The sequence below is a fragment of the Hakea prostrata genome, unplaced genomic scaffold, assembly GCF_041222555.1.
Source record: "Hakea prostrata isolate BN-2017 unplaced genomic scaffold, UWA_Hpros_2 contig_4, whole genome shotgun sequence".
NCBI lineage: Eukaryota > Viridiplantae > Streptophyta > Magnoliopsida > Proteales > Proteaceae > Hakea > Hakea prostrata.
The window spans coordinates 410514-530126 of NW_028291123.1; the positions used below are offsets into that span (position 1 = coordinate 410514).

A 119613-nucleotide genomic window follows, 5' to 3' on the forward strand; every position below is an offset into this window, starting at 1 on the left:
GATCTATATAAATCAACCTCAAGGCTTTGAAGCTAAGGGACTATAGCACAAAGTGTATAGGCTCAAAAAGTCTACATATGGCTTAAAGCAAGCATCTAGATATGGAATGTGCACTTCCACCAAGCTATGATGGAAAATGGTTCTCCCATGCTTGAGGAAGACCCTTGTCTTAAAACCAAGAGATTCAATGGTAATTTGGTCATTCTAACATTGTATGTAGATGGCATAGCTAGCAATAGCAAGGAGCTATTTGAAACCATTAAGAAATGGTTGTCTTGCGTCTTTGATATGAAGGACATGGTGAAGCAAGCTATATATGTGCTTTGTGTTAAGATTGTCAAAAAAAGGCAAAAGAGACTACTAGGTATATCTCAAGAGATCTATATTGACAATATCTTGAAGAGATACCAAAATGCATAACTTTTGAAATCCCCCAAATTTTTGACCCTTTAACCTATGGTTTTAGGAATGTGAATTCAGAACTTGAGTAGGTGACAACTGTGGGCCATTCAAGTCAAACCCGAATGTTTGGAAATGGAACCCATGGTAGTGGATGACCCTATTGATGACTCGACCACTCTCTTAGAGTTTAAGAGGAGAGAGAAAGTCAATCATGAAGGTATTAAGAGGAGATTTTTGGCACTTTCGAAAACTGATGAAGGAAGATCCAAACACCGAGGTAAATATACCCAAACGTAGGCCCTTGAAAGACTTTTCAAACAAATAGAAAATCATCAAAATTGGACCCCGGTTGAGGGGGCAACCAAGGGCCGATCGACTAGCCGGTTGACTGGGTTGGGTCGACCGCCCTTTGCCCAGTTTGGGACAATTTGGGAAAATGGGTTTAAAAAATCCTATTTTATGCCTCCATTCATCACAAAAAGTATTTCTTATTACTAGAGTGGAGCTGAGGGCTTGGGAGAAGAGAAATCTAAAGAGATTTGCGGATTCTTTCCACGCAGCATCGCATCGAAGCTTGATTCATCGTGGTAATGCTTAGTAAGGTGAGTGTTCTTGAAAACTCTCTTCTTTAACCTAGTTTTAATGGTTTATATCATCATTGAATGCTAGGTTTTAGTAGTTGGGATTATTGGATTGTAATGAATGCTTCCCATTACTTCTCTTTATGTCTCCCAACGTTTTCAAGAGATGATTATATGAATCATTGCATTCAAAACCATTTTGAACCTCTCAGAGATGCCCGCGGGCATTGGCGATAGCCAATCTTGGAGCTTTTCGTTTGAGGCCTAATTGGGATGATTGGTTGGCATTTGAGGACCCTTTTAGTTTTAATTTGAAGACCCCAAAGTCCCGCTTCAATCTAATTTCGAATCGTAGCTGAAATCTGAATTTTCGCTCAAAACCAGTTGGTGGCAGGTTGACCGGCCATTCAACCGACCCAATAAGCCTATGCAATCTGCCATTTAATTAGAGATATTTGGGATGTGTGTTTTGGCCCTCTTTTGAAACCTAGTTGATTCCCAATTGTTACATACTCATTCTCTTATGCAACTAGGATTATTTTGGGTCTAATTATACACTCTTTGGTGAACTTTGTGGGATTTTGGAAAGCTCTACGAACTTGAAAATGTGAAGAATATACATAACCATATCTTGCGTGATTGATGATATTATTTAACTTTCATCATTTGATATCTTGTATTATTTTGATATCTTATACCTTGTGATATATTGTGTGTGACTTTGCATGAGCGGAAGGTAAGATAAAGTATGTTTGTTTCTATTTTATATATATATATATATATATATCTCTATCTTAGAGCTAAGTACATAAATGTTAGGTGTTTAGAAGTGTTTGGCTAGATAATCCCATGAGTGCTACTAACCTTCCGGTAGGGGTATTGAAGCCGCTTAACTCGTGATGTCGGGGCCGGGTCCCTATGAGCATCAAGCTGCCCACCGCCATAATGAGATAGTAAATGTTGCATATAATAGACATGGCTCATGAGTGCTCAAGACTGGTAACCAACCCGTGAGAGGACATGAGAGCATTCTGTCCATTATATGTGGATGACCTTACGGTTGAGAAATGGAATCCAACAGATACCTCTTGTTGAGGATCCCATTTCTAGGTAGATAAGGATATCAGACCAACAAATGCCTCCTGTTGAGGAATGATATCCATATCATATGTAGTATGAGACCGTATGATGATGCATTGGGCCTAGAGTTGTCTTGACAAGCGCCCGTTCTCATGCCAAACTGTGATTTGAAAGAGTGATGACTTATATCCCCAAGCAATGGATTGATTTGACTTGACCCAACAATTGCGAGAGAACCCAATAGACGTCTCTTGTTGGGGAGAGTGATTGAGACCACCCATAAGAGATTGATGTATGACTTAATGCGTGTCTACCATAGAGACCTCATGATAAAGTTAAGAGCATAACACCATATTCATTCATTAGTTATATTATCATCATTATTCATATTATCATTATTAATCTTATATGTGTGATGTGGGAATTTGTGGATGAATGCTTGATATATTGTTGAGTTGACCTCACTGAGTTCTGTTGAACTCATTCCTTTTATATGTATGTTTCTCTTAGATCTTATCGTAGGAGTTGGGTTCTAGTAGAGAACTAGTGATGCTTTGGGAGTCGATAGTGTCCCTAAGATACATCTTTTGAGAAGGGCGAAGGAATCTTCTACCAAGACACTTAGATTATTTCCTCTAAAAACCATTCTTTCCTCTAAACTCTGATATTCAGTTTTGATTAACTTTAGTTTATGTTTTAACTTTAGTTAAGGGATGATTGAAACCTATTGATTATTCAGATTTTATAGCTTTGGTATTTGAACTTGATTTATTATTGTCCTTGATTATGCGATGTCATATGATTGTATGGATTTGTCACTGAACCTTGGTCTTGTGGTGTATCACACCCACAGGTATTCGGGTATGACTGGATTCGGCTAGGTGGGGTGTGACACAACTACAAACCAATAGATACTCCAGTGGAAGAGGGTTTGCATTTGAGCCTTAACATGGGTCCTAAGACTCCAAAGGAGAAAACCAAAATGGAAAGAGTTCTCTATTCCAGTGTTGTGGGTAGCCTAATGTATATTATGTGTACCAGGCTGGATATTTGTTATGCAGGGGGTTCGGTTAGTTGGTACCAATCAAACCTAGGCACAAAGCACTGAAAAGTAGTCAAGAGGATATCGAGATATCTTAGAGGAACGTATAATTACATGCTATGTTACCATAGATCAGATTTGCGATTGGTTGGCTATAGCGATGTTGACTAGACTGGAGACATTCATGAGCGCAAACCTCTGGATATGCTTTTTTGCTGCATGACAGAGCTTTTTCATGGTGTAGCATGAAGCAAACTTGTATAGCGCTCTCAACCATGGAAGTAGAGTATGTGGCATGCTCAGCTACGGTGTAGGAGGCTGTTTGATTGAGGAGGTTTCTACGATATACTAGTTTGTGCTAACATCCAAAGAGCCATCCCTTGTCTTATGTGATAGGATGCCAACTTTTAGTTATGTCAAGGACCCCAAGTATTATAGGAAGACCAAATATATTCAACTGAGATATCATTTTGTTAGAGACACTATAACAAGGAAGGAAGTTGTACTTAGGCACATACCTACAAGTGAGATGGTAGTTGACACTCTTACCAAACCTATAGCCAATGATGTTTTTATTTCTTATGTAAAATCCTTGTGTAGATTGTGACTTATTTATGTATTGAAACTTTCTTATTATTGAGTAATATCAGTTCATCATAATTTCTTTTCTTTTAACTTTCTTTGTGATTGTGTTCTTCTAGCATAAACGTGATATGTTAATAAGCATGAGAATGACTCACTCACACGAGCATTTGCCTCTGGCGTTTTAGTAGTGAGTGGAGATGAGACGGATTGTGAATGACTTTGTGTAAGCCACTTCACAATCAAGTTGTCTCCTTGATTTTGGAATCAAGATGAGATTCTCTATGGTGAAGAGAATAGAAATGAATGTTCCCACTATTTATGTTGCCTATAGAAGCCAGGTGTGAGAACTTTATGTGGTGTTGGGGTAGTGATAATAAAGAAACTTGGGTAGACGCAAGTGGTGCGACTAGACTAAGACCTGTATGGTGTTGAGAGAGACATACTATCACATCCACCCAGCTGGTATCCATCCACTTGAATACTCGAGGGAGTGATCCACAATCACAAGGTGAGGTCTTAGACAATCACATACCATTTCACACAATAGACCAATTATGAGTAAGAATAAATCAACTTCATATATAATAATAAAGAGGTAAATCAAATAACAAGAATTTCAGAAGGATCTTAAAACCAAATCAGAGTGTGAAAGTGGTCAAAAATGAAACAATCAACTAGAAGGGAAAGTATAAACAATACTCTTAAGATTACAAAAAGTAAGCGTCCTTAAGCAAAATGTAACTATGAATCTCTCAAGTCTATGTTTCACAAATGGTGTTAACCAACTTATGAGTCGCATTGATCTTGGTACCTGCAGTCATCACACGAACATTCGTCATCGTGTGCGTTAGAGTCCCCAAAATCTTGTACAGTGTACAGTCTGTTGCCTGCGCTTCGTACCTTGATATGTGGCATCTGTATTTGCAATAAGATCTAAAACAACAAATTCCCCGAAGTGAAATGCAACAATGTTCGTAGCCATAGTTTAATTCAAATCATCCTATATTGTATCATGATATGAAGTCAAATGCAACAATGTTACTATACTCTAACTGATGCTAGTCTCTATATGGTAGACACACATTATGATAGAATACTAGCCTCCTTTGAGTAGGTCTCGTCACTCTAATCTCTCACGGTTGGTTACCGGTCTTGAGATCCCGGGTAAGGGGTAAAGGCATCCTCTCGGACTATTACCATGGTTGGGGTTTAGATCACCACTCTTTCACACACCATTGGCATGAGAACTTGCACGTGTCAGGGATATACCTAGCGCAATGCAGGTCAACTACTTAGTCATATCAACCTAGGTTCAGATACCTCTATGCATCTCACACTCTTGGTTTAGTATCCTCCCCTACTAGAGTTAACATATCCTATGACTCCAACCAACTTGGACTACGCCTTCTCTTAACCCTATTGGTCATCCACATATAATGGGCGGGAAGCTCTCATAACCTCTCATGGGTTGGTTACTAGTTTTGAGTATCCATGAACCTAGGCCTATTATATGTAACCCTATCAATGAATGGCCCCCACAATGTGGTTGGGTCCTCTCATGGGTTGGTTACCAGCCTTGAGCGCCCACCACCCCCACACTGCTGCCACGAGTCATTCAACATCAATACCTACGCTAATAGGGTGTGATAAGACCTCCTAGTCATGGCAAACAACAAATGTGAAAAGTGCTAGGGACATCAGAGGACAGTGTCCCATACCACCTCTATTAATATCCCAAGCCAGGAGTACCCAAATAGGTATTCCCCAATTCACAATCACAATATACAACAACCTCCCACAAAGAAGTAAAAGGTCCAAATCAACATTCAAAGTCCACAAACCAATTCAAGTCCATAATGCCTTAAGTTTAATCCATACATCAATTTCAATAAAAATCGACTTGCATTCGGTAATTTCATAATATAAACATTATTTCCTAAGTCTTAGAACAACAACATGTGTATCAATATGCAAGTCTCATCTCAATTTAGAATGTAACAATTATTATATACAAGTGAATGTCCGACCTTGCTATTGTTTTGCAACTTCGAAAAGACACTCAGAGGGTATGCTCATGCTTCCCAAAGCATCCTAATAACATGCTGGTTCAAAGTTAGAAATAACTCCAGAGGTCCTATATCGAAAAGAGAAACAAAAACCAACACTGCAAGGAGTGGTTGGTTGAGTGGGTTGCCTGGGGCGACTAGAGTAATTGACTAGAGGGGTACTGGTCGCATGGGTTGGTGGTCGCGGGGGACCAAGCCAATCAACCAGTCTCCAAGTACGAACATAATCTACTCAGATTGACTGTAGGCCTCTAGATTGGGTTCTAACCTGCTCCAAAATACATAGAAATTCTGAAATAATACTAGAACATGATCTAACATGATTTAAGCATTCAACAACACAAAAGAAACAAAAACCTAGCGAATCCTAAGTTGGGTCTTTTCCGAAATCAATCTAGAAAAATCACAGATGAAACAGAGCAAATGAGGATTCACTCTGGGGCAAAGAGAAGAGATAAACTAGGTTGATATAGTAATTAGAAGGCTCCTACTAGGTCTAAATAGTAGAAGAAATCAATTGCAAAAGAGAATTAGAAAGAACGAGGATGAATACTAACCTTAGAGAAAGTTACTCGCCGCATGGAAAGCTTTTCAAAATATCTCCACACTACTTTACCTTCGCGGAGGACTCTCTGACGAGCTCTAATGTCCTTTGACGGCTATGGATCATAATGACACGTTTTAGAATGAAAACACATTAAATAGGGCCTCGAAAATCTAATTTCCAAAATTGCCCTTTTCCACTAGGAACCAGGCTGGTCACCTAGGGCAACTAGGCTAATTGACCAGCCCTTGGAACTTAGTTCCAGAAGCAGAATCAAGTCCTAGAAGTCCATGGCTCTGCCCTAGTTCTGATTCTACACTCCAAAAGTGTCTTACACATCTAGATATTGCTCTTGCGGTAAGAAAATTGAGTCAACATACCCCAAGTCCAAGTAAGGAGCATTGGAGTGCAATTGTTAGAAATTTAATTTACCTAAAATATACTGTAAACTATAGTTCACACTATAGTGGTAAACCATCGATTCTGGAAGGGTATTGCGATGCTAATTGGATTTCGGATACAAACGAATCCTTAGCCACTAGTGGGTATGTGTTTACATTAACAGACGATGCAATCTTGTGAAAATTCACAAAGCAATCATGTGGAAAGGGCTTTACCATGGAAGTTGAGTTGATAGCCTTAGATAAGGTAGGAACAGAGGTCAAATGGCTTAGAAATTTAATGGCAGATATACTATTGTGGGAAAACAACCCCATTGATATCACTACATTGTGATAATCATGCAACTATTCACTTAGCCAAGAATAAGGTGTACAACTCAGCTTTACCATGGAAGTTGAGTTGATAGTCTTAGAGAAGGTAGGAACAGAGGTCAAATGGCTTAGAAATTTAATGGCAGATATACTATAATGGGAAAATAACCCCATTGGTATCACTACATTGTGATAATCATGCAACTATTCACTTAGCCAATAATAAGGTGTATAATGATGAAAGGACGCTATATACGCCTTAGGCACAATCTTGTGCAATAGTACATAAATGAATGAATGATAGCTATAGATTATGTGAAGTTAGAAAGAAATCAAACTGACATGTTCACAAAGGTTATGTCTGTCAAAAACTTGTATATTGCATCTATAGGAATGTGGTTGATACCTAATCTTTGGGTCATATGACAAATACACTACCTATGTAAAGAGGCTAAATACCTAAATTAGGTTTAAGGGGTACAAACGAAGTCATGGGATGATCGGTTCAGTCATGCCATTTGTAACTATTTCATTCTAGGGTATAGATGAATATAGTAGTACTACCACAATAACAAGGTTGAACGAAGCTCTTAATTAGTCTAATCCCAAGAAAGGTGGGGCTTAGTTAGTAGTTGTGCACATCAGAGACTAACCTAAGTGAATGTAGGGGGTTTGGCCTCCGCCAATGAGAACTTATAGGTGAGTTCTCTAAACATTCATGAATTCAAGATAAAGGACAGACTTAGTTCAAAAGTCCAAAATGTAATATAAATGGTAACTTCAAAAGTCAACCTCTAAGACATGGATGATGGGTCAATCAACTACACTAATAAGGAAAGGTTCAAGGAGTTTGACTCTACCCGTACTTTGTAGGGTGACTCATTAGACCTAGTATAGGTTCATGTCCGAAAAACACCTATAACGATGTGTCCTTTAGTGTCTAATATAGTCACAACAAGTGTCATTTTTTACAATTTTGACACTTGTGGCTGGGGGATTGTTATATTTTTATTAAAATCTATTTTATATTAAGTTTTAAGGTTAGTTTTTGCATTTCTTTAATTTTAATTATTTTGTTAACGTGTGGGACTTATGAGTTAAAGATGGTAATGAGACATTCACGAGTAAAGGAGGCCCTTCATGACATTGAGCATGGGTGTGAGGTGGTTATTGTTAGAAAACAAGCTTTAAATAATCAAAAGAGCAGTTGAACTTGAACAGACAAAAGAGAGAAGAAGAAGAAGAGAAGAGAGATGAAGAACCAGTAGAAGAGGCCTATGATTCTAGCTAAAGGGTCTAGAATCACAAAGCCGTTTTATTTATAGCTTCTAATGAATCTAATACAATTTGAGAGACAAGTAATTGTTCTCTAGAAAAAAAGAAAACAAAAAATTACAACTCTAGTAACTTCCTAGCTCCTAAAATAGAAAGTTCTGAAAATAGAAACTATCACCAAAATAGAAACTATGTTTTCTAAAATCTCTCAAAACTCATGTAGCAAGACTCCTACATTAGGAGATGAATATCTTCCCCTCCAAAGTTGAGAAAAGAGAAACTCTCTCTCTCTATTTTCCTTCATCTGCTGGTCTATCTGGTTGGCTAGAAACGAAATCTCCTTCGGCTCTGGTCGCTCTACACCAACAGAAATTCTAGACTAGGCTCAGCAGGCCTTTCGTAGTTTTGTAGAAGCAAACCCAGAGTGGTTTTCCAACCGCATTTCTACTCAACCAGTGCACCTCTCAGATCTTTGGACTCCACCGATGGCTCCCCTCTACAAACTCAATACTGATGCTTCTCTCCCCCTTCGCTCACAAAAGGGAGGTTTGGGCTTTATCTTAAGAGATCATCAAGGAACCCCCATCTTCGCCATCTCTCAAAATGTTGATTTCTCTTCTGCTTTAGTGGGTGAATCCATTGCAATTAAGGAATGTCTCTCATATGCAGCTCAACAGGGATTTCAGCACTGTGAAGTGGAATCAGACTGCCAACATCTTTTGAATCTTCTAGCTGCTCCCCAAGTTGTTCCCCCGCTGGAGATCCAACACCTAGTTGACGAAATCCAGTTTATCTCTAGGGACTTCTTATCGTTATCATTCTCTTATTGTAGTCGGGATGCTAATAGAATAGCACATTCCCTAGCTCAGAAAGCCCTGTCCTCTGCAGGCCGGACAGTTTGGCAATTATCTGAATCTTGGCTTCTTGATCTTTGTCATCAAGATTCCATGTGTAACCCCTGCTCTTCTATCCAATAAAAATCTGAGTTACCAAAAAAAAAAGACTCCTACATTAGAAATATAAAGTAGAATAATATCAATAGCACAATACTATTCATGTGAACAGTAAAAAACATATTTTACTGTTCACGTGAATAGTAAAAAATAGATTGTATTGTTTACGTGAACAGTACCGTGAACGATAAAATAGCCCAAAGTGCGTACACTTCAATAGTTATGAAAATCAATTGCAATAGGGGAACCTTAAAAGCCTTGATCATGGTGACGAGGTGGGCAGACTCATAGGGTGGAATTTACTCAAATTCAAGCCATTGACTTTAAATTCTTATTGCACCTTCATGACCATTTATGGCCATTACCATGAGTGGGGTTAATGGACAACCTTAGTCTCAATCATAAATTGAGATGAAATAATTAAATGAATAGTATAAGCAAATATATTCATATTACCACCCATGCATGCATGTCTACATATTAATCATAAGAACAAACACAAACAATCACAATACCCATGAGATAAAATATTAATTAAATGTGCAAGTACATAATGTTGTATCACTCACTTTTCACGGCATTATCACTCCCCAAAAGTATCAAATCAAACACCAAAAGAAGGCCAATAAATCACCCAAAACCTAGCAGTTATAAGGAGAATATATGAATTAACATTTGGGATCAATTCAGACCAAGACTGGACATCACCATTCGATTGGACCTTGGAAGGGCTAGTCGGTTGGCTTACTTGGGCTTGTCGACTGCCCCTTGGGTGCAAACCATGTTGGGTCCTTGTTTCATTTCGAATCCCCAACTTTTGGGGGCTTTTGAAGTTGCAAAAGAACAGTGGTAATGCTAAAAAAATACTCCCAAACATCCAACAAAGAAGTAATGCTTAAAAACCACTCCCAAAACATCCAACAAAATCTCCTAAAATAAATCCCCAAATTGTTTAACGGAGAGCTTTGCGTCAGTGTCTGTGAGATCTCAAATGGGGAGAACAAGACAAATCACCACTCAATAGGATTGAGAGACATGAAGATGATCATAAAAAAAAGGGATAATTACTATTGCCCCCCTATACTTTGATTTTATTACTAATGTATCCCCTGTATTTTGCAAAATTACTAATCCAACCTTTAACTTTGTCTATAATTACTAATGCCCCCCTACTGTTAAGTTCCGTTAGTTTACTGATGATGTGGCATCTCCATATTTAAAAAAAATCCCAAAATACCCTTTTACTTATCTCTTTACTTATTTACCCTTTTGTCAAGTTACAGTAATACCCTTAATTAATTGTAGAGAAAAAAATAATCATAATCTGTTTTACTCTAAAAAAAAATCACCAAAATAAATAAATAATAATTGAATAAAATTAAAATAGAAACCGGAGAGGAGGGAAGATAGAATTCAACTCAAATTTGGAAACTGAATATCACCTACTTCGTTAATTCCTTCTCTGGCAAGATTTTGTGTTTCGTCAATGGTGGGTTAGTAAAGCGGTTAAAAGTCTAAACTCCCATGGGGAGGTATTACGTTTCGTTTCCAATATTAAAAAAGCACCAGTCCCCCCAAAAAAAAAAAAAAAAAATTTGTGGTTTCCCTCCCTACGTATGCTAGAGGAGAAGGTGGGAAACCAAATCGAATTTGAATTTTGCCAATTTCTTTAATTCGAAATAAATAAGTTTAGTGAAGGTGGAAAACCAATATTTTTTTAATTCAAAATAAATGAAGTTAGGGTAAAATTGACATTTAATATGGTTTTTATAAATGGGGTAGTATCGTCTTTTGATTTCTTAATTTTAATGAAGGACAAAGTGGACATTACATATTCAAACTTAACGGCTACTTAACACCGTTATAAGGAAGGGGGGCAACAGTAATTTTGTAAAGAATAGGGTTTTATTAGTAATAAAATCAAAGTACAGGGGGGCAACAGTAATTATCCCTAAAAAAAAACATTCAATTTCTAACAACTACCACAACCACCACTAATGCCATCTACCATCATAAATACACCAACAAAATTGATCGAAAATGAGACATGAGGGTTTTCTTACCTCCACACACTTTCACAAGTGTGATTCACGCTTCGGCATGCGTAAATAGTCAACGATTCCACCAACTCTAATGCTCTCCATCTTGAGCTCTCAGCCTCCAAAAATGTTAAACAATTCGTGTAAGAGGCAAAAGAACAATAAAATCGAGTTTCAAACATAAAAAAACTCAAAAATACCCTTTTATGAGTAGAGCCCATCAGTCAACTGGACCAATTGCCTCCAAGAAATTGCCCCTATATCTTTCTTCATTCGAAAGTGGTTTCCGTCGGGCTTTGGTTGGGACACTCCTTTAAACTTGCTTGACTTAATGGTAACATTTACCTGGGTATTGGGGTCTTTCAACCTCGAATTCCGCGCATGCCAAATCCACCTTCCTAAGGCATCCATATTGGCTTATCTCTCCTTCCAAATCATTTATGGTGGCTGGGTCATCTTGTATCTTGTTTGTATCCATGTTTCAACTCCCGAATCCACAGTCTCGACTCGGATTGCCCACAGTTGCCTTCTACTGGTATTCCGGGTTCTTGGACCTTGAATGATGGATTGTCGGATTAGGATTCTAAGGGATTTCACACCTTATCCCTTTTTTCTTGTTATGGAAACTATTTCTAGGATTCTATCCAAATATAGGAACTTCAAGCTTTTTTATAAAATAAAAGTTGTCATAAATACCCCTTGGTGATACATTTTCTTTTGTAGAGCTTCTAATGATGTTATTATGATAATAAAAGCTATATTGGAATATTCCCTTATCCCCCTGGACAATATATTAATTTAAGAGTAACTTTCAATTGGACCCCTTAGGTTTGACCAAATTCATTTTCTTATATTAAAAAAAATATATATATTGCATTTGCCTCCCTTTTGGATCTTAAAAAAAACCAAGTAAGGACACACCGTCATTTTTATGAGCAAAATGTCCCTTTACTCTTTCGGCTTCCTTTTCTTAATTTACCTAGATCTTGAATAGAGATGTGAGGACCAACAATTTGGTATTGTAGTAATTTTCTAGATGAATATGCTACTAGTTTGTGAAAGAAAATTGAAAAAGCATAAGGAATTTTTCATCACAAAAATAATAGTATATCCTTAATTGGTTTTTCTGAATACTGCACGAAAGACAAATGCAAAATGTCATTTTATTTTATTTTATTAAAAATGACTTTGAAAACCAACAGCGGTTGGTCCAAGTGGTAAGTAGCTTGGTTCGCTTAAGCAAGGTTCCGGTATCAAATCCTTGTGGATGCAAAAAATCCCCGTTGGGAGACTCACCCACCACAGCCATGTGTGTGACGTGGGTCGACCCACCGGTTTATAATCCGGGGTAGGCAAACCAAAAAAAAAAAAAAAAAAAAAAAAAAAAAAAAGAGGGAAAAAAAAAAAAAAAGAAGAAAAGACTTTGAAAGAAACCTTAGGGGGTCCAAATCAAAAGTACCCTTAATTTAAGTAAGATTGCCATCTAGTTACAGCAGAAATGTTTCTCATGCCAACGTGGTTCATTTCCAATCCATTGGCATTAAGGAAAATGACCAAGGAATCTTTGTACCTTGGTACTAAATTGATTCATATTCCATCCTAATCAAAGGAATTTTTGTTTGTTTTAGACGTAATGAAATCTTAATTAGAATCTAGTTCTCTCTCCTTTGAGAGTCAAGGCATTCTAATCCAGTTTGTTCTCCATTCTCTTCACCTTGCCATATGCAATATTTTGTATTCTCCGTAACCTTAGGTCATGTCTTCCACAAAAACAAAAACAAAAACAAAAAAAAAAAAAAAAAAAACACACACACACACTTGCTGCTACCAACAGATTCTGTTGGGGGGGGGGGGGGGGGGACATACTAACAAAGTTCAAGTTGACAATTGCTACCAATTAGATTTTTCTTGTACATCTGACTCGTCAGTTGATTTCGCTCTAAAATTTGACAGCTCTCACAACAAAAACATTCATGTTCTTTACCACATACAAAATGAAAACAACCTAGATGTATTTGATCAATTTCCAGTATTTTCAGCTTCATCATGAATTCTTCAGATAAGGAAACCTGCAAAACAATGCAAACCCAATCAAATAACCCTTCAGAAATGCTGGGATAAGTTTTTGGTCATCGTCATTGTTCATTGTAGTACCGCATGGCCTATGACGTGGAGAATGGTGAATGGTTTGAGCTCCACATTCACTCCAAGATCCATCATGAACAGAAAAATCAGATTTCCCAAGTCAATGGAGACCATTCAAGTGTCAAATGCATAATCTAGATTCCTGAATAAGCTTTACCAAATCTCTCGTATTTTAGTAAAGAAGCCTTTTTTTTTTTTGGTCAACTAGTAAAGAAGTCTCACTAGTGCAAGAACGCAAGCAGTCACACCAATGCCACAAGATGCAACCACAGGTTTATCCAGAGAGACACCTGCAAAACAATACATGTTAAAGAGAATAAAAGTGTAATGGGGACCATACATGCACCGAAAATTTCATCAGGAAAAAGGTTGTGACATAAAATATGTACAGCTCTCAATGTATAGAAGGATAAATAATACTTCAATATATTCCGACTGCATAGAAGGATGAATTCACATTGGATTGATTTATGTACAGCTCTCAATGTATAGAAGGATAAATAATACTTCAATATATTCCGACTGCATAGAAGGATGAATTCACATTGGATTGAGTCATCTTTAAGTATTACATCAACTGGAACACCCATGAAATCAATTAGGAAACCCTCCCCCCCTTTTCTCTCTCTCTCTGTCACTGGAGCAGGCATTTCTCCGTATTCTGTGTTTCTTGTCCAATTGGCGTGAGATCTCATTAGTCTTGACAGTCCACCCTTAACTCCCCCCCCCCCCCCCCCCCAAAAAAAAAAAAAAAAAAAAAAAAAAAAAAAAAAAAAGGACAAGAAGAAGAAGAAGAAAAGAGACATACCTAAGCGGAATGTGATTGTGAAATGGAAATAAAATATATACATACTTATTTATTAGAGATATGTTAAGGAGGGAGGGGTATTCTAAAGAACAAAAAGGGTATAGAAGTTCTTGAAGGCTGTGGTCAACCTCATTCAGTACATCAGGTGGCAATTCCTGACAATAATAGGTTTCAATTTTCCCTCCTCCCTCCAAAAAAAAATTGTATATAAGCTTCAATTCTTGTTTAAGAGGTACAAGATTTCTGCTATTGCTTTCTCAGGTTTTATGGGGCAGCCCTTAGTAATTGGGACCTGTAGAAAGGAGAGTGCTATAAGCAAAAAATAAACTGAAAGCAGATAGTAAAAACAGAGAAGTTCTTAGCTGTTGGAGATTTTCTATCTTGCAACTTTGAAGTAACCTAGCTAAAACCAAGTGTTAGAATTTCAAGAATCCAAATCCACCATCTTAGGATTTCAGTTCCTGTACCTAGCCTAGGGACTGAAAAGGAAACAAAAAGAAGAAGAAAAATAGAAGAAGACTAATGAAGACAAAGAAGAAGAAGAGGAGGAAGAAAGCTCACAAGTAAATGTTGATGCTCTCTGTTAAGACCCTGCTTAACAATCTTCCAAAACCAGCATCTAACAACAAACCAATAGAAGGAGGAAGTTCAGATTAGGAGAATTACCTGTTGCCTTCAGATTACGAAACAGAGTCCCTTGTCCATTTTTGCCTTAAAACTCTTCCGGATACAACCATTTAGATCTCTGATTGTCGCCACTAGAGGCCGTTGTAGCCTGAGAAGACGCTGAAGTCGACACCGCTAGTGTTATCGTTTGCTTTGGACTTGGTCGAGTCAGTGTTGTAGGGTTTGCGATTGAGGAATTGTTGCTCCCATAGTGTTTTATTTATAATATGCAATCAAATCTCTGTTTAGGAAAATTGAGTTACAGCCAAAAAAGAAAATTACATATTAGAATCTTCTAGATCTATTAAAAAGCAAGGCATCCAAGGGAGATTAATTGTCAACCAACAATAACAAACTTAGGAACTAACTAAAATAGAAACCTAAAAGCTAAAATAGAAAGTGAAATATTAACACTCCCCGTCAAGCTAGAGTATACATATCAAAGGCTCCAGTTTAGAATACCAAGAACATATATTAAAGGGATAATTACTGTTGCCCCCCTGTACTTTGATTTTATTACTAATAAAACCCTGTTCTTTACAAAATTACTGTTGCCCCCCTTCCTTATAACGGTGTTAAATAGCCGTTAAGTTTGAATATGTAATGTCCACTTTGTCCTTCATTAAAATTAAGAAATCAAAAGATGATACTACCCCATTTATAAAAACCAGATTAAATGTCAATTTTACCCTAACTTCATTTATTTTGAATTAAAAAAATATTGGTTTTCCACCTTCACTAAACTTATTTATTTTGAATAAAAGAAATTGGCAAAATTCAAATTCGATTTGGTTTCCCACCTTCTCCTCTAGCATACGTAGGGAAGGAAACCACAATTTTTTTTTTTGGGGGGGGGGGGGGGGGGGTGCTTTTTTAATATTGAAAACGAAACGTAACACCTCCCCATGGGAGTTTAGACTTTTAACCGCTTTACTAACCCACCATTGACGAAACCACAAAATCTTGCCAGAGAAGGAATTAACGAAGTAGGTGATATTCAGTTTCCAAATTTGAGTTGAATTCTATCTTCCCTCCTCTTCGGTTTCTATTTTAATTTTATTCAATTATTATTTCTTTATTTTGGTGATTTTTTTTAGAGTAAAACAGATTATGATTATTTTTTCTCTACAATTAATTAAGGGTATTACTGTAACTTGACAAAAGGGTAAATAAGTAAACAAATAAGTAAAAGGGTACTTTGGAATTTTAAAAAAATATGGAGATGCCACATCATCAAGAAACTAACGGAACTTAACGGTAAGGGGGCATTAGTAATTATAGACAAAGTTAAAGGTTGGATTAGTAATTTTGCAAAATACAGGGGATACATTAGTAATAAAATCAAAGTATAGGGGGGCAATAGTAATTATCCCTATATTAAAACTTCATCAATCTTGAGCACAAGTAGCAATAGTAGACTCTGATAAACATTGAGAGAACTTCACCTAGGAGATAACCAATAGTAGCTTAAAAAAGCAATATTTAACTCGTCACGTTGAACTAAGCATCTAATAATGAGAACAATCGATGTATTGAAGATGAACCAAATCCATAAGTACTGGGAAGTAAGACTTCTTTCTCTAAAACTTCAAACTGAATACCATAGAAAGTTAGAAGTTGGGGCTTTTTTGGGTTCGTTCTGAAGCTCATTTTGTTGTCCATTTTTATATAGGATGTTCAGGCATCTGTAGATGGAGTATTGGGAGGATTTGGGCATGTCAATGATACTGATATTAAGGGTAGTGAAGCTTTTCTTAAGACTCTATTGCTTGATTTCTTTGGAGATGATCTAAGGAATCGTCATCTTGTCGTTCTTGGTAATGTTTCTCTTACACTCATACGTATGGTAAGGTCTTGGGCTCAGTAGTTGGGTGTGCTTCTAGCACATTGGGTGGAAGCCTCTATTTAGAGGCATGAAGTCCAAGGAAGTCTGTGGTTCAATCCTCCGTTCACTCCACACCTTTCCCTTCCCCTATCCAACCCCCTTGGGCCGGTGGCCCCCCTCCCCCCAGTCACTATGACTGGCATCAACTTGGCCACAAAATGAAAAAGAACATAACTTGAACAGATTAAAAATTGCATCCCAAAACAGTGGGATCGGTTGCTACTATCCTACTCCAAGCCCAAACTGCTCATCAATTATGACAGGCATGAAATGAGCCAATAACTGTATTTTTAATTTGTTTAGTGAAAGTGGGTAAACCACTAACTAGAGTTGTTAATTTGTAAACTATCAAACCAATAATCGTTGCTTTCAGTTGAAAAGGTTAATTCTCGTGGGGGTACAAATGTGCCGGTTTAGTAATCAAAGTATTGTAAACATCATCTTGAGTTGATGAGAGTACTTCTTGGTTATGGTTGAGGCTAGTGTTGTCCTTCTAGTTCAATGCTCAAACCCTGGCTTTGTTTATGTTGAACAAACCTCTCTAAGAGTCTTATCTCCTCTCATTCTTCAGTTGTATATGTTAGTGATAGATCTTATTGGGCATGATACCAGCAGAATTTTAAATATTTGTCTGTGTGATTTTGTATTGTTTACCTAATGTGGATCCAATTCTAGGGTTAGGGTTTCTGGGAAGATCCCCTAGAATTTAGGATAGCCCAGAATCTTCCAACAAATAATAAAAAATATTATATGATGCCTATGGGTAACCAAGAAAGTTGTTGGAATCTCTTAGGAGGGATATGGGGGTGAAAAGGGTTAATCCAAAATTATATGGGAAAGCTTTGGACAAAAGAGAAAAATTTAGGGTTGTGTCAAAACCCAAGATGGGGTAGTGTACTTGGTAGTAGGATAGCAAAGATAATACCAGGGAAGATGGGAAGGATAAAGGAAACCTGCAGTTAGGGTTTGGAGGGTTTTGGGGATGACTCTTGGAAAGGCTATTGGTGGTGGGTCTCCATTCAAGTTCTTGATTCTTTCTTCCTCTTCTCTCTTTTCTCTCTTTTCTTCCTTTTCTTTCTTTCTTTATGTTCTTCTTTACTTTCATCTTTCTTTCTTCTTCTTCTTCTTTCTTTCTTTCTTTCTTTTTTATTATTATTATTTTTTTATTTTTTTTTAATTTTTTTTTTGTGTTCTCTGTTTTCTGTCGCCTCAAGGAAGAGAGACAGAGAGAGGGAGGTCAAGAGGGTTGGGAGGGAGAGAGTAGGGGTAGCAGGGCAGAGCTGGGGTGGGGGAGGGATCTACAGGGTTGTGGGGGGCAGGAGGGGGAATAGGGGTGTCATGGGGGGTTTAGAAATGCTGCTGTCCAGGTGCAGCAGCAGGGAAAGGGGGTGGGCGGGTTTGAGCAGAACAGGGGAGAGGCTGGGGAGGTCTTGTGGGGGTAGGGGAATGTGAGGGAGGGGCAGGGGCTGCGGGGAATGAAGGGGAAGGGAATGGGGGAGGGTCTGCGATGAGGAAGGATGGCTTTCAAGGGTTGCACAAAGAAGAGTAGGGGTGGGGGAAGGCAGTGGAAAGGGATGGGGACTGCTGTACTTGTTTACTTGCTGGACTTGAAGAAGATGGCTTTGAATGCTTGAAGATGCCAGAAATAATGATAGAGATGCTGATCCTTGAGCAAAACTCTTAAATTTCAACCATGGCCCCCTGAACAAGTAACCATGATCCTTAAAACTCAAATTTTGTTCAATAATCAGAGTTGAAGAATTACAAAGAAAGAATAGGCTATTTATAGCCCACTAAAAGACTAACACTATGTGGGATTCCTTAATAGATTAGGATCTCACCACATAATCTTGATTCTTGACATAGAATCTTAAAATCTAAAGACACATGCTGAAAATAAAAGATTAGATAATTTAAAACTCTATCTAAGGAGTTCACTTGAAAAAGAACTCCTTAGGACACTCATTACTAACTACCAACCCCACACTAACTCAAGTTAAGAAGTAAGACCCAATTGGACCCTAGGACTGAATCTGGAATTAATTCTAGCAATAAAAGAGGGCTGAAAGGTCCTAAATACCCCTCCTAGGGGGTTCAACCAGCCTATGGAGCCATCTACGGGTCAAACTCATGGTTACATCATTACCTCAAGTCAACTTGAAAATAAATTGACCACATATTATACTGTGCTATGAAACAAATCATTAATAATCAGCGGAGTTTTGTAGGTTCTAGTAGCAGACGTCCCTTCCATTTTTCTTTATTTCCTTTTTTGGAGTTTTCTTCTTTTTTTTTTTTTTTTTTTGTGTGTGTGGGGGGGGGGGGAGACGAGTTCGTGGGTTTTAATTTAAGCTGGAAGAATATTGCAAGTGTTTGAAGAAAGCTACTTCAATAATGAAAAATTGAAAATTACTGCATCTTGAATTCTCATGTATAAAAGTTGTTGCAGATTGTGGTTCTGGAATAGGAAGTCACAAAGAATCTTCTTCTCAGATATTTTAATAAGGTACAGATATAATTTTGCATCTAATTGACTATCTGTTCCCGTGTTATATCCACTGAAGTTACCTTTGAAGCAATATCATGAGACTTCCATGGAAATTTCATGGACTCCCCATGGAACAGGCCCATTGTTGTCTCTTGGGAATTGCCTTTTTCCATCTTGCAGCCAGTTGTTCTGTCCTTAACTGGCCTGCATAGCTTTGTTTTGTATCTGATAGGACCCTCTCAAGCTTGGTCTGAGTCACACCGAAACCTTACTGACAGCAATGGATGGCAATAGATTCAATACAAACATTAACAAAATATATCTCTGTGCTTTCAATAACTCTGATAGACATCAACAACAGATACAAATAACACCAGCAAGCTATGAACTCAGAACAACAAAACAGCAGAATAACATTGGAGTTATAGTCGATTTCATCAAGCTTCCCTGATTGGATATAACTGATGAATACAGACTGATACTACTAACTGATAAGAACTTCTGAAATAAAGAGAAACTACACCGAACAAGTTCATCCCAATGGCTAGGCCATTCCCCAGAGGTTTCCCTCTCCTCAAGCATTTGCTTGCATCTCCTTTCTTCTCTCTCTCCCCTCTCTCCCCTCTCTCCTTTTCACACTCCCTTGATCACATAACAAACTCTAACCAATTCTTACTCTCCTATCCAATCTTCTTCTGCCAGCTGGAATGTCTGCTCTGCAGCTCTGGTTACAATAGATTCGTGGGTGCTGTCTAATAGAGAATTGCCACCTGTCCCCTCCCTTGCTTCAGATGCTAGGGGTGCTATGTTCTCTTTTGTCCCTGCTGTAAGTAATGCTGCTTTCCCTTGTTTACCCTTGCGTTTGTATACTTGAATAACACGGGGCTTATCAGTATCCCTTGTCCCTCTTGGTGCCCCCTGTATTTTCTTTCTATTTGTAATTGAATTCTTCTTTGACCCTAAAGAAAGGAAACTATGCCAAGCTTTTTGTTTCTCAAGAAATTAGATGGATCCTCAAAAACAGTTTAACCATTGAATATTGATTTTCTTCCTTGCTAAACAAGCATGAGGTAAAATTAAGTTTACATATTCTAATGCTTCGGTACTGTTAAGAATGATAAAATGCTTAATAGCTGTCCGATCTGAATATGTTTCCTGTCTTAAAATCAAACTATACATTCTTGGTAATATATAATCTCTACCCTATGTTTAACAACCACTCTCAGGTATTTCTTCGGATAAGTATCTTCTATAAATTCTTGGTTATATATAATCTCCACCCTGGGTTTAACAACCACTCTCAGGTATTTCTTCCGATGAGTATCTTCCCTGGCTTGTGCTAGCATCTTCTTCTTATTGTTGCCTTGACATCCCCTATCTTTCAGTGCCTTGTGTTGCCTAGATACCTTGACAGCTTCTGACAATGGGATGCCAGGTTTCAAAGTTTTTCTGGAGATAAGACCTCCAAATATGTGTGGAAGCAATTCATCTTTCTTGACGCTACAAGGGATGTCACTACTTTAACTCATAACTCAATGATGCTGACTCGACCTTTTGCTAGCATGATTGTATTATTGAAATGATAATGAGCTGCAGAAATTCCGCTTATAACATATTTTCATGTTGAGGTTGGACTGGTCATGTTTAATGCGTCAATACTCCTTTCCCTGAATTTAGCATCTTCGTTTTACGCTGTGCATGGCTATCAAAGTCCCTAGGGTCGGTCTTAATAAACTAAGGTGCCTAGGCAACTAAAAGCTTTGGAGAGCCAACTAAGCATAGAAAAAAATTCAACAGTTTTGGTCGAAATGCTTGCGTTTTTCAAAGACGAAACAAAACACAAGGTCAAAAATACGAAATGGATCATATTGACCGAAACGATACGAAATTTCGTATCGACATGAAAAGACACAAGCCCATGTTATTAAATCACCATTTTCGTCGGAACCTGCAATATTTCGCAGGTTCTGCCATTTCGACCCATATTGGCTCTCCAGATTTTGACATTTTATTTTTATTTTTATTTTTCTTGCTTTCATCCCTCATTTCACCTAATTTCTAGAACTCCATTTCATTGAAACACGAGATTTGGTCCTCCATTTGTGGATTTTCTCAAATCTTACAAGGTGAGTAACCAACTCCCTCATTTTTTTATTTTTGATTTGTTTGTGCCTTAATTCTTTTTAGATTGCTTCCAAATTTAAGTATGTTTACTTTAGAGTGTTGATCAATGAATTTGTAGTGTCAAAATTAATTTTTGGTTCTTCCTACTTTTTATTTTTATTTTTCTGTTATTAAAAATAATTTTATAAATTATGTATATTGTTAAAAATGTAAATGTATAGAAGATGTATAAGCTTCAAATTAATGTATGTGAGAGTTGAGACACCATATTGCTGTGATGGTGTTGAATCAAAATTTTTTCTTTTCTGTTAATTATCTATTTTTACTATATTTAATATATATTTAAATAATTTTAAAAATATTTAAATATTAAAAAAACTAATTAATTTCTGTTTTAAATTTAAAAATAGGAGAGTATTAGTGGAAGCATGTATGCAATTTTTGGAGCATGTTGTGGAGCTTTTTAAGATAATTATTGTGTATTTTATATATATTTTAAATTATTTAGATATTAATAAAATATTTATTTATTTTTATTTTATATTTCAAAATAGGAGGTTATTATTAGAAGCATGTATGTAAATTTTGGAGCATATTGTGGAGCTTTCCAAGATACTTAGTGTTTATTTCTTGTATCAGACACTCTTTCAAAGATGTCAAACATAGCTTGGCAATATAGGAGGCCATTGATAGCTAATAGGAGGAAGCACGAGTATAATTACTGCAAGAAACAAATAACAGGAGGTGGGGCCACTAGACTGAAGGTGCATCTAGCTGGTGGAAACAAGGATGTAGTAGGGTGTCAAAAGGTGCCCTCAGAGGATAAGAAGACAATGGCCTCATATATTAGTGGGGGAAAGCAAAAGAAGAAACAGAAGAGAACACAAAGGGAGGAGTTCGAAGATGCATGTTTAGATGATCTCCTAGATCAAGAGGATTATGGTCTAGATGAGCCAGGAAAGTATGGATGTGACCCTGACCCAGAGGCCGAAAAGATCAGGAGGGCGATGATGATGAGTAGGGAGCAACAGAGGGTTGATGACATCAGGAGGCAACAAAGGTCTATAGGTTGTGGGTCTTCTAGAGAGCCAGCAAGTATGGGAGGCACAGGCAGCTTCCAAGTCCCTATAGAGTGTGGCAGGAGGTTCCTATCCCACGGGCCCCAACGAGGGATTGAGCTTCCTCAACACATTTTATAGATCCGGATTTAGAGATTCTTCGTAATGATCCAGCCCTATTTAGGAGGCCTGAGAAAAAGCAGAGAAAGTTGAAGTACTTATGGGGGTGTGAAGTAGAAAGTGGGGATGACTTTCTCCAAATGGGCTCATTACCATAGTATTCTAGCACATATAGCCCAAGGGCCCTACTATAAGGATATGATTAAGGAGATAGGCAGGGCTAGGAGTGGTGTACATGGACCCACTCCATATGAGATATATAATGTATATTTGCCTAAGCATAAGGAGGAGTTAAATGAGTACATTAATGGATTAAAGCCTATGTGGGCTTATTATGGATTGACCGTGATGGCTGATGGTTGGACTGGTCCCACTAGACAGTCCATCATCAATTTTCATTTCTAAATACATATATTTACATTACATGTACACTTTATAACTTTGTATTGATGCCTTAATGGATGGACATATATAGGCTCTTTTGGCCTCCATGTGTTGCCCATTGCATTGACTTAATGCTAAAGGATATCGGAAAGGTCAAGCTTGTCAAGAAGACCATGGAGCAAGCTTGACAAGTTAGCACCTTCATTAATAACTAAACATATGCATTAAAGATGATGAGGGACAAGTGTCAAGGTGACTTAGTGAGACCAAACATAACTAGATTTGTAACCAATTGGATAGCATTGCAACTTTGAGAGTAGGAAGACTGGCCTTAGAAGCATGTTTGCATCAGAACAGTGGTTTAACTGGGAGGGTTCTTCATCCGTAGGAGGAAGGAGGGCATGGTTGACTATACTCGATGATAGTTTATGGCATAATGTGAGGATGGTGGTGAAGATGCTTGAGCTTGTGGCACATGTGTTGAGAATGTTAGATCAGCAGAGAAGACCTACTCTACCACACATATGGGCTACAATAGATAGGATGAAGCAGCAAGTTGCTCAGGTCTACCCACACGGCAACAAAAAAGTCATCGACATCATCCAAGTTAGATGGGAGTCTATGTTGTAGCATCTATTGCATAAGGTTGGTGAGTTGTTAAGTCTAGAATTCAATTTAATTTTCATTATGTTATCACACTATTAAGTATTGATTGTTCCCTATTATTTTTTCTTTTTCTTACACAACATACTATTTAAATGCCAAGTACCATTACAAAGACAATCTTGGGATGAGGCAAGACTTGATGGATGCTGTACAAACTGTAGTGGAGAAGTTGGATCCGGATCCATTTAAACAAGCAATCATTCTAATGGAGGTGAGATAGTGATTTAATATTCACAATTCATAGTTTTATACTAAGTTATACCTAGGTATTGTTTTTCTTCTTCTTTATATATTAGATAAAGACATTTAGGGATGTCACTGAGAGCTTTGGTCGTTTTGTGGCATTATCGAGAAGGGAATCTACCCCTAAGGGTATATTTAATTATTATATTCTACTTTAACTTAGTTATTTAAGTATTGAAATGACTTAGAGTCTATGTTTGTTGCAACTAAATGGTGGTTGCAATTTGGACGTGACTCAACCCACTTGAGTACGATTGCAAGCAAAGTGCTCTCCCAAACATGTTTTGCCACTGGTTGTGAGCGAAATTGGAGCACCTTTAGCCTTGTTCACTTAAAGAGGCACAACCGATTGGGTGTGAAACATCTAGAAGACCTTGTCGACTTACACTATAATATGAGAGTGAGAGAGGATCATATTAGACACGAGATGGACAGAGAGAGTAACAATATCGAGTTGGCCGACATATTTGAGATGAAAGATGATGAATAACCCAATAGTTGACTGAATCAGGGATAGTAAAGAGCCATTGTTGAATGAGGAGGGAGGTCATCCCAGTAGATAGATTGCAGAGGAGATGGGGGCTGACGTGGAGGACTTCATGGCCCAGGAGGGGAGTGCACATGCAGTGCCAGCTCGTCCCTTTATGCCACACCCTAGTGCATCCACCTAGAGTGAGGATTTGATTGTCTGGTCCGACATTGAGGATGATGTGACTTAGGCCTTGGGCGATGAAGACGATGGTGATGGTGATGACGGAGAATATGAGGAGAGTGTTGGACCTCGTGATCAGGATTCAACTGATCCTAAGGACAGACCACCACTACCAACACCAACACCAACAGTACGTGAGAGTCAGGGGGTGGATGACCACTGAGATTCACAGGTGAGAGTCAGTTTACACACACGACACATGATTCAAACCATATTGGAGTTGCATCTCGAGGCAAAAATGTTTCCTCTACATATTCGAGGAAGGGGAAGGGGAGACAACACAACTATAGCACAGAGGAAACGCCATCATATGGGTTATACTGTCCTGCTGATGCGGAGAGTTTGGTCGGATCTATGAGATCGATAAACATAGATGATTCCTGAGACTCCACCTACAGAGGATCCGAATGGCATAGGCCTGCAGAGTCCTTATATGATATTGTTGTGGAGAATATTGGTTCTACCAAGTTGACTTATGGAGCTTATGGTTATGACCTTATGGTCATGGTGGGAGATCTCGCGAGATATCTCGCCTTTTTAGAAAGGCGAGACGAGATCTCTGGCGAGATCTGCGAGATTGCAGATCTCGCTCGAGATCTCGCCCATCTCGCGAGATCTCGCCCATCTCGCGAGATCTCGCCAATATCTCGGCGAGATCTCGCCAACGGGAATATTTTTGCTGCTTTAGGGGCTTTTTAAAGCCCCTATCTCGCTCGAGAGAGGCATCTCTCGCCTCTCTCGAGCCTCTCTCTCTCCTCTAACTCGCTGGAAGCCCATATTTGGCCGGAAAACTTCATTTTTGGCAGGAATTTGGCCGGAATTTGTTGGGGATTCAACATAGCAACATCATCAACTCATCTACAACAACAAATTGAAGCATATTTGTAGTGATTCAAGCATATTTCAAGGGATCTTCAAGAAATGTAAGATTTTCCCCCAAATTTGATTTTTTTCAAATACAAGGTTCTACAATGATTGTATGAGTGTGATATAAATATATGTTGATGTTCAAGCTTAGATCTACACTTTCATGGAAAAAATTTTAATTTTCTGTTATTAATTTTTTTTTTGAATTTTCGTATTTAAAAAATATATTATCTAAAAAATTAAAATTAAAGATTATAAATAAATACTTATGATATGAATGTGATTATTATTTATGTTAAACTACATTTAGAGGGCTACAATCTCATGTATTAATATTTTGATTATCATGCTTGCTGTATTTTTTTTATTTAAATAATTAAATAAAATAATTATGAAAAATAATATTTTATTAAAAAATTATCTGTTTTTTTTTTAAAATGATGCTTATATTATGTAGTTTATTTTAAAAATACAAACATGTCTTATTGAGCATTGTATATATGTTATCTTAGAACAAAGTGTGTGTTTTGTTGTTTTATAAATTATTTTTACATAAAATAATTATAAAAAATAATATGTTATTAAAAATTTATCTGTTTTTTTTTAAAATGATGCTCATATTATGTAGTTTATTTTAAAAATACTAACATGTTTGTTTGAGCAGTGTATATATGTTATCTTAGAACAAAGTGTGTGTTTTGTTGTTTTATAAATTGTTTTTACATGTTTTTATGTATCTAAAAATTATTCTAATGATTATTTGGGAATATTCATGATTCATGTATGTATTTCAGACTTTCAGTGCTGTACATTTGAATCTTAAATGGCAACTAGTGGGAGTGGCGGCACTGGTAGTGGGACTCAGGACATTGCTTGGCAACATGGGGATCCACTGACTGCTGACAAGAAGAAATCCCGATGCAAGTATTGCCTCAAGACTTTGAATTCGGTGGTTCAACCGTGATTAAAGCAACATTTGGCTGGTGGTTATAAAGATGTTGCCAAGTGTCCCAGGGTTCCTTATGAAGTCCAAAAAACAATTGCAGCAACTTTAAGAGGAGGGAAACAAAAAAAGGAAGAGATGGCACAAAAGCAAAGGGAATTTGAGGATATAGTGCTATCTAGACCTACTCTTGATGTTGATGAGGAATCAAGCGATGATGAAGGGAGGAGGAGGGTTATGGGTGTTGAGTCACGAGCCGAATGGAGACAGATGAAGGCTGCAATGGAAGCTAGCAGACAGTCCTTACATGCTGATAGTGTGAGGCAATATGAACAAACAAGGGGAGCAGGTGGTTCGGGGTCAGGGGCATCCATGCCACCTAGACATAGTTTTCAGGGAACTGAGACTGAGAGGACCGAAAGGAGGAGGAGGAAGACTACACATTATGATTCCACATTTGACCAAGACCCCTCCCTCTTCAACCAACAAGACATCTATCAAAGAAGCATTCCCTATATGTTTTGCTTGAGGTAGAGAAGGCAGTAGGGAGGAGGAAGCTAGGTTAACAATCAGCAAATTCATGCTAGCCAAAACACCATACTATCAGGGGATGATCAATGCAGTTGCTAGGGCAGGTGTAGGGGTTAAAGGCCCAACAGCTTGGGAAGTAATGAATAAATATTTACCCAAGGTAAAGCAGGAGGTGGATGAATACATTGAATCATTAAAAGAACAATGGAGTACATATGGTGTTACTGTGATGGCTGATGGATGGACTGGTCCTACTAGACAGTCCATCATTAATTTCATGGTGAGCTGCAATGGAAAGACATCCTTCCTCAAGTCAGTGGATGCCTCAGATAAGATCAAAGATGCTGACTACCTTTACAAGCTTCTTAGGGAGGTGGTACTCGAGGTAGGGCCAAAGAATGTGGTCCAAATTGTCACAGATAATGGTGCAAACTTCAAAAAAACTGGTGAAATGTTGATGAGGAAGAAGAGCAGCAGGATCCACCTCTTTTGGACACCATGTGCTGCTCATTCGATTGATCTTATGTTGAAGGATTTGGGGAAAAGAAAGTCAATCAGTACTGTGGTTGAGAGGGCTAGAAGGGTAAGTAATTTTATTTATAACCATGGTTATGTGCTGAAGATGATGAGGAACCACTGTAAGGGTGATCTAGTCAGACCTGGATTGACTAGATTCGCCACCAACTATGTAGCTCTGAAAAGCTTCCAGAAGAAAGTGGTGGGTCTTCGGCACATGTTTGCAAGTGAGGAGTGGTTTGGTTGGCGTGGATCTAGCCATCCTGATGCAATACTAGCCCAACAAACCATTGCTGATGATTCCTTTTGGAGGCAGCTGAATAGGACACTGGGCATTATAGAGCCTATTGTGTTTGTTTTAAGGATGGTGGATTCGGAGAAGAAGCCCACAATGCCCCACATATATGCTGCCCTCCAAAGAAATGAAAGAGTTGGTTAGAGCTGCTGCCCCTAGCACCTTCAAATCCTACGAGAGGATCATCGATAATAGATGGGAGATGCACTTGATGCATCCTTTGCACTTGGCTGGTGAGTCACTTTTAAGTCTTTATGTTTTTGTTGTATACTTTAATTTAAATTCTTTATTTGTTATAACTTATAACTTATAATTTATAAACAAGTAAGTTAGTAAACAACCAAATCACTAAGTCATTAACCAAATTTTTTATTTCCACAATGCAAGCTTACTACCTCAACCCAAAGTACCATTACAAGAATGATCCGGGGCTTGATGTAAAGTTGATGATCACGGTGCAAGAGGTGGTGGAGAAGCTTGTGTCAAATCCCATCATGCAAGGGACAATTAATGGAGAGGTGAGAACTTATTCAATTGTTTCTTCAACTTCTTGCATTAGTGCATTAGCCATTAAGCATATACATGATAATAGTATAATACAATAATTGAAGAATTGGTGAATTGGTGTACGAGATCGGGGAGTTCGGGGATGCCTGCTGAGGTTGTTTTCCGTTTTACAACTAGGAAAAAAACTGATCCTGGTAAATAGTTTACTACTCTATAAGTCATTAAGTCTATAAGTCTATAGACTATAAGTCTATAACTTTATAAATGATAACTGATAAGTTATATAAATATAAAGATTTGCTTGCCTAATGCATTCTTATTTTTGGTTATGCAGCCGATTGGTGGTTTCTATATGGAATTAGTGCGCCAAATCTCGTGGGACATAGCAATTAAAGTACTCTCACGGACTTGCTCATCCTCCGGTGTGAGAGGGAACCGACCCCTTCTCGCTCATCCATAGTAAGGTACGAACAGTTGGGGAGTAAGAGGCTCGAGAACTTGGTGTATGTGCATTACAACATGAGATTGAGAGTAGGGCACATACAAGATAATATAGATGACGACAATCGTGAACCGATTGAGTTGATCGATATATTCCACGAGCCCTCCTGCAGAGATGAGGAAGATGATGTCATATATCGATGGGTTAGGGATCGAGGTGGCCCAATGCTTTGGATGGGCCGGAAGGGCAGCTCGATCCTACCATTGCTGCGTCTTGTGGGCCCGGATGCGTGGCCGAGCACCTATCTTCCGATGAGGGTCGGGGCTGTCGAGCGGCATCGAAGGATCAACTCGTACCATTTGTGGAGCCACCTGGTCGACTTCAAACAACCGAGGTGACAACTAGTAGTGGGGATTCGGATGATGATGCCGATGATACCACTCATACCAGACGGCCAAGTGGCCCAAATCGGACATCGAGTTCGAGTCATGGAGGCAATCGGGCTGGTCGTGTTTCCGTGGAAGTCGGCGTCAACAAAGGGAGTCACCGACTCACCTCCACCAGTCCGAGTCATCCGACACATGTGAGCCACGGTTCCCTATCTCTCGGACTTATAGTAGGAGTCGGAAGAGCGAGATCAAAGCAAGGCGGGGGCAACCGAATGATGATGCAAGCATGCATGATCTTGAATTGAACATGGGAAGCATGAGCCTAGATCGAGTGATTCACAACAGCAGAGCCTGTCATCGGGGTACCAATATGGGGATCACAAAGACCGGTTACAGTGGGTATTCTTCTTATGGAGGTCATACTATTCCTCAAGACCCTTCACCTGGAGAGTATGCATATGGGAGTGAAGGTGGGTTGTTAAATGAGTGGTTTAGAAACCCGTACCCAAATACTCAACAACTATATGAACAACAACAACAAAGCAATGGCTCTTTCACCCACCCATGATTGACGGTTATCCCGCATCGCTATTCCTCCAAAGATTCGACATGCAAACATATAATGATCATATAAACCGATATGTGACATACTTGATGATCAATTGACTTGGGAGTCATATGTGGCCACCGTTCAGAATCAATTGATGCGGAATGTTGAGTGATACTCTTAGTCTTGTAAGTTGTAAGTTGTAAGTTGTAAGTTGTAAGTTGTAATCTTCTTAATTCTTATGGAGTTATGGTTGTAAAATTTTGAAGACATTTAAGTGTTTAACAATTTATTACTTTGAATCTTTGATAGTTTGAAGTTTGAACTTTGATCACTTGTTGACTTGATTCTTGAATACTTGATGTGTAATGTTAATATGTTATTATATATTTGTATTTGATACTTGATGGTTGATAAATGATAACTTATTAACTTGAAGTCTTGAATTACTTGATATCTTTACATAATTACATTACATGTTGTCTATTCTCTAAGACTATAACTTTGCATTACACAGAATTTCGGTTTTACACATAGGGTCGACGTAGGAGACATAGTTAGGGTTATTTTCTCACAAATCTAAGGCCACCAATGTGTTCAAAAGGCCTTAAATAGGCTAAGTACCAAGTTTCAGCCCAACCAGAGCCCTAAAACTCACCGAGATGGGCTACCGAGACTACCGCCAATTTTCTGGCATATCTCGACCGAGATCTCGCCATCTCGGTCGAGATCTCGGTATTTCTGGGTGGCGAGATCTCGCTTGAGAGCGAGATCTCCCACCATGCTTATGGTGTCCCTCCTGGTTATCAAACTCATGATCTGGCACTAGTGGAGCCTTATGGTTATGGAGCTTCTGGTGTCCCTCCGTCACCTATCGGAGTCCCCACTGGAACCTTATTGTCAGTATGGACCTTATGGTGTCCCTGCCTCTATTGACAACCAGGGTATTCCTTCATTTGTTGAGCAGATCTTCCACTCTATACCACAACCACCACTAGCCTTTCCATATGTAGTTGAGCTAATTCCTTATTCAAAAATTCACAACTTCCCACCATCAAGAAATCTTAGGCATGTGGATGAGGCCACGTATAGAGTTGCAGTTGTTGAACACGTTGACAACTATATGGGGAATATCATGGGACTTGTATTGTCATTTATATGGGGTGTAGACAGAAGAGGGAAACATGGAATAGAGTAGACTTGTAATTGGTAACATTCTCACTTTTTCTCATATACACTATATACTTGAATGTAACATTTTCAATGGTTTTTATGGTAAATTAGTAGTTCCATAGTGTCTATTATGCTTGAAATAGGTAGTATGCAAGAATCCAAATCATTTTGAGTCCATATGAGGCCCAAAATTGAAGTTTGAATTTTTAGAACAAAATTTTGGTCAAAACTAGGAATTTTTTCAGCCTTTTTCAAGGTCGAAATTCCTGTTTCGACTGAAATTTTTTTCTTGCAACTAAGTTCTTAGATGTTAGGCACCCACCTAGACAAACCTCAACACCATGGAGTTACTTTGTGTACCCATTATTTGTTATAAGAATAATGTAGTTATATGTGCCACCATTACCACAATAGCAATACATGTTTAATCTACTCTTCTTCTTTCTTTCTTTCTTTTTTTTTTTTTGGGGGGGGGGTGAGGCAAAGGCAGCATGCTGACACTAGGGGACCTAGGTGTCGCCTTGACAACTATGAAATCTATGTAAACCTTTGTTGCTATATATCTTTAAAGGGGTTAAAAGCAATTTTTGTTTGCCAATATATTGATAACATTTAGTTAAATACAAAATTTTTGGAGGGGTTGAAAATGTAAATAAACCAGAGAAGGCAACTATTGAAGTTCAAATTTCCTTCTTGATGTAATTTTTGGTTATGATTCTAGGCTTGTCACTTATACACAAACTTGTACATTTTCCAATGTAGAAAAAACATTATTATTATTATTTTTTTTTTTTGGGGGGGGGGGGGGTTCAAGGAATTTAATTGCCTGGGGATTTGGGTATCCGCCTAGCTCTTGGAAATCAGCCCTCCAGAAACCCTGAAAACTATGATGCCATGTGATATCTAGTTGATTTATTTATCTGACTTTGGGATCCTCTTGGCTGTTCCAACCTTCTATGGAGGGATTTAGTCCGTTGGCCTGCTTTGAGAACTTCTCAAACTGTAAAAGTATCACATATCTGACTATGTGTATGGGAGTCTGCAAAATTGCCTCATTTGTGAACGACTTCATTCCATTCTTTCTCACACTGAAACCTTATTTCTTTGGTTAGATTGTATTTTTAGTTGATGCTCAAATCAAAATGTTTGCACTATAATATCAAATAGACCAAGTTTTAGTGCTAGTCTAGTAAGTTTGGGTTGCTAAGAACCAAGTTTCCTTATCTGAGTCCAAGTCCTTTGTTTCAGGCTATAAATAGTCTTTCTAGTGTTAAGTATTTTCAAATTTGATTGATTGAATGAATTGAGTTTTGAGAAAATAGACTAGTATAGATCCCTGGGAGGGTGACCTGCGGCTGGGTTTGTGCATTGTTCTTCAACTTCAAGATCTTCAATCACCAAGTCAAGCATTCTACAAAGAGTTTTCTGCAGTTCTTCAACTCCAATTAAGTGAGATACTCCCACCAAAACCCTAACCCTATCTCCCCCTGTCGTCCACCTTAACAATCCCTTCCCTCTCTTGTTTGGCCTAGTTCTACACCCCCCAACCCATCACAAATCCCCTTTAGTTTCCTGCAATTCCAGCCCCTTCTTCTAGACCAAGAGACCTTCCCCCTTACAACTGTAGGCCATCCCTGCCCCTCCCTGTTTCTGCACAAGCAGCAGTACCTCTCCTTATGTAAACCCTACTTTCCCACCCACTCTTGAAGCCTTTGCCCTTCCATAGAATTGCAAGCAACCCTAGGACATAAACCCTAACCCAATTAGCCTATCCAACCTATTTTACCCTACTCTGAATTTTCTGCAAGTCTTCTTCAACCTTGGACTTCTGCAGAATTTTTAGAAGCTTCATTAAACCCTAAATCAGACCTTTAAAACCCCATTAACCTTTCCAAAACCCTGAGTCCTAAATCTGAAACATAAAACCAGCAAAGTCAAAGCCCAAAAACCCACCAACCAAAACCCATTCCCAAAACCCTAACCCTAACTGAGTCCCAGTTGGCCAAGGACTGGAATTTCCAACTCTGAGTTTGAATTCCTATTAAATTTCAGGCCTGAAATCACAAATCCCAGCAGACTTATAACCCTAATAGCCTTAGCTGAAGCCTCCAGAAACCCTAATCAGTGCTGTTTCTTAATAAAGATGGTCCTGGTTAACAAACCCTAAGCTTGGGTTTGCATCAAGTAAGAGGGAAAACAGCAGGTTCTTTCCAGAATTCAAAGACTTAATGAAACAGGGGCAGCATTAAATAATCCAATCAACAACAGTTTTCTATTTATGAAAAGATACGGGATTTCTGTTGATTCTGATAACTAGCAGGAGATATGAAGAAAAAACAGCAGCAGTACTCACAAGCATATGCAAGACATCATAGCAATAACAGTAGTGGTGGGACTAATAGTAATAGGTAAAACATACCTCACAGTAGCACTGTAATATTCGTAGCAAATTGCAAGAAAAGAAACTTCCCCAAAATAAGAGCAATAGTCGATGTAGGTGTAGATAAGATTCATACTCCATCGAACAAAGAGGAAGGCATCCTAGAGACTGCAGTCAATTATCAGAAAAGTGAATTTTTTTTTGTTGGATCTTATATCTTAGCATATCACAAACTAAACAAATAATGGCAAGAAGATTTTGCTGGATCTTATATCTTCAACAGATCACAAACTGAACAAATAATTTCAGAAACAACCTTCGTCCTCTGGGTCTTCAGTGGCAATATTAGATAGAAAAAAATCATCTCATAAATTGGTATAGAAGGATCTTAATTACATGGATACAGCAGCGATAGGTGGCCGCACACCAGGTAGAAGGAAAAAAAAAAAAAAAAAACTCAGAAAATGATCAATGGCGAGAGAGGAGTCCCTAAGGTGATTACAGTGGCTCTGATACCAAGTTAGGATTTCAGTGCCTGTAGTCAGCCTAGGGACTGAAAGGGAAACAAAAAGAAAGAAGAATAGAAGAAAACTAAAGAAGATGAAGCAGAAGAAGAGAAGAGGGAGAAAGCTCACACGTATGTGTTGATGCTATCCTTCAGTACTTTATCTATAATATACAATAAAATCTCAGTTTAGGAAAACTCAGTTACAGCAAAAAAGGGAAAATACATATTAGAATTTCCCAGATCTACTAAAAAGTAAAGTATCCAAAGGAGATTACTCATCAACTAAGCATCAGGAAGTAACCAAAATAGAAACCTAAGCTAAAATAGAAAGTGAAATATTAACACACTAGATAAGAAATATTACGAGATATAACTACTGAAGCACATTTAAAGGATTTTACAGAGAAGGAAATCTGTCACCAATGAAATCTAGGATCAGTTAAAGAAACCAGTTGGTTAGAAACAACCTTTTATCAGTTGACCACAATCAGGTTCAACAACAGAGGAACACAGTTCCCAGAATTGCACACTTTAGTCTTTAAATAATTCAATGTAAGCATGGTGACCTACTATTGAACATATTCAGCATCAGATTACAATTCAAACATGCCAACATAAGATAACAAAATGAACACATCTTGATATGAGATGTTCCTGAAAGCAAATTTTAGCTCCTCATCTTTTTATGCCATCTTACTGCCTACTCCCAATAAACCACCCTCCCACCCCCCCCCCCAAAAAAAAAAAAAAAAAAAAAAAAAAAAAAGGGGGAGGAATTCCGGAGGATCGGGAGCATTGATGAGGCAACTTAAAATAAGAGCCTTGTTCCAGCAAATTCAACGTCCGAGATATAGAATTTGTCACCTAGAACAGTTATAGCATTGCCTATTGGTAGATAAGTGATAAGTACACCAAAAAGAGGAATGATAAAGTATCATAGGAGACAAAAGAAAATTAATAAAATTGCATAGGATAAAAAATATGTCACACACAAAGCAAGAACATAATTTTATGTCTAGATGGGTAAATTTACAGCTTGTGGCAAGCCCTGATCCAACACACAGACTTTGTGATGCCAGAATACTCTAAACATCCTTTATCAATGCATAAAAAGCAAAAGACAGAGAAGCAAGAAAAAAAAAAAAAAAAAAAAAGAAGAGAAGGAAGGAAGAAAAGAAAAGAAAAGAAAAGAAAGGAAGAAGAAAAAGATAGCTACCTTGGCAAGGAAATTGGTACGTGATTACATGCTATTCAAAGACATTGAATTTTGAGCACGAACCACTCAACTAACCACCAAACACGAGCCGCATTAAAATATCCCTTTCCATCATAAACAACCACCCCATCTTTGTTGTCGATCCCAAGAGCAGAAACAGCAGCACTAAAAGCTTCCTCTGATGGCAACATCTGGGGCAGCTGATCTAAATTATTAAATAAAGGAAACAGCATCTCCTAGATGATGATATATTCTAATACAAATAAAAAATCATTACAGAAACACAAGATCACCCCCTAATCATTCTGAAACAGCTTCTCAGCCTTAATGATAGTGTATAGGGTAATCATCAGGGACTACAAGATCACTCAACTCAATAGACAACCCATCTAGATGGTTGCAGACTACTAATTAATCATATCATTTTGTTGGTCATCAAAAGGCATCGCAAACATCCAAATAAACTTGTAACAACTTTAGATTTTTAGAAGGTCAGACCAGCAGGGACGATGATAGTGAAAAGGGAAGAGAAGAGGGGAGAAGAAGACAAAGAGAGAAAGGGGGAGAGAGCTCGTGTGCATTGAGGCTCTCCCCTATGTGCCTTATTTATCTTATAAATGCTCCTGTACGGAGAAGTGACACAATCCAGATTGAATGAATTAGAAGAGCTAAGGGCAGACCTAAGATAACCTTAAGAGAAGTGGTAAGAAAGGATATGCATACCTTAGGCCTTGTATCTAGCATGGCCTCAAACAAAGCTGAGTGGAAGGCAAGAATTCATGTAGCCAACCCCATTTAGTTGGGACAAGGCTTCTTGATGATGATGATAGAATCCAATCTCAGTTTCATGTAGCCAACCCCATTTAGTTGGGACAAGGCTTCTTGATGATGATGATAGAATCCAATCTCCGGTAAAATCACTTAATCCTAAACTGAGTAACAACAAAAAAAAGAAAAATACATAGTGCATAGAATCTCCCAAATCTACTAAAAGAAAATATAAATCTATTAAAAGGGATATATCCTAGGGAAATTACTTATTAGCCAAACAATAAGAAAAATAGTAAGTAACCATCCACCAGCTGGAGCATAAGACCTTCAACAAAACTAATTGTCATCTAGTTTCATTAGCATGTACAACTATCATCTTCTGTTTCTCTGCCAGTTCAAATTAATCTGTCCCAACATTTAAACTAAAAACCTCATAACGGGAAGTTCTGTACACAGCACCAAGCAAATTGATTTACACCAATTACAGCATAAATCGGATTGTTACAACAAACACTGGACCCGTTCTTGGTGCACTCAAGGTGCCATCAAGAAATGGGCCAAAGGTCTCCATAAGAGCAAGAACTTTCCAATGATGGATGATGAATGGATCAATAGGAGGTGGCCATTGCTACTACAGCAACTCAAATGAATGAGATAAAGAAAGAGGCATACATAAGACAAGGAGAAGTTTCAGCTTAAATCCTCCAATTGACTCATGTTGTAAGTTGTCGACCAACAAGGGATCAAAATGAAACAGCAAAAGCTTTAGATTATGATTCAGAAGTATACATAATGGATAAAGGGTTTAGCCGCTGATGATACACGGGCAAATGCCCATTATACGATGCACTATACAATTGACTTGTTGAGGTAGACAGTAAGCCATAAAACTTCAGCAACCAATCTAGGGGGCTCCCCCATTGGTCTGATGTTGGAATGACTATCACTTCCTAGATGGCTCCAATCAAAGAGGGAAGGCAGGGGGGAATGTGTTAAACCCTAATATAAGTTTTCAACACCAATGTGATGCAGAATTAAAGACATATTTAAGAAAGAAAAAATCCATTGGGTTAGGCCCATCAAAGGCCTAAAGCTATCACATGAATCAAGCCCATGGCTTTCATGGGCTAGGACTGTTTTAGTGGGTTAAAGTCCCACATATGTTGAACTTCATAATTGATACCCAAGCCCAAGTCTAGTTATAGTTGATACCGAAGCCCAAGTCTACTTTTTGAAAAGTCAATAAAAGGGGTTGTGGTTTGAAAATAAAAGAACTCATTGTCAAAGGAGTTTTCCTTTGTCAAAGAGTTAGGTAGTAGTTGAGTTATTAATAGGTAGGTGGTGTTAGCTAGTGGTTGAATGTTACTATTAATGTTTGTCTCTTTAGAATGCTATATAAAGAGACTTATATAAGATGTGAACACACAACTCATCAATTGAAATCAAATTGCTTTGTTAGCATTCCTTCTCTATGGAGAATCCTTGTGTTTGATCAAGATAGGTTGGTGTTCGATCCAATCGATCCACCTTGCGATGTGAAGCCCGGGTGTTACATTGTTATTCTCAATTCCCTCATATTGTCCCTTTAATTTCTTCATCATAGTTCTGCCTCTGTTTTGAAGATCTGTTTAGCTCGTCTTGTTATGCTATTATCCTTATAATATCACTATAGTTTCAGCCCTTTTTCACATCTAAATTCAGTTTCATCTTAAGTCTATCAAATCTGACATTGATTCCCTGTGAAAGGTCCTATTTAGCTACTGTTTTGATCAATCAAATACAATACTACATTATTTGGTATCAGAGCTATGACAAAGAGTGAAACTTTTGGGTTGGATACTGATCTTATGGTAGCAATGATGGGGATGTTGCAACAATTGAGCAACCAAATCACTGCACGCCACAAGCAAGTGGAAGACAGGTTCTCAGCAATGGAGTCTAGAGTTGTTGCCTCTACTCATGCTTCACAGCCTCCACTTGGTGAATAATCCCAGCCAACTCACTTTATAGCCAACTTTCCTCCCTGGATGAATATAGGAAGAGGGCCCCAAAGGATTCCAGTTGTGCTACCAACCCTCGAAGAGCACATACGGACTTATTTCATTGGAGAACAACCTACATTCAATAAGCATGTTGGTGACTCTCAAAAGGTAAAGCTTGAACACCAAGAGTTCATTCACACTAGCCATAACACAAGGCTGGTATTGGCTCTTGTTACGAGAGAAGTTACCCCTCAACCTAAGGCGACATTCCTAAACCAGGAGTTCATTCACACTAGCCATAACACAAGGCTGGTATTGGCTCTTGTTACGAGAGAAGTTACCCCTCAACCTAAGGCGACATTCCCTCCACTTATCAGAGAGTTACCTTATGATTTTCCTGAGGTGGTTCCTGATGAGTTGCCTAATGAGCTACCTCTTATGCGCGATATTCTGCATGCCATTGATTTGGTATTAGGTTCGGTGTTACCAAACCTACCGACTTATCACCTCAACCTAGCGGAGCACAATGAATTCAAACGACAGGTGGATGAGTTGCTACATAAAGGATTCATTCAAAAGAGCTTAAGTCCATGTGTTGTACAGTCATTACTCACTCCAAAGAAGGACGGCTCATGGCGTAAGTGTGTGGACAGTCGAGCAATCAATAAAATTACAGTTGAGTATAGGTTTCCTATACCGCAATTTGATGCCATGTTAGAAATGAACTTAAGCAATGTCTTCAATGTGGTTGACTTACATCTTTATGTAGGACACCACTCTGATGATGGAGACACTAAACAAATGTTGAGGCTGCCCCAACTTAAGCCACCAATCACTGACATCATTGAGGAGGTTTTGAATGACTCTTACAAAACCACTCGTCGTGGCACTAGATACCATGCTTTCCTCATCAAATGGAAGAATCGTCCACGACATTATAGTACTTGGATTCATGCTGATGATTTCAAGAAACTCGAACCCGATTTGTATGAACGTTATATGTCATTCATTCATTCGTCGGAGACGAATGTTTTCAAGCCGGGGATAATTGATGCAGAATTAAAGACATTTAAGAGAGATAAAGCCCATTGGGTTAGGCCCATCAAAGGCCTAAAGCTATCATATGAATCAGCCCATGGATTTCATGGGCTAGGACTATTTTAGTGAGTTAAAGTCCCACATATGTTGAACTTCATAGTTGATACCTAAGCCCAAGTCTAGTTATAGTTGATACCTAAGCTCAAGTCTAGTTTTTGAAAAGTCAATAAAAGGGGTTTTGGTTTGAAAATAAAGAACTCATTGTCAAAAGAGTTTTCCTTTATCAAAGAGTTAGGTAGTAATTGAGTTATTAATATGTAGGTGGTGTTAGATAGTGTTTGGATGTTACCATTAATGTTTGTCTCTTTAGAATGCTATATAAAGAGACTTATGTAAGATGTGAATACACAACCGATCAATTGAAATCAAATTGCTTTGTTAGCATTCCTTCTCTATGGAGAATCCTTGTGTTTGATCAAGGTAGGTTGGTGTTTGATCCAATCAATCCACCTTGCAGTGTGAAGCCCAAGTGTTATATTGTTATTCTTAATTCCCTCATATTGTCCTTTTAATTTCTTCATCATAGTTCTGCCTTTGTTTTGAAGATCTGTTTAGCTCGTCTTGTTATGCTATTATCCTTATAATATCACTCTAGTTTCAGCTTAAGGCTATCAAATCTGACCTTGATTCCTTGTGAAAGGTCCTATTTGGCTACTGTTTTGATCAATCAAATACATACTACATTACAATGCTATTTTCTTCCAATGCAAATAATAATAATAATAAATAAATAAAAAAAATTAAAGAAAGAAAGAAAGAAAAGAAAAGAAAAGAAAAGAGGAGAAAGAAGGTTTTAAGATGTCAGGGAAAGCATCTCACTCTATTTGATATCCCACCCACATCAATGAAAAGGGCACCAGGAATGTGAACAACCTGTATAAAGAGAAAAAATGAAATAATATTCCAACACTAGCATCTCTACTGCAAGTTGCACAGGATTGCAGCTTAAATTGTAACCTAGGAATTGGACATATAGAGTGAACATAGAAGCGATACGGAAGAGTTTCAATGCAATGGCAAAACTATTGGTAATATCAAGAAAGTTCAAAGAGAGACACAGTTGGAATCTGATACTCTTGAAGATTCCTATGCTCATCTGGCATGTACCAGGAGGGCATCCAAGATCTGAAGAGACAATTCAATGCTCATCAGCTGAAGAACTTCCACAAATCCAAAGAGGCAATTAAAACAACAATATTACTTCATACCATCCAAATATACTACTAGAACTAAGAACATTAAACACATACAGACAGTTATATCCATCTAATCATGTGTCAATCTGTTCAAACTATCTACATCTAATCATTGCTTACAATTTATGCAAACTCTAGAATATGTCATACAGAATCCCTTCCCTCAGAAACGAAAACCTTACTCTGAATCATTTTATTCAGATAGATGCAAGTTGTCAACTCTTGATATGCATTGATGTACACATCCTATACATGTTGAAATATCAAAATAATGAATTTTATGCTTTGTTGGAAAATTATAAAAATTCATAAATAGGTCTTTTTCTTCTTCATATGATTTGAAAATGAAAATTTGGAACGATTTGGTAGATATGGATCATCATAAACAATTTATGATCACAAATGTAATCAAAGGCATTACTTTTGCTATTCTGACCTTGTGCTATGGGAGATTTCCTTGGTCCTGTTTCTATTTTTCCCCATTATGCTAGATCAAGTGGCAGGCCTAAGATGAACTTGCTTGCATTCAAACACTGTCCTGTTTTGACCAAGTTGGGTCTCAGTCTCTGCCATTGTTGCTGATGAATGCCTCCATGACAAAGTATCTTTCCTTGGGTGGCAGCCAGAAAAGACGAGCCATCATGTATGCATCAAAACAAGCTTAAGATAGGTTAGATCAGGTGACCACATTGCTGTTCCACACTGAACAATATCATGAAGAACAAGTTACATCTCTTAAGTTAGTTTCTATCATCCTTATAGAAAGGGGCTTCCCATCATCAACCATAAAAACTTGCACTTCATTCTCAAATTCAATCCAGCTATAACCTGGATATTTTACAACATATCTGTCACCCATCAGAGCCCTAATAGCTGATGCATCACCCCATCTTCCTAAAGCAGCATAGATGTTGGCAAGAAGCACATAAGGGGCTGAATTTTGAGGGTCCAAGCGGAAAAGTTGCTCTGCTGCCCGTTTCCCTAATTTAACATTAGCATGAACTCTGCAAGAGCTAAGCAAGACCTCCCATATAATTGGATCATCTTTACATGGCATCTTATTTACAATCACTTCCGCTTCGTCAAAACGAGCAGCACGGCCTAAAGAGTCAATGATGCACGTGTAATGGTCTGCCAATGGCTCCACCCCATGATATTGTTCCATTGAATTAAAAATTTTGATTCCTTCGTCAACCAATCCAGAATGGCTACAAGCAGTAAGAACAGCAATGAAAGTTATGCCATCAGGTTTCTCGCCTGATTGAATCATGTCTTTGAAAAGGTCAACAGCTTCCTCTCCCCGTCCATTCTGTGCATACCCATGTATCATCTCATTCCAAGAAACAGTATTCTTATTAGTCATCTCATTGAAAAACTGGCGAGCAACATCCACATCGCCACATCGTGAATACATATCAATCAAAGCGCTCCCCACAAAAACATCATTTACATGCCCATCTTTTGCTATCTGAGCATGTATTTGTGTCCCTTGGGACAGAGAAGCCAGTCTAGCACATGAACTGAGTGCACTAGAATAAGAGAATTGAGAAGGTCTCATGCCTTTCTCTTGCAACTGCCGAAACAAAGTGAAAGCTTCCCGGTGTAAAGAATGGAGAGAAAAACCCGAAATCATTGAATTCCAACAGACAATATCCCTTTCTGTCATTCTGTCAAAAAAGCACCTTGCCAGCTCAATGCTTTCACACTTGGAATACATGTCAATGAGTCCACTGGCAACAAAAATGTCGGTTTGCAAAGATGCCTTGGTCAAGAATGCATGCACCTGCTTTCCACCCTTCAGAAATCCCATTCCCGCACATGAGTTAAGAACAAGAGCCAAAGTTGTATGGTTAGGTTGTATACTCAGAAACTGCATCTTCCGGAAGAACTCCAAGGCTTCCTTATGATTTCCTTTCTGAGAGTACCCAGTGAGCAGGGCATTCCAAGAAGCTACCGTTGGGATTGACATCCTCTCAAACATCTGACGACCACTTTCCATATCCCCAGACTTGACACAAGCACCAAGCATACTAATATACGTGACCTCATCTGGTTCAAACCCATGTCTTTGCATCCTTCCCAACAACTCTATAGCTTTATCACTTCTACCCATCTGACCATACCCAGCAATCAAAATGTTCCAAGAAACATTGTTAACCTCTGGCAAACTTGCAAATAGCATCTCTGCAGTCTCCATGTTCTCATTCTTAGCATACATGTCAATCACCGAATTACTAACATGAAGATTCAATTCGAACCCAAGTTTGATAATGAGACAGTGTACTTGCAGTCCATGGACAAAACATGGGACCCCATGCTCGCTTTCTCCCCTAGCACAGACACTTAGTATGCCAGATAAAGACACAGGGTCAATTTTTATCCCAACCTTATGCATCTTAGTGAACATTCTCAAGGCCTCCTCAATGTGATCAGTTTGTGCTAACCCACACATCATTGCTGTGAACGAAATCTCATTTGGATTACACATTTCACCAAATAGTTGAATTGCATCACCAACAATCCCACATTTGCTATACATAGCCACCAAGGCATTTTCCACGTAGATGTCATGATCCAGGCCAACTTTGATAACAGCACTATGGCATCCCCTACCATGTTCTACATCCATCAAACTACCACAGGCCCTTAGAACACTAGCAAAAGTGAACTGGGAAGGCACAACTCCTTCCCTGCGCATCATAGAATAATAACCCAAGGCCTCACTCTCCGACCCATTTTGAACAAGAGAAGTAATCATAGTGTTCCATGAGACAGTATTCCTCTCCGGCATCGACATAAACAATTGAAGTGCATCCTGCAAGTCACCAGCTTTACAGAAAGCAGCAACAATAGCGTTCCATGTATAAATATTTCTTTCAGGCATTGTATCAAACACACGACGGGCAGAACCAATATCGCCACACTTGTTGTAGAACTCAATGAGCCTGTTGGACAGAAAGACATCTGAGAGTAGTCCATTAGCGAAAATCTGTGCGTGAAGGTGCTTGCCAAGAAGGTGCGCTTTTTTGTTTATGCATATCTGCAATAGATTTGCAAAGTGAATCACCTTACTTCCCATTTTGAGAATCCCACCATCGAATTTCTAAATTTTAGGGGTCTTTGTGCTATATATCTGAAATAAACCTCAGGGGTAATCTTGTCAATTAAGCACGTAGAAGTTAGAAGTTAGAACACCCTCGAGGCCTCGATTCTTACCAATAAACAGGAGGAAAGCCAACATTCCCCCCCCCCCCCCCCCAAAAAAAAATTTCTCCCTCTTTGGCCGTGTCCAAACCTCCTTGGCTTGGATCTTCCTCCCGTTGGCTGTCATAGTGCCTGCAACTCAGGCGGCTGAGATGGAGGTCACGGGGTTTGATTCCGAGGGAAAAGAATTCACGAATGCAGCGGAGATGTGGAGACAAGAAATCGGAGAAGGAGATCAACAGAAGAAGACTGAGTGGTATCATAAAGGCGTCGGGTACTGGGAAGTAAGACTTCTTTCTCTAAAACTCCAAACCGAATACCATAGAAAAGTTCTTTTCTGTTTCGTTGGCTTTTGGATATTTTTCAGCTGGAAGTTTGGGGCTTTTTTGGGTTTGTTCTGAAGCTCATTTTTGTTGTCCGTTTTTATATAGGGTGTTGAGGCATCTGTGGATGGAGTATTGGGAGGATTTGGGCATGTTAATGATACTGATATTAAGAGTAGCGAAGCTTTTCTCAAGACTCTATTGCTTGATTTCTTTGGAGATGATCTAAGGAATCGTCATCTTGTCGCTCTTGGTAATGTTTCTCTTACACTCACTCATGTGGTAAGGCGTAGGGCTCAGTAGTTGGGTGCAGATGGTGGGTGTGGCTCTAGCACATTGAGTTGAAGCCTAAATATTTAGGGGCATGAAGTACAAGAATTTATGTGGTTTAATCTTCTGTTCTTTCCACACATTTCCTTTCTCCTATCCTTTCTTTGGGCCTGTGGGCACAGTCACTATAATGGCATCACATTGGCCAAAAAAAAGTTGGGTGCAGTTCTTATAGTGTGGTTTCACGTATTGTAGTTAGACTGACTTTGGCCTTAGAAAAATCTGGAGTTTCTGTCTCTTCTATTGATACCAAAGACGCGAAAACATTTAGGTATCTTCTTTTTTCTTTTACTCTGTTACTTATGACGAACAAATCTTGGACGGATTAAAAATTGCATCCCAGAACCAGTGTGATCGGCTGCTGCTATCCTTCTCCAAGCCCCCCCCCCCCCCTCATCAAAGAAGAGGAGGGAGGGGGAGGAGGAATATTTTTTTTTTTTTTTTTAAAGGGGGCGCCCCCCCACCCAGATGGTGGTTTGGGGGGGGGGTTGTTCGCCCCCCCGCCCGCCCCCCCCCCCCCCCCCCCCCCCCCCGCCCCACCCCCCCCCCCCCCCCCCCCCCCCCCCCCCCCCCCACAAAGCCTTCCTGAAGAAGAAAGATTATTCTGCTGCAAGCGTGCCCTAATCTTACTTATGAATTAGGGTAATCACCCTGATGACAGCAGACTCAAACTGACGGCTGCGGATAATCATCATCAAAGGGATAACTATCGCATAACCTAACGGTTATCTCAGGAGTCCTCTACTAGCCCAAACTAGTAGAAGTCTATCGTTCAACGGATCTTACTAATGAGATCCAACGACTACCCGAAGAAGGCTCGAGTGCATCCAACGAAGGAGATTCGAAGGTACACTCTATATAAACCTCACTACCATACAAGGTGAGGGAGGGATCAATCGATCAAGGAGAATACTATCTCGAGACTCAGGTTCGGATACATACCGATAGACCTAAACTATCGGCATCCCCGCTATCTAGATTACCTTTCCCGTTTCTTCAATCATTAGCTCGTGCTTCTAGCAGAGCCGTTTGTGATTAAGTTCATCAATCGACTTAGCCTTCGGAGGTGAACTCCCGACCCCAGCCGGTCGGGCCACATCCGACGCTTTTGTTTTGCAGGACATCACGTGGAGATCCAAGGGGCCGAGCAGATTTTGGACGCATCATTTGGCGCCGTCTCGTGGGAAAGACTTGAAAAAGCCATGGTGACTAGATCAGCAGCCGCAGCCGCGACAACGCAATTCCGGTGTTCGATACCCGGGGTAAATAATCCAGATATTCCCCAGAAAGCCAAAATCCTATTGAAGTGGATAAAGGCCGGGGAGGACGTAATCTTCCTCCCCGATACAATCCAAGATCAATTGGATCAGGTAAAGATTCAACTCTTGGAGGTGAGCCAAGCACTCCGCTTGCTCACTGCACGAGTGGTTTTACCACAAGAACCCGATCAACACGACTCAGGGAGACGTGCATTGCCACGTGACCAAAGAATGGCTGAAGACCGGAATGTCGATCAGAATTTCCGTGAAGGAGACCGAGGACTTCGGAGGATTGATGATCAACCAAGGCGAGGCGATCGGTTCGATAGACCGCAAGAGAGTACAACCGATTCAAATACAAGGTTGGAGTCCAGGGGTAAGAACCCACTCACCCACCGTCGAAGAACCGTTCGTGATGATCGAGCGGTTCGTGATGAGAGAAACGTTCGTGAAGGACGGGCTGTTCGTGATGATCGAGTAGCATGTGATGATCGTGTTAATCGAGGTCGTGATCGTATTGCTGAGGATCACCCGACCCAGATTGGTCAAGAATTGGCCAATATCAATGAGAAGTTAGGGCAATTGGCTAAGGGAAGAATAACCGAGGATATTTACTCAGCCATTCGGAAGACTCCTTTTGTCGAGCCAATCGCGGGATATCGGTTTCCCCATAACTTCCGTTTGCCTACCTTCTCAACATTCGATGGCTCCGGAGATCCAACAGCTCACATTGGCTATTACCAATGCATACATGGGCGCTTCTGTAATTTCGATGAAATTTTATGCAGGTTTTCGGATCATCTCTAATCGGAGCGGCACAAAAGTGGTTTTCTAACCTCCCCTCGGGAAGGATCAGTGAACTTTGACGAATTGGCACGCCAATTCATAGGGCGATTCCAGAGTGGGATACAGTCAAGAAAACGGAAGAAACCTTGTTTATCGTCAAACAGGGAAAGAGCGAATCGATCGTAGAGTTTCTCAAAAGATTCAACAAAGTGACGATGGAGATAGAAAACTTGGATGAACAGTAGCCGTAACCGCTCTATTCACAGGACTCACAAATCGGAAGCTCCCGGAGTTATTACTACAAGATATACCCACGACTTATGCCGAGTTGGTACAGAGATGCCGTAAGCAGTGAAGTCATGGAGATTCTAGATGCGCGCCAAGGAGATAATAAAGTCTCCAATAAGGAACAAAAGGCTCCCGAGCAAGGTAGCAGCCAAAGAAGAATGTTCGTGATTGGGTTGGAAGATCCCAACCTTGGCGCCAAAGATCCCCCGGCAGAAGTGAGTACACTCCATTGAATGCTCCTCGGGCCGATATTTTGAATATCCTCAAAAGAAAAAATATTTTGAAGTGGCCGCCTAAAATTCTTTTGAAACCCGGAGAGCAAGCAGGATCGGGAAAAGTATTGCCGATTCCACAAGGACTATGGTCATTACACTAATGACCGTCGTCATCCGAAGGCGTATATTGAGAGACCGATATCTCAGGGACATCTGTCCAGCTTTTATTAGCAGGGAGAAGGGAGGAGCCACGCGGGCCACGTGCGGCTGCCCCTAAAAGGAATCGTTCGGTTAGTTCGTGAACGATCAAGGGAGGCCCCGAAGTCCAAAAAAGGCAAGGAGGTGATTGAAGCTGCTACTCGGTCACCGATCCTTACCATCTTCGGGGGTCCAGAGCCCGAATCATTCCGGAGTTTAAAAACCAAATCCAAATTTGTTGGAGCCGGAGAGGCGCAGAAGCGGAAGAAGCCGAATGGTGAAGATTTTATCACCTTTAGCGAAGAAGACGAGAGAGATGTTTGTTTACCTCATGATGATGCTATAGTCATCAAGGTAGAGATTGCACGGCGGGAAGTGCATAGAGTATTGATTGATACAGTGGTCCAGAAGCTGACCTAATTTCTTACGAAGTGTATCAAAAATTGAAGGTGGATCAAGATTTGATGAAACCTTCATCAACACACCTATATGGCTTTGCAGGGTCATCTCAGAGCGGAAGGATCGGTTCAGTTGGATCTTTCCATTGGAAGTTTTCCCAAAGAAACAACTCGTCCGAATCAATTTTCTCGTGGTTCGAGAACTACCAGCCTATAATATGATTCTTGGGCGACCATCTTTATCCAAAATAGGTGCTATTGTTTCGACAAAGCACCCGAAGATCAAATTCCCGATCGATATGGGAATCGGTCAAGTCTCCTCCGACCAAAAGATCTCTCGGCAGTGTTATGTTGCCTATTTAAAAGACAAGGAGGGTCCGAAGAAGGTTACCGCCCTCCCCATAGAAGTTCGAGATGATCGGGAAGAGACGGAGATGCAAAGGCCCGAACCAAAGGAGAAATCGGAGCAAATCCAGCGTGTACCGAGGATGCGAAAAAGATTACTTATGTCGGCTCCGAACAGCTGGAAGAGTTTAAAGATGAATTGAAGTTATTTCTTCAACAGAATAAAGATGTATTCGCATGGTCTCACCGAGGACATGCTCGGGATCGATCGGGCCATTGCAGAGCACAAACTCGGATAGACCCTAAGGCGAAACCAAGATACGAAAAAGAAGAAATTTCTCTATTGAAAAGTATGAAGCCGTTCGGAACGAAGTTGAAAAACTTAAAAATTCTGGTTTCATAGAACCAATCGAGTGCCCAACTTGGTTGGCCAACGTGGTGATGGTGAAAAAGGCGAATGGGAAGTGGAGGATGTGTACAGACTACACGGATCTAAATAAAGCTTGCCCAAAAGATTGCTACCCGCTTGCCTCGGATTGACCTCTTGATAGATGCTATCGCAGGATATGAAACTTTAAGTTTCATGGATGCCTACTCAGTGGTATAATCAGATCCTTATGAATAAGGAAGATGAGAAGTATACGGCTTTTATGACTGATCGTGAAAGCTATTATTACAAGGTCATGCCTTTTGGCCCGAAGAATGCAGGAGCAACATATCGAGGGCCGTCAACAAGATTTTCAAAGAGCCGATAGGAAAGAACGTTGAAGCATATGTTGACGACATGCCGGTGAAAAGCTTTACAAAAGTAAATCACATTGCAGATTTAATCGAGGTTTTCTCAAGATCGAGGAAACATCAAATGAAGTTGAACCCCGAAAAATGTGCCTTTGGAGTCTCCTCGGGCAAATTCTTGGGTTTCATGGTATCACAGAGGGGAATTGAGGCAAATCCCGCCAAAATACAAGCTCGATTGATATGGAGGCTCCCAAAACCGTTCGGGATGTACAATGTTTGACAGGAGAGTTGTCGCCTTAAATCGATTTATCTCCAAGTCCTGAGAAAAATGTTTGCCTTTCTTCAAGGCACTTAAAGACCTGAAGGGCAGCAAGGAAGCAAAGTGGACTCGAAGAGTGCCGTAAAGCTTTTGAGGAATTAAAAGAAGCACTTGGACAACCACCAATCCCGTCCCAGCCGTAGAAGGGGGAAATATTACAGCTATATCTAGCGACATCCCTTTCCGCGGTCGGGCAAGACTTGTTCGGGAGAAAGATAAGAAACAAGTGGCCGATTTACTATGTAAGCCACGTGTTGCCGGATGCGGAGACGAGATATTCGCAGATTGAGAAGCAGTGCTCTGCTCTCATGATGGCCGCCAGAAGCTAAGGCCATATTTTCGTGCTCATCCAATTGAGGTATTTACAACTTTTCCTCTTAGTAAAGTTCTTAACAAACCCGATTTGTCCGGAAGGATGGTATCCCGGTCGGTTGAGCTAAGTGAGTTCCAAGTGAGCTTTAAGCCCAGGACTGCAATCAAGGCTCGGCATTAGCCGACTTTGTAGTAGAAACTACCGCACCAAAGGGGAACCCACCATTGAGGATCCTATTATACCAACCGCTTGGGAGGTATATGTCGATGGTTCGAGTAATAAAGATGGAGCAGGCGCTGGAATTCTATTAAAAAGTCCGGCAGATTCATTATTCGATATGCTTTGAGATTCGCATTTGATGCAAGTAATAACGAAGCGGAGTACGAGGCCCCGATAGCAGGACTTCGGTTGTCAAAGGCATTAGCTATTGCAGATGTTACTATTTATAATGACTCTCACTTATAGTCAACCAAGTCCAGGGGGAGTATGGCATTAAAGAACCACGCTTGCAAAAATATCGGGAGATAGTGCAGCATTTCGAACCAATTCCGAATTTGAAGATATCTCGATTTCGAGGAATGAAAATTCAAAGTGGCAGATGAGCTATCCCGACTAGCCAATGCCAAGGAAAAGAATCTAGACCCTTCGGTCTACATTGAAGAGGTAACTTTTCCAAGTTATCATGAGAAAGAAATTTCTTATATTGAAGCGTAACGTTGCCGGATGGATCCAATAATTGAATATCTAAGAGATGACAAGTTACCCGAGGATCCAAGAGAAGCAAGGTTGATCAAGAATCGATCAGCTAGATTTGTCATTCGTAATGGGAGACTATATAAAAGATCTTATGCTGGACCTCTTATGAGATGTATAGGCCCCGAGGAGCAAACTCAGCCTTGGTCGAGGTTCATGAAGGAATTTGTGGCGCTCACATGGGTGGCAGAGCCCCGGCCCACAAAATTCTAAGACCGGGGTTATATTGGCCTAAGATCCAAGAAGTCGCTATGGACTACGTTCGTCGATGTAGTAACTCACAAATTCATGCTACAAAGATTTGAGGCGCCCGGCGGAGACTATGACTTCAATTCTAAATCCCATTCCCTTTGCAATGTGGGGAATTGATATCATGGGCAAATTCACCAAGGCATCGGGCGGACGGGAATATCCGATAGTAGCAATTGATTACTTCACAAAATGGGTAGAAGCTGCACCGGCGACAATCATCGAGAAAAAATGGAGAAATTTGTGCTTGAATCAATCATATATCGCTTTGGGATTCCAAAGATAATTGTCACCGACCATGGTACTCGCCCGATCGTCCACAATTTGAGCAATTCTCATGGAACATATATGATCGAGCATCGTATGTCCTCGGTGGCATACCCCCCAAAGTAATGGCCAGGTAGAGGTTACTAACCGAACGCTACCGGAAGGAATAAAGAGAAGACTCGAAGCCGACAAAGCTTCTTGGGTCGAAGAACTATATAATGTACTCGTGGGCTTATAGAACTACGGTTCGAACACCTACAGGAGAAACTCCATTCAAAGTTGGCATATGGATCCGAAGCATTGGCATTGGTGGAGATAATGGCAGGGACGTTAAGGGATCGTGAGTTCGAGGAAAAAGCAAATGAACAAGGACTCGCTTGATAGTCTTGATTTGTTGGATGAAGTTCGGGCAAAGGCAATAGCACGAACTCAACATTATCAAAGAAGGATAGCGTCTCATTATAATACTCGAGTGAAGAATCGTCGGTACTTAGCCGGAGATTTGGTGTTGAGGAACACCCTAGCTTCCGACCCGCGTCACCAAAGAAAGTTGGACCCTTCCCCGGGGAAGGACCTTATATGGTTGTGAAACCAGTCGGTTCAGAGCTTACAAGCTGAAGAGCATTGATTCCCGTAAAGAATTGGATCGTTCGTGGAATGCTAGGCATCTCAAAAAGTTTTATCCTTGAAGATGATTTCAATTTTGTTCGTGATGTAATCATTTTCAACTCAATCAATGCAATTTTTGGTTTTCAACAAACTATCTTTTGATTGGGGGCATCATACACCACATTCAAGAACACATTCAAGAACAAGATCCAACTATAAGGCATCGGATGCAAATTCGTGTGGGTCCTTCAACACTTCAACACTTATGGAAAATCTTTCGAACTTTCTTAAGTCGGGATCGGTGAAACCGGGGTTGGGGGGGGTGGTTCCTTCGGACTTATTGATTGAATTTCCTTAAGTATAAGGCATCGGTTTAAAACCCGAGTGAGTTCCTTCTCGACTTATTGTATTTCTCCGGAAATCCTTAAGGGCATCGGTTTTAAACCCGAGTGAGTTCCTTCTCGACTTATTGTATTTCTCCGGAAATCCTTAAGTGTAGGCATTGTTTACGCTAAACTAAGACAAGACCTAATGCAACGACGATTCAAGTGGCTAGCAAAGTTCAAGATACAAGTAATTTCTTATTTCTTCGGGAAGATCCAAAGAGGCCAGTATCAAAACAATTACAAGAGCTGGATACAATCTCTCGATCAAAGAAGAAAGTCATTACAGGGACTCATAACAAGTTATACAAGATCGACGCGACTTTGCTAGAACAAACATATGAGTCAACCATTGGTGAGGAAAAGAAGAAATGAGGATTACAAAAATATTTCAATATTCATAAAATCCTCCGCAATTTCATACTCTTTGCCCACATTTGTCCAGGAGAAGAATGGTCCTCGACCAAACTCGCATTCGGCACAAGATCGTCATAATTGACTTCTTCCACCTGGAGAATAAACAGAGAATCTTCCGGATATTGCATAATATCCCGGATCGGAAGGTGGAGGATCAATCTTATCCTTGGTCCAATGGGAGGAGGAACACCCGTGTTGGTAAATACTTCAGGATGGCAAACAAGACCGTAGGGAGTCGTATCAAAATGAGGATCTTTCCTTAATATTGATTCCCATACTTCGCTCACCATCCCGGACGCCCGCAAGTTATAAGCATTCAAAGCATATCAACAAAAGGCTTATCCGTGTAAATACTTGAAGACGCAGCTCGCGAACATCGCTTGGAAGGGATTCGGGCAAAGGAACGACAACTTGCCTTTCGGGTAATGTTTCGTATCCTTTAGCTCCCGACTTTCCAACCGTCCGTTCCAGCCGCCGGATCTTCTCCCCGGCATCATCCAAATCTGACCGAAGACGACCAATCATCGAATTCTTTTCTCCCCGCCACCTCCCAAGCTAGATTCCGAAGGCGAGCAATCTCAACATCTTTAGCTTCGGAGATTCCTCGAAGCCTAGAAACTTCATTGCTCAACCTACCGAGTCTAGTAACCGCTTCCACTTGGTTGTGGAAGTTACCAAAGAAGACTCCCGCAAACAACTTTCGAGTTAGCGAGGAGCAAAAGTAATTATTCAAAATCGAGAGGATAATGAAGAAAGACTTACATCACCAAGTGACTTCGTAAAGACTTCATCCGGAAGTTTGGAAAGAACTGCGCTCTCGAAGTCATTCGAGCAGCAAGACACCATTCCAACGCTTTGTCAAACTCGTTTGACACTAATTCAGCGTAAGGATGAGAAGGATGAGCTACATCAAGAGAAGGATCCGAGCGTGCATCACTTGTCACCCGACGGCGCTTCCTGGTGGCAAAATCCTCCAACTCGAAGGAGAGGAGGAGGATGCCAAACAAGCACTAGAGTTAGAAATAGGAGCAGCACTGGGGGCCACACCTTCATCGGGACGCCAACATAGTTGCCTCGGATGCCCGAAGAGTCTCCTTCGGGGTGCACCGACAAAGCTCACCAACAAAGCTCACCAGCAGGATTGCCGCCATCACCATCGGCAACGGAGTGATCAAGATCTTCCGGGAAAGACGAGCGGTCACTTCGGGCAAAGGAGGCGCCAGGACGGCATCAACGTAAGCTGCAGGAATCGACTTGAAGATTCACCGCCAAAGCGCCTTACGCTTGGAGGATTCACTAGCTGAAACCACCGCACCGGCCCCAATCACCACCGACGGAACGCTATTCTTGCGAGATTTTGCTCCGATAAAGTCCGGGCTGATCTTGGGAGCCACTATACAAAAAAAAGGGGGGGGCAGCCGTATCGATACAGAAATAAACGACAAAGAACAATGGGGAAACCCTAGTTTTCTAAAGCATCCGACGGGACCAACAAACTAAACCCCAAGTATGACTACCGTGCAGCTTTACTTTGGGGGAAAAGGGGAAGGAGATGAGAAATCTAAAACTCACTTGTTCGTAAATGGATAGAGCATTCGTCGAAGTACGAGGAATACGGAGGCAGCCGAAGGACGAAAGGTTGCTTTGGCACTTTAGCAAATCTATCTTGCAGAAGTCGTGATAGATGGAGAGTACCCACGAAGGCTTTAAATAGCCTCAGGTATAAGACGACGGTTGAAGGCTAAGGACAACCGAAGACCCAGATCGAAACGACGCTTCGAAATCCGCAAAAAGCAAGATCGACGGTCGAAGGGATGCCACATGGGAACATGTGGAAGCGAGCACCTGGTGCAGAGAAACCTCCAATCGTCACACTGCCATTAAAATAATGGAGGTATTTCCGATTCATTGGAAACAAGAATGATACACAAAAGCAGAAAACGTTTGAACTTCGCAGAAGGGAAACGTGCGGACTTTGCAATAAATGAAGTGGTGGGGAAGATTAACGCATCTTCACAATATTTCTACAAGATCATTATTCGGCGAGGAATGAAGAGTTAAGTGATAAGTTTTATCATTAATACTTTGATATTCAAGGCAATACTTCGGCAAGAGATGGGGAAATTTTGAGGCCAAAATGAATAAAGAAATGTCTATTCATTAAAATGAGGGTACATCTTTACAAAGGAACAACACCCTAAGCCTTTTCTTCATTGTTGCCCGAGGGACCCCGGGTCGGGATGACTTTTCTCAGATCCCGAGAAGAGCCTTCCTCAAGAACGCCATCGGCTGAATCCTCTACAAGAACAACTTGAGACTCGACTTGTGATTTCTCCTCCGGAAGTGCCGGCTCGTCATCTAGATATGCCTCATATTGAGGGTCACCGAAATTGATCATCTACTCCCCGGGCCCACCTGGGAGATCCATACCAACTTTCCCGAAGACCTCCGGGTGGCATACTTCACGAAAAGGAGCAAGGTCGGAGTCGTGGATCGTTCCAAGGATCTGCTCCCAAACGTCGTTCCGCCCCCATGCGGTAAGCCCGAATGTTGTAGAAACCTAGCAATCCGGAGAAAGTTATGATGTCCGGTATTTCCGGATGCACTCCTTCCGAAGGTTTGGCTTGAAATGCTCGGAGCTTGCTAGGGATTGCCAACTTCGATGTTCTTCGAGATCCCTACTCTTAATTTCAAGGCGGTCACCAAACAACGTGGCAGCTGCCTTTGCTTCCCGGCCTCGCGCTCGGCAAAGAGAGACACGAATTCTTGAAGCTTCAAGGGCTTCCTCGAGGGAGGTCACTTCTTCCTCATGCTTTTTCTCGCAGCTCCACCGTAGAGGCCGCACTGGGTCTATTTCGGAATTGGCCTTGGCCAATTTCTCTTCACAAGTTTGCAAGCAAGGAGCCGGTGCGACCAACACGGCTCAATGCTTCCATGTGTTGATAAAAGCTCAACACGGCATTCCCCGGGAAGATGGAAGACATCGAAGAAGTCATAAGAAATTATGAAAACATAAATAAGCAAGAAGACCGTTACCTTGTAGATTGACTCACAAGGGAGGTGTCATCCAGGGCTTCAAACTCTTGGCGATCGTAAGGAGCAAGACCGAGAGAGCTCCACTCGCAGCCTTTCTCAGATCCCGAGTGACTCCGTCGGTCATCTTCGTGGTCCACCGGGGGAGGAAGACTTCCTCACCATCCGTCGAAGCTTTGGATTTTTTGTTGGAGGGAGCATCAATTGTGTCATGCCTCCTCTTGGTTCGGACGGAGGAGGAGACGGTGGCCCTTTCCACCATTGGTTTCTTCCCTTTACCCGAAGCATCAGCCGCAGGCCCGATATTCCCGATACCCCCGTAAGAGGGGTCGGGAGAGGGAAGAGAAGCCTCTTGATCTGCAATCAAGACCCCGGGCGATCGTTGCTCGGCTGTCACAACGGCTTTAGCGGCCTTTACCCGCAGCTTTCGTGGTTCGCTTCGGGGAGGCACCGCAAAGAAGAAGGACAAGAATCGGAATTCAAGACATTTCACTTCACCAAATCAAAGGATGATGGTTAGAAGCTCACAATGAGCCAAGCCCCAAGATCGGAGGATGGAGTTATACTCCATTTCATATCCATGTATCTCTTGATACCACGGAATGGATTTGATCTTCCTGATGGCCGCCTCGTCTTCTTTAGATAAGGGAAGGCCCCGGTTACTTTCGGACGAAGAAGTAAACCTCCTCCGGTGGTCGGGAAGTTAAGATCCGATGGAGGCGCTCGACGGATAAAATATCGTTCGCGCCATCTTTTGTGGTTAGAAGGGCAAGTTCCTTTGGCAAGGATGCTGCCCCTCCAATCAAGTTCAGCCGTATTGCGCTTGGAAAGAAAAACCCATCCCGGAGGATGGGAGATAGAAAGAACATGAAAATGTACAAAAAGAGAAAGAGATGGCGTGATGCCAAGCTCAAAACACAAACCCAAGAAGCCCACGATGAGACGCCAGCTATTGGGGAGGAGCATTCCGGGACAAATGTTCCAATGATTCAAAACTGCAGGAAAATAAAGGATTAAAAAAGGGAAAGCGAACCCCGCTTTCCAAGTGTATCTTTGTACAGAGAAAATTCACCCGGAAGGGATGAATCAACCCTCTCATCGTGGTGGGGAGCCCTAACCCGATATGAGGAAGGAAGGTCAAAATCTTGGACAGCGGAAAGAAGAGTTTCTCCATTATAAATGGAGGGAACAGAGCCGTGCCCACTATTGGACCCGGAGGTTTGAGGTTGCCCAGAGGAATCAACGATCTTGGAAGATCCGGACTCGACAAGGACAGAGAAGTTTCGGTTTTTCTTTCAAAACCTTTTTGAGAAACTTCAGCGAACTCCCGCGCCAGAGGACGGTTAGGGTTTTGTTATCACTATCCGACTCGTTCGGGAGTAGGAGAAGCAAAAGCATCACCGCTATCACCAACATGGGGTACTAAAGAAGCCCTATCGTCCGCCATTACTCGTTTCAAGAAACTACAAAAAGAAAAGACCAAGAACTTACCGATTCAAAGGAGACGGAAGCTTGAGAGCAGGAAGGCGCGAAGCAGCACGATAAAGGTTCAAATTCCAGACAGAAGAATGAAACCTACGAAAACAATGAACCGCTTTTAAAACTCCCGCACGAGTGTTCGGGAATCTGAACGATCGAGATTGATGCAAAATTGACGATCAAGATTCAAAGACGTTTTGAAAGTTTGAACTCACGAATCCGAAATAGGCGTTCGGAAACCGTCGCTTGGATGACGTGAGCCACGACAGATCAACTGCAACAAAGACATGTGGCCTTACACTCACAACGCTCGAGGAAAAGTGACCACCGCATTAAATGTGATATGACATTTAATGAAGCACGCAGAGATCATCACCTGACGACGAACCCAGCTTAAAAACCAAGCCCTCGGGATTGACCGAACGCTTGGTCCGGGGGCTCGTGATATGGAGAGTTTATGATCAGACCGGGTTCATACCTGGTCCGACCCTCGACCCCGGTCGAGACGGAGAAAACCGAATCGCTCCCGAGCGAACCGGATCCAGAAGATGGCTTGCTGAATAAGAAAGATTATTCTGCTGCAAGCGTGCCCTAATCTTACTTATGAATTAGGGTAATCACCCTGATGACAGCAGACTCAAACTGACGGCTGCGGATAATCATCATCAAAGGGATAACTATCGCATAACCTAACGGTTATCTCAGGAGTCCTCTACTAGCCCAAACTAGTAGAAGTCTATCGTTCAACGGATCTTACTAATGAGATCCAACGACTACCCGAAGAAGGCTCGAGTGCATCCAACGAAGGAGATTCGAAGGTACACTCTATATAAACCTCTCTACCATACAAGGTGAGGGAGGGATCAATCGATCAAGGAGAATACTATCTGAGACTCAGGTTCAGATACATACTGATAGACCTAAACTATCAGCGTCCCGCTATCCCCAGCCCCCCCCCCCTTTTCTTCTTTTCTCCCCCCCCAGCCCGCCTTGGCCCCACCCTTCCCCCCGCCGGGGGGCCCCCCCCCCCGGTCGGGCCACATTTGACGCTTTCGTTTTGCAGGACATCACGTGGAGATCCAAGGACTGAGCAGATTTTGGACGCATCAGTTGTTAATTTGTAAACTGTCAAATCAAGAATCGTAGTTTTCGCCAATAGAAGGATAGTGCAGTGGTTGAGAACCTCACCTCTCAGTGGAGAGATTGTGGGTTCAATCCTTCCTGGCGGCATATGTAATATCTCATCCCCAATTTCCCTATATATAAAGCACCTTTTGTTACCAAAAAAAAAAAAAGAATCGTAGTTTTCAGACGAAAAGGCTAATTCTTGTGAGGAACAAATGTGCCGGTTTAGTAATCATAGTATTGTAAACGGCATCTTGAGTTGATGAGAGTACTTCTTGTTTATGGTTGAGGGAAGTGTTGTCTTTCTAGTTCGATGCTCAAAACCTAGCTTTGTTTATGTTGAAGAAACCTCTTATGAGTCTTATCTCCTCATTCTTCAGTTGTATATGTTAGTGATAGGTCTTGTTGGGCATGATACGTGCAGATTTTTAAATCTCTGTCTGTGTGATTTTGTATTGTTTAACTGATGCGTATCCAATTCTAGGATTAGGGTTCCTTGAGAAGATCCCCTAAAATTTAGGATTGTCCAAGAATCTTCTAGCAAATAAATAAAAAATATTAAAGGATGCCTATGGGTAACCAAGAAACTTGTTGGAATATCTGAGGGATGCAAGGGTAAAAAGGGTTAATCCAAAATTATATAGGAAAGCTTTGTTCCAAAGTGAAAATATGGGTGGGATAGTTTACTTGGTAGCATAGAAGAAAATTCGACTGAAATTTCGACAATTTCATCGAAATGTCTTGCATTTTTCAAAAACGAAACAGAATTTCAATTATTTCGGAAAAGTGTCAAATTTCGACCTAAATTTCGGAGATTTCGACCATTTTGACGAAATTCTGACTACTTTGACCGAAATTTCGAACATTTCAACTTGTTTTTCCTTAGTTTTGTTGATTTCTATCCCATTTTCACCTAATTTCCACAACTCCTTTGCCTTCAAACACCTCTTTTGCTCATTTTTTGCCTCCAAACACCTCCTAAGCCACAACAGCTACAAAGGAAACTCTTACAACAATAGAATGTGAAGCACAAGCCATACCCAACAGTTCTAAACTTCCCCTTTTTTTATTTTTGTTTTGTTCATGCCTTAAATGATCTTGGATTGCCTTGAAATTAATATATGTTGAGCCTAGGACTATGATCTATGATTGTGTTTTGTTAATTATCTTTTTATTATTTGCTACCATTTTTTCATTTTCTGATTTTAATAATTATTTTCTAAAATTATGTATTTTTATTTTATGTATATATATGATATATAGGCTTCAACTTAATATATGTGAGACATCATCACTTGATCTAGTCAGTCATTTTATTTTGTTGACTAGTTGTATATGTAACCATTCTACCAAATAATTCATTTTTATTTTATGTATATATATGATATATAGGCTTCAACTTAATATATGTGAGACATCATCACTTGATCTAGTCAGTCATTTTATTTTGTTGACTAGTTGTATATGTAACCATTCTACCAAATAATTCATGTATGCTGATGATTCTATGCCTGTATGCAATTTAGTTTGCACTTGTCGGAACTAGTCATTTGTTAGTATACTTGAATGATAAATTTTCAATAGTTTTCTTTTTTGGCTAAATACTAGTTCCACTGTATTTATTATGCTTGAAATAGGTAGTATGCAAGACTTCAAATCATTTTGAGTCCATATGAGGCCCGAAATTGAAGTTCCAATTTCCAAAAAAAAGTGTCTAGTTTCGACCGAAATTTTGACCGAATCATCGAAATTTCGGCCTTTTGTAAGGTCAAAATTCCTGTTTCGGATGAATTTTCTTCCTTGAGTTGGTAGTAGTATAGAAAAAATAATATTATGGAAGATGGGAAGGATAAAAGAAACCTGCAGTTAGGGTTTTGAGGGGTTTGGGGATGACTCTTGGAAAGGCTATTGGTAGGTACCAATTCAAGATCTTGATTCTTTCTTCCGCCTCTTATTTCTTTCTATTCTTTTTTTCTTCATTTCTACTTTCCTTTCTTCTTCTTCTTCTTTTTTACCTTTTGTGTTTTCTGTTGCCTCAAAGGAAGAGAGACAGAGAGAGGGATGCCAAGAGAGTCGGGAGGGAGAGGAGGGGTAGTAGGGCAGGGCCAGGATGGGGGAGAGGTCTGACAGGGTTTTAGGGGGGCAGGGGAGGGAATAGGGGTGTCACTGGGGAAGGGGGTGGGAGGGTTTGCGCAAAACAGGGGAGGGACTGGGGTGGCCTTGTGGGGGTAGGGGAATTTGAGGGACGGGCAAAGGCTTCTGGGAATGAAGGGGAAGGGGATGGGGAGGGTCTGCAGTGAGGGGGGGGGGGATGGCCTCCAAGGGTTGCACAAGGAAGAGTAGGGGTGGGGGAAGGCAGCAGATGAGATAGGAGGCAGGGGAAAGGGATGGGGACTGCCATACTTGTTTACTTGCTGGAATTGAAGAAGATGGCTTTGAATGCTTGAAGATGCTGGAAATAGTGATAGAGATGCTGATCCTTGAACAGAACTCCTAATTTTCAACCATGGCCACCTCAACAAGGAACCATGATCCTTAACTCAAACTCAAATTTTATTCAATAATCAGAGTTGAAGAGTTACAAAGAAAGAATAGGCTATTTATAGCCTACTAAAAGACTAACACTACTTGGGATTCCTGAATAGATTAGGATCTCACCACATAATATTGACTCTTGAAATAATATCTAAAAATCTAAAGACATGCTGAAAATAAAAGATTAAATAACTTAAAACTCTATCTAAGGAACTCCTTAGGACACTCAATTACTAGCTATTAACCCAACACTAACTCAGGTTAAGAAGTATGACCCAATTGGACTCAAGGACTGAATGTGGAGTTAATTCCAGCAATAAACAAGTGCTGAAATGCCCTAAATATCCCTCCTAGGGTGTCCAGCCAGCCTATGGAGGAGGCTTCTTGGAGCCATCTAGGGGTCCCACTTAGGGTTTCGGCCAGGGGTCAAACTCGTGGTCACATCGTTACCTCATGTCAACTTGAAAAGAAATTTACCACATGTTACACTATGCTATGAAACAAATCATTCATAATCAGTGGAGTTTTGTAGGTCTAGTGGCAGATTTCCTTCCATTTTTCCTTTTTCCTTTCTTATTCTTCTTTTCTTTTCTTTTTCTTTCTTTCTTTCTTTCTTTTTTTATCATTTTTTTATTATTTTTTATTTTTTTAGGGGGGGGGGGGGGGGGGGGGAGGTGTAGGGATTGGGAGATGAGTTAGTGGGTTTTGATTTAAGCTGGAAGAATATTGCAAGTGTTTGAAGAAAGTTACTTCGATGATGAAAATTACTGCGTTTTGAATTCTTACATAGCAAAGTTGTTGCAGATTGTGGTTCTGGAATAGGAAGAGTCACAAAGAATCTTCTTCTCAGATATTTTAATGAGGTACAGATATAATTTTGCATCTAATGGACTATCTCTTCCCATGCTATATCCACTAAAATTACCTTTGAAGCAATATCATGAGACTTTCATGGAAATTTTCAGGGACTCCCCATGGAGCAGGCCCATTGTTGTCGCCTGGGGATTGCCTTTTTCCATCTTGCAGCCAGCTGGTCTCTCATCTTAACTGGCCTGCATAGCTTTGTTTTGTATCCCTCGTCCCTCTTGGTGCCCCCTGTATTTTCTTTGTCTTTGTGATTGAATTCTTCTTTGACCCTAAAGAAAGGATCCTGTGCCAAGTTTTTTGTTTCTCAAGAAATTACCTAGATCCTCAAAAGCAGTTTAATCATTGAATATTGATTTTCTTCCTTGCTAAACAAGCATGAGGTAAAAATAATTTTACATATTTTCATGCTTCGATAGTGTCAGGTATTATAGAATGCTAAAGAGTTGTCCAATCTGAATACGTTTCCCGTCTTAAAGTCAAGCTATACATTCTTGGTTATATATATAATCTCTACCCTAGGTTTAACAACCACTCTTAGGTATTTCTTCTGATGAGTATCTTCCCCCATTTATGCCAGCATCTTCTTATTTTTTCTGGAGATAAGACTTCCAAATATGTGTGGAAGCAATTCATCTTTCTCAACATTACAAGGGATGTTACTACTTTAACTCAGAACTCGATGATGCTGACTGGACCTTTTGCTCACATGATTTTACTATTGAAATGATAATGAAGTAGCAGAAATCCAGTTATATTTTATTGTTGAGGTTGGACTGGTCATATATCTTTAGAGGTTAAAAGCAATTTTTGTTTGCCAATATGCCAATAACATTTAGTTAAATACAAACATTTTTGGAGTCAAAACTTTCTTTTGTAAGATTGTATTTTTTATTGATGCTCAAATCAAAATGGTTGCACTATAATATCAAAAGAGACTCTGAAGGAACAGTTTTTTCATGTTGTAATTTTTTCGTCCTATACAGCATTACAGCATCAGAAATGCTTTGTATATCTACATTTTTATTTTATGTTTTTCATTCTGATTTGTTATGTTTCGGTATAGGTTGATCTTGTTGAGCCTGTATCACATTTTCTTGAGGCTGCCCGCAAAAGTTTGACTCCTGAGAATGGTAGAGTCTCAGATATGCATAAGGTTGCCAACTTCTATTGCCTCTCACTTCAGGTATTTCATGGAAGGTTACAATATTAGGTGATACCCCTGCATTTATGTAAATTACATTTAGTATTTTCATTAATATATAAACCCTTCTTTTAAAATAAGAGATAAGGAGAGTCAATATCCTTTGATAGGAGGTTCCAACGCTTTGGATAATTTACTTGTTCTTCGTGTAGGAATTCACTCCAGAAGCGGGAAGATATGATGTTATATGGGTCCAATGGTGCATTGGGCAGCTTGCTGATGATGATTTTATACTATTCTTTAAGAAAGCAATGGTAAATTATATTCTGTTTGATTTCTGTCAATAATTTTAGTTTTTGTGAAGCCAAGATAAAATAATTGTACTTGCTTTGCAGTTACAATTAAAGGAGAGTGACTGATGGTGGTACAGCAGCATTAAATTTTCTGAAACTTTTGGTTGCCATGAGCATTCATTTGACCACACTTATATTTTCTTTCAAACATGCAGTTGAAGTTTCCTTCATGTTTACCTTAATTTTAAACGAGCTTTTCTCAAGGAATCTATAAGACCAAATACCACAGTGGCAGTTGAACCTTGAAAATAAAAGAAACTTCCTCGAGTATTTCTCATTTGTCTAGATCAATACTAGCAGTTTGAGATGACTTGGTTTTTTGGGTTCACTGGGAAATACCCCCATATGAGTAAAATAGTTGCAAGGCTGATAGTATTTTCTTCTGATACATTGATCTGACATTTCTACCAGGTATTTGTGCGCCAGTGCTCAAATTTTCTGCACTGTTTAATTAGATTTATATAATTTTATATATGTGGTAGAATAACCTTTTTTCGGCTGTCAAAAACTATTTCTGGTTAGAATAATTGACGATTTCTTCATGTTTTAAAATGGTTTCCTTTCTTTGTGAAAGATTTTCTGTAGTCCTATTCATAGGATTTGTAACCAATAAATTATCCTAATATCTATGGGCCAATCCATGCATATACTCTAGGGATACTGCAGATTTTGGTTGATTCCAGCTGATGCTAACCGATTCAACCCGATCTGAATCCCAATCTAAGTACTTGAACCTAGTATAATTCATAGGTTAACAGAAATATGATGTTTAGTAGGAGAAGTTTTTGTTTGCTAATTTAACTTGTTATTCATTTGATCTTCAATTTGGTCCTGACAAACCCTGGTACCTCTCAGGCTGGTCTGAAACCTGGTGGTTTTTTTGTCCTGAAGGAGAACATCGCAAAATCTGGTACATCCCTCGGACAAAAAGATGAAAATATTTAGTTCTTGCATCTTTCTACTCTTAGTTGTAGTTAGCTATTATAAATTCATTCAGAATTAATAGAGAATATGTTTCATTCCGTTATTGCTGAATGGTGTGGTGTAACTCTTTAAAGCAAATGTAGAGCATACATGTATAATTAAATCTGTTGGCATTTTATTTAAGTTTATAACAGTAAAATATTTGTGTATCTCTTAATTATCTTCAAGATAGAACTGTCTTGAAATTCTCTAGTGGGAGCAACATAACCCCCTTCTGGGGTTGTCATTTATCAGCCTGTGAAAGATTTCAACAACTTCATTGAGAGCTCACTACTACATTTTGGAACCTATTGATTTCACATATTTTTCTGAAAACAGCTTTTTCTTGGTATATTGGTCCTCATTTCAGATTCATTTTCCCTTGGTGTAATTGATATAAGAACTCGTGAGATGTGCCTTTCTTGTGGGTTAAACATAATCAGGTTCCTTCTTTCTGTTCATGGAACAGAGCATGAGGTCTTTCTGTTCATGGAACAGAGCATGAGGTCACTGATACCCCTCTTCTAATGGATTGTGGTGCTAAGGTCTCTGCACACCCGGCCATACCACCTCAAACAACATTCTTAGAGCTTGTCATTGATCTGAGCAAATCCCAAATCTGAAATGTTAAAGTCAGCCAAAATTACTCTTGTAGACCTCATGCAATGGTGGCCTTAGGATGCCCTAGTATGGAAGTGTGATCTGATTCTGATTGAAGGAGCTTAAAGATGTAGGTGCAAATCTAAAATGACCATAGAAGAGGTAGTGAGGAGCAACTTGCATAGTCTAGGTCTGATAGTAACTATGATCTTGGATTGAGCGTATTGAAAGCCAAAGGATTCTTGTTGCCAGCCATCTAGCTGAATTTTGGTGACTTGGTCTGTACCTCTTTCATCTTACATTTGTTTCCTGATTTACACTTCTCTCATGTCTTCATTTCTTCATTCCACCTACTTCCAATCAATTTTCTATGTAGCTGATCCCATTCAGTGGGGTTAAGGTTTTCTCCCTTTTTTTTTTTTTTTTTTTTTTTTTTTTTGGGTGGGGGGGGGGGGGAATGAGCCTTGGCATGGTGGTCGTAGCCTGAGGTTAAGGCATCGGAAGAGCCTGTCAGTGAAAAGTGAAAATTTCCTGGTGTTAGACTGCATAGGAACCCCATGACTTTGCTTGGCCTTCTTTTGTTGTCATAATACTTGGTTCTATCTCTCAGCCAAATTATCTTTTAGTTCATGGTAAAGTAGCAAGTAATGTAAAACAACACCACAAATTCACACAAATTCCAAGTATCATGTAGATGGTTTATGAACTTACAATACAACAGCACACTTGCCCCCCTTCCCTTCCCCCCCCGGTTCTTTGTTTTTCTGGGCTTCGTGGATAGAAGAACATATTTGAGGGGGGCTAGTAAAAACAGAAGAGAACATATTTTTAGAATATCCCCTATAAACAAATTATGAATACATTCTGTGACTAATTACAGCAGGTTTTCAAATTATGAATACACTTTCTGGGTTTTTTTTGTTTTTTTATTTTTTTTATTATTATTATTTTTAACATCAGCTAGAAACATGTAGTTGATTCAATGCTATCCATTTGAAGGTTAGGGTTTGTCAATTAATTATATTTCGACACATGCAAAGATTTATTGAGTTCTAGTTGCACCAACCAGTTTTGTAATGACTGATTTGTGGTACTTTCTTGGAAGTGAAATTAAAAAGAGAAGTAAAGCCAGTCCAAGCAAAGGTAACTAGTTTGACTAATCAATGTACATTTACAGGATTCGTGCTTGACAAGGAAGACAAAAGCATAACAAGGTCTGATTTTTACTTCAAGGAGCTCTTCAAGCAATGTGGTCTACATCTTTACAAGTCAAAGGTATGCTCAAAGGCTTACATATCTTGAGGACAGTACATTAGACCATCACATGGAACTGATTAATAATTTAATGGTTAATGACATACCCCAGCTGGAAAAATTAAATTTAACTACGAAGAAAGCATGTAGGAACCTACAACGTTCATGAATGAAATTCATTGAGGACCATACCATCATTGCCTCAAGCCATGGTTAAAACTTAAAGCACCTAAGTCTCAGAGCATGTCCCCTTTTCCTTGAAATTATAATGTGGAAACTTTATTACCATTATTGCGAATTTATTACAATTAACTGAAATCTGCTTCTCACAGTTAGATGCCTTGGTTTTTATGTTCCATAGCCATCCAATCAAAACTGCTGCCTTCATTGTGTTATTGCTGCTACGACTTCACAACCCATGTCTTTCACCACCACCCAGCCCCAGTGATCAATCGACTTATTTTCTTTATGAGATGTTATATACTTGTCTGAATTGAATTTTTCTTGTATTTTGTTTTAGGATCAAAAGGGATTTCCAGAGGAATTATTTGCAGTGAAGATGTATGCACTAACCTCTGAAATGCCAAAGAAACATACCAGATCCAGAATGCATTCACATAAGCCTGCCATCATCAAGTGATGAAGTGGTCAGTTGAAGGGTACAACAAGGTTCATGTGTACTGTAGGTTAGAGTTGGTTGACTTTACTCCTATCAAGATCTTCTGTACCATGTCAAGTTGGTGGTATGACTGATTTGTAACATGATGGTATGTACATTGATTTTGTTTTCCAAAGCTTCATTAATTTATTTATCCGATGTAACTGAATTCTGTGTAGCCTGAAAACAGGGTTGCCTGGGGAAAGGTAATGCAGTGCTAATTTCAGATCACTATCATCCAGTTGAAGGTCAACTTGCAATGGAATTGCAGGCAACAAATGGAACCAATTTGGGTTAGTAGTGGAAAATCAATGGATCAGATTCACCCAAATTTCTTATCAAAAACTGTAATTTGATTAGAGAGTATTACAATATTGGAAACGAGGCTTGATCTGATGATCACGTTCTTAGAGTCTGAAGATTTCTCCTTATATGAATTCCTAGGCTTGTGAAAAAAAGACAATCCAAATAACAAGCTTGATGATAGAAATCTTTCAACTTACTTCTAAAATATAACCTGAGGATCGACTACACTGAAATGAGACTTAAATAAGAAAACAAGATATTTACCCCTCCCCCCCCCCCAAAAAAAAAAATGAAGAAGATAACATTTTCAAGTGGAGTGTGCTAGCTGAATTAAATTTCAATGTCTAGGTTTGAAGTTTTAGAAAATTCTTGGTTGAAGTTGGAACTCAAGTAAGCAGGAAAAAAAACAGATTTTTACGCTAAAAGCAGAATCAGAATTGGAAGTTGATATGAAGCGAGATGAGTGATACCATAACTATCCAGAGTAATGAAAGGAATGGAAACAAAAGATTAGAGAAGAAATGAGACACAATCTCATAAACCTAACTTACAAAAGGTATATAAACTAAAAATTGAACTGTTGTTGAACTGGAGTGTCCTATTCTAACTAACCTAAAAGGTTAATTAGTAATAGAAGGCTTGAACCCATCCATACAGCAAGTGCAGCTACTCTGTGGCCCAAATGGAACGATTGGGCTAATAAGTCTGAGGTGTTCTGCAAAATTTGTTGAGTGAGATTTGCATTCGGTTCGATTTTAGAGCACAGAGAAACGAACTAGTTTATCGAACACGATTCCAGCTAATTTGTTTGTTCTCACAGCACATAGAGACAAGAAAAATGTTTTCCGAGAGAGTTATCAAACGCCTCCTAATTCACTCTTATAATCGCTTCATTCTTTACGAACAAAAGAACAGGCAGGTCTCCACTTTATGTTTGAGGAAATACCCCAGAGAGGAAAACCATTTCTTCACTGAATCATAAGATCATGATTTCTCTCCCTTCTCTTACTTGTGACTTGTGCCCTCTTAATCTTATCGGGTCCACTTTTGAAATAGACCATCCATTTCTTTGTGAATAAATGACATATGTTCATTAGTCACATCATAAGGTTGAGATTGAATTTAAAAGATACAAAATTTTTCATTTTAATTTAATCATAATCTTTTGATGTGACTCATAAACACCTGTCACTGATCCAGAGAGAAATGGATGGTCTATTTCCCTGTTAGAAATGGACTTGATAAATTCCTCTCTTATGTCTCTTCTTAATTGGTCCTCTCGGATTATATTCTGTCTTTAGTGTTTCCCCTTTGCATATTATTTTTACCTGTCTTCCCAGCTGCCACGTGGGTGTGGTGCGATGGCATTTTGACAAAGTACATACAAGGTGTTTGATGGGTTTGTTAGCTTTCGTCATCACGTCTAGTCACCTCTCTCTCTCTCTCTCTCTCTACTTATTGCTTGCTTTTAATCTTGTTCTCTTGGCTCTCTTGCTACCGTGCCTTCGGTTTCCATACAAGGGTATATGTCATTTCACCATACTAGAACAAATACTACTGCAGAAGTCACGAACTCCAAATAGAAAAGAAATGGAGGAATGGAAGAAGAAACAGAGCTAGAGACTAAGGGACTTACTTGTTTGATCTTAGATGAGTGGCAAATGGAGGCTGAAATACTTGAAATTGCGAAGACTTGCTGAAGATTTCAAAGTGCAGACGAACTCATGAAATGACAAAGTAAAGTTGGAACTAAAAAATGAAGGGGTTGAAATAGATTTAAAAGAATGATTTGTACGAACGACATGCATCCAGATCAACAGTCGAGTTCGAACGATAGTTCGAGACATGATCCAACAAATAAGATTAACCCATATTCAACGATGGGATGAAAAAGATGGTTCGAGTGTAAGGCCTTAATGATGGCACTTGTTCCTTAGGGCCACGTGGCACTGATGGCATGAAGCACGATAGACGAGTGCGGCTTGATGAAACGTACCGTTGTGCAAGCAAGAACAATAAATACGACGTTTGGAGAATGGGAAGACATTTGGACTTCAACCTACCATTTTAGGGGGTTGTGATCAAGAAAAGGCAAATCGAGCAAATCGAGCAAATCGGTTGTTTCATCCTGATCAGTTGGCCTGGGTGGCTCATGATAAGGATAAAATAAGGATAAAATAACAACGAACCAGGTTTAACCACAGTTTGACCAGTGAACTTAATCAGTACTGGTTTGAGAATTGAACCCAGAGGTTTCATAAGTTTGAAAGAAACTGACTGTTATGAGAAGAGACGTGTTTCTGATACGGAAGTTTCCTACTCGACCGGGTCAGACCCGGCTGGGGCTCCGCATACCTACAGTCGGGATAAGAACCGACCAGCTTGATTAAAGCGTAACAAACGCTGGACCAATATGGCAACCGTTCTCAATTGAGAAGGTCAACTCAGTCACTGATCGAGCGGGACCAACGACATGGAGGCATAATCGCAGGAGAAACAACAGCTTCCACCGGGTAAACTTACCAAATACATAAAAGGTAACACTTACAGTATAAGAAGAGGGACATACCCCTCCGATAAGCATCAAATACATTCTGAGTATAGTCTTGTGTAATCCTTGCACGGGACCTTAATCTGTTCACTGTTTGTGTAACAACCCTCGTATTTCTAACCCGAGATCCGTATTGTAGGTCCGAGAACCCGAAGGTATAGTCGGGTAAATTTGTGGAGTGTCCGGATAGAAGTCCATGATCCATACCCTGAACCCATGGATCTGGGTCCTCTGTCTGAAGAACTTGCCTTGCTTGGTAGTTGGTCTTCTGGATGGCAAGTGATGTCTGGAGATGTCCGGAATGAAGGTAAGATCTCTCCCATCTCTTCTTTAAGGCTAGGTTGTACTTGGTTATCAACCCCCTAGCAAAAGCACCCTTGTATGGCAAAATACATGGGGGCGGTTGTTAGTGGCGTTCGATCAAACCAAGCGACCGCTTGATCTGTTTTCGGGGTTTTGCCCTATTTTGCCCCTTGACTTCTATAAAAGGTAACCCTCGTCCAATTTACGAATATTTTATTCGTGGTTACCGTTTTTGGAGGTTAGACGGCTGCGGAGAAGTGCCGAAAGCGGATCTGAAGTGCTGGTAGTGATCCTTCCCTATTTCTGGTATTCTGAAGTGAGGTAATGGATTCACCCTTCATCATTTATCTCCTTTGTCTTTCAATTTCTTGTTAACCCATCCCCTCATCATGGTGGTTACCCTTTTGATCAATCATAACTCTCTTTCCAATCTTCTTGATGTGATTCATCCGGAAACGAAACCCTGCTTTCGTGAAAAGGATAGATCCAGTCAAGGGGAGAGTTTTGGGTAATCCAATGATGGTAATTGTTAGGTTTCCTTTCACCCTTTGGCTTTGGGAGTGTTAAATTCAAGATTTAGGCCATGATCACTCGAAATCCGGATTGGAAACGGGTGATCAGAAGCCTAAGTTTCGGATTGAAACTCTCTGTTTTTGGGGCGGTCACTAGTGGCGGTCACTCAACCTAAGCAACCAGCTGGTAAACAGTGACCAAATGACTTTTGGTTTTGATCCGAATTGATTCAATTGACTTATGCATTATTGTAACCCTGTGTATAGGTGTTCTCTGTTTGAAGAGAAAGTCTTATAATAGTTTACGAATCTCTTTTTACAGACAATTTACTTATATGCAGGTAAGGACATTCAATCCTATATTTATGAATAGACTTAAACATGCTAGTCCAGTGTCTGTTAGAATTAGTCTTTCATTATATAAGTTGCTGTAATCATGTTTTACATACTAATCTTGTTGTATTGCTGCTGTTTATCTTGTTTACATATATACTTTGTTGATTATGGATGTGATATACTGATGATGCTTAGTATGAGGTTCTGATGGATGAGGTATTCCTTTGGGATATCTTAGCTTGGGATATCAGAAGGCTGTGGAATGGGACACATGCCTGCTGATGTCTCCAACACTATCATAACTATTGGATGACATTCTTAGGTAGAGTCTAGAATTGCATGGCTAGGTACCCCACATGCTACTACCCTTTCGGTAGGGGGATTGAAACCGGATGATCCATGATGACAGTGATGTGACGTTGGTCCACTGTTAGTCATATAAGTGATAGGGTTGCATATGTTAGGGTTGGGCTCATGGACGTCCAAGGAACGGACAGGGTGTCGTGAGGAGTCATCGGTAAGATTTTGAGCATCAAGGAGAAAGTCACCCGCAACCAACCCGATCGAGAATGTCAGTTGCACGAACGCATTCCCAAAAGGAGGATACTACTGAATCTGATGGAAATGGGGCAAGGCAAAATCGTCTTCGTAAAAGTGTTGGGATTTTATAATTATTAATTTAATTATATGCCCAAGGGCAATATTGGAAACTCACTATTAGGGCGATTACAAAATAGGGTTATATGTTTTGGTAACCACCGCATAATTGAGTGTGATTACATTACGCAAGTTTTTCCTAAGAAGAGGCGGCTCCCATCTCTCTCTCCTTTTCTCCAAGAAACGCAGGAAGGAGAAACCCATTGGGGGTTTTCTTCCTTTGCTTTACATCACTCTTCCATCTTCTTCCCGCACGACATTTGGGTTGTGAAAATTATTCACTTTCCTAGTGATTGTGGAATCACCCCGGTAGAGCTTTGGTGGTGGAACGAGAACGTGGATCCATATTTACTTCGCTGCATATACTTCATATTTGGGAAAGCGAATCCAGGTAAGGATCTTTCCCCTATCAATTATAGAATTGAAAATTACATGGAGTATTACCTACATTGGTATCAAAGCCAGGTTCCCACGATTCTTTGTTCCTCCCTATTGTTTAATTTCATGGTATGAATCCAATGGGAGGATCAATGGTTTATGGAAACCCATGGAGAATCCAGGGTTTAATATGAAACCCATGGGATAATTGATAGGGTTTTTTAAAAACCCTTATGTTTTGGGTTTGAATCCAAGTGGGAGGATCCTTGTGAATTTCCCTAATGAAGTTTTCATGAATTGATAATCCATGATAATTATTTTTGTTTAATATTTATTGTTGGATTTTTTTTTCATGTGTTTTTGGATGATTTTTTGGGAGAAAAAAAAACGTGTTTTACCGTTTTTTGGAAAAAAAATCGTTCAAGAAAAATTGTGAAAAACGCTGTTTTTTGGTCATTGTGGACCAGACGAACGACGGTCTATTGGTCTGACAAACCACAGTGACCTAGACAGTCGACCGTCTAGTTGTAGAAAGCCAGACGGATTCCCAGATGGAGAGCCGTCTCAGAATCCATATGAGAATTTGTCCAGTTTTGAATGTGTTTCTATTTACTGGACATCAATGGCTCAACAATCTATGTGATGTTTGAGCATTGAGGGCCTAATGGGGCCTAGTGGGAGCTAATGAGGTAGAAGTGTTCTGTCTGAACCACCTCATAGCATTAACATGATTGCATTTTATTTTATTAAAACTGTTTTTAATTATGGGTCTAGCGATCATGTTTCTTGTACAGAATGAAACTAGTGTATAAGTCTATGTGGGGTTTGCATGAGAATTTGATTGAATGTTTTGTTAGCATCTCTTTTGGTTTAAATGCTTACCCCATAGGTTGACTATGCTAGTGTGATTTGTTGTTGCCCGTGTTGTGTTTTATGCTAGAATAGTTGAACTCATCCTAGTATATAATGTCTTTAGAATAAATGGTTGCTACCAAGAGCATTGTTGCTGACTTCGTGAAAGGAGATAAACTGAATGAGAGGAATTATGACCTCTGGCACCGAAAGGTGCAGTATCTCCTAGAAGAGCAGAACATGCTGGAAACCATAAACTAGACCATGTCCCCACCTGAGGAAGGTACCATTGCACAGTATCGTAGGGACCTTGAGCTTTACAATGCCTGGAAGAGGAAAGGCCGGGTAGCTAGGATTAGTATCCTAAGCTCCATAAGGAATGACCTGATGCTTCTGTTTGAGAAGCATAGGACTGCAAAGTCTTTGTGGGAGGCTATGAAGTTCCAATACAGAGGGACTTCCACCACAAGAGGCCGCCACCTCGGCTCACCTTTGACAGTTATAAAATGCGCCAGGGTCACACCATGAGGCAGCATATAACCATCATGTCTAATATGATTAGTGAGTTGAGCGCATGTGGGCACCAAAAGACTGATGAGGAGCAAGTCTTTGCAGTCATCAGGTCACTGCCGAAGACTTAGGAGTATATGAAGATCTTCTTGACTCATCCTGATGATATCAAGACTTTTGATCAAGCTCCCAAGCACCTTGAGCTAGAGGAGGATCGGATGTTGGCCGATGCCCCTCAAACTGAAGTACTTGCTGCTGAAGCTAGCACTAGTAAGGGTGCATGCTCTAAGTGCAAGAGGGAGAAACTCAACCTTAGCGGTCTAGGCAAAGTAATCAAGATGGGAACAGAAACAAGAGTGGTTTATGAGACATGGTTTTTTAGAGTTGTATTTGAAAACTATTCTTTGGTTTTGTATCTAGGTGATACAGTTTATGGTTATGGTTTTCTTAATAATGGTTTTATTGTATTGGATACAATTGATAATTTATCTAATCCTAGTAATGCTTTTGTTTGCCAAAATACTGTGTGTATTTATTCTAATTTGTGGCATGCTAGATTAGGACATATTGGCTTAGATAGGATGAACAGGTTGGCAAGAGAAGGTCTCTTAGGCCAAGGTTCACTATTTGATTTGCCAACCTGTGAGTCATGTCTAACAGGAAAAGCAACTAGAAAACCATTTAAAAAGGTTTTGAGAGCCTCTCTTCCTTTAGAACTTATCCATTCAGATGTGTGTGGACCCATGAATGTGCATATTAGAAAAGGATAGGCTTATTTCATCACATTCATAGATGACTATACACGGTATGGTCACATTTATTTAATTTCTCATAAGTCAGAAGCTTTAGAATGTTTTAAGAAATTCATGAGCTTAGTTGAGAATCAGTTAGATAAAAGGATTAAAACTCTTAGAACGGATAGAGGTAGAGAGTATCTCTCCGATATGTTCAAAGGGTTGTGTGATGAAAAGGGGATATCTAGACAACTTACTATTCCAGGGAATCCACAGCAAGATGGGGTTGCTGAGAGGAGGACTAGAACCTTGCTAGACATGGTGAGATCCATGATGGCGCAGGAAAATCTACCCATCTCTTATTGGGGAGATGCTTTGCTGACTGTAGCCTATATCCTCAACAAAGTTCCAACCAAATCGGTTCCTTCCACACCATATGAGTTGTGGACCGGAAGGAAGCTAGATTTGAGTTACTTGCGCGCATGGGGATGTGCAGCATATGTTCACTCTACTTCTCACCAATATGGAAAGATTGGACCCAGAGGAAGAAAGTGTGTCTTTGTGAGATATTTTGAACCCTCAAAGGGCCATGTCTTCATTGGACTAGATGAGAGTGAGAGGAGAACGGAACTTGAGTCTAGGGATGCAGCATTCTTGGAGAATGATTTTCCATCTCTTTCAGAAGTTAACAAAGAATCATCGGAATTCTTTGAAATATAAAATAATGGTCTTGTCACTCAGGGATTCATATTTTGAATAATGAACTTGAGGTTCATCCAGAAGATCCTAGTGGAAGTGGGAGTGCAGATGTGATAGCTACCTTAGAGGGTGAGCAATCTGACATGCACTTGCGCCGTAGTGGGCGTGGGCTAGTTCCTCGTCGACGTTTTGACATAGAGGATGACGCCTACATGGTAACTCCTGAAGAGATCGACTGTGAGATGACTTCAGTCAGTGAGCATGAACTGTGCAGGAAGCTCTTGCGGGGTCAAGCTCAAAGGAATGGTTGAAAGCAATAGAGGAAGAGTTGGAGTCGATGAAAGTTAATTATGTCTGAGACTTGGTTGATTTGCCGCTGGGCCGAAAGGCAATTGGGAACAAGTAGGTTTTCAAGATCAAGAGAAAGGCGGATGGATCTATTAAGAGGTTCAAGGCTCGTTTAGTGGCTAAGGGCTACACCCAACGAGAGGGCGTTGATTATGAGGAAACTTTTTCCCCTGTGGTTAGGTTTGCCTCAATCCACCTCATACTAGCTATTGTTGTTCAGTTGGACTTGGAGGTTTATCAAATGGATATAAAAACTGCTTTTCTTAATGGAGAACTTGAGGAAGAGATCTATATGGATCAACCTCAAGGCTTTGAAGCTAATGGACTTAAGCGCAAAGTGTGCAAGCTTAAGAAGTCCATATATGGCTTAAAGCAAGCATCTAAATAGTGGAATGTGCGCTTCCACCAAGCTATGATGGAAAAAGGGTTTTCCATGCTTGAGAAGACCACTGTGTTTACACCAAGAGCTCTGATAGTAATTATGTCATTCTAACATTGTACATAGATAACATACTTATGGCTAGCAATAGCAAGGAGCTATTGGAAACCATTAAGAAATGGTTGTCATTCGTATTTGATATGAAGGACATGGGTGAAGCAAGCTATGTGCTTGGTGTCAAGATTGTCAGAAATAGGCAAAAGTGATTATTGGGTTTATCTCAGGAGACCTATATTGACAATGTCTTGACGAGATACTAGATGCACAACTGCAAACCAATTGATGCTCCAGTGGAGAAGGGTTTGCATTTACGCCTTGATATGGGTCCTAAGACTTCAGAGGAGAAAACCAAGATGGAAAGAGTTCCATATTCCAGTGCAGTGGGTAGCCTTATGTATGCTATGATGTGTACTAGGCCGGATATTTGTTATGCAATGGGTTTGGTTAGTCGATACCAATCAAACCCAGGCATAGAGCACTGGAAAGTAGTCAAGAGGATATTAAGATATCTCAGAGGAACGAGTAACTACATGTTGTGATACTAAGGATCGGATTTGTGGTTAGTTGGCTATAGTGATGCCGACTGGGCTGGAGACATTGATGAGCGCAAATCAACCTTTGGATATGCTTTCTTGCTGAATGGCGGGGCCATTTCGTGGTGTAGCAAGAAGCAGACTTGTATATTCCACTTGACCATGGAAGCAGAGTATGTGGCATGCTCAGCTGCGGTTCAAGAGGCTGTTTGGTTGAGAAGATTCCTTCGACATACTGGAATTGTAATGACATCCAAAGAGGCTGCCCTTGTCTACTATGATAGTACGGCAGCTCTTAGCTATGTCAAGGACCTCAAGTATAATGGGAAGACCAAACATATACAGTTGAGATATTACTTTGTTAGAGACATTATATCAAGGAAGAAAGTTGTACTTAAGCACCTATCTACTAGTCAGATGGTAGCTGGCCCTCTTACCAAACCTATAGCCAAGGATGTTTTTATTTCTCATGTAAAATCCTTGGGCTTGTGTAGATTGTGACTTACTTTTGTACTGAGACTTTCTTATTATTGAGTAATATGAGTTCATTCCAGCATTTATTTTATTCACTTTCTATGTGATTGTGTTACTTCTAGCATAAAACAAGATATGTCAATAGGCAAGAGAATGGTTCACTCACACGAGCATTCTTTTGTACTGAGACTTTCTTATTATTGAGTAATATGAGTTCATTCCAGCATTTATTTTATTCACTTTTTGTGTGATTGTGTTACTTCTAGCATAAAACAAGATATGTCAATAGGCAAGAGAATGGTTCACTCACACAAGCATTCGCCTCTGGCGCCTTGGAGGCGAGCGGAGATGAGACGGATTGTGAATGACTTTGTGTAGGTCAATGCATAATCATGATGTCGCCTTGATTTGGAATCAAGATGAGTTTCTCCATTGTGAAGAGAATCGACATGAATGTTCCCACTATTCATGTTGCCTATAGGAGCCAATGCGAGTACTTTATGTGGTGCCAAGGGAGCGACAATAAAGAAACTCAGGTTAGGCGCAAGAGGTTGCGACTAGACTAAGACCTGTATGGTGTTGAGATGGACATACGTTCTATTGTATATAAAATGCTCCACCATAGCATGTATATCATACTATGTGTACTTAGCGATCATTGGAAATGACAGGATGGATCCATACTCCTCTCATTGTGTGAGTCCTGGACTTTATGGTCCGTCAGTGTTCTTAGTGACTTTCAATGACATCATGAAACGAAGGGTTGATGTGGCTACTTTGAGGTGTTACCTATGGTCATGATAGATTCGACCTAAAGGGGCACTATTGGGAAAGGAGTCAATCCTAAGTGTATTGATGGTTTGGGGCGAAAGGAAATGTTTGATTCAACTGCACCCTAAAAGTGTTTGCTGGCGCCAACTGTATGTGTTACAGTAGTGAACATTTCAAGGACAAGAAGGTGATCTCTCAAAGGGATCGAGATACCTTTAGTTTGGTGAGTTTGAATAAACCTAGGACACTGTGTTATACTAATGCTTATTTGATATGTTTCTTTGAGTGATGTGCCACTCTGGCCTTCTAGGAAGGTTTCTAGTTTGGGGCTCACGCGTGCAGGTATATCACCGGTCGCACAACCCATTTTGCCAGTATGACTTGTGGATACTTGTGTCTAGGACACAAAAAGTCTATGTATCTGGGATACATAGCAAAGAGATCAATATATATATATATATATATATATATATATATATATATATATATATATATATATATATATATATATATATATATATATATATATATATATATATGTATATCCGGGATATACATGTGTGTGCTGGGACACAAGAGGTCTATGTATCTGGGATACATAGCAGAGAGATTGAATGTGTATATCTGGGATATACATTTGTGTCTGGGACACACTGTGAAAGAGAGATTAACTCTTGCCCTTGTGCAAGTGGGAGATGTTGGGACTTATAATTATTAATTTAATTATATGCCCAAGGGCAATATTGGAAACTCACTATTAGGGCGGTTACAAAATAGGGTTATATATTTTGGTAACCACCGCATAATTGAGTGTGATTACATTACGTAAGTTTTTCCTGAGAAGAGGCGGCTCCCATCTCTCTCTCCCTTTCTCCAAGAAACGCAGGAAGGAGAAACCCATTGGGGGTTTCCTTCCTTTGCTTTATATCACTCTTCCATCTTCTTCCCACATGGCATTTGGGTTGTGGAAATTATTCCCTTTCCTAGTGATTGTGGAATCACCCCGGTAGAGCTTTGGTGGTGGAACGAGAACGTGGATCCATATTTACTTCCGCTGCATATATTTCATATTTGGGAAAGCGAATCTAGGTAAGGATCTTTCCCTATTAATTATGGAATTGAAAATTACATGGAGTATTACCTACAAAAAGGATGGCGGAGGTCGAGCGCAAGTCGGAGGATCGGAATCATGATGAGGATCTAGACGTGGTTGATCGGGAACCTTTCTCGAATGAGATCATGAACATGCCACTCCCTCAAAGCTTCATCATGCCAACCTTCACACCTTTCGAAGGGAAAACCAACCCGAAGGAGCATATAAGCTACTTCAAATCGGTAATGACTATCCTCGGGCGGGAAGACGAGTTGCTTTGCAGAACATTCCCGGCTTCCCTCAAAGGACCAGCCATTAAATGGTTCAGCAATTTGCAGCTGGGATCCATCAGCAATTTCAGAGAACTTTCTCATAAGTTCATAGCCCGGTTCAGAAGTGCAATCGGGAGCAAGAAGACATCCGACAATCTATTTGCCATCAGGCAGGGACGAAGTGAGTCCATTCGGGATTTCCTAAAACGCTTCGATGAAGTGGCCATTGAGATCGAAGATCTAGACGACCAAGTTGCCTACAGTGCACTCTGGAGTGGCATTACTCACCAAAGACTTCTGGAGGTCCTCTTGACAGACAAACCCAAGACGTATGGGATGTTGATGCGAAAGTGCCAGGAGCAGGCTAGCGTTTATGAAGTGATAAATGCCCGGGTAAAAGCTGATTGAGATAGAAGACCCGATCGAGATACTGAGAAGAACTCCCTGAATGACAAAAACCAAGGATCAAAGAATAGATGGAAGCACGATCAAAGGTGGGAAAGTTACACTCCCATCAATGCTAAGCCATCAGAGATTTTGATGAATATTCGGGACAAGAAGTCTTTAAAGTGGCCCGGAAAGTTGCACTCTCTTCCAGAGGATTGGGACATGACAAAATACTGTCGCTTCCATAAAGATTATGGACATCACAGAGACAGTTGTCGGATCCTAAAGTTAGAGATCGAGAAATTGATCCAAGAAGGCAAACTTGGCCAGTATGTACGGAGATCCAGGAAGCCCCGTGAAAACTCACCCTATCCAAAAAAGAGAGCCCGATCGCCCAGCCCGAAAGAGGTTGCTAAAAAAGATGACAAAGGGAAAGAGAAACTTGATCGGGAGGAGTCACCAGTCTATGTTACAGTAGGTGGCCTGACTACGGAGTCAATCAGGAAGGCAAAGCAAAAGGCGTGGTTCATAGGGGCCGTGCATCTGCCAAAAAAGAGGCAAAATCCAGCGTGCCTAGAGCCCATAACATTCACAGATGAGGATTTGAGCGGAGTCATAGCGCCGCACGATGATGCAATCATCATCAAAGTTAAGATTGCAAATCGGGAAGTTCATCGGGTCTTGGTTGATACGGGATCATTAGTTGATCTGTTATCTTATGAGGCTTTCAAAAAACTCAAGATAGCTAATGATCTACTTACCCCCATCAACAACTCCTCTTTATGGTTTTGCAGGATCTTCAGTGATAGCAAAAGGAACGATCCACCTGGATCTAAAGATTGGGAAGTCACCTTGAGACACACTAGTTCGGGTCAACTTCATGGTCGTAAAGGACTTATCAGCATACAACGTGATCTTGGGACGACCAATACTCAATGCACTTGAGGCAGTTGTGTCTCCCTAGCACATGAAACTCAAGTTCCCGACCGACGTAGGGGTTGGTGAATGTAGTTTTGACCAATCTACCTCCCGACAATGCTATGTGAATTACTTAAAGGAAAAATGGAGGTCAGAGAGTTCGGGAAGCGCCTTGACCATTGAAGTTCGTGATGATCGGGACGAAGAAAACATGCAAAGAGTAAAATCGGTCGAGAACTAGAAAGAATTCAACTCAATAGTCTTTACCCAATCGGGGGATGTTCATTGGATCAGAACAACCCGACGAATTCAAGGAGGAACTGACCAAGTTCTTATGTGACAACGCTGATATCTTCACATGGTCCATAAGTGACATGCTCGGGATAGACAGATGGGTAGCAGAACACAAGCTCTGGATTCAAAAGGATGTTATCCCGGTCATTCAAAGGAGAAGGAATTTTGCAATTGAAAAACATGAGGCGATCAGAGTAGAAGTTGAAAAACTTGAAAAATCAGGCTTTATTGAGCCAATCAAATGCCCGACTTGGTTGGCCAATGTGGTAATGGTCAAAAAGGCGAACAAGAAGTGGAGAATGTGTACTGATTACACTGATCTGAATAAGGCATGCCCGAAGGATTGTTATCCTCTCCTGAGGATTGATCTATTGATTGATGCAACAACAGGACATGAAGTCCTAAGCTCTATGGATGCTTACTCAGGCTATAACCAAATCTTATTGAGTTGGGAAGATGAAAAGCATACATCCTTCATGACAGATTGGGAATATTACTACTACCGAGTAATGCCATTCGGGTTGAAGAATGCCTTGGCTACTTATCAAAGGGCTGTCAACAAAATATTCCAACACCAGATCGGGAGAAACATGGAGGTATATGTTGATGACATGCTCGTGAAGAGTCTGGTTTTGGCCCAACATTTAGCAGACCTTGAAGAAACTTTTGACGTTTTGAGAACTTATCAAATGCGTCTATATCCTGAGAAATGCGCTTTTAGAGTTTCCTCCGGGAAGTTCCTCGGTTTCATGGTTTCTCAAAGAGGAATCGAGGCTAATCCAGAGAAGATTCAGGCCCTGATTAGAATGCAACCTCCTAGTACTATAAAAGAAATCCAATGCTTGACAAGAAGGGTGGCAGCGCTAAATCGGTTCATATCCCGAGTGGGAGAAAAATGCAACTCTTTTTTCAAAGCGTTGAAGGCTACACCAAGCTCGGGAGAAATCACTTGGATAGAAGAATGCCAACAAGCATTTGAGCAATTAAAAGTATCTCTTGGGACAACACCCGTCTTAGCCCGACCAGTAACCGGGGAGCCTCTAACGATTTATCTTGCCATTTCACCAACTGCAGTAAGTGCTGTATTGGTAAAGGGAGAAACAATCCAGAACCCAGTCTACTATGTGAGTCATGTACTCATTGATGCAGAGACGAGGTACCAAGACGTTGATAAGCAAGCTCTAGCACTTTTGGTGGCTTCACGAAAGCTAAGGCCTTATTTTCAGGCACATCCAATAAATGTTCCAACCAACTTCCTGCTCAAGAAAATTCTTCAATGGCCCGATGTAGTTGAAAGGATGGTCGGGTGGGCAGTGGAGCTGAGCGAGTACCAAATTGAGTTCAAACCAAGAACAACCATAAAAGCTCAAGTTTTGTTGACTTTATTGTGGAAAGCAGCTTACCATAAAGTGAAAATCAAGGAACAACAACTAAGACATCAAACTTGTGGATTCTACATGCTGATGGCTCGAGTAGCACTTCTGGCTCGGGAGTAGGACTAACACTCAAAAGTCCCAAGAACTTCACAGTCAGCTACGCATTAAGATTCAAATTCCCGGCCTCAAATAATGAAGCCGAGTATGAGGCTGTTATAGCAGGCTTGAGAGTTGCCCAAGAGCTCAGAGTATGGGAGCTAGAAGTGAGAAGCGACTCCCAACTCATTGTGAATCAAATAAAGGGGGAGTATAATGCGAAAGATGAGAGGATGGCCAAGTACTTGGCTAAGGTCAAGCAACTTCAGACACTCTTTAACCAGGTATCATTCCATCAAATACCCAGAAAAGAGAATGAACGGGTAGATGAACTGTCTCGGCTAACCTTGGCCAACTACAAGAATTTGGACTCGGCAATCTATATTGAAGAATTAGATTTCCCAAGCACACAAGAATCAGAAGTTTTTGAAATAACCAAAGGATCCCGACTGGACCACACCTTTGGTAACTTACCTAAAGGAAAATAGGCTCCTGACCGATTCAAAGGAAGCCAGGAGGATTAAGAATCAAGTTGCTCGATTCACCATCATAGATGGGCAGTTGTACAGAAAATCCTTCACTGAGCCTCTTTTAAGATGCGTCGGACCTTCCCAAGCCACCTACGCTTTAGCATAAATCCATGAAGGAATTTGTGGTGCACACATGGGTGGAATTTGGCACAAAAGGTATTACGTTCAGGTATATACTGGCCAACTGTACAAAAAGCTGCTATTGAGTATGTTCGCAAATGTGAACAATGTCAAAAGCATGCAAATGTTCCAAAATTACCTGCAGTACCCTTTTGCAATGTGGGGTATGGACTTGATAGGGAAGTTACCAAAGGCTTCAAGAAACCAAGAATATCTTGTTGTCACTACAGATTACTTTACAAAATGTGTCGAGGCGGAACCTTTGGCTTCCATTACAGAGAAGCAAATGGAGAAGTTTTTTGAAGAAAAAGTTATCTATAGGTTCGGGATACCCTGAATCCTTGTGACGGATAATGGAAAGCAATTTAAAGGAGTAGGGTTCAAAGCTTTCTGTGAAAGATACCACATCGAACATCGATTTGCCTCAATTGCTTACCCCCAAAGCAACGGATAGGTTGAAGTCACCAATAGGACACTATTGGACGGGATCAAAAACAGATTAGAAGACAGTCGAGCACTTTGGGTCGAGGAACTCCCGAGCGTACTATGGTCATACAGGACCACTACCCGAACCCCGACTGGGGAAACACCATTCTGCCTTGCGTATGGTACCGAAGCTCTGGCTCCTGTGGAAGTACTGGCCGGGTCATTCCGTTACAATACCTTTGACGAAAAACAAAATGACCAGGGCCTAAGGGAAAACTTGGACTTCCTACAAGAAACCCAAGAGAAAGCCCAGCAAAGAAATCAGTTGTACCAGAAAAGAATGGCTCAACACTACAACTCCCGAGTTAAAGACTTCACAGATCAGGAGATCTGGTGCTAAGAAGAACTGGGGCTTCCGACCCTACCAACCAAGGAAAGTTAACTCCAACATGGGAGGGGCCTTATACCATTGACAAAGAGACAAAACCGGGAGCATACCGACTGAAAGACTCAGAAACTGGAAAGCCGATCGATCGGTCATGGAACTCCACTAACCTGAGAAAGTTCTATCAGTAGTTTTGTATCTTTTTCAAAACAAATAAATTGATTCAGGTCCTTCCTGGTCATCTTTGCACCTTTCTTAAAAGGACTTGCACTTTTTTAAGACTAAATTGATTCGGGTCCATCCTGGTCAGCTTTGCACCTGTCTAAAAGGACTTGCACTTTTTTAAGACAAATAAATTGATTTAGGTCCTTCCCGGTCATCTTTGCACCTTTCTTAAAAGGACTTGCACTTTTTTAAGATAAATTTATTCAGGTCCTTCCTGGTCATCTTTGCACCTTTCTTAAAGGACTTGCACTTTTTTAAGAATAAATGATTCGGGTTCTTCCCGGTCATCTTTGCACCTTTCTTAAAGGACTTACACTTTTTTAAGACTAAATTGATTCGGGTCCTTCCTGGTCATCTTTGCACCTTTCTTAAAGGACTTGCACTTTTTAAGACTAAGTTGATTCGGGTTCTTCCCGGTGATCTTTGCACCTTTTTTAAAAGGACTTGCACATTTTTAAGACTAAATTGATTCGGGTCCTTCCCAGTCATCATGCACCTTCCTAAAAGGACCTACATTTCTTTTATCCTAAACATCTTACAACTCGGACAAGTCATAGAGACAATAGTTGAAAAACACTTAGTCAAATTTCATTCAAGATAACCTCTTAAATAAGAGAAGTTACATAACTCGGGAACAGAGAGCTAAACAACACATGTTAGTTAATTACATGATTCGGGAACAAAGAGATACAGGACTCGGGACACAAGAAACTTCAAGAAAGAGATGCTTCATAATAATTGATATATTGAAGCATCTTTGAACTCTTCATAGTCGCCAAGAGCAAGATTCATGTGCCGATCAAAAGCCATGAACTTACCAACAAGCTGACGGCCATCTTGAATTGTCACTCGCATTCTGTCCCGGCCATCTCAGTCAACCTTCAAAGAGGGCTTGGGGAAGTTCTTTCCTCAGCCGATGGCCCGACCAAACCATCATTCGACACATTAGTGTCAACAATGGTGTCAGTCGGGGACCCTCTGGCGCCTTCTTCAGCTAAAAACTTCTCAGGGCCTTCATCCTCGACATCATCCTCAAACTCACCTTCAGCCTCGTCCTCATCCTCTGTTTCCTCCTCATTTTCCTCCTCAGCTTCTTCCTCGGGGTGCTTCTGAGGAGGAGGATCGATGTAATCTGCAGGATTAGGGTATGGGAAGTCAGGGAGTTCGGGAAGATTTTATGGCCATGGAAAGCCTGAGATCATCGAACAACTTGGGATCCAAAAGCTTCTACAACTTCTCGGGATGAGGAAGTTGCGTTTGCTGAAGGGTCAGCTTGAAGGCCTGTCGTAACCCTCTTTTGAAGGCGGGAGTAGAAATAGCCACAGACAAATCTCTAAACTCCTTGGTGGTGAAATAATCCTCCAACACCACCCTCTTAAAGCTTTGTGGTCCCAAGGCCTTAAGCTCCTCAAGCTCCTTCCTCAGTTGTACATTTCTCTCTCTCTCCTTGGTTAGGAGAGTCTCAGAATTCGTCAAGTTTTCGGCAGCCTTCCCGAGTTTCTTATCGAGCGCACTGACTTTTCCTTTATATTTACCTTTGCTTTTGGAAAGGTTGTCTCTCTCTTTCTTCAGCTTGGCAAATTTCTCCCGAGCCTCCTCCAGATCCTTCTTTCCTTGAGTGGCCTCAACGTTGGCCTTCCGGTGAAGCTGCTCGGAAAGCGCCAGCTGCTCAGATTGGTCCCGAGCTCGATTCAAAGACTCGGCAAAGATGTGAACTGCCCCGGCCACATATCTGAAAGAGAAGCATTAGACAAATGGTAAGAAGGCAAAAACGGATAAAGATCAAGCAGGAAGGAAATTACCTGTATCCTTCTGCAAAAATTTCTTTATTGGGGAAATTTTTCAAATACTCCTGATCAGCGTCATCAGTGGTGTCCCCAACCCACCGCTCAGCATAACTTGAGTCGCTAAAACCAATGTAAACTCGGGGACTCCAAAAGTGGCAGAAGGCCCAACACTTGGTTCGGGCTCAAAAATATGAACCCTCTTGGTCGGGGTGTCACATCCGGCCCTAAATCCACCAAGGGGGTACCCTATCTAGATTACCCGGGGAGTGAATCACGGTCCCGCCGATCAAGTTTAGGAACGATCATAGTCACTTAGCACAATAATATAATTAAAAGCAAGAACAATTCTTTGTATTCAAATCATTTAGTAATAAAGTCAAGAGAGGAACTTAGAAGGATCACAAAGGACATCAGAGTGTGGAAAAGATACCAATAAAATAAATGATCAACATGCGGAAATGAGGTGGAAATTCCCTCTACAACATTAGCGGAAGGTAGATCGAATAAAATTAAGGGTTACAACCGGTTCCCAAAATGACAAGGGAACGAACTAAACTACGATCTCAACAAATCAAATAAAAAGGTTAAAAAGAAAATGGGACAATATCCCAACACTAGGACACAAGTGCAAAGGCCGAACTGCTCCAGATAAGTAATAATCACAGACTACTAGTCTTCACCAATGTAGTCACCATAATCAGTAGTTTAAGAGTCATCAACTTAGTCTTCATAGTGTTAACCATCATAGTCAATAGTAGTAGTACCTGCATTAGAGTCTAACAAAAATGTTGCAAAAAGGAGTGAGTTCAAAAGAACTCAGCAAGGCAGGTTATTCCACAATAACATAGATACATGATACAAAACATAGCATGATGCAATATGATATAAAACACATGATGCAATTATGATTTTAACTCTATGTATGCTAGTCTCTATGGTAGACATGCTTTAAGTCATAGCACCATACTTCTTTGGGTTGTCAGTCACTCCCCCTCAATCATACAAGATATCTTGGGTCTGCCAGGGAAGTTAGGTAAAGTCATCTCAAAAACCATGGTAGGGGAATCGGTCACCGCTCTCTCACATCACCATTTGGTATAAGTACTGGCACATGTCATAGTAAAGCCTAGCCCAATGCAAGTCATCTACTCAGTCGTATCAAGTTAAATCCAGATACGTCCATTCCTCGCCCCCGACGATCCTTTCTAGTATCCTTCACACTAGAGTCAGCGTAATCCCAGATTACGGACTCATCAACCCTATTGGTCATCCACAAATAGTAAACGGGAAGCTCTCATGTCCTCTCACGGATTGGTTACCGGTCTTGAGCGCCCGTGAGCCCAAGTCTAGCTATTTGCAACCCTACCAATAAATGGCCCATTTCGGGTATCCGTAGCATGGTTTATGTCCCCTACCGGATTGGTTACCGGCCTAGAGCGCCCATCAAACCATACACTACCATGGGTCGTTCTGTCTCAATGCCTTTCCAATTCAGGTTTGATACTACAGGGACATCCTAGCCATACATCTAGACAAGTCCTATATATGTCATCCAATAATTCGGAAAAGCGTCGATGGGCATCTTCAGAGAACATCCCATACTATTCCCTCCGATGTCCAAGGATAGAAATGTCAATAGGACATTCCCCAATCCCAAATCATACCTATTCAATCACATTCTCAATTCCATCATATCATACATAAATGACATTTCATCATGTAGAAAGATACATACCATAACATGATCAGTTACATATGAATTTATTAAGAATACATAATCATGATAAAAAAAAGAATATGTAAACATGGCATTACTATACTTGAAGTACTTATAACAGTCATATACTGTAGGAAATACGATAAAGAAGGTAAATCTACTAAGTCTCTAACATAGAAGCAAGAATCACATAATTTATGTAGTTATGGTAACAACCGTCCTTACCTTAAGTCACGATGATGAAAATCCAATAATCTCAAAAGAATGATCCAAAGATGGTAATAAGACCCTAGACAAACATAAATGAAAGGTTAGAAAAGAAATCGGGAAAATCGAAGGTCGAACGGGTCAAAACGGAGCAAGGTTGCTGTCAGCAACAAGTTTGGTCGATGGTCCTTGGTCGATGGCATCGACCAAAGAGGATCGACCAAAATTGTCTTCGGGGCTGCATAATGGGTTTTGGGGATTTTGGTCCGAAATGGGTCTTCCGGGGTTCAGATCGATCCGAAACTTGGAGGGAATGCTAGGAATAGTAGCAGGAAACTATGTAGCAAAAATTAACATGATCTAATGGTCAAATTGAAAACCCCCAAATTGAGGTCCTAGGTTCAAACTTGCAAGAATCATGTTCTTCAATGGAATCAATTGCAAGAGAACTTAGGAATTCAATTAAGGGAATGATGGGCAGTAGATTAAAGATACATACTAACATATAATCAGACCTAATTGAAAGAGAAAATCAGATTAAGAGATGAATTCATGTTGTAAAGAAGAGAAAAATCAAAATAAGAAAGCAAGAACATCATGTATGAGAATCATAGCATGGAAAGGGTGAAGAGAGGTTTAATCAAAGCAAAAGAGTTTGTAGAAGAGGTGGTTGCAAGGTTGCAACACCTTCTTCACGAACTCAGTAGCAAGAACAAGATGAGGTAGAAGTAGATTAGAGAGAAAGTGAGAGATTACATACCTTGGAGAAGAGATTAGAGAAGAGATTAGAGAAGAGAGACAATGATTCTTGTAGAAAATCATCACCCAAGCTAAGGAGGAGCCTAAGAGGAGCTTTCCCACGTTCTCAGATGTTGAAATGAGTGAAATATGGTTCGAGGTTCGAGGTTTCACTTAAATAGAGGAAGGAATATCCCAAAAACATCTTTTTCTGAAATCTGGGTAACTTTGGTCGATGGTCCTTGGTTGATGGCATCGACCAAAGAGCATCGACCAAAACAGGTAATAGGTTTCAGCAGAAAATCCAGAAATAGTTCAGCAACTTTGAACAGGGATTCGGAGGGCTATAAGGGGTCAAATTGAGTGAGGTTTTCTCCTACAAGTCAATCAAGAAGTCTAGTTTTCAGAAATACATTTGGATCAAGAATGAGAGATCATTAGGTTCACCAACTAAGCTCACCTTCTTCGATGCGCAAGCAGGATTTGCCAGACATAGTTCAGCAACTTCGGACAAGGATTTGAAGGGCTATATGGGGTTAAATTGAGTGGGGTTTTCTCCTACAAGTCCATCAAGAAGTCTAGTTTTGGGAAATATATTCAGATTGAGCACAGGAGTTCATTAGGTATTTCAACTAATTCACCCCTTTTTGGTGCGTAGATTCAAAACTAACACTGACAATGCTCTCAAGTGAGGGGCATCATCGTCAATGTCCATGGGCTTGGGCTCCGACACCAAATCATCAACCAAAATGGTCCACAAGTCTCTTTTCCCCCACTTTGGGTCTCTGGACCTACAAACATAACAGATTCCGGACCAGGTCAAGGTTAGGATAAGGCCAGATATTACAGGTCTACCCTAAAGGAAAGGTCTGGCATGACTTCTTAAGGCTTTCAAAGATAATAACACTGAAATCAAGGTCCAACTTTAAGGTCTAATATCAAACAAATCTTTCTTCACCCAAAACAAATAGGGTGCCCTGGTTAGGTTTGGGCTGGATGTCACACGGGGGAGGACGAAGAATCCCCTCCTTTTTTTCACCTCCCAAAGGAGGCGCTTTCCTCTTTGGACTTTTCACGGTCCCGGCTAAGGCAACCACCGCAGAAGTTTGGCCTTTGGCCATAGGAGATTTAACCGAGATAGTACCCGGAGCAGGGAGCTTGGTCTTGACTACCGCAAAAGCCAAAGCCTTCGTCTTAGTGATAGGCTTCCTTCTCTGGGCCTCATCCATTCCCCCGAGCACCGCGGCTATAAGATCTTCATCCAAGATATTGGTAGCCACTGCAAGACAGAGAAATATAATCAGGTCATAACATGGAATACAAGGTAAAAGCAATAGAAACAAAAGCTTACCCGGGGAGAAGCCCCACAGTTGAAGAACAGAAACATACTCCATGGAATAACCATGGACTACATAATCATCCCCCTTTACTTGGTTAATTATCCCGACCCTTTCCTCTTCGTCGGGATCCAGGATGACAGGGATGTTTAGGAAGTCAATGTCATCCTTGGACCTCTCTTGGAACTCTGTAAGAAAAGGCTTGGGAGAAGGAGGCTTGAAGAACAAGAAGAATTCTCTCCATTTCTTGGTTGTGGATAGGAGAGAATCCTTCTTGATAAAATTTCCCTGAAAAGAGGAAGACACCCTCTTTGCTATGAAAACCAGTCACACTGGGTGTGAGGGTGGAAGGAGTAGTAATGATGAAACAAGCCAAAGGTTAGGAAGACACCTAAGGTATTGCAAAAACCAACAAAGCCGATCATGATACACCAACAATTCGGACTCAAGTTGGACGGGCTGATGGCATAATGCTCCAAGAAATCAACAAAAAGATCATGCAGGGGAAGACGAAGGCCCCCGATGAAAGCATCATAATATAAGGGATAGAAACCCTCTGGGGGACTATTCACCCTCTCGTTATCCTTCGGGAAAATAACTTCATACCCCTCGGGTGTGTCAAAACTAGAGGTAAACCTCTCTAAATCATCAGAAAAAAGGGAACAAGAATAAAACTCAGGTCTCGAAGAAGATTGAACAAAATTAACATGCCAAGGAGTCAAAGGCTGGGATTTCGCCAATGCCAAGGCATCCTCATCCAAGGTTCTCCTATCTGGCTTACGCGGAAGGGCTCCCCGAAAACCACTAGGAAGCTGAAAGGGTGGATGGGGTGGGGCCTTTTTGGAAAGGGAGACTCAAGACGAGGCCAAATGTTTGGCCTCAAGAAGACTCGGGAAGAAGAAGCCGAGGGGTCACGAGAAGTGGCCGTAGATTCAAGCCTTAAAGCACTTTGAGCAGAAGGGGTAGTAGAATCAGAAGCGGTGGCAGACTCAAAACCATCTCGAGGCTCTATGCTAGGAAAATCAACTTGAGCTTGAGCGGCCTGGGCCCGAGCCGCTTGAAGTTCCCTATCCTTACGATTCATCTCTCTTATTTCCAAGAGAAACCTAGGGTCATCATCGGGAGAACTATCACTAGAGGTACGAGAACTCTCATCATTTGAAGACTGCTCGTGAAGATCTTTCAGACGTTCCCCGGTTAAGTTAAACCTTCTCGTCTGATCACTATCGCCTTCACTCGCATACCCCTCGCCCCGACGACGTCTTTTTTCACGAATATCGGGATGGGAACCTTAGGCTAATGCCTAAAACCTCTCAAACTCACTTTAGGTCTCTTTGGAGCCATGGAAGGAAAGAAAAGAACTTACTGCTTAAAAGATTGAAGAATCTCGAAGCTTAGTCGGGAGCAATTCTTGGTCGAGAGCAATGAAAACAACGGATTGAAACAAAGAAGGAAAGGTGGTATTTATACTACCGGAAGAGGTGTTTCCTTTCTTGATTGAATGGTTACAACGTTACGCGATCGATGGTTCAAAAAAAGAAGACGATGTAACTTCCCGAGGTGGTCATAATGGCTATAGGCTTAGACATTCGACATGACAAAGCTGGATTGGACACGGGCTTCGAGGGAAAACCCTTATGATAATGGCTAGTCACTTCATACCAAGCATTTAATGCGCCCGACAGCAGAACACCCTTACATTCCTGAACGAGTAAAGCAATATTCGGGACAAGATGTTTTTATCCTTTATACTACGCCCCCGACTCTCACAAACTCGGGCACATACAGACCGATTACTTGGTCGTGACGAATGACGAGACAACATATGATTTCCAATCATAGACAGATACGTCTCTCACTCTTAACCAAACTTTCTCTACATTACATAAAACTGTCCTCGAGATAATCACCTACAATTTCCTCAATCATGGATAGCCAGTACTCTCTCGGAAACATGGCAGATTATGAGATAGTATCGTATGAAGAGGACCCATTCAGATTAGGAGTCGGGAAAGACAAATACATCCGACAGCTTGACTTCCTTGCTATCCCACACGATGTAAACAACGACTAGGATAGGGGGCTTATGATACGGAAGCTTCCTACCCGATCGGGTTAGACTCGGCCGGGGCTCCGCATACCTACAGTCGAGATAAGAACCGACCAGCTTGATTAAAGCGTAACAAACGCTGGACCAATATGGCAACCGTTCTCGATTAAGAAGGTCAACTCAGTCACTGATCGAGCGGGACCAGCGACATGGAGGCATAATCTCAGGAGAAACAACAGCCTCCGCCGGGTAAACTTACCAAATACATAAAAGGTAACACTTACAGTATAAGAAGGGGGACATACCCCTCCGGTAAGCATCAAATACATTCTGAGTATAATCTTGTGTAATCCTTGCACGGGACCTTAATCTGTTCACTGTCTGACTTAGGGCCATTGGAGGCGGTTGCGTGGTATTCTAGCCGGTCCGCGTCTAACCCTTTTTGCAGGACTCATCGTCTTCGGCACAAGGGGAGGTTTAGTCGGGAGCATCATCAATATAATTGAGACGCATCAGTTTCCATCAAATTTGGAATATATGATTGTAGCATACATGGAAACTACAACTGACTCAAATAGAAAGGGGAAAAACCCTACAATTGGACGACTACCAAGAAAGATTATGAATGAATCCAACAGTCAAGAATAAGAGGTGAATCCTATATAAACTAAAGTATCTCACAAATTAGAGGTATCTAAATCGTTTACCTCCATTGCCATCCCGACCGTGGAGACAGCACACATATAATCTTGTTTTGCAGGCACGCATTAAGGATTGATCAATTTTTGGACGCATCAATCGTGAACTAATGATGTTGGGTCCTTCTCTTTGGACTTCAAGAAACAATACGACAACAACTAATTGTTCAACAATTCATCTTAGACTTGATAGATTTAAAGGAGTGGTTGCACTATACTCTGGTGCCATGGCTAGTCTATCTAGTTTCATTGTTGCTACAAATCATAGGGTTGTCAAAATTTGTCATATAAATTATTTATTTATTTATTTGTAATAGGTGATTTTATATATTATGGAGGGAGATATTATATAATATAAGGTAAAACTTCGCCCCTAGCCTCGAGGAAATTTGAACTCTGATCTCCTACTTAGAGGTGTTGATTTTTTATTAGTTGAGCCACCCCTTAGGCTGCGTTTGTTTGCAAAGGTGGGGTGGGAAAAAATGTGGGCCCCATATGTAGTGGGGTGAGGGAGAAGGAAATGAAATGAAGAGATTTTGTAGAAAAATATTAATTGTGGGTCTTACTTGTTACTTTTCCACACTTTTTCAAGGCTGCATTTGTTTGTAAAGGTAGGGCGGGAAAAAAAAAAAAAAAAAAAAACATGTGAGCCCCATGTGTAGTGGGGTGAGGGAGAAGAAAAGGAAAGGAAAGGGTTTTGTGGAAAAATGGTAGTGGTGGGTCCCACCACTTTTTACTTTTCCACAAAATCCCACAAAATTTGTAGGGTTTTAAAATGGCTTGGGGTGGGAAAGTTGGGCTGCAACATCACCAGACAAGTTTCCTTAATTCAAGGAAGCTTGTCTCTCACTTTCTCACCCTAAGCAACCAAACAATCTACAATTTTGGGATTTAACGAAAAAGTAAGAAACAAGAATTTTTCCACCCTTTTTTCTCACTCCACTTTTATTTCAGCAAACAAACACAGCTTAAAGTTCCACACATTTTGTGGAGTTTTATAAAGGCTTGGGGTGGAAAAGTTGGTTGCTATCTCACCAGACAAGTTTTCTAACTTTCCCACCCCAAACAACCAAAAAAACTACATTTTTGGGATTTAAAGAAAAAATTTGTTTTTTAAAGAATTTTCCCACCCTATTTTTATTCCAGCTAACAAATGCAGCCTTAAAGATTAAGACTTTCCGTGTCTAATGCAGGGTACCTTGTGTCGTCGATAAATCGCCGACACAGGGCGATTTTTCGTTGTGTCGCTGGGGGGTGACACCGAAACCCCCAGCGACACCGACTTTACCAAAAGTCGGCGATATGTCGCCGATTTGTTGCCAAGAATCGGCGATATGTCGCCGATTCGTTGCCGAGAATCGGCGATATGTCGCCGATAGTCGACTTTCTCGACGACTCCACCCCCACCTCCGGAACCCAGGCGAGAACTACCTCCACCCCCACCTTCGGCATCCAAGCCAGAGCCACCTCCACCCCCATTCAATGGAGATCGAAACTCCATTTGTGAAGAGTTTTGCAGAATTGCAGTTGAGAGAGAGAGAGAGAGAGAGAGAGAGAGAGAGAGAGAGAGAGAGAGAGAGAGAGAGAGAGAGAGAGAGAGAGAGAGAGGATTGAAAGTCGAAACCGCATCTGTGATTTGCAGACAATCGCTCGTTTTCTTTCTCTTCCACTGCTTGCTCTCAAGTCTCAAGCATGCAGAGTTACCTCCACCAGTTTCCGCACCAGCTCCTGCAACTATACGTCTGTACCACCATCATTGCCGCCCCCAGTGCCCTCTCTGGCCAAAACACCACCTGCACGGCTGCACCAGTACCAGGCTACCAACGGTCCAGCACCAGCCGTAACCCCATCCCACGTCGAACAGCTCTGATGCTATTGCTCCTCCTACTGCTGTTTCGAAATCCCAGAAAAAATCGTTCAAGAATGGCAGTGTCTTCCAAGTTCCATGCCTTCTTCTTCTTTGGGAGATTTGAAGATTTATCTATCTCGCCTTTGCAGCAACAACCATCAGGTAATCGTAGAACAGTAGAGGTGAAATCGAAATCAAAACCCTCTTCTTTAACCTGTTCTTGCCGGATTTTGGACTCTGGCTCTTCGTTTTGGAACTTGAGAAGTGAGAACAGAGGTTGGACGGTGAGAAACGTGAATGGGAAAGGCAGGGGCGGAAATAACAAAGTTGGGTTGGATGAGTTTCTTGTGCGTGTCTTCACAATTAGCCAAATACTTGGGCATTTAATCACACCGTTGATTTAGCATCTCCCTAAGTGTTCTTTTTATTATATCGTTTTTTATCATTAATTGAATGAACAAAAGTCGGGCGACATGTCCGACATGTCGCTCATGTCGCCCGTGTCGCGAGGCGCCGACACGGAGACACCAAGCGACATGTCGGACATTGGTCTAATGTACATGTCCATGGTTGTTCCCAGTCCTAGTGACTCGTCCAGGTTGGATGGGGTCATGGGGTGCATCCTGGAGAGCTGTACCGAGCTACTTTTTTGTTTTTGATTATTTGGGATTATCAATCAAAATCAAAATAAATATAAAAAAGAAAAAAGGGGAACCCTGACTAGGGTTTAACAAACTCATTATATGATTCAAACCCTGACTAGGGTTTTAGAAACTGGAACGCTTCTCATCGTGGAGCTCGGCGAATTTCCAGTGCCGGTTGGTCACCCTATTTATCCTTACTACCATGGTTCTAACAATGAATCTCCTCCATCCTATTGCTCCAAAACCTTATTTTTATCAGCAAACCCCTTTCTCCTTGGTCGTAGATGGTGGGTTTTAATCCTTCTTCCATTGAAGACCTCGGGAAACCTCTTCCCATACTCCCCAAGCAGTTGGACGATTTCTTTCCACTGGTTATCGAGGATTTTATGGATTTTGATTCTTTAGATTGGGGTGTTGAGAACGACCCAATTCAAATACCAGTTGAAGGAGAAAACCGAGGTGGTTCCGATGGCTCTGATGCTAGTAGGAGTGTTGGAGTTGAAGACACCCTCAAAGGAACTGGCGATGGTAACCCATTTGTAGAGGCAGGAGTTCCGGTGGAGCTCGGTAATCCTGGTAATCAAATAGAGGAAGGGATGGAGAAGATTAATTTGCTCGGTTCTTTGGAGAGTTCTGTTGGAGTTTCTATTAACTCTGAAAACGTGCCTGAGTTTGATGAGCAGGGTTCAGCTGGATGCGTGGCTGTTGTTCAGAACGTATCTGAAAAAACAGTGTCAGGTGCTAATGGAGATATAGGACTTAATGTCGGTTTGGATATTAAACTGGAAAAGCCGGAGAAGGTGACTTTTGTTGGTGTTTCGGGGACGTCTGCTCGAACTTCAGAGCCTGACGGATGGGATTTAAGGTCTCTTCAAATAGAGGAGGTGATAGAAAAGAATAGTTCCGTTGATGCTTCCAAGAGTGCTGTTCTGGTTTCCTTAAAGTCTGAAAATATAACAGATTCTGATGAAAAGGGATCGGATGAAAGCGTGGCTGCTGTTCCGACTGTCACTGAAGGAACAGTAGTAGTTGCAAGTGGAGAACAGGATTCTAAGGTCACTTCAGATACTACTCTGGGAAAGCAGGAGGATGGCAGGAGTGACAAGAAGGGTGGTGAATTAAGTGATGAAGATGAGAATGATAGTAGTTCTGAATCGGAGAGTGAGGTTTCTTCTTCATCATCTTCATCTTCTTCATGTAGTGACAGTGAGGAAGAAGAGGAAGAGGAAGAGGTGGATGATGATGTGAGAGAAATGGAAGAAGGTGAGATAATGGATTTAGAGGTAGATGTTATTGCTGGTGACAGTGATGCTGAAGAGGATGGGGGTGCAGTTAAAGGACCAATAATATCGAAGAATGAGGTTCAGGTAATATGGCAGCTTTAATTCTCTTATATTAGAGCATATTTTTTGCCTTCATCTTGTTAACATTTTATGAACAAAAGTGCAATTTTAAACTGCTGCATTTTTTTTATAGAATTATAAATGTGCCTGGAATTCCGTATTATGTTTCACTATTAAGATTGAATATTTTGTAATATCAAGTTTTAGTAAATGCTATAAATAAAAATTTTAGGTGCAGTGAGTTTGTGGGCATGGACGACATTCTGAAGCTATATCCATGCCTTAGGATCTGATGGAGCTAGTATGTGGTATAACTGAGTAATATAGGAATTGGTGAGAGTATAATTCACTCGAACTGAGTTGTTACAAAACTACCTCATGGTTGGTACCTTTTCTATAGTTAGTTTGATCTGGTGAATTTAAATGACATTGTTCAAAGACTGAATAGTAAAGATAAGTGAAATGAAATTGCTCTTTCTAAGCCGTGAGATCTTCAGGAAACTTGCAGTATTCTTGCTGCAGAGTCTACTCATTGATAATTGTGTTTTATTTTTAAATCATCTATGCTTGGCAATCAGAATGTTAATATTTTTAATGAAAGGAATTTTCTTGCAGATCCTTCCTCCAGTTCCTCCAGTGGAGGTTGCCCTTGAACCTCATCATCAGACCTTGCCTGTTGGAGTTATTTTATCTGTAAGTCCTTGAAACTAGAATACAATCTCCCCCCCCCCCCCCCCCCCCCCCCCAAAAAAAAAAAAAAAAGAAAAAAGTTCTATCATTCCTAATCTTATTTGTATTCTCAGTCTTCCACAACTTGGCTCCATTTTTTATTTTTTGATTTGGTTAGCTTCAAAGTTCTTTTATAGCCCCAGTAAAGACAATAACTGATGAAAGTACATTTAGAAGCACTTGACTTTGGCAATCTAGCTCTTGACTGTTTAAACTGTTTTCGATTTTCAGATCATGGGGACTAAAGTCATCGTGGAAGGGTCAGAGAAGCACAATCCTCTTAATGAGGGTTCTATCCTCTGGATCACAGAAAGTAGGTTGCCACTAGGTCTGGTAGATGAGATCTTTGGACCTGTTGAGAGCCCATACTATGTTGTACGTTACAACTCAGACAAGGAGGTTCCTGCTGGAATATGTCAAGGCACTCCTGTGTCTTTTGTCGACAATTTTGCTTCCTTTATTCTTAAAGACAATAGTCTCTATAAGAAAGGATATGATGCCTCTGGTGAGAATGACGAAGAAGTTTTTGATGAATTAGAGTTTTCTGATGACGAAAAGGAAGCTGAGTATAAAAAAATGATCAAGATGGCAAAGCAAGGCTCAAATGGTCGAAAACGTGGTAGCAAAGATTTCGTTGACAGGAAGAAAGCTCAACAAAAGGGTGAATTCCAGAAGAAAATTCACCCCTCAGTCCCTCCAGGATTAGAGCCTATTCCTTGTGGTGGTCGGCCACCTGAAATTCCAAACCAGCGCCATACACCATCTGCTGCAGTACCAGTTGGTTGTGGTGGTTTTGCTTCCTCTAATGGCACTGGCACTGGACCAGGCACTGCTAGTATGTCTTCCTTTGTTCCATCCGTTTCACAAGTAGGGGTGGGGCAGGGGCAGGGGCAGGGGCAGTCTACCTATTTTATGCCTCAGACAAATAATGGCGTTTGGACAAATGGGATGCAATTTCAGCAGCAGCAGCAGCAACAACAGCAACTGCAACTGCATCAGCAACTGCACCAACAGCAACAACAGCTGCTGCACCAACAGCAACAACAGCTGTTGCACCAACAGCATGCTGTCTTTCCTAATGGATTTCCAACTAACAGCCTGCCTCCTCTGCAACAGAATGTGCCCCTACCTTGTGGGCAGCCTTTCCAGCAACCTCATTCATTATTTATGAATTTACCAAATGGAATGCCAGTTCAGCAGCAGTTCAATCCTAGTCAGATGCTACTGCAAAATATGTTGCTACCATCTGGGCAATCAAATTTCACCACAAGGCCTTTATCAACACCTTGGACAGGGGTTGTGGGCCATCCTGGATTCAACCAGGCAACATATGGTATGGGCTTTCCAAATCAGCTTGGAAACTCATCAGTGAATTCTAGTCAGCAAGGAGTTGCATCTATTGGAGCATGTAATGAACAGAATTTTGGAGCACAACCACCTGCAGTTACTCAAGGAAACTTTGCAGCTCCCCAGCAATTTAATCAGGGAGCACGTTCTACTCGGGGAAGAAAGCCATACCGGCAAGGTAGTGGTAGTTTTGTGCGTGGTAGAGGTCGGAGATAATCTGGGTGTGAGGTAATCTTCTGGTGCTTCACCAGATGAGAGATGTAGTACTGAATTATGGATTATGTAAAATATTTTCTAATATAAGTCAAAATGTTGCATAAATTTCCACATTGAGTCTTCTTTCTTTCCTAACATATTAATTGCTATTGCTTGCACTTCTTCATGGTTCTAGCACTGTTTTGTCAGATACTTTATATGTTATTTGTTATTCATGTCATTTTGATCTCATGTGGGATACTACCGTGATATTGATTGATCAGTTAATGTTATAAAGAAGAATCATTTGAGGATTACAATGGGAGAATTCCTTCCTTACAAAGGTTCGGAAAAGTAGACTATCCTAACCTTTAAAAATATGACCTGATTGAGTTGGCTTACATTTCTGTGAGCCATACTCATGACTTACATTCTAACTCTGTAATCTGATCATTTTGATGTTTGAATTTTGAGGGGAAAAATGAAAGATGATTGCATCAATCCTCTCTGTTTGACAGCTTTTCAGAACTCTAGGCGTGCACTGGGCATCTTCCAATTTGGGTCCAGTAAAGGAGCTGGATCCACAGTTGTAAACGATGGGCTGGGAACTTGTCTTAATTACAGAATTTTTTGGGCGCACTTGGACTCTTGTTTCATATCAACTGTTCTGAGTGTGAGTGATACTTTGTGATAATTTCTGGTTAGATCGTGCGGTTTCCTTCCACCAAAGGCTTTTCACTCTTTCTGAAACCGGATTGAAGCCCCATTACATATTCCAGTGAGCACAAAAGGAAATGAAGAATGGTTCAATCAAGAAGCGGGGGTTCTTCATCTTCTCAACTGTTTACCTGAAAGTCCAATTAATATGGCCTCATCTCCAAAGAGTTGGAGCTGATGCAATTGGAAAGTCACTCTGTTATTTGCTGTTCAGTTCTTGTGAGGAAGATCAAAGATGAAGGTTGTTCAGAAAAAAATTATCTTTTCTATTGAATACTTCTAGTTATTTTCTTTTTTCCTGAAAATATTTTCCCAGGAACTTACTCGGTGAGCAGGAAGAATCTAACCAGATCTTCATTTTACACTTCTGCCAGAAGACTTGTTGCTCAATCAATTATGTTTATGGCCTACTTTTATCATTTAGTACTTCATCAAATTATCGCATAGATCCATTTGCCTTCCGGAAAAGAAGAAAAAAGAAAAAAGAAAAAAGAAAAAGTCTAGATTGGACTCAAATAATGAAATTTCAAGTCAACCTGAATTTCTGAAATTCTCAAACCCTAAATGCACCCCGCAGGCATAACTGTCACATTTATTTTTATTAATTGTCCTTGAAACATTCATCTGTAGTACTTAACACCAAATTCTTCAACAGTGGTTGTCCCAGACGGTGAGATTTCCTAGCAACAGAAGTTGGACATTCTGATTCCCACACCAAGGATCCCAAGTAACATCGGTAAACCTGAATTTAATTTTCTTGTTGAATTATATAAATTTGCATTGAAGTAGTTTCTTCACTATCTTGAACCGTGGAAATCTTACCCAGGCTTCTGTACTGCTGCACACTCACTGAATCAGATAAAGAGTCAACAGGAAGTTGTAGGTATGGAATTCTCGAGAATCAATTTGATCATTCTGATTCCTACACCAATTATCCCAAATAACATTAAAACCTAAATTGTGAACAACTCATGAAGTAGTTTCTTTACTATCTTGAACCCCAGAAATCTTACCCAAGCTTCTGTACTGCTGCCACCCACACTCCTTTCGGCAGATAAAAGTTGAGAGGAAGTAGGAATAAAATTATTCGGGTGTCAATTTGAGATGTTCCATCTTTTAGGGGAGATAGCCATTTCCAAATTATTAAGGTATTATCTAAATCAGCTTTTCTTAAGGCTTATTCAATGGCATTAAGGTACATAAGACTCTTAAATTTAATAGTCATGTTTTGGTTTGTGCTGGAAAAGTCAATAAGTATATTACAGGTATATAATGTTATTGTTGCTAAACACTCGACTGGGGCAAGTAGAATAGGATCTGCAGATTTCTGAAGGGAAATATTATATGGCATTTTGGCCTTTAGTGAGAGTTAATTAAAGTATTTCCCTTGTTCCGATCCCTGTTGATCCCATGAGTGAGTTGTTTGTGGATTGTGAGGTTATTAATTGCAGGTTCATCTTACCAAGAGAGAAGCTCGGTTGCAGGGGTTCGACTGAGGGAGTAGCTAGGTTCTTATCGAGCACCAATTTTTGCATCCTTGGTGGGTGACTAATCTCTACACTCGGTCCATATATCTGCAACAGCAGATTAATCTTTCTTTTGTTTCTTGGTAACCTGTTAATGGCGTGTGTGCTGTATATGTTGCGAACACACTGTTGGATCAACTCATTATTTTGGGGATTATTGTAGTTTGGTAATAGCATATTTTGACCATAATTTGGGAGACATCAGACTCTATGGTTGAATTTTTAATTTTTACATTTCCCTGTTCTGTGTTGTAGTTTGATCTCCATGGTTGCTATTGATATCGTTATTATGACTTCACTTGATTATATAGGATTCATTGTTATTCTGTAATTCTGGTTGTTGATGTCATATGTGGATGGATTGTCATTTTGCTCTCTGCATTATTTGTCCACAGTTGTGCTTCTGCGTGTGAGGGGGAGATTTGGAGTTGGCATCTGATATCTGAAGATTGTCTTTGTCATCTGCTCTAGTATTATTACTTGCTTGTTTGCGCCATCTGCCTGGTGTACTGAATTTGCTACCGATGCCGATAATTTGGTGTGGTTGAGTTGCCATTGCTACCATAATGGGCGTACAACTGGTATATAGTCATAGAATCCAGCTTGAAGGGAGTGTTCTAAAGGTTACTCACATGTTAAGTTCAGTGTTCCTAGTACGTTTCACTGTTAAAAGTAGATATAGTGTCTTTAAGCCTTTAAGCTATTTTTAGTTACTTTTATTAGTATATATGGGCAGGGAAAGCTTGATCTGCATCATTAGAAGGCTGTTTTTCCAGGTTCTCTAATTTAGATCTGGTATGACACCTAACTGGTCTCATAACTCGTGGATATCAATTCCTTGTACCAAATATGCTTCCCCAGATATATCCAGCAATGCTGCTGTCCATCGCCTGATGATTTCCATCACACAGGAACATCATTCCATACAGCCGAGGGCATGAAGAAGGGAACATTGGGTCATTATTTACTAGAATTTAAGGTACTCCCGTATCTGGCCCATCAGGTTCATTCAACAGCAAGCCAGATCTCCCTCTCTAAATAATGATGGTTGACAGTCAATCCTAATGAATCAGGCTGATCTAGTTTGATCATCACAAAGCACTATGTTATGCAGTCTTGCATCTTCTTTTAACCTTTCAAGTTCACAGCTTGGTGAAAGACAGTTGCTGCAGCCAGCAAGCAATGGATTGATTAGCCATGGCACGGTGGTGGTGCTGGAGAAGAGAGGGAACCAGATCTATAAAAATGTCTCTTGAAAGTTCAACAAGAAGCAGAAACTGTAGTTGTCCAGTGTTAGTTCTATATTGCTTGGAGGGCTTGCCACATCTTTCGTTCACTAAGAGGAAGGAATGTGGTCCTTTCGATTCTAATGTTATGGATTTCCTATTGCTAATTTGCGAAGCGATCTAGCATTAAAAAAGGTTTGCGATAAAATCTCTTTTGGGATCATCCCTCATTATTTTTAATTTTTTGTCATTTTTAACTAGCCACAATAGAGAGAAAACTGATACGGGAAGATTGTACCCGACTGGGTCTGGACCTGGCCGGGGCTAAACCAGTTATACAATCGGGATCTTAGCCGATCGCACCACGTATATGGAAGGCTCCATATATGCTGGACCTGTATGGCAACATCGCCATAAATAGAAGGTCAACTCCAGGGATGATTAGATAGGACAATCATCGGGGAAGCCTGTCTACAATAAAAAATGGTAACTTGTATGCTATTAAAACAAAGACTCACCCCTCCGATAAGACACAAACACTTTCTTAGCGAATTCCTGTGCGGCTCTTGCACGTAATCTTAATTTGATCACTGTCTCACTTAGCCATCGGAGGCGGTTACCCGGCATCCTAGCCGGCCCACGTCTGACCTTTCTTGCAGGGCTCATTGTCTCTGAACACGGGAAGGTAATCGAATATCAGAACGACTTAGTCAGAACCAAGATCAGAACTGAGACACATCAGTTTGGCGCCTTTTGTGGGAAAGAAAAAACAGTTTAAGTCATGGCGAGACAAACGATCAACAACGGACGAACCTGGCCAGATACTGCAGCAGGTGACTTGAACCTGGATGATCAAACTCTCCAGGATAATGGGGCTGAACATTCAACTCGGATTGAGGAAAATCCTCCAAATGAGAATCGCATGCCTCAAGGCCCTCACGGAGAAGGACTGTCAAGAAGACCCCAAGGGCCCACCACCACGACCGACATAGATGAAATCCGAAGAGGAATGCTCGAGATGCAAAGGGTATTGTAGGAGTTGGTACACCAGGTTGGAATCCAACAAGGAACCCCACTCAATACCCAGGCAGGAAGAGTCAATAGGGCTGCCCGAGCAGCAAGGGGAACCAGATCCCAAGGTGGGAACTTAAGAGGAGGACGAGTCGACGGTTGCCGAATGTCAAAGATGGGAATTGAGGCCGACCCGAGACAGGAGAACAACACAAGAGTCAATGCTTTCGATCGAATCTCAGAACCTGCACAGACTAGAGATCTCCCACAAAGGAGCCGCCGGATCGAGAATGACTAAGAAGCAGAGAGTCATCCTCGAGGAGCTCGATCCCAAGTCTCGGTGTCTTGAACACAATCAAGGCTGGCAAGAACTGTCGGGTCTGGCAAAAATCAGTCGAGACAACACCGATTACGAAGAAGAGTAGCCAAAGTAGAACGAAGACTGGAGGATTGTGATCATGACAAGGATTTCGACGTGGTAGATCGAGAACCATTCTCAGACGAAATCATGAACATGCCCCTTCCTTTGAATTTCATCATGCAGACCTTCACCCCGTTTGAAGGAAAAACAAACCCGAAGGAGCACGTTACCTACTTCAAATCAGTGATGACTATTCTAGGTCAGGAGGGCGAATTACTTTGTCGCACATTCCCAGCTTCCTTGAAAGGACCAGCCATAAAATGGTTCAGCAGTCTACGACCAGGCTCCATCCACAATTTTAGAGAGCTCGCCCGGAAGTTCATAGCCAGATTCAGGAGTGCAATCGGTAGCAAGAAAACATTTGATAGCCTATTTGCCATCAGGCAGGGTCGAAACGAGTCAATCTGGGATTATTTGAAGGGCTTTGATGAAGTTGCAGTCGAAATCGAGGAGTACCAAGTTGCGTACAACGCATTATGGAGTGGCATCACACATAAAGGCTTTTGGAGGTCTTGCTAACAGATAAGCCCAAAACTTATGGGACTTTGCTACGCAAGTGCCAAAAACAAGCCAGTGTGTACGAAGTAATAAATGCCCGAGTAAAGGCCGACAGAGAACATTGCTCGGACAATGATAGAGGTCATCCAAGTGATCGGGAAAGAGGATCAAAAGGCAAATGGAAATGGAGAATGGTAGGGAAAACTACACCACGCTCAACCCTAAACCATCGGAGATCCTAATGCAGATACGGGACAAAAAAACTTTGAAGTGGCCCTAGAAAATACACTCCCGACCAAAAGATCGAGATATGAATAAATATTGCCGTTTCCATAAGGTTATGGCCATAATATTGACGACTGCTGAAGTCTCAAATCAGAAATTGAAAAGTTAATTCAAGATGGCAAGCTTGGGCAGCATGTCTGGGGCACGGGACGTTCCTGGGGCAAGTCACCTGAACAAAAGAAAAGAGCCCAGTCCCCAAGTTCGGGAGAAGTGGCAAAAAAGGCCGATAATGGGAAGGAACGAGAGGAGTCTCCTGTCTACGTCATTATGGGTGGCCCGACCATTGAATCAATCAAAAAGGCCAAGCAAAAGGCTTGGTTTGTGGGAGCAGTGGACCTGCCTAAAAAGAGGAAAAATCCGACTTGTCCCGAGCCAATCAGCTTCACAGATGAGGATTTAATCGGGATAGCCACGCCCCACGATGATGCCATCATCATCATCAAAGTGAAGATAGCTAATCGGGAAGTTCACTGCGCCTTGGTGGACACGAGTTCCTCGGTCGATCTGCTATCGTACAAGACCTTCAGAAGGTTAAAACTGGCCGACGATATGCTGACCCCTCTTTACGGTTTAGCTGGATCTTCAGCTATAGCAGAAGGAACGGTCCTACTTGATCTAAATATTGGGACATCACCCCAAGACACATTGGTTCGGGTAAATTTCATGGTGGTCAAGGATTTGTCTGTGTACAATGTGATACTCTGGTGGTCGACGCTAAGTGCGTTAGAAGCAGTAGTATCACCCAGGCATATGAAATTAAAATTCCTGACCGAAGCAGGAGTAGGCGAGTGCAAGACCAACCAATCCACATCCCGACAATGCTATGTCAACTACCAAAAACAAAAACGAAGGTCCAAAAGTCCGAGAAGCGCCTTAACCAACGAGGTTCGAGACGATCGAGACGAAAAAGCATGCAGAGAGCAGAACCAGTCGAGAAGCTAGAAAGGATCCAATTACACCCGAATCACCCAGAGCGTGGAACATTCCTAGGGTCTGAGCAACCCAAGGACTTCAAGAAGGAGCTAACTGAATTATTGTAGGACAATGCAGGCATCTTCGCATAGTCGGCGAGTGATATGCCCAGGATTAATAGAAGGGTAGCTGAACATAAGCTTTGGATTCAAAAGGATGCGGTTCTGGTCATCCAAAGAAGAAGAAACTTCTCGATAGAGAAGCACAAAGAAATCAGAGTTGAAACAGAGAAACTTGAGAAATCAGGTTTCATAGAACCAATCGAATGCTCGACCTAGCTTGCAAACATAGTAATGGTCAAAAAAGCGAACGGGAAGTGGAGGATGTGCACCGACTACATAGACCTCAACAAGGCCTATCCGAAGGATTGCTACCCTCTTCCTAGAATCGACTTACTCATTAATGCAATGGTCGGGCACGAAGTCCTCAGTTTCATGGATGCCTATTCTGAGTATAACCAATTTTTCATGAGCTAGGACGATGAATGACATACCTCCATGATAAATCGGGAAAGTTATTTTTACCGAGTGATGCCATTCGGTTTAAAGAATGGCGGCGCAACCTACCAAAGAGCCGTAAACAAATTTTTCAAAGAACAGATCGGGAGAAATATGGGGTATATGTCGATGATATGCTCATGAAAAGCTTGGCCCAGGCCAATCATTTGACGAATTTGGAGGAAGCATTTGATATATTGCGAACTTATCAAATGCGACTGAATTCGGACAAGTGTGCATTCGGGGTGTCGTCCGGGAAATTCCTCAGTTTCATGGTATCTCAGAGGGGGATCGAGGCAAATTCCAAAAAAAATACAAGCTCTGATTGACATGCAACCTCCTAAAACTATAAGGGATATCCAATGTTTGATCGGGAGAGTGGCCGCCCTAAATCGATTCATTTCCCGAGATGGGGAAAAATGCAACTCTTTTTTCAAAGCACTCAAGGCCACATAAACTTGGGGAGAAATCATGTGGACTGAGGATTGCCAGCAAGCTTTTGAGGACCTTCAGAAGTCACTCGGGACAACACCCGTCTTAGCTCGGCCAGTTATCAGGGAAAATCTGACCGTCTACTTAGCTGTATCACCAACCGTAGTAAGTGTAGTATTGGTCAAGGGAGAGACGACCTAGAATCCGGTCTACTATGTGAGCCATGTATTCGTCGATGTGGAGACTAGATACCCAGACATTGACAAACAAGCTCTAGCCCTGCTGGTAGCTTCATGAAAGCTAAGGCCTTACTTTCAGGTGCATCCGATTATCATCCCGACTAATTTTCAGCTGAAAAAGATCTCGCATAGACCAGACATAGCTAGGAGAATGGTCGGTTGGGCAGTCGAACTCAGTGAGTATCAGATCGAGTTCAAACCAAGGACAACCATCAAAGCCTAGGTCATAGTTGACTTCATAGTGGAAAACAATTCTCGGGCAATGGATTCATGTCACACCCCACCTGCCAGTCTCGGATTATACCCAACAATCCGTGGGTGCGGTCCATCACAGGATCCAATCTTACCCATCAATAATAATAAATGCAAGAAATAGATAATCAATAGCAAGTTCAAATAATTAATCAAAAGGATTACAGGAGTCCAGATACTCCAAGAATGAATCAAAGAAAGAATCAAATCAAAGTAATCAAGTTTCAAGAATTAATGAGTTCAGCGGAAGCAATAAAATAAACTAAATTATTTTCTTCCCAGAAGACTTTTCTAAAGCTAGAGTTTTCTCTTTTAAAATATCAAGATAGGAAGTTCTCCAATTCTTCTCCAAGGACTTCTCAAAATGTTTCACGATCTGCCTTCTTCAGCCATCAATGGGTGCTATAAGCGCACTCCAAGTTCCTACTGCTAAAAATAACACAAAATCCCTAGTTTCAATGTAAAAAACAAAACTATTTTAACCACAATCACCATTAAGCAAACCATACCTACCAAGTTCGAACTAATAGAAGTAGTAAAAGCCAAAAACCCCTCACAGGAGGGGACACCTAATGGTTCCAGGGTAAAGAGAAGTAAGCCTGTAAATGGACCGGATTTGGCTCGGATACACCAGTATCCGAATCCGAATAGCAAATCCGCTATCAGAATCCGAATCTGAATCCGGAAAAAATTTAGAGAAGGCATCCGAATTTGCATCTAAAACTTTATCGGATATCTGATAATATTCCGATCCGATAAAATATCCGATTATTGATTGATAATTGTCAATTTTTTGCATTTTTTATTATAAATTTCTAATTTCCGATTACCGAATACTGCTATTCGAATCCAATTACTGGTATCCAAATCCGATTACCGGTATCCGAATCCGATTATCATCTATTTTTAAAGAAAAAATGTTAAATACTTTACTCTATCCGGATAAAAAATTATCCGGATATTATCCGATCTGATAAGCAATTATCCGAATCCGAATATGGTTGCTTAGCGGACGGATACAGATATTTTTCGGTAAGGAAGTTTTCGGATATGGATACCCTTAAATGAATACGAATGCGAATTTGGAGGCGGATTTCGGCTATCCATTTACAGGTCTAAAGAGAAGTAGGAACCAAAGGTATATAGTGAAGAGAAATTTCTTCGGCAACCATATGAGTGGTAAGCATAAACTTTCAGGCTAAAGTCTGATAGAGCTCTTCACAACAGAGCCTTTCAAAATCCTAATAGAGCGCCAGCCCAAAGTAACACTGCTATTGGTTTGGGATTGTTGACATCCTTGTGACACTTTATAAGTTGTAGATTATCCATCTCCACTTGCAAGTGAAGGATTCTTTTTGATACACGACGTAGAAGTCCTCATAAAGAGATAGCCTCTACTATCTGCTATAGTCAATCCCATTTCCATTGCTTCCCCCTTTGTTGATGGCAAAGAGATTTTTATTATTATTTAAATTTTTTTTTTTTTGACATGGCATCCACTATTTTATGGGTGAAATTAGTGACTATCCACTATAAAGGCCTAAATTACATGGCACCGACTTGCAAAATTACAAGTTACCTACCTAATTAGTGACTATCCACTATAAAGGTCTAAATAACCCAAATACCCTTTGAACAGTAAAATGACTTAATTATCCCCATTTGATAGCCTCCCATACCAGTGACCATCGGCCACTCCCATTTAAATAACCCCATTTAAATAGTAAATTAAAGTATTTTTCTTACAAACCCTTTCCATTGTAATTTAATTAACAGAAACAAAAAAGAAAATCCTACGGAGAAAACCAAAATTTTGTACAAGCTTGAAGTTTCCAGAATTGACAAAAAACTATAGGGGAAAACCTCATTCCTCTCCCATTCTCTTCGCCGGACATCTGAGAACCTTTTCTCAAACTCCTCGCCCTCAGAAACACCACCAAACTTCTAGTCTAGTTTGTGAAATCCAGCCCAAACCCTAGCCTGGACACCCTATTTGTTTTGGATGAGGAAGTGACTTAATGGTGTTTGACCTTGGAGTGGAACCCTGAGTTCAGTGTGGATATGTTTAGAAGGTCCTAGGAAGTCAAGTCAGACCTCTCCCTTAGTGTAGATTTGAAGACCTGAAGTGAAGGAAGAAGACTTGGTGTGCCATCTCAGTTGAAGACATGGTGTTTGACCCAAAACCCATAGAAATTGATGATGGAGTTCCCTTTTTGGAAATCTTGTCTGTTTGGAGATGAACTCACCTTCTTGTTTAAGAGCTTGGTTGATGGACTTAAAGCCTAGGTGGGCCATTTGTTGAGTTGGGAGAAGCCCATTGGATTTTGAAGAGGTTTGGGCCTTGAAGTCCCTATTTTGGCCTTGCTCTCATGCTTGGCCGATTTGGTGGTCGACTGGGCCAATCGACCAAACAGTTGACCAGCTACTGATAGGATTTTGTGAAGATCTCCTGTTTAGGGTTTTGATGCTCTATTTAATAGGACTTCATGCTTCTTAGCCTCTTTTGTTTCTAAAAACCTTAGAGAAAGTGGAGAACCTCTCTCAAAGCCTCTCTTGGTGTTGTGGAAGATCCCCAAGCATTCTACCAAGTTTCTATTTTGGTTTCTCTCATTTAAGGTTAGTAATCTATCTCCTACTGCTGTAATCTCTTCTCCCCACCATTGTTTCTTATTGTTTTGATTGTGAGGAAGGTATTGCACTATTGCAATGACCCAACCTCTGATCTCCTTGTGTCTTAGAGTGAAACCCCATTCACTCTATGCATTATTTGAAGCCATATGGTGATTCTCCTTGTTTCTAATTTGGTTTTGATAGCATGATCCTTTCTTACTGTAGTTTTCCATTCTAATCAGTGTTAGACATGTTTATTCTTAGTTTCTATCGCTGATCTACTGTATTCTATCTCTTTGAATGAATCTCCAATCATTCCAATGATGCTATGATCTCCATATTTGATTTTCTAGAAGAGATCATTAATATCTTCATGAATGCATGCTTAATCTTATTTCTCTAGCATGATAGATCCATTCTCATAATAGTTCTTATCTTTGATCTGTTGCTAATGTTCCTTTAGAGTGAAACCTTGTTCTCTCTAAATGTGTTTTCATTGAAAACCATGTTGTTGATCAAATTAGAAAGTCATGTTCCCAAATTAGTAAGTATTGTTATTTATTTATTTTTTATTATTATTATTATTATTATTATTATTATTATTATTATTATTATTATTATTATTATTATTATTATTATTATTATTATTATTATTTTTATTTTTATCATGGATGGTGTATAATCCATGCTAGATAGTCTTAGTACGTTATTGTGGAGTTCCCCTTTGAATTTTAGAGCAATCGGACTTCAAACGAAGAAGTTATGGCCGGTTTAAGGTTTGTTGTCGCGTACTGTTCACCTGGCGAACGCCCTGGTCAATTGGGCCAAGCTGCCAGCCATTCGACCAAGGCTGATAGCAACTCCAATTTTGCTCTATTTCGACTTCAATCTTTTGGAATCTATACATATTTTCTCAAGCTTGTTTAGGTGATTTTGGTCTTGATCTCTAATCTCTCAATTAAAGGTTATATATTCGGATTATGAGGTGAGTATTCCAACTCACAATATGCCTATTTACATGCCTTGTTGTAAGATGACATGAATACATGATCTAGCTACTGCTGTATTGTTTTCTTTACATCATGATACTTCTGTAATTACAGTAGCATGTTTATAATGCAATTTATATATGGAATTGACTATGGATTGATGTGGGTGTGATTTGGACTATGATGTGATATATATGGAATCATGCTATATTGTGGATGCCTAGGTTGTAGTTGTGGAATGGGGAATGCCTTTTCGGCGTTTCTGTCTTTGGACACCAGTGGAGGTGGTATGGGATGCTTTTCTATGGTGCCTCTTGACTCTTTCCCTGACTACTGGTTGACATACCTAGGTTTGGTCTAGTAGTGTTTGGGTAGGAATACCCTATTATATTAGACCCGATTCGGAAGGGAATTAAGACTGAGTGACCCATGGTAGCAATGGGGGTTTATGGGCATTCAAGACCGGTAACCAACTCGTGAGAGGACATGAATCACATTGTGGGGGCCATTCATTGGTTTGGGTCGCAAGTAGTAGACTTGGGCTCATGGGCGCTCAAAACCGGTATGCAACCCGTGAGAGGACATGAGAGCTTCCAGTTTGCTATTTGTGGATGAACAATAGGGTTAATGAGTCTGTAGTCCGAGTTGGTTGTAGTCATAGAATATGATGACTCTAGTGGGAAGGATACCGGAAAGGATCGTTGGGGGTGAGGAATGAAAGTATCCAACCCTAAGTTGATATAACTAAGTAGATGACTTGCATTGGGCTAAGATTTACCTTGTACACGTGCCAATACTCATACCAATGGTGATGTGAAAGAGCGGTGACTTAAACACCAGCCATGGAATGTCCTAGAGGGATGCGGGACCCAATTACCACTTGAGAACCCAAGATACTAAAATGGCTGAGGGAAGAGTGATTTGAGACCCACCCAAAGAAGTATGGTGCTATGACTTAAAGCATGTCTGCCAATAGAGACTAGTATACATATACAGAGTTATAAGCATACTTGCATACATTGTTTTGTATCATTGCATTTATGTTTGCCTTTGATTGTGTGTGAAGATGCTTATTGTGATTGGATATACTTGTTAAGTTCTTTTGAGCTTACCTTTCGGGAGACTTGTTTTAGATGACTTTGCAAGTCCAAAAGAGAACCCGTGTCACAGTATGGAGGACCCTTCCTTATATGATATAGCTTCGAAAGTCTCTAGAGAAGGTTATGACCAGTGGGGCAACACTCAGGTTTGGACTGCAATGATGGCTCCTATTGACAGCAGCCGGCATTGTCTTGTTCGCCGATGGGATCATGAGCTAGATGCTGACCTAAATCTACAAAAGCACAACCCAAAGGTGAAGAAGATGAAGATTGAAGATGTGAAATCCCCTAGATTTCTAACCCAGATTTCTAACCCTTTAACCCATGGTTGCGAAAACCGCAAACCCAAAACTCAAGTCGACGATAATTGTGGGCCATTTGAGTTGAGTCTGAAGGTTCGGAAGTGGACCCCAATGCTTGTGGATGACCCTTGAGATGACTCAACAACTCTCATAGAGTTTAAGAGAAGAGAGAAGATTAATCACAATGGTGTAAAAAGGGTATTTTGAAACATCCATAGATCGGCGATGTAGAATCCTAATGACGCGAATAAGGTATCAAATTGAAGATCGTCGAAAGACCTTTCCAAAAAGCCAAAATTCACTAGAATCGGACCTTTGGATGGCCCCTCAACCAGGGCCGGTCAATTGGGCCGGTTAAATAGCCGGTTGACCGCCCCCTGCCCCATTCGGGACAAAATCAGGTTTTTCCCCTTTAAAATCCTATTTTGAGTTCCTATTCTCTCATTCTCGCATTTTAGAAGGCTAGTATGAGGCTGAGGCTAAAAGAGGAGGATAAACCAAGGGAGAGAAAGGTTTCTAACCATTCAGAAGCGTGTCGGCACCCGAATCATTGCGGAATCGTTAGAAAAGGTAAGAATCCTCAAACCCTCTTCTTTGAGCTTGGTTTTATGAGGTATTCTTCGCAATAAATGATGGATTTGGGTAGTTGTTGCATGTTAGGCCTAATGAATGCTTGCAAATAGTTTTATTTATGTTTCTTTTTAATTTGTGAGTGGTTTGTGCGAATCGTTGCAAACGATTTTGCGTTTTGATTCTCAAAGGCGTCCGCGGGCACTCGCGAGAGTCAAGTTTGGGGCTTTTTGATCCATAATGAATTGGATCAAATTGAAGGTACCTTTAGAACTCTATTACTGCCAATTAGACATTCCCAAAGTTTCGTTTCGATTCGACATCGAATTGATGGCGAAATATTGATTTTTGCTGAAACTAGGTTGAGAACGATGGGTTCGAACCTAGTAGGCAGATTAAGCTTTTGTTGGGTGATTTTGGGAACTCTTTTGAAAACCAATTGATTTCTAATTTATGTCTATTGATTTTCCTACATGATTAGGTTTATTTTGATTATAATCGCCAACTCGGAAGTGTGACTTTGTGGAACTTTGGAGGGCTTATGCTAACTAGAAAGGTGAGGAATATACTTAACCTTATCCTGCATGTTTAATCATGTTAATTAAATTTCATTATTGATATCTTGCATTGCTTTAGTATTTAATATCTTGTGATTATGTGTGGGACTTTGCACGAATGAAAGGTAAGAAAATATGTTTGCTTCAATTTTCAATATTCTTTGAAAACAATATGAGAATGAATGAGATGGATGAGATTGAATGGATTGAGTTTTTCTTATATTTTCAAATCCTAAATTATTGATATGAAGATATATGGATGATGTTAAATTAAAATACTCATTTTATTTTATATTTCAAACTAGGGTTGTGGGTTCGCCCATTACTCTAGTGAACTTACATGAGTATGCATCTAAAGCTAAGTACATGAATGCTAAGTGTCTAGAAGTGTTTGGCTAGGTAACCTCATGAGTACTACTACCCTTCTGGCAGGGGTATTGAAGCCGGTTAACCCGTGATGTTAGTGGTTGGGTCCTGAGTGTCAACCAGGCCCACTATCATCATAGAGAGGTAGGGTTGCATATAATAGATAAGGACTCCTGGGCACTCAAGACCAGTAACCAACCCATGAGAAGACATGGAGAGGATCTTGTCCATTATATGTGGATGACCGCTAGGTTAAGGAATGGGTTCCAACAGATGCCTCCCGTTGAGGATCCCATTCATAGGTGGGAAGGTATCGAACCAAAAGGGCACTAAGAATGAGGGGAGATATCCAGACCATATGTAGTATGAGATTATATGACTTTGCATTGGGTTAGGATTATCCTTGACACGCACCAAATCTCATACCAAATGGTGATGTGAGAGAGTGGTGACTTATACCCCAACCATGACTTGATAGGACTTTACTCAACAACCATGGAGAACCCAATAGACGTCTCTTGTTGAGGGAGAGTGACTGAGACCGCCCAAAAGAGATTGGTGTACAAACTTAATGCGTGTCTACCATAGAGACCTCATGATATAATTAGGAGCATAATATCATAATTATTCATATATCATATCTTTATCATTAATTACATTATCGATACTCAAGCTATATGTGTGGTGTGGAATCTTGTGAATGATATGATGTCGAGTTGACCTCACTGAGTTCTGTTGAACTCATTCCTTTTTATATGTCTGTTTCTATTAGAATATACTGTAGGTTATGATGACTCCTTCCAAGTGGAGGATTCGTCGCCGACAGACTTTCTTGAAGGAGTGATTGAAGAAGATGTAGATTCGCATGGAGCTTCATGCCCGTGCAAGGACTATTCTTATGGGGTTGGATTTCATTAGGGAATCATTTTAGTTTAAATTCCGTTGCAACAAACTATTCTTCCTTTAAACTCTGATGTCCATTTTGATTAACTTTAGATAATTGATGATTGTAACCTTTTGATAATCCAGATTTGATAACTTATTATTTGAACTTGATTTATTCTTGTCCTTTTAATTATGCTATATCATGTGTTGTATGGAATTGTCACTGAACCTAGGTCTTGCGGTATATAACCCCCACCGGTATTCGGGTATGCCCGGATCCGGCTGGGTGGGGTGTGACAGAAGAGAGTGGTGACCTATACCCCAACCATGGCTTGACAGGACTTTACCCAACAACCGCAGATAACCCAATAGACATCTCTTGTTGCGGGTGAATGACTGAGATCGCCCAAAGGAGATTGGTGTTTAAACTTAATGCGTGTACCATAGAGACCTCATGATAAAGTTAGGAGCATAATATCATAATCATTCATATATAATATCATTATCATTAATTACATTATCGATATTCATGCTATATGTGTGGTGTGGAATCTTGTGAACGAATGAATGACATGATTTGGAATCTTGTGAATGAATGCACGATATGATGTTGAGTTGACCTCACTGAGTTCTGTTGAATTCATTCATTTTTATATGTATGTTTCTATTAGAATATTCTGTAGGTTATGAGGACTCTTTCCAAGTGGAGGATTCGTCACCAGTAGACTTTCTTGGTAAATTCGCATGGAGCTTCATGCCCGTGCAAGGACTGTTCTTATTGGGTTGGATTCCATTAGAGAATCATTTTAGTTTAAATTCCGCTACAACAAACTATTCTTCCTTTAAACTCTGATGTCCATTTTGATTAACTTTAGATAATGGATGATTGTAACGTTTTGAAATCCAGAATTGATAACTTATTATTTGAATTTGATTTATTCTTGTCCTTTTAATTATACTATATCATGTGTTGTATGGAATTGTCACTGAACCTAGGTCTAGTGGTGTATCACCCCCAGGGGTATTCGGGTATGATCGGATCCGGCTGGGTGGGGTTTGACAGAAGTGGTATCAGAGCCTTGGTTCATACAAATCCTAACTCCATGTGATATAGTAGGGGCATTTTGAGTCATTGATCCATAAATGACTCTACCAAATAGAAGTGAATAATATGGTCAACATGAAGTTAGAAAAATTTATCATAATAGTTACATAATGAATCTAACTTGAATACGATACAATAAGTATATCAAACACAAAATCCACACGAATGCTATTAATTAAACAAAAGCATACAACACAATAATGTACATGAAATATTAAAGTGCATAACTGATAAAATATTTAAGTTTTGAAATATTACAACCCAATATCAAGTGAAAGTGCGTGAACAAACATGCATAATAAAATTCGAACAAATATATGAAACATAATGAAACCGAGAAAAGTAAGCATAAATCTCTAACGCCTGGGTGGAGGCGGAGGCTTATACTGACGAAGGAAAGTTCTCCCATTTTCTCCCTCAATTTCTTTGTGTTCGTGAGACTCACCCCAAAGTGTTTAAAGATATGGGTCAAGAGACGCCTGTACCCAAGGTTGAATACCTTGGGGTGCTACACCCTATGGGTCATGGCACATTGAATGACATATGCGAGATCAATGGGATATTCCACAGATAAAGCGAAAATGGTATGCAAAGAGCGCTTACCTTTGGTTTTGCATAGAAAATGTCACCAAATCTCGCGTTCGAGCGTCGCACATAGCTAGACCTAACTTAGAAATGTAGTAGACCCACCCAAAAGCAGGAGAAGGAGTGGAGAAGAGTGAAAAAGTTGGAAAAAAAAAATGTGAAAATGTGCGATTTTTAGGGTGGGCAACCAGCCTGGGCGCGCATGTGCGCGCATGTGCGTGGCTAGCGCAGCCACGCGCAAGATTCGAGTAGCACGCACGAAAAGGGGTACGCACGCACAGTTTGCATGGCATGGCCAGCGCAGCGCCCTGCATAGTTTGTGTGGCACGGGCATAGGGTTCGCGCGCACGCGCTGCGCATTTGATGGGGATTGGCTGGGAGACCTGGCTAGTCGACCGGTCACCGAACCGGCTGACCGACCTGTCCTTCCTGGGTCTTTGGTAAAAAAATGTTTACTAGGAACTAGGGAACCCCCGGTCGGGTGGGCGGTCGAACGGTGCGATCGGCCCAACCCCTCGAGCCTCGAAGAAGGGTTTTTTTGTCATATTTTGGGCATTTTAAATGGTTCAATGCTTGTATATGGTTCAAATGGTTGGTTTGCTCGAGTTTAATACATAAGATGGGTGTTGTAAGTTTGTGCATTTGTGAATTGGAAAATAATGAAATCTTACGGTCTTGCTAAGATGGTTAACTTGAGAAGCCGGGCTTTTGGAAACAAGAGTGGCATGGGTAACTCTTGTGGTTCTAGCCATGAGGAAGGGAGTGGAATTCCTCCACCAAACACCAAAACACCCTCCCTCAAGGTGGTGACTGATCTAACGCACCACCAGTGGTCACGACACAAGATGTGTTCAACGTCATGACCAACATGATGCAACAACAACAAACTCAAATCAACGCACTCATGCAAGGGGTGTTGGCGATCGGAAACAGGCATGCACCACACCCTCACGGTGCCGGAACCTCCGCTCAAGGAGGGAATGATGGAATCTTTGGTTTGGAACCACATAACAAACTTATGTAGCACTCCCTCAAGCTCCATGTTCCGCCATTCACCGAAATCACCAAAGATATTTTGTTTCCGAGCAAATGGTTGAGAGAGATGGAGAAAGCCTTTCATCACTTGAGGTGTGACAAAGAACAGAAGCTCTTATGTGCCGAGCAAAAGTTACAACATGAAGCCGATGTGTGGTGGAATGCCACACAACCTATCTTGGTGGCACAACATCCGGTAGTTACATGGGAGTCATTCAAGGGAGATTTTTGTCATAACTACTTTACGACATCAGTGAGAGACTCTAGGGAAGTGGACTTCATGGCACTTCAACAAGGACCCAACCCTTATGTGAACAGGAATCCAGGAAGGCTTAGTAGGCCCTCACCTTACCCCCCCTCCTCAATTCCAATCAAGAGAAGCAGGGTTTGGTCATGGATTGAGTGGTGCCCAAGTGCACCCAGTTGGAGTCTTCACAGCCATCAGGACTTGTTTATGCAAATACCGTCTTGTTAGTGGTCCTAGGCTAGCGGCTCCACCCACAACTGTTCAAGTTCCAGGGGAACTTATTTGTTTCTTTTGCTAGAAGCCTGGACTTCTTCTCAAAAATGCCTAGAGAAAAGGAATCAACCTACTACCACTTTCAGGCCGCCTCAGTATCCTCAAGCAGGAATAGTCTACAGTCTAACAGGGATTGAGATGGACCAGAGTCATGATGTGGTGACAGGTGCACTTCTTTTGTTCAATTCTTGCATTTGTATAGTTTGACACTGAAGCAGTGCATTCATTCATTGCATCGTCATTTATGAGGCATACTTATTTACCATCTAACAAGTTGAGTCATGAGTTAGTGGTTAGTACACCCACTCGATCCATAGCAAAACTTGATGAGGTAGCTGGACAATGTCCTGTAATTGTTGAAGGGAAGAACCTAGATGCCCAACTTGTGGAAGTTAGACAGGAAAGACTTTGAAGCAATTTTGGGCATGGACTAGCTGACAGCTTACAAGGCAGTCATCTCATGTTCTGAAAAGAAAGTCTAATTTCATCCTGCTAGAGCCCCTATTTTTTAATTCCGAGGTGATTTAGGAGAGCATTGTGAGAGGACCATAGTGGTGGCTCTTCAAGTTGGGGAGCTAGTTGGAGGTGCTAAATAGTGTTCTTCCCTAGAAAAAAAAGAAAGATGTGAAACCTATTGAAGACCTTGAGGTAGTGAAGAAACTCAAGGATGCTTTTCCTGATGAATTATCCAAAATACCCCCGGAAGGAGAGTTAGAGTTTGCCGTTGAGTTAGTACCTGGAGTTGCTCCTGTATCCAAAGCTCCATATAGGATGGCACTCTTGAGAGTTGAAGAATGATAGAATTTGTGAGACTGAATGGCATTACCTAGACATCTGACTAATGCACCCACCGCTTTCATGGACTTGATGAATAGAACATTTCCTGATGTCTTAGGTAAATTTATAATGGTCTTTATTGATGACATCTTGATCTATTCTAAGGATGAGAAGGAACATACCGAACACTTGAGGTTTGCTTTGAAAAAAAGAAAATTAAGTGAGAAGAAGTTATTGCAAATTTCTTTTTCCAAGTGTGAGTTTAGGCTTTCTCAAGTGGTGTTCTTGGGTCATGTTGTATCTGCGGATGAAATCGAAGTGGACCCAGATAAGGTCAGGGCAGTGGCAAATTGGGACCAACCCAAGTCTATTATCAGAATTAGAAGTTTCTTAGGACTTGCAAGTTATAGAAGGTTGATTGAGAACTTCTCTAGGTTATCTACCCCAATGGCAAGATTGGAAAAGAAAGGAGTGAAGTTCGTGTGGAGTGAATTGTGTGAAAAGAACTTTCAAGACTTGGAGAAGAGGCTGCTGAGATACTGGACCTAAAGGACAAGGAACTCCGAGATTGAACTATACCATTGGTGATGATTCGGTGGAAAAATCACACAGTTGAGGAAACCTCGTGGGAGGAAGAAGATGAAATGCGAGCGTGGTGTCCTATCCTTTTTGGCGCCTTAGGTACATCAATTTCGAGGACGGAATTTTTTTAAGGGTGGGAGAATGTGAAATCCCCCAGATTTCTAAACCTTTAACCCATGGTTGCGAAAACTGCAAACCCGAAACTCGAGTCGACGATAATTGTGGGCCATTTGAGTTGAGTCTGAAGGTTCAGAAGTGGACCCCAATGCTTGTGGATGACCCTTGAGATGACTCAACAACTCTCCTAGAGTTTAAGAGAAGAGAGAAAATTAATCACGATGGTGTAAAAAGGGTGATTTTGGGATGTCCATAGATCGGCGATGGAGAATCCGATAAATGTGAATAAGGTATCAAATCAAAGATCGTCGAAAGACCTTTCCAACAAGACAAAAATCACCAAAATCGGACCTCGGTTGGCTGCTCAAACAGGGCCGGTCGATTGAGCTGGTTAAACAGCTGGTCGACCGCCCCCTGCCCAGTTCGGGGCAGAATCAGGTTTTTCCTCTTTAAAACCCTATTTTGAGTTCCTATTCTCTCATACTCGCATTTTAGAAGGCTAGTACGAGACTGAGGCTAAAGGAGGAGGAGAAACCAAGGGAGAGAAAGGTTTCTAACCATTTGGAAGCGTGCCGGCACCCAAATCATTGCAGAATCGTTAGAAAATGTAAGAATCCTCAAACCCTCTTCTTTGAGATTGGTTTTATGAGGTGTTCTTCGCAATAAATTATGGATTTCGGTAGTTGTTGCATGTTAGGCCTAATGAATGCTTGCAAATAGTTTTATTTATGTTTCTCTTTAATTTGTGAGTGGTTTGTGTGAATCGTTGCAAATGATTTTGCGTTTTGATTCTCAGAGGCACCCGCAGACACTCGCGAGAGCCAAATTTGGGGCTTTTTGATCCATAAAGAATTGGATCAAATTGAAGGTACCCTTAGGACCCTATTGCTGCCAATTAGACATTCCCAAAATTTTGTTTCGATTCGAATTCGAAACATTGATTTTTGCCGAAACTAGGTTGAGAACGGTGGGTTTGAACGTAGTTGGCAGATTAGGCTTTTGTTGGGTGACTTTGGGAACTCTTTTAAAACCCAATTGATTTCTAATTTATTTCTATTGATCTTCCTACATGATTATGTTTATTTTGATTATAATCACCAACTCGGAAGTGTGACTTTGTGGAACTTCGGAGGGCTTATGCTAACTAGACAGGTGAGGAATATACTTAACCTTATCTTGCATGTTTAATCAAGTTAATTAAATTTCATTATTTATATCTTGTATTGCTTTAGTATTTAATATCTTGTGATTATGTGTGGGACTTTGCACGAATGAAAGGTAAGAAAATATATTTGCTTCAATTTTCAATATTCTTTGAAAACAATATGAGAATGTATGAGATGGATGAGATTGAATGGATTGAGTTTTTCTTATATTTTCAAATCCTAAATTATTGATATGAAGATATATGAATGATGTTGAATTAAAATACTCATTTTATTTTATGTTTCAAACTAGGGCTGTGGGTTCACCCATTACCCTAGTGAACTTACGTGAGTATGCATCTAGAGCTAAGAACATGAATGCTAAGTGTCTAGAAGTGGTTGGCTAGGTAACCTCATGAGTACTACTACCCTTCCAACAGGGGTATTGAAGTCGGTTAACCCGTGATGTTAGTGGCTGGGTCCTGAGTGTCAGCAGGCCCACTATTATCATAGAGAGGTAGGGTTGCATATAATAGATAAGTGCTCCTAGGTGCTCAAGACCAGTAACCAACCCGTGAGAGGACATGGAGAGCATCCTATTCATTATATGTGGATGATCGCTGGGTTAAGGAATGGGTTCCAACAGATGCCTCCCATTGAGGATCCCATTCATAGGTGGGAAGGTATCTAACCAAAAAGGCACTAGGCATGAGGGGAGATATATAGTACGAGACCGTATGACTTTGCACTGGGCTAAGATTATTATTGACACACGCCAAATCTCATACCAAACTGTGATGTGAGAGAGTGGTGACCTATATCCCAACCATGGCTTGACAGGACTTTACCCAACAACCGTGGAGAACCCAATAGACGTCTCTTGTTGAGGGAGAGTGACTGAGACCGCTCAAAAGAGATTGGTGTTTAAACTTAATGTGTGTCTACCATAGAAACCTCATGATAGAGTTAGGAGCATAATATCATAATCATTCATATATCATATTATTATCATTATCATTAGTTACATTATCGATATTCCTGCTATATGTGGTGTGGAATCTTGTAAATGAATGAATGACATGACGTGGAATCTTGTGAGCGAATGTATGATATGATGTTGAGTTGACATCACTGAGTTCTGTTGAACTCATTCCTTTTTATATGCCTGTTTCTATTAGAATATTCTGTAGGTTATGAGGACTCCTTCCAAGTGGAGGATTCGTCACCGGTAGACTTTCTTGAAGGAATGTATGAAGAAGATGTAAATTCGCATGGAGTTTCATGCCAGTGAAAGAACTATTCTTATGGGGTTGGATTCCATTAGGGAATCATTTTAGTTTAAATTCCGCTGCAACAAACTATTCTTCCTTTATACTCTGATGTCTATTTTAATTAACTTTAGATAATGGATGGTTGTAACCTTTTGATAATCCAGATTTGATAACTTATTATTTGAACTTGATTTATTCTTGTCCTTTTAATTATGCGATATCATGTGTTGAATGCAATTGTCATTGAACCTAGGTCTAGCGGTGTATCACCCCCACGGGTATTTGTGTATGATCGGATCCGGCTGGGTGGGGTGTGACAGAAGAAGAAGGAGAGACGATGGAAGATGTTGATTAGATTGTCTCTTTTCTTCTAGACTTTTACCTTTTATTTGTAATAGCTTAGCTTTGCTTTAGTTTTCGATCTACCTTCCACATATGTTTTGTGGGGTATATTTCCGCTATACTCTACAGTTTATTCTGATTGGTATCTTGTTATTTCCGCACTATGATATT

At 40.6% G+C, this 119613-nt stretch overlaps 4 protein-coding genes across 8 annotated transcripts; 3 read left to right on the forward strand and 1 right to left on the reverse strand.

Annotated features, from left to right (window-relative positions):
* Positions 1-13225: 13225 nt before the first annotated feature.
* On the reverse strand, positions 13226-43154 carry LOC148999453 (pentatricopeptide repeat-containing protein At4g20770-like). 3 transcript variants are annotated; one of them, XM_089141124.1, is made up of 6 exons: positions 40377-43154; positions 33209-33337; positions 19353-19543; positions 14900-15140; positions 13435-13715; positions 13226-13349 (listed from the first exon to the last, which is right to left on the reverse strand). In XM_089141124.1, exon 1 carries the CDS (start codon positions 43017-43019, stop codon positions 40653-40655), a length of 2367 nt encoding a protein of 788 aa, XP_088997250.1. In that variant the 5' UTR covers positions 43020-43154; the 3' UTR covers positions 13226-13349; positions 13435-13715; positions 14900-15140; positions 19353-19543; positions 33209-33337; positions 40377-40652. The 3 variants fall into 3 exon arrangements, with proteins under 3 accessions (XP_088997250.1, XP_088997249.1, XP_088997248.1); XM_089141123.1 differs by having other exon boundaries at positions 13226-13715; positions 19353-19539; XM_089141122.1 differs by having other exon boundaries at positions 13226-13715.
* Positions 43155-43205: 51 nt separating this feature from the next.
* Positions 43206-65918, forward strand: LOC148999454 (alpha N-terminal protein methyltransferase 1-like). Of its 3 annotated transcripts, none has more exons than XR_016170924.1 (9): positions 43206-43428; positions 43576-43720; positions 60311-60369; positions 61437-61556; positions 61727-61828; positions 62723-62777; positions 64608-64705; positions 65205-65451; positions 65522-65918. XR_016170924.1 is itself a non-coding variant. In XM_089141126.1 (8 exons), the coding sequence occupies exons 1-8, from the start codon at positions 43297-43299 to the stop codon at positions 65322-65324; spliced, it is 831 nt and encodes a 276-aa protein (XP_088997252.1). In that variant the 5' UTR covers positions 43206-43296; the 3' UTR covers positions 65325-65918. The 3 variants fall into 3 exon arrangements, 1 of the variants encoding a protein (XP_088997252.1); XR_016170923.1 differs by having other exon boundaries at positions 65533-65918; XM_089141126.1 differs by having other exon boundaries at positions 65205-65918.
* A 10979-nt stretch (positions 65919-76897) lies between these two features.
* Positions 76898-77518, forward strand: LOC148999455 (uncharacterized). The gene has a single exon (XM_089141131.1). It carries the CDS (start codon positions 76898-76900, stop codon positions 77516-77518), a length of 621 nt encoding a protein of 206 aa, XP_088997257.1.
* Positions 77519-92991: 15473 nt separating this feature from the next.
* Positions 92992-96739, forward strand: LOC148999456 (uncharacterized). Its single transcript, XM_089141141.1, has 3 exons — positions 92992-94261; positions 94853-94930; positions 95198-96739. Exons 1-3 carry the CDS (start codon positions 93179-93181, stop codon positions 96527-96529), a joined length of 2493 nt encoding a protein of 830 aa, XP_088997267.1. The 5' UTR covers positions 92992-93178; the 3' UTR covers positions 96530-96739.
* Positions 96740-119613: the final 22874 nt, after the last annotated feature.

Coding starts and splice junctions, on each gene's coding strand:
- LOC148999455 (XM_089141131.1), top strand. CDS start 76,898: ATGGCGGAGGTCGAGCGCAAGTCGGAGGATCGGAATCATGATGAGGAT.
- LOC148999456 (XM_089141141.1), top strand. CDS start 93,179: ATGGTGGGTTTTAATCCTTCTTCCATTGAAGACCTCGGGAAACCTCTT. Junction 94,262..94,852: donor TATCGAAGAATGAGGTTCAG/GTAATATGGCAG, acceptor ATTTTCTTGCAG/ATCCTTCCTCCAGTTCCTCC. Junction 94,931..95,197: donor CTGTTGGAGTTATTTTATCT/GTAAGTCCTTGA, acceptor TTCGATTTTCAG/ATCATGGGGACTAAAGTCAT.
- LOC148999453 (XM_089141123.1), bottom strand. CDS start 43,019: ATGGGAAGTAAGGTGATTCACTTTGCAAATCTATTGCAGATATGCATA.
- LOC148999454 (XM_089141126.1), top strand. CDS start 43,297: ATGGAGGTCACGGGGTTTGATTCCGAGGGAAAAGAATTCACGAATGCA. Junction 61,829..62,722: donor TATTCTTTAAGAAAGCAATG/GTAAATTATATT, acceptor GGTACCTCTCAG/GCTGGTCTGAAACCTGGTGG. Junction 64,706..65,204: donor TACATCTTTACAAGTCAAAG/GTATGCTCAAAG, acceptor ATTTTGTTTTAG/GATCAAAAGGGATTTCCAGA.